Source organism: Desmodus rotundus, chromosome 6 (assembly GCF_022682495.2).
Source record: "Desmodus rotundus isolate HL8 chromosome 6, HLdesRot8A.1, whole genome shotgun sequence".
Classification (NCBI taxonomy): domain Eukaryota; kingdom Metazoa; phylum Chordata; class Mammalia; order Chiroptera; family Phyllostomidae; genus Desmodus; species Desmodus rotundus.
The window spans coordinates 146,798,437-146,920,332 of NC_071392.1; the positions used below are offsets into that span (position 1 = coordinate 146,798,437).

The 121,896-nt window shown below is 49.1% G+C and overlaps 2 protein-coding genes and 1 long non-coding RNA gene across 4 annotated transcripts; 1 reads left to right on the forward strand and 2 right to left on the reverse strand.

Moving 5' to 3' along the window:
* Positions 1-18,165: 18,165 nt before the first annotated feature.
* Positions 18,166-44,630, reverse strand: LOC123478314 (uncharacterized). Of its 2 annotated transcripts, none has more exons than XR_006653484.2 (4): positions 44,413-44,630; positions 36,197-36,292; positions 34,689-34,766; positions 18,166-18,675 (listed from the first exon to the last, which is right to left on the reverse strand). It is a non-coding gene; the product is annotated as an uncharacterized lncRNA (long non-coding RNA). The 2 variants fall into 2 exon arrangements; XR_008427211.1 differs by lacking the exon at positions 18,166-18,675 and adding an exon at positions 32,173-33,141.
* A 12,869-nt stretch (positions 44,631-57,499) lies between these two features.
* Positions 57,500-61,189, forward strand: FABP6 (fatty acid binding protein 6). Its single transcript, XM_024577099.3, has 4 exons — positions 57,500-57,692; positions 59,005-59,180; positions 59,671-59,760; positions 61,064-61,189. Exons 1-4 carry the CDS (start codon positions 57,626-57,628, stop codon positions 61,115-61,117), a joined length of 387 nt encoding a protein of 128 aa, XP_024432867.2. The 5' UTR covers positions 57,500-57,625; the 3' UTR covers positions 61,118-61,189.
* A 6,615-nt stretch (positions 61,190-67,804) lies between these two features.
* Positions 67,805-117,096, reverse strand: CCNJL (cyclin J like). The gene is made up of 6 exons (XM_024577127.4): positions 116,522-117,096; positions 116,028-116,142; positions 90,596-90,809; positions 72,978-73,280; positions 71,241-71,400; positions 67,805-69,847 (listed from the first exon to the last, which is right to left on the reverse strand). The coding sequence occupies exons 2-6, from the start codon at positions 116,088-116,090 to the stop codon at positions 69,424-69,426; spliced, it is 1,164 nt and encodes a 387-aa protein (XP_024432895.2). The 5' UTR covers positions 116,091-116,142; positions 116,522-117,096; the 3' UTR covers positions 67,805-69,423.
* Between the last annotated feature and the right edge of the window lie 4,800 nt (positions 117,097-121,896).

Genomic DNA, 121,896 nt, shown 5'->3' on the forward strand with positions numbered 1-121,896 from the left:
CCAAGAATTTTCAACGTTTTTCATCTCATGGCACACATAATCTAATTACTAAAATTCTGAGACACACCAAAAGACATATTTTGCAGCTCTAACAAAAAAATTGGTATAATTTTTTATTCATTCCCACCAAATGGCTATTGTTCTGTTGGCTGTCTTTTTTTTTTTTTTTAATTTGACAATCTAAGGGAAAAGAGTCAGTACCCCTGACTAAATACTCAGGTGTTGCGTGTTTTAAAAATTCTTGCAGAACACCAATTGAAAATCACTGGATTAAGCTGATCAAAGTCCCAGAGAGCAGTCCTGTGGCATCGCTGGGCTTCCACACTAGCACTGCCTGTTCTCTCAAAAATCACTGGAAAGTAGGTGCACCTGGTTTCTTGCTTAAGCGGTTTTTTTCCTGGCCCCTCGTATGCCACAGATTGAAAAAGTGCCTCTCTTTGGTGTCATAAACCTCCAACTTCTCTATTCTTACTTTAAGTCTCTTGGTTTGCATGTCTGGAAGAAGCTACTGAATCCATTTCTCTCAAATTGCACCTTAGAGTCAGTGTCCTCTCCAGAAGAGGTTGTAGTCACTGAGAATTCCTACAGGAGGGACAGGAGATAAGTTGCCAGTATTGAGGAGAGTAAAAATAAGATTCTAAAGAATTACAGCTAACATGTGAGTGCCTACTATGTACCAGGTACTGCACAGACACTTAGGATACCATCTCATTTAATCTTTACATCTTTACAATATTCCTATGAGGCAGGCACTATTATTATATATCCATTTTATAGATAAAGAAATTGAGGCACAAAGATGGTGCCCAAGGTCACTCAGCTTACAAGTTGCAGAGTCACAATTCCAGCTTTACAATGGAAGGACTGAAAATAGCAAAAAGTAAATATCACCATATGTTCTATTTCAAGCCACAGGACTCGGGAAAAGGCCAGTAGGAAATCCCTGTCAGGGCAGGTTCAGCATCTCCAGAATAACAGAAGGAAATGAATTTACTGAGTATCCACTCCATGCCAAAGATTTTCCCATAAACTCTCATTTAAAATCCTGTGAGTTAAGTCTTTTTTCTCTTTTATGGATACAGAAACTGACCTGAGCCAGGTTAAGGATCTTTTAAAGGTCACACGGATGGCTAGAACCAAATCCTATCTAACCCAGGTCTTTTTAAGTGTATAATTGTTTCATTCACTCATTTATTGAAAAATAATTTACCTCCTGCAGGTCTGATACCTACAGTAAACAGACATGGATCCCACCTTACAGGGTTTTCACCATGGTTACTTTGTATACAGTTCACCATCATCAATTAATTAAACATAATATACAGTTCTATGAGACTCCTTAGACCCACATTGAGTTCCCACATTGTATAATCTCCTACAGGGAGAAAAATGCACTTCAGGTCCTAGGACCTTACTAGCTCTTATACTATAATTCATTGCAAGACACTGCAGTGAATTATTTAAATTAAGGATTTATGGCAAATTGTGGCATACTGAGTCACTCTCCTAAATCATTTCTTCATTCTGCAACTCAAGAGCTTCTCCTAGCTCCCGATATTCACGTCAAGTGTACCCTCTTCTGCTTGTCTTTCAAGGCCCCCTGTATTCTTCTCTATCTTTCGAGGTCTGTTTTCTACTACTTCTCAAGCTTCCTATTACTGGAAAGTTCTGGTCATAAATTTTTTTCATCCATTTATTCAACAAATAAATATTGAAGGCCTACTGTGTGTCGGTTACTGGGCTAGGGAGGGACAAGCCGTGCAGAAAAACACATGAAAGACTTACTGCTTGGCCTTCTGGGGCTTATTTTTCTGGTTAGGAAGTTAGAAAAAAAGTAAGAAAGAAACAAGATGACTACAGATTGTGAGCAATGCCTTAAAAGAAAAAAACAGAATAGGGTGATAGGGAATAGCTGGGGAGGGAAAGAGTGTCTACTTCAGATAAGGTGGTCAGAAAAGACTTAACTGAGGACACACATTTTAGCCAAGATGCAGAGGGTAACAGAGAGCCAGCTACTGACATTGTTTGATGAATATTTGGGTCAAAAGGAATGGCAATTATGAAAGTCCTGAGGCAAAGAGATCTCATTCCAGGAATGGAAAGAAGACCAGTGTGATTGAAGAAAAACAGCAAGATAAGTAGGTGAGATAAGATTGAAAAGGAAGACAGGAACTGAATCATATTTTATGCACTACGGATACAAAAACAAGAGATGCTGCCCCCAGGGAGTTCTAAATCTAGCGAGAACCAGCTTTCATTACGTGCTGTTGTATCCTGGTCACTTCTGTATTCAGCTTCCCCCTGGCCTAGAATCAGCATAGAGGACAACTTTGGTATTTGTGGCTCGATGGTTAGATGAATGGATAGATGGAGGAATGGATGGATGGTTGGATGGTGTCTGAGTCTGTTCTGACTGCTAGTACAAAATACCACATATTTGGTGGCTTATAAACAACGGAAATTTATTTATTTTTTTAAAAGATTTTATTTATTTACTTTTAGAGAGGTAGGAATAGAGGGGAAAAGAGAGGGAAACATCAATGTCTGAGAGACACATGGATCCGCTGCCTCTCACACGCCCTCAACCAGGGACCCGGCCTGCAACCCAGACACGTACCCCACCTGGAAACTGAACTGGCAGACTTTCGGTTCATAGCCCAGCGCTCAGTCCACTGAAACACATCGATCAGGGCAGAAATTTCTTTCTTACTGTTCTGGAGGCTGGAAGTGCAAGATCAGGCATCAGCGTGGTCAGATGAAGGCCCACTTCCAGGCTGCAGACTTCTCTTTGCATACTCACATGGCAGAAGGGGGCAAGGGAGCTAGCTTTCTGGGGTCTCTTTTGGAAAGGCATTAACCTCATTCATGAGGGCCCTGCCCTCATGACCTAATCACCATCCAAAGGCCCCTCCCCCTAATGCTATCAATTTAGGGGGTAGGATTTCAACATATACATTTTGGAGGGACACAAACATCCAGACCATAGCAGATTCCATGGTTGATTGAACAGATCATTGAAGGGATGGATGGGTGGGTGGGTGGATGCATGGATGGCAGGGATAAGGAATCCAGCTGACTACTCAAGCACATCTTCACCGTTGCAAGCGGACTTTGATCTCAAGCTCTGAGGGTGATACTATAGTTTGGTGGCTAAAAACTCAGAGAATGGAAATGAATGATTCTGTATGTGACTCCCCGTTAACCTCTGACATGATCTTAGGCAAGTTGCTTAAACTCAGTTTCCTCATTTATAAAATAGCTTAATAATAACTAACTTCCTATCAGGTTGATGTGTGTGTTTAAATTATGTAACACATATAAAGTACTTAACATAGACCCTAAATCATCATAAGTGTAACTCAATAATTGTTAGTAACCAGATACACAAATTCAGTCTCATCATCCATTGTATCTGGGATTGATACTATAGGGCTCTGACTCCCAAAAACCAAATTTGTGAAAGACTAAGTAGGCCCTGGCTGGGTAGCTCAATTGGTTACACAGCTGTCTACATACACCAAGAGTGCAGGTTCAATCCCCAGTCAGGGCACATAAAAGAATCAACCAATAAATGCAGAACTAAGTGGAACAACAAGTTGATGTTTCTCTTTCTCTCCCTTTCTTGTTCTCTCTCTCTCTCCAATAAATAAAAAAAAAAAATAAGACTAAGTAAAAGCCCAGACGTTGGGCTGTTGCTTTATGGAGAGGGATAAATATCTCTAATTGTAACTTAGTGAGGTTATGAGGGGTTTTTGTTTTGTTTTGATTTTTAGAAAGAGAGAGAGAGAGGGTCTCTCTCTCTTTTTAAAATTTTTTTATTTTTTTAACATTTTTAAAAATTTTTATTGTTATTCAATTACAGTTGTATGCCTTTTCTCCCCATCCCTCCACCCCACCCCAGCTGAACCCACCTCCCTCCCCCACTCCACCCTCCCCCTTGATTTTGTCCATGTGTCCTTTATAGTAGTTCCTGTAATCCCCTCTTCCCACTGCCCAGGGTCTCTCTCTTTCAAGGCTAGAATCAAGATGCCAGCAGGGGCTGCAGTCTCACTGAAAGCTTCACTAGAGAAGGGCCCATTTCCAAGCTCAGTCACATGACTCTTGTCAGGATTTTGTTCCTTGGTGGCTATTGGCCAGAGGCTGCCCTCAGCTCCTTGTCACATGTGCCTCTCCATAGGACAGTTCACTGGTTACAGCTTGTTTCAGCAGAACAAGCACGGGAAAAGAGCCAGAGAGAAACAGTGCAAGAAAGAGAGAAGCCACCGTCTTTTACAGTCTAATCTCAGAATAGGTATCCCCTCACTTGCACTGTGTTGTGTTCAGAAACGAGTCACGAGGTCCAGCCCAAACACAAGGGGAGAACATTACACACGGGCACCGACTGCCAAGAGATGGGGATCATCACACAAGTTAAAGAATTAAAAAATATATAGTTCAGAAATTTTCCCCCACCCTCCACCCCCCACATATTCATCAGCAGACTGCTAAATGCCTTATATCTCATACCACCTGCTCCCTAGTGACAGATCCTCACTTCAGCCTGGCATGTGGAAAAGGCCATCGTATTTCAAAGGTAAATCCCAATATTGAGGACAATCCGTATAAGGAGAGTCGTCATTGATTCAACCCCACAGATTAAACCTGACCTTAGATTCTGAACACCGCTGACTGAACCCACCTCCTCAAACAAATTCTAAGAATGTTTATTTACTTGACATTCCTCTCAGTTGGGTTCTTCCATCATTTACTATTAAATTATTAAATTTTTAGACCCCAAATAAGCACTTTATTTTATAGCTTCCTTAGCATTGTGCTGGGCCAAGTAATAATACCCAATATTGATCAAGTGTTTACTTCATATCAGGTATTACATCAATTAAAGCTTATTATATCCCTATGAGGTACATCCCATAATTATCACCAGTACAGATTTAGGAAGCTGAGGCACAGAGATGTTAAGTAAGTTGCCCAAGATCACACAGCAACCAAGTATATATAGGTCAGAGAGTAAAACCTATTTGCTCATTGATTACAAAGAGCTCCTGTGATTTCACTGGGAAGGCTATCATTTGCTCTGAGAGCTTTCAGTGCTGCCTTCTGAAGAATGGGTGGAAACCTCAGCTAATGAGATACATGTGATCTGAGAGCCCTCCTTAAAAAGCCACACACCCAATATCATTTTGTCAGAGTTGTTTCTGAGTCATCACAGTTGCTCTCTGTTTTGGTTTCCTCATCTGTAACATGGGAATGATAATAATCATCTCTACCTCAAACAGTTGCTATGGAAGTTACCTTACCTTGGGTCATGACTGTGCAAAAGTAACTATTCTTAGCATCCCGCCCCGCGGTCTGGAGGCCTGAGTGGGAGCAGGGCGGTGATCTGGTTCATCCAGTGTGAATTCTGAGCCACAAGCTGAGGTCAGGCACTGGTCTCAGCATTTACTTCATGGCTGTTCACTTCCAAAGAGATATTTCAGTGCTTCCCCCCCCCCCAGTTATGTCTCTGACTGCACAGTTGCTACATATGCAAATACAAAAATGACTTGAATATTCACTTGTAAGTTGCTCTGGTTCTTTTTTTTAAAACCAAATTCCTACTTTCTATATATTTTATTTGTATTTGTTTGCTTTAAAAACAGCAGAGATTTTTGAAAGAAAGGAATGTGGGCACAGCTATATGCAGAAAGAAGCCCCTTGTTTAGTCTTGTTCATCATTGCTCTTGCACGGGGAGCACAGTGCCTGGCATACAGGAGGCCTTCAAAGATGCTTGTAAAGTTCATAAGCAAATGACTCAACAAGTGAACAGTTATTTCCAGGGGTTTGGATCACTGCGGTTTCCTTTTCTTTTTGCCCATCTACATGTCCCAATTTTCCTAATTTTCTCATTTTTGTACAACGAACATGTATTTCTTAGGGGGGGGATGTTTAAATTTTTTTTCCTTAATTTTTAAAAACTGATTTGAGAGCGCATACGCCGGAAACATGGAGTTGTTGTTCCACTTATTTATGCATTCTTTGATTGCTTCTTGTACGTCCCTGACCTGGGATCCAACCCCATCGGATTGTGTCGTAACCAACAGAGCTGTCCCGCCAGGGCTGTTTAAATTCTTCATCACATAAGTATGTAAAAAAGTGAATAAAATGGGGCCTGGGTAGTCTTTTTCTTTTTTTTTAAGATTTTTTTTTTTGAGAGAGGGGGAGGAAAAAGAGAGGGAGAGGTCATCCATTGATTGCCTCTCTTCTGTGCCCCACCAGGACCAACAGCAACCCAGGCCTGTGCCCTGACAAGGAAAGGGGGACTTTTGGCTTGGGGAACAGGCCCCACCACCTGTGCCACATGGGTCAGGGCAGCGTAGTCTGTAATCAGAGGATTTCCAAACACGGGCAGGTGTGCAGAGCCCCAGGACTGCCGGGGTTGCTGGGCGTCTAGTGAGAACAGACAACAGAGCCCCCGTGCTAGGACCCAGAAGCTCTGCCAGCCTGCTGTTTCCGCTCTCCTTTGAGTCACATCTCCTTTGCTGTGGGTGAAGGCAAGCAGCGAGTCCCAGAAGAGGTTTCCAAGGACTCTAAATGATTCATAAGGAGCTCTTCTCCTGCAGCAGGGGCCAGGGTCCCGGTTTTCTCGGTGGCTGGCGAGGCAGGGGAGGTAGCGCCCCTCCCACCCCCGCCCCCGCGCCACCGTCCCTGAACCTCTGCAAGCGACCCCCTTTCTTTGAGTTGGCGCCTCCACCCAAATCCACTCAGCCCACTGGATCCAGGTCTGTGGATGATGACGAAGAAGGGAATAGACAAAGCAATTTAGTTGTCGTCCTCTCTTTGTTCCCTTGACCTTGAGGCACTTCACTCAGCAGAGCTCGCTGGTGGGGGAGCCCGGCAGAGTCCCGGAATGAAAGACAAGAGACCTTGGAGGGCTCTTGGAGCCGCACTCGGCCTCTCCGCTTTGGTCACCATAGTGACTTCTCTCTGAAGCCTCACCCCTGTGGTTTTTGCTCGATGTTCATTCATAATAAAGCCACCTCTGCGTTTTCCGCCCACTGGGGAACAGAGCACCACATGCATTCACAGTCACGTGGCTGACACACTGGGCCTTTAAAACTGTGCCTGGTGTATGCGCACGTGTTTGTGTGTGTGGCGCGGGTGGGGGTGGGAACCCTCTGAGGTGCAGAGGGAAGGGTCAGGGCTAGGAAGGAATTCAGATTTCTCTGGTTCTGTCCCCTCGGTTTACATAGGAGAGGGGTCTTGCCGGATGTTGCTCAGCCCCTCTGAAGGGCATCCCCGACTGGAAGGCTGGAGCATTCCTGGCCCAGTGCTCACCCACCCTACATACAGGGGGGAATGCAGGGCCCACTGATCTTATCCCAGATTTTCTAACGTATTGGCCTTTGGTGCCCAGCACCAAAGTCACATTTCCTGGCACTGTCACTAAAGGTTACCAAAATTTATGGTGATCAGACCCTGACCCCCTAGTGAAAGGCCAGAACCGGAGCTCCTGTAGTGAGACAAAGCACTTCCATTTCTCATACAGATTTGCAAGTAAATTAGTTCATTAATTCTCAAATTAGTCTGCAAAGTGACTATTATTCCCTTTTAAACTGAGAAACTGAAGCTTCAGAGAGTGGCTGAAAGGATCACCTGGGAGTCAAAGGTGAATTTGAGACCTAACTCTGCAATTTTCTAATGATAAAGCATGGCATAATCTCTCATTAGTTCTGGCACTGCCTTCAGATTCAACAACATCTAGTCTGGTCTGTTTCCCTGCTGTGTGACTTTGGACAAGTTACTTAACTTCTCTGAGTCTCCATTTGTAAAAACAGCATAATAATAGAACCTCTTTCATAGGGTCATTGCGAAGATTAAGTAAAGTAATTCATGTAAATCACTGAGCACTGTGCCTGACACTTAATAAATGGTTTCTATTATTCCAAACTTAGGAGGTATTCTCCTGCTAGGACTGCTGATTATCCACAAAAAGAGAAAATCTACATCCCACTTCCAGGCTGATCCCCAGCCCAAGGCCTTCCTTTGTGTCAGCCTGGGAACTGAGTACCTGGCAGGGCGGTGGGGAGTGGGGGTGGGGGGAGACATTCCAAAGAGAGGAAAGTGAATTCCATAGCTTGATTTTGCATTTTTAAAAGACTCAGACAGGGAAAAGGAAGTGTGGTGATCGGTGTGTCTCTCTGCAGCTTTGCTGCTGCACCCTCCGGAGCTAGGTGGCCGCAAGCCTCCTGAGGTTATTGAAAGCAGGAGATGCACCTGGTCCATATCTAGACGTGTGTAAGTGTAAAGTATGCACCAGGTCTTGAAGACTTAGTGGGAGAAAATATTATAAAGTATCTCATTGATCATCTTTATTGATTACATGTTGGAGTACTTTAAATAAAACACGTTATTAGATTAATGTTTACCCATGTGCTTTGATGTCTTACATACGGCTACCAGAAATTTTCAGTTATGTGCGTGACTCGCCTTATATATACAAGACTGAGCCAATAGAGAAAAATCTAATTCCCGCTCAGCTGATCTGTGTGGGGCATCTCCCCATGTTTCTCTTTCAGCTCTCACAAAAATGTTGTTTGGAAGGTACTGTTATCTGCATTTTACTCCTGGAGGAGAAGCTTAGCAATACCAACCCTTCATTTTGCCAGGTAAGGTTGTCAGAAACCCCATTACTGTCAGGTCATCAAAGAAAGACTGTTTTTAATACTAACAAAATTGAACATTTCAACTAAGTAAAACAGTGCATTGCCCCTTACAGCTGTCTCCCCATAAAAGCAGCTGGCATTTCTTTATTTCTTAAAAGATTTTATTTTCTTAGAGAGAGGGGAAGCAAGGGAGAAAGAGAGAGAGATGTGTGAGAGAAACATCGATCAGTTGCCTCTTGCGTGCCCCAAACTGGGGCCTGGCCTGCAACCCAGGCATGTGCCCTGACTGGGAACCGAACCGGCGACCCCTTGCCTTGCAGGATGACATCCAACCCACTGAGCTACACAAGTCAGGGCAAGCTGGCCTTTTATGAGCTTATTACTTTTGTAAAACCCGTGAGGTCGGTACTATTATACCCCCGTTTAACAGATGAGGAGACTGAGGCTCTGAGAGCCACTTGGCTAGTTCAGAGGGGCTATAGGATTTGAACACACATTGGGTGAGGGAAGGAACAAAATGTCCTCTACCCACAGGGTTCTTCTGACTAATAACCAAACAGACATGGGACAGATTAGCAAGAGAAAATAACCAAATGTAATACATACAAATGTATGGCAATGCAACATACATGAGAGAGTCAGAGACCCCACCTGCAGGGACAGTTCAGAGGTAGAAAGGGAAATTGAAGTCTATAAGGCATCCTGAGCTAGGGAAGAGGTAACACACCTTGGAGGCTTCAGAGGGTCATGGCAGAATGGTAAGAAGAGCAGATGTTTAGTAAATAAAGTTTGCCCTCCAATACAGACAGCTAAAAAAGGTTATTTCTGATAATCTCTTATTGTGGGCAAGGCCCATGATTTGAATGCCTCTATCAGGGGTGTCCAACCCATTGCTGGCCGCATGCAGCCCAGGATGGCTATGAGTGCGGCCCAACACAAAACTGTAAATTTACTTAAAAAACCTTTTTTTTTCCTTATCAGTTTTCGTTAGTGTTTGTTATATTGAATGTGTGGTCCAAGACACCTTTTCATTTTCCACTGTGGCCCAGAGAGGCCAAAAGGCAGGACAACTCTGATAGGTAGTTAAAGGGAGGGATAGAAGTTTCTCTTGAGCTGGAAGCAAAAACTGCCTTTAGCTCAAAGTAATCTGTATACCACTGAAGCACATCTTGGGGTGGCTTGTTCTGGATCCCCCATGCTGGTAAACTCTAAAGCTTGTTCTCCATCACATCTGCCTCCCCATAATTGTCCCAGGAAGTAACTGCAGTTTGCATTTGGCTAAAAATTAGATGAGTTTTGAGTTTTTCTGGGGTTTTTTTTTAGAATCTCATTATAGATTCATATCCTTTCCTGCCCTAGTCTGTACTGGACTGTGGGAAAAGGTAATCACAGTTGAAGTGACAGGATTACTTAAAAAGAAATCCAACACATTTGCCTTCATCCTGCAGGAAAATCGAAGAGGAATTTCTATCTAGCCAACCCTTCTCATTTTCCCTTCAGATAGGAAATGTCAGGAAGCTCTGGCTACTAACCCAAGCCCACGAAGAAGGCCCCGGTGCCCCACATCCAGTGAAGGCCAGGCTATAGTTGGGCTTCCTGCTTCCTCCTCCCTCAGGGTTTCATCTGCATCCTTCCAGGAAGCACCTGAGGCCCTGGGGGACCAGGGGCTGCCAGGGGGTTACCACTGCAAGTCAGCCCTTTTACCACCTGACAGGATTCAGAACCCAGCTCTCTGTGCCTGAGTTACAGTTGATTTCTGACTCGTCCACCTCCCGGCTTTGAGCTTTCAGAGCTCAGCCCTTATGGAGGTCTGCCTAACTTCTAAAGCTAAGAGGAAATTGGCTCAGCATTCACCTTCTGCCACTCCAAATTCCAATCCTAATGTTGCAGATTTGCAGGCATTAAGAAGCTGGCATTTTAAAGTCACAGGTACAAGGGGAGGCCGTGATAATCATGTCTTTTAGTCAGACTGGGCTTTGTGAATATGACTGTTACTTGCTAGGTGCTTTGCAAACATGCTATCATTTAGTCCTCAAGCAACCTAGGTCAGTCTCGTTCATCACACATGTAAGAAAACTGAAGCTAAGAGAAGTGAAGTGACTTACCCAATGTCACACAGCCTGTGATGGCTGAGCAAAGACCCAACACTGGGACTGTCAGACTCCAAAGCTTAGAACTTTGAACTAGATTGTTCAAGGTCACAACATAGCTAGTAAGTGAGGGAGCCAAAACTCTAATTAAAACAAAAATGAGAGGTCATGCCTTCCCCAGCAAAAACGATGACACCAAACGAGAAGCAAGGGGCAACGAGATGGGCATCCTTTCAGGCACTCAAGCCTCTGCAATTTGATATTTACCTTTTGGAAGCAATTTGATATCACATACAAGGACCTTAGTTTTTCAATTCTGTTTCTAGGGAAGTAATTTTTAAAAAACTTTATGTATAAAGAAGTTTATTGCTACATAATCAAAGGAGAGAAAAAGGAGCAACCTAAATTTTACCAAAAGAATTTGTAAATGAATTTATAATGTGTTCACACAATGGTATACTCTGCAACTGTAAAAAAGTGTTACTTTTTTGTTAAAGAGTTGTTAAAGATTTGCGTTAACATGGAAAATGTTTATGTCATGCCCTGACTGGATGACTCAGTGGGTTGAGCATCATCTTGCAAACCGAGAGGTCACCAGTTCGATTCCCAGACACAGCACGTGCCTGGGTTGCCGGCCAGGTCCCCAGTTGGGGGTGTGTGAGAGGCAACCAATCAATTTCTTTCTCTGCCTCTCTCCTTCCCTTCCCCTCTCTCTAGAAATAAATAAATAAATAAAATCTTAAAAAAAGAAAGAAAGAAAAATGTTTATAAGTCTAAAAGTATAGAAAGTACTACAATGGTTAAATGCATAAGAAAATCCTGGAATAAATCATCTCAAATATTAATAATGGTTTTGTTTGAATGTTAGAAATAAAATCCACTGTAATTTTTCTTCTATTTTTCTGCATAATAAAAATTTTCCATAAGGATATTTTTTTTCCTTTAATGGATAAATATTGGCCATTCTAAAGAGTATTCATAAGTATGTGCTCTGTCTCTGAAAGCTCTTCCAAGAGAAGGAAAAACCATATGAATAATGTCCCCGTCTTTGGAATAAGAGTAAAGCAGCTCGATGTGACTAATTTGAAGAGAGAATGACAATTTATCCAGACTCTGCACCTCCCCCTCTCCTAGCTACCCCTTCACCTGTTTCATTTTCTTTTCACCACTGATCACTATGTGGAACGATAGGCCTTATTTACTTCTCTACTTATGTACATAATTGTTGGGGGGGGTTCTCCCTGCCCCCATAATCCCCACCCCTGCAGCTAGAACAGTCTCTGGCAATCAGTAGGCCTCCATAAAGATTCGTAAGAGGAATGAATTCATTCTTGTCCTGACATTCCCCTAAGGCCAAAGTGCTGTCATTTCACTGAAAATCAGTAGCTCAAAGAAGAGAAACTGCGAAGGGAAGGATAGGAAGTGAATTTGACAGTATCTCTGATCTAGCCGGCAGCCGGTGTAAGAACTGCTGGCAGCCTGCAATGGATCAGGAGGATTCCCATAATAAGTCATTCCCATTGCCCACCTTACCAAAAGAATATTCCATTGGCAGCCAAAAGTATTAATAAAAAGAACTATCGTATTTGGGGGGTTTACTGCATGCCAAGGATTCATGTATTCATATCATTCATCTTCACAATACCCCTTTGGGTAGATATTCTTATTAAAGCAGCAGAGTCTCAGAAAGGTTAAAAAGCTTGCCCAGGTTTACCCAGATGGTGGGTGGTGGAGCCAAGACTCAAAGTGAGAGCTCTGTGGTTTTCATTCCTTGCTGCACACGAGGAAATGGAGATCACCAGACCCCACCTAAAGGCACCCCCTCGGGACTTCCCAGAATGTGGCCCTGGGACGTCATGAAAAGTCTCCACAGGTGACCTGAACTCCACCCAAAACTGAAGACCTGGGGTTAGTTCGGTCTGAACCCAAAACTCACTTTTTTAACCACTCCCTAGTCTTGGCCCCAGTACTAATTATATTTTGTTACTGCCCCGGAAGGATGTTCGTTTGGGAGAGCCACTAACAGTCTTTAAGAAGGCTTTGGTCCAGTGATTAACCTTTAAGGTGTGACTTTGCCCTTGAAGTAATGGAAGACAGCACACAGGCTCAGAGGATCCTAAGAGAACAGGTCTCCGAACCCAGCCGATCTAGTAGATCTAGTATCCCCCGAGCTCAGGAAGGCCGCCCTTCACTCACCCCAGAGCCCTGCACCCTCCCCCTTGTCTCGTCAGCGTCTCCCGCTCATCCTTCAGATCGCAGTGCCCTACCTAGTCGCAGGAACTGGTACCCCCCCACACGGCTCTTTCTGTAGGATTATTTATTTGTTGTTTCCCCTGGTACCAGACCAAAAAGAGCAAAGACCAGGCCTTGTTTTGCTCATCTCCAAACCTGAGCCCCAGGCCTAGCATGCAGTAGGCAATCAATAAATAATACCTAATCTTTGTAGACCTCCAACTACGTATGGGTCAGGGGCTGTGCTGAGCACTTCATATATTCTCATTCGCTTAATTCTGAGAACCCTCTAGTCCCCATTTCACAGATGAGCAAGCTGAGGCATGGAAAGGTCAAGCGATCACTTAAGCTTAAAAGGCTCAAATATACCAAGCTAGCCAATGGCAAAGCCCAGACTCAAACCCAGGCAGCGGAACTCCAAATTTGAAAGTCTTGATTGACGGTTTAACTAACAGCCTGTGGAACACCCACACCCACAATTCACCTGCTGGAGACTAGAGCTAACGCCTGACGGGATAGGGCTGATTCCGTCCAGACAGTGTGGCCAGAGTACCAGCCCTGAGAGACACCGGGCACCTCGGGAAAGGATGGGTTTGGGAGGCTGCTGGGAAGTTGCATTCTGGCTCGCAGCTCTTTCATCTGCTGTGTGGGTTAGCCGTTCCTACTGGCAACAGTATTGTGAAGACTGGATGACCTAATGCACACAAAACGACTGGCCACGATGCGTCGCACCTGGCAGCGGGTGTTCCACACATTCATTTCCTTTCTCTAGTCAGTCTCCCTCTTTCTGTCGGCAGAGGCTAAAGACGGTTCTAATAAGGCTCTAGCTTTTCCCAAGGAACATTCCCCAGCTGGGATACAAAGGCAGCTGCGGCCTTTGCTCACGGGTGCCTGCTCCCTCTCCGAGCACTTCCCCTGCTCTTTCTAGCTCATCTCTCATCAAAGTCCCTTCCGTTTCTCCAACGTAGCTAGGAGACAGACTTGTTAGGCCTGGCCCTGAATTCCCTGCGGTGGCCAAAGCAGGGCCTTGGACAGGTGGACACAAGGGGAAGCCAAAAAGGGCAGAATCGATAGAAAAAAAATTATCCTGAGAATGAGGGCATAGCTTCTGCCTCTAAAGTTTCCAGCTTGCATGGGTTCAAAATATGAAGATGAATTTTTTTTAATTGCCAAAATCATTGTAGCTCCCACCACCTCCAAAATTGCTCCCGTTATTATCAAATTCGCTATAGTCACCCCCACTGCCACCATATCTACCACCACCGTGACTGCCACCCAAGCCACCGCACCCGGGTTCATCCAGGTTACAGCATAGACTATTATTTGGCAATAAAAAGAAATAGAGCACTGATACCCACTATAGCCTGGACTATGCTAACTGAAAGAAGCCAGCCCCAAAGGACCACATATTGTATGATTCTATTTTTGTGAAATGTCCAGAATAGGCAAATGTATAGAGGAAGAAAGTGGATTAGTGGTTGCCTAGGGCTGGGAGGGAGTGGGGAAAAAACGGTCAGTGACTGCAAATGGGCAGAGATTTCTTTCTGGGATAATGAAAATATTCTAAAATTGATTTTGGTGATGGCCTGTGAATACATTAAAAGGCACTGAGCCATATACTGTAAATGAATGACTGGTATTTGAATGATATCTCAATCAAACTATTATAAAAAGTAATAATAAGGTCTGTGTTACCACACGGCTTCTCGGGGCTCTGTCAGTCATTTAACAAGTATTTATTAAACCCTCCCATGTGCCAGGCACCATTCTGGTCCCTGAGGATACAGTAGTTTACAAGCCAGACCAGGGCCCTGCCCTCACGAGACTAACCTTCTAATGAAGGCAGGCAGGAAAAAACAGATTTTAGAGAAATCATTTCAGATAGTGGTACATGCTGTAAAAAAATTGAATTGGTGCTTGTTTTTTTTTTAAATCCTCACCCAAGGACATGTTTATTGATTTTAGAGAGAGAGGAAGGGGGAGAGAGAGAGAGAGACACATCGATGTGAGAAAAATACCAACCGGTTGCCTCCTGTACTCACCCTGACCAGGGATCAAGCCAGCAACCTAGGTGTGTGCCCTGAGTGGGAATCAAACCTGTGACATTTTGGTGTATGGGATGATACGCCAACCAACTGTGCCACCTGGCCAGGGCTTAAACGGATGTTTTAAGATAGAAAGTGATTGGGTTGAAGGGGGAAGTTAGCTACTTTAAATAGGGTTGCCAAGCAAAGCTTGTGTGAGGAGGTGGCCTTTAGTTGAGTTATTCAGTCATTCATTCATGCATTCATTTATGCAAACGTCCTTTGAGCTTCTGCAGGCACTTCAACAGAACTCATTTCATTGCAAACTCAGCTTCAACCAGCGCTTTTTCTGAGTGACTAATCTGTTGCCTTGCTCAAGTCAGCGCCCATCTGAGTTGTGAAAAGTCTCTATGGCATCTTTCCCTTTCTTTGTCTGTGGGAGGGAGGAGGTAGCAAAAACTGCTTCCCCTTGGGACAGTAAAGTAAAAATCTTTCAGCAGTTACAGAGAAAACCAGGATATAAAACAAACATTTTCTCAAAGTCAGTGCCACAGACTAAACACATTGGTTTTGTTCAAGCCCCTGGGAATTTCCCCGTATCTTACGTAAACCTGGTTGACAAATGAGAAGTGAAGCCCCAGAGGAAGAAGCTGTGAGTTGGCCAGGCCATGGCCCTGGCCCAACAATTTCAGTGGGCCCTGGGGTCCAGACGTGGGTGGTGCAGAACAGTTCTTTGAGTTTCTTTACAAGCTCGTGGCTTTCTGAATGAGACTCTAATCCCGGTCCAGTGGTCGGATAGCACTGAATGGCTCAGAGACCCCTGACTCCTGAGGGTGCACCACCAATATGAGCGCCACTCGCAGTGGGCATTTCTGAGCTTCACTACAGCCAGCAGCCCCTTTCCCGGGATCTGAGGCAGATGCTCAAAAGGCAGACTGACCTCTGGAGACAATGGGAAGAATCTATTGCCTAAAATTCTGGCCCTGGTTCTGCCACCAACCAAATCTGTATTTTACTTAAGTCCCATCACATCTTTGGGCCTTAGTTCCACTGTTTGTGAAGCGAGGGGGTCAGACCAGTTCTGGGGTGACTAAGACTAGACCTACATTCTGCTGCACGTACTCCTGTCACGGCTGATGCCACTACCTGATCACAGAACTCTTGGGAATCAGCCTCAGAATCCTTCTCCACACAGTGTTCTAGTCAGGTACCACCAATGGATCAGAGTTGGCACATAGTGTAGCAGTTAGTAGCCTTGTGCCCGAGCTGGGTCATTTCTAAGGGCCCATCCAGCTCTGATCTTCTGATGCACTTGAGCCTCTAGGTTCGCAATCACAACAGGAGGCCTGCATGGGAGTGGTAGGGAAGGAACGTAGGCATTAGAATCAGCAAGTCCCGGGTTTGAATCGCAGCCATTCCACTTACTCCTTTTGGGTGAGTTAGTTCTCTTTGAAAACAGGATCAGAGTTACTAACACATAAGGGGTTGTACAAATTAAATGAGGCAATGCTTATAGGGTACCTTTTGCTTGCACATGGAACATAAACACACCAAGCAAATGTGCACACCAAGAGACTTGCCTTCTACCCTGCTCACACTACCCTCTCCGTCCCACACGACAGACTAGCCCTGACAAGTGGCTTCTGACTTGTGCTGCCTCCCCTCCTCCACAGACTGTCACTTCTGCCAGTATCTGATTGTTTTCCACCCTTCCGAAGCTCCCTGGGGCCTGCCCTCACGCCAGGGAACTCAAGCAACTGGGCAGCCCTTTGGACAAGGCAGAAGCTTGAGAGAATCATTAGAGATTGGAGAACTGTGGGCTTCTCCCACCCCTTACTCGCTTCCTCGTTTGGCCTCTGCTTAATGACAGCAGCACCAGATGCTGGGTGCAGGTGGGAATGTAATGTCCTAGAAGCAGGGTTGTAGCTGGGCTGTTTTTAAACTCTCAGTATAGGTACTAGGGGCCAGTATGGGGAAAGTTGCTTTATAATTTCTCTAGACCAGAGATGACAAATTCATGGCCCAATTATCACCAACCCCTTCACAGACACCACGACCCTTATCACTGTGCTGCTGGAGACCCGGGTTCTCTGGGAAGTAGGCTCAGAGATTTGCATACAGGAAATGTATTGGGGATACTTTCAGAACCAACAGCTATGGGAAGAAAGGGAGGGAATTAGGATGCGGCAGGGGAGAAACTGAATTACGATACAGGTGCACCAAAGGCCCCTACTGGGAGCTCAGGAGCTGGAATGACTTGTGCGAAGTTGCCTCCTGTCGTGGGCCCCTCCACTGCCCAGTGGGGTAGCACTCTTCCGCCAAGGGCAAGGCTCAGTGAGTTCCCCCTGCAGCACCTAGCAGCTGGGGAAATGCACAACTCAGTCCTGGAGCCATAAGCCTGCAGCACCCAGCAGGATCCACCGTAAGTGTTCATATAGACATTGCTTTCCTCCCCTCAACCAAGACGGGGCTTCAGAATTCTCCCCCAGACTGTGCTCCAGGCAGCCAGCAGCAACCCTTGAGGGCTGGCAGGCTAGAGGAAACATATTTGTCATCTCTAGTCTAAGCTTAATGTCTCATTCTACAGAGTCAGAAACTGAGCTCAGAGAAGGAAAAACACTTGCCCAAAGCCACACAGATGAGTTAAAGTCAGAGGCAGGACTAGAATCCTAACCCCTTGACTCTACAACTGATGCTCTACACCTGTACAGATTTAGATGTAAATGAATCAAAGTTAACTAAAACAAAGAGGTCAGTTCCTCATTTGTCCTCGCCACATTTAAAGTGCTTCATAGCCACATGTGGCTAGGGGTACCATAGATCAATAGCACAAGTTTTTTAGAACAGTTTCGTCTCTGTGGGAAGTTCTACTAGACAGCTGTGGCCTGGACCCACTACCCCATGCTGCCCTTTTATCCTCAACTTCAAAAGTCTGGGCATCGCCTAAACACCTGTGCTTCCCTTAGCAACTCCTCTGTCGATGGGTGGTGATGGTGAGCAGTGATATGGGATATGTAAATGTGGGTGTTAACAGAAATATCTACCAAGTGCAGCCCCTACTGGGCAACTAGGGGCCCAGAAATGGATTCTTCTCCTCAAAAGTCAGTATTTGTAAGGAGAGATGGATACATCATACTTCACTTCTCATTGATCCAACAAACCTTTATTGAGTTCAGTCTAGAGCCAGGCGCTGAGCAGGGTGCTGGGGATATCAAGATGAATCAGGCAGGGTCCTTGCCCTCAGGCTGTTTCCAGTTCAGTGGGAGAAACCCAAGGTACAGCTTGACAGGGAGGACTCAGGAGGGACCTGAAGAATGTGTGTAATTCCACCAGTTGGCTAAATACTCCTGCAACCACAAAGGACAAAGAAGGGAGTAGGCAAAGGGTGACTTTGCCCCCTGGGAGACCTTTGGCAACATCTGCAGACATTTGTGGTTGTCAAAACGAGGGGAAGGGAATGCCACAGGTTTCTAGCGGGTAGAGCCCAAGGATGCTGCTCGACATCCTATAAGGAACACATGGGACAATTCTCACAAGGAGGAACGATACTTCCCAAAATGTCAGTAGAGTGAAGGCGGAGAAACCCTGGACACTGGAGAGGGGCAGGTCCCAGTCTTTAGTCCCATGGGTGGGCACAGGGAAGATGAACAGGAACACGCAGGAAGTTGTAAGCTGGTTCAGAGGACCTTGGGAGGACACGGAAGAATCTTAATGCATTCAGTGTCAGGATTAAATATGAACATTAGAAAGGCCCCCTGATCACTGGGCGAGAAAAGGACTGGAGGGCCCAGAAACTGGGGGAGCCCTGGGAGGCTGTTGACAGGAGATGCAGCCGAGAAGGCGGGGCTGAGAGCTCTGGTGCAGCCGTGGGTCCCAGTGATCAGCTGTAGCAGAAGGCACAGCACTTGTCACAACTGTGATTGGGTGACTGTTGTATAATTAGCTGCTGAGTGCCGTTCTTGTCCCCTGACTATAAACTCTGGAAAGCTAGGGACTACATGTCTTTGGACCCACTTCCTTGTCTTGGGCAAATACTTCTTCTGAGCCTTCTGTTCTGCGTCTATAAAATGCAGATGATACTAATAACCTTCTTCTTTAATTAAATATAAAATTAAATGAAGGATCCAGCAATTCCACTTCTGGGTATTGTTAAAAAAACAAAATGCATCGCAGTAAATTTTAAAGATCTAACCGATTTATTCAATGATTCATGAATTGGGCAGCAACCAGTCTAGCAGACAGAAAGGGGCTCTGAGAAGTGACATGAAAGACTTCTACACACCTAAGGGAGTGGAAACAAGAAAGCAAAGAGCCAGGAGGCAGTGACAGGGTCACTTTGCCTTAGCAGACGGCAGGGGTCTCTCAGGCAGGTGACCTCACTAGTGCTGGTTGCTGATGGGCTGGTGTGAGATTCATTTCCGGGAGAACTGAAACTGTGATTAAGTCCTGGTTTGGTGAGATGGGCCTTAACATAAGTGACTCTATTTTGAGCCTGCTGTCTTGTTTTTTAACAATATATACCCCAAATAATTGAAAGTGGGACCCGGGCAGATATTTGTACCTCCTTGTTTGTAGCAACATTATACGCAAATAGCAAAGAGGTGGAAACAACCCAAAGTCCATCAGTGACAGGAGACAGGCTAGCAAGCCAGGACAAATGGAATAGGGAAACTGAGACAGACAGTTAAACAAGAGTTTGCAGCCGCCTAGTAAATGCTATCTTCTCTGAACCAAGGACACTTAAAAGTAAACCGTTTGCACTTCTCCTCTCCAACCAGAGGGGAAAGAGCTTAAAAATCGCCCTACTCGGGAAGAGAGAGAGCAGAAATCCAATTAGTGGCATTTGCCAACCACACTCAAGGACACATGAAGTTAAAGGAATAAATCTCATTTTGGCACATCCGCATAAAACTGATGAATATTCTATTGAGGTCCTCCCCAAGACCTCCCCTAAGCCCCTCAGCCCCTGCCCTCCCTCTTGGGAGCATGCCCTCGAAGTTCCCTTCCTTCTCCTTGTCTCCCACAGGCACGTATCTCCCACACGCTGAGGGACCCCCGGAGGCCTGCAACCAGCCAACACTGGGCAGCAGCAGCTCTTTCCGGGCTAACCCCCGACCCTGTCCCCAGAGCAGCCCGGCCTAGGCTCCTTCCCTCATCTAGTCGCTCTCCTGTCGCTTCTTCTACCCCAGGCCCTTCCTTGTGTCACTGTCCCCCACTTTAATAAGTGTCCCCTAAAAATCACCTGGACTTGTGCTGTGCAATCTTTCCTGTACAAAGTCGAGAACCCACACACTACTGGCCGGCCCTCAGCAGACCTGCTCAGGGCCAGTCCCCTTTCTGGGAACAGAATGAAGGATCAACAAAATGGGAAGTATACATACAACAGAATACTATTCAACCTTAACAAGGAAGCACATTTTCAGATCTGCTACAATATGGAAAAACCTTGAAAACACCATGCTAAGTGAAATAAGCCAGGCGCAAAACGACAAATACTGTGTGGTTCTACTCCTGTGAGCTTCCTAGAATAGCAAATTCACAGAGATGGAAAGTAGAATGGTGGTTACCAGGGGCTGGATACACAACAATGTAAACGGATCTAATGCCATGGGACTGAATACTTAAAAATGATTAAAATGGTCAATTTTATATTGTGTATATTTTACCACAACAGCAGCAAACAAGATTAAATGAGATCATGGTATAAGGCCTCTTAGCCTAGGGCCAAACGCTCAGTATTATCACTTTTTTCCTGCCAGTATTTCAGGAAAGAAAGGAACCAAGAGCTAGAGGTGCAGAAGCATGCAAACCAGCTACGGCTGCCTGTGGTCTGCGTCAGGGACTGCTTCACAGCTGAGGTGACAATGGCTGAGACTTGGCTGCAGCATCGGAAGAGGGAGCTTGGGGAGGCCAAAACCGCAGTGCCTGTGAGCCTGAAACCACCCGGCTACAAATCTCTGGTAGCTGACTCCCCACGCTTAGCCTGCTTAAACCGAGCTGCAGCTGGGTGTGGTCCATGTGGGTGACCCCTTCTTTGTGATTGTCTGAGGTCCCGTCCTTTGTCCTCACAATTTCTGGGCCTGAGACATTTGCATTTGGTATGTTGACTGCGGACCTGTTCCAGCAGCTGTGAAACCACTGATAGGCTTTCTCTGAAACCCCAGGGGGACAGGCAGAGAATAAGTAAGCTCGGCTCTCACAGCGTTTGTCTAGAGAGAAAATAGCCGGAGCACCTGTTCTTAGAGGCATCAGTTGCCACGAGATCGCCTTTGTACTTCCTTTGTATGGATATGATTTTAGAGGAAAGACCTTTAGGAGTCATCTTAGTCTAACCCACTGCAACGAAATGCCAGGGGAGGAAGCAGACTTGGCATGCAAAGGCTGTGGTTCGAATCTCAGCCAGCCACTTCAAAGCTTTGCAACTCAGGCAAGTTATATAACTTCTGGAAGCCTCATTCCCCCTCAGTAAAATAAGGATAATAATACCTTCCTCTTGGAGACCTTCTGAGAACGAAGGCCACGATGGAGTTGAAACTGGCTGACAGGCCCTGGCCAGGCAGCTCAGTTGGTTAGAGCACAGTCCTGATACACCAAGGTTGCGGGTTCAATCCCCAGTCAGGGCACATACAAGAAGCAACCAATGAATGCATAGAGAACTGGAACAACAAATCCACGTTCCTCTCTCTCTTCTCCTCCCTCTTTCCCTCCCTCTCTCTCCCTTTCTCTCTAAAATCAATAAATAGAAAAAAGAAGCCAGCTCACAGCCGGCCATCCGAGAGCACTTTCTACACTAGCCCATCTCTTCACACTCCACCCCTCCCCTGGTGCTGTGTTTATCCTTACCAGGGATATTTATGTGTGTACTTGTGGGTTTCATTCACCCCCTTTCCTCCACTAGAGAGTAACTCTGACCCGCTCTGGCCCAGCAGCTAGGGCTGCACATCACTGGCAGTTAGTAAATGTTTGTCGAATAAATGGCACTCTGGCATCACTCTGGGCTTAGATCAAGCTTGTTTGTTCAAATGCCACACAACAAATGGCCACTTTAGGGAAATTATTTCAGTAACTGTTGAGAAGCCGTCAGCCTAGGAGAGATATATTTAGCTGTGTGGACAAGAGGTGCCTCATCTCTGCAGGGCTTAGGAGAGTAAATGAAATGAAAGCTTTTTGGACCAGTACCTCCTTTGGTGGAACCCAGTGTCAGGCAGCCCAGGATAAGTACTGGGGAGCTGAGGGCAGAGGTAGGAAGAAGATGGGTGTGTGGCGGGTAAGACAGAGAGACAGAGTGGGTGGGGGGAATAAAACTACTCAGAACTGGATTGGCTTTTCTAGGGTTTTGAGTTCTTAGAAATTATTGTGTTGAACCAGGGCAGCTTAGTGGGCTCCGGGTCCAAAACTAGCTTCATCCCTACTGCCTGTGTGATCTGGAGTCAGGTTTGTTTCTTCTCTGAGCCTCAATTTCCTCATCTGTAAAATGGGATGATAATAATACAAGTACCTTATGAAGTTATTCCATGGTTAAATGAGAACAATCACATAAAGGTCAGCATAGTGCACTGTTGAAATACATTTCTAGGCTCAAGACGGAGCCACGCACGCAAGGGGGGCCAAGTCAGCAAACCGAAACTTAGATAACTTTCTATCTGGAAATGCTCTGCCTACCCAGAAATGCAGTATATCCAGTCAGCCAGTTCCCAAACACCAACCTACCTCTGGGCTCTGTACTTATCTCCTCATTCTCTATTCATTCTCTGTCTCTCTCTTCCTTCTTTATTCTTTTTTCTATGATAGCTTCCTTCCTTCCACCCCATTAAAAAATTTTTTTTATTGATTTGAGAGAAAGACCGCATGCACGAGAGACAGAGAGAGAGAGAGATATCAATTGTTTGTTCCACTTAATGAGGCATTCATTGGTTGATTCTTTTTTTTTTAAACCTCACCCAAGGATATGTTTATTGATTTTAGAGAGAGAGGAAGGGAGGGAGAGATGGGAGGAGAGAGGGAGAGAGAGAGAAATATTGATCAGCTGCCTCTCGACCAGGGATTGAACTTGCAACCTAGGTATGTGCCCCGACTGGGAACCAAACCCACAACCTTCTGGTGTACAGAGGGCAGACAAGGCTGTGACCCATGGAGCCACGTGGCCAGGGCTTATTGGTTGATTTTTGTATGCGCCCTCACTGGGGATTGAACCCACAGCCTTGCTGTATTGGGACAATGCTCTAACCAACTGAGCTACTCCGCCAGGGCTCCTTCTGCCCCATTTTACAGTTCTCTGGATGCTTGAAAATGAAGACTGCTCGCTTCATGAAGTATTAAATAGAGATTGTTTATATCACCTAAATTGCCTTCTTTAAGCATTTTTAACAGTGCTCAGTACAGGGGAGTGGCTGAATAATTCTTAGCTACACTTTCATCCAAATGAAATATTGAGATCCAGCGTAGAGACGGCCAGCTGGTGTCAGAGCGTAGGCTAGAACTCATCGCTCTTGGTCATGCTCTTGGCTCCACTATCCGTTGTGGCTGCTATTTCTTGTCTCCAAGGGCCTTAGGGCCTAAGAGGGGAACCTGAATGTGTAAAAAATAAACCTCAGGAACATACAAGGGTGACCAACGAGGCTTATGAGCAGTATGGTAGATGGCTACTTTGTGACTTTAGGGTCTTCAGGAAAAAACCCTTAACCCAGAATGATGGTGATGAGCATAGCTTACGTGTGCAAGACACTGGTTGAATGACTTAAATGAATTACGTCATTTAATCTTCAAAGCAGCCCTAGGAAGTAGGTAGGAACTGTCCCGACTCCCATTTTATAGAGATGGAAACTAAGGCTATGAGTTTAGTTTAAGGCCATGTTAAGAAAGTTCTAAGCAAAAAAAAAAAAGAAAGGAAAAGAAAAAGAAAGAAAGTTCTAAGCAGAGCCATTCTACGCAGCTTCCCCTCCTTGTCCCACCACAGAATGAGATTCCCGTATTAAAGCATCCTGCCTCTGAATCACAGCCTCATCCCCTGCAGACATTCAAGACTGTATACTAAGCCTTGCCAGCTATGCACATGTCAAAATGTGTGAATCTGTTCTCAGGAGCCTCTCAGAGTTGAAAGGACTATGAGCAATAATGATAGCCAATACTATTGTTGTAAGTTCACTTAATCTTTAAAAAGAAGACCACAAAGTAGGTGCCATTGTTATTTTTGTCTTATATCTGCAGAAACCAAGCAGAGAGAGGTTGCGCAGGTGGTCGCTAGAAGGGCACGGCTGATAAATGGGGCAAGGCCTCGAACCCAGGCCACAGGCAGTCTTGTGCTCCTCACTCTGTGCTGTCCTGCCTCATGGCTGCCTACCCATCCGCTTGCTTAATATTGATATCTCTCTATAGGCTCAGGCGCTCCTTTTTGAATCTGAAAGAAGTCATAAATACTCTCAGACACATAACTGTAATTTTAGGGAGTTCCAAAAGCCTCTGATATTTACCAGAGAACCTCTAAAAGGTGATCTTAACCCAGACTCTCTGCCTCTTATCTTCCTACAACGTCTCCAGCAGTGGCCTTCAGCCTTGCTTGACCATCTTTAGAAGTGGGAGCTTCCTGTCTTCCCAGGCAGCTCATTCTTCAAACAGCAAGACTCAGTAGAAACTTCTTCCCTCCAGGGAGACATCTGCCTCTTGGAGGTCACTGCACAGAGCCTGGAGCCTCAGAAAACAAGTTGGCTCTCAACTCCCAGACAGATCTTCAGATGACAGCCCTGGGTCCACCCCACCCCATCCCATCCCATGCAATCCCATCCCTCCCTCCTTCCTTCCTGGAAGGCTTCTGAAAGGCAGGGTTCCAACCTCTCATCCTGCTGCTCCCTCCTCAGCAAGGGCTTTTTTTTTTTCTTTTTAAGTTTATTAATTTTAGAGAGAGAGAGGGAGAGGAAGCGAGTGAGAGAGGAAGAGAAAGAGAGAGAGAGAGAGAGAGAGACGTGGGTTTGTTGTTCCACTTATTTATGCTGCTTCAGAAAGGATGTCCTGGTCCTGCCGAGGGCAGGTGTTGCTGGAGAGAGCCCAAAGCACCCTCCCCAATCACGAAGCACAGGTGCAGATACCAGAGACTGGACTGTACCTTTCTGGGTCCAGATTGTCCTTCTGTAAAATTAGGGGGGTTGATTAGATTGGGGTTGCAAACCCATATGCTCACTGGGGCCAAGCAAGCTAATGAGAGAAATATCAAAGACTACTCATTTCTTCTGCAAAGAAAGGTTGTCTTCTCATTTCCTTACAACCTGCCACCCTCTCAGTCTCTCATTTCCAATTTCTGAAGGCGCCACAGAAGCAAGCTATCCAAAGTAATAAAAACAAAAATGCCGAGGGTGAAGGATAATGGCACTTGGCCTCAATGGAGGAGACCAAAGGGGCCTGTGGCCCACTCCCTGACCACAGGAGCAGCTAGCTGTAGGATGCCTGCTCTCACTCGGCATCGCAACTGATGCCATGTGGACATGCAGGCCGTGTTAACAGATCTTACGAGCTTTTTAAAGAAGTTGAACACATGAGTTTTAATGTGAAATCTCCCAATTTTTAAAATGTTGGCTCAAATTTTTCTTAAACCGTGGGAGGGCCAAATACAACATGTTCTGAACCGTGAGCCGCCAGTCTGCAGTCTCTGGAGTTGGGTGCTTTGAAAGCTCCCTTTCCACTGGAACACTCTATGGAGGGAGAAGTGAAGAGGGAAGGAGGACAGGAAGGAAGGATAGCAGGAACTACAGGGAAACCTCTCTGAGTCCTGGCTTAGTCTCTGCTGAGCTTCTGAGCCTCTGCTGGTTCTGCAGGGGGTGGTGGGAGACAGGGAGGAAGGCCTGGCCTTTCCGTGCTATTAAGTTTTGTTTAGGTTAACGACCTTTCCTCTAGCTTCCAGCTTGCACTTGGGAGAAACATAATGGCCCCAGGCCTCAGGAGTGTCTTAACAGGTCTGAACAGCATGCTCTGATTTGTGGTTGGAGAGGAGGGGCTCGCCTTGCTCCCAGGGATGGTGGAAGGAGGGACGTTCCGCAATCTAGGCAGGAGGAGGGCTCTGAGCCCCAGGCTCAGGCTAGGCTGCCCCTGCATTCTGGCTTGCTTCTAGCTCCCCAAGAGCCCCGGATGTGTTTCCAACTGGGCCTCTGTGTCAAAGAGGGAGTGTATAGCCCATGGCTGATGTGGCTGACCGCCAGCCTGGCAGATGGCCAGAGCCCAGAGCTCACTGGGAAGGAGCATAAACAAGGCCCCTGGTGGGCAGCTGTGACCCAGGATGTTCCAGCAGAAGAGAAGTGAGGAGAGAGAGGGAACACCAGGGGGACCTTCCACACAGCCCTCAAGCTGCCCAGGATTCAGGCATCAGTCAGGGACAGGATGGGGCTCCCCAGGGCAACAGGCGAGCAGCTGTCACAGAAAGGGCTGCATGAGCCCACTTTTAAGGAGTCTTTCCGTTCCAACCTCCTGAGCCTGTGATCCCACAGCTCTGTGATCCAGCTTTCCTCACACTGGAGACATTTCTCTGTAGAGAGGACATCTGTGATTTTCCTTGCTTGGAATCCACACTGTTCCTCCTGTTAGCAGCACCCTAGTTATCCCTCCTCCACTCTCAGTCCATGCAGTTTGGGTGGGGTTGAGGTTGACCTGGCTTTTCTACGCTCCTGACTCCAGGGTGGGCACATGTGCCAGGCCTGGCCTGGCTGATCAGCCCGTTTCTTCCCCTGCTGGGTCCAGTGAGACCCAACCCAAGGAATCTTGGAACTCTGGGGAAAAGAAAAATTGTCAGCTATCGCCTTCGTGCACATCTGGAGGGGCTGGAGACCATCTGGCCATGACATGGGAGGAGCCTGCTTAAGAATGAAGCCATTGCAGAAGAAGACAGCGCAGACAGGGAGAGAGAGAAGCAGAAAGAGAGGGAGGGAGAGGGGACAGACTGACCCATCCATTGTTGCACATGAGACAGACAGAGGGGCCTGACAAAGTGGCTTGAGCCCCTGGGCCCAGCTTTACCTGATGAAGTATTAAATCTCTGGACTTTTTGGTGAAGGGGTCCAGAATATGCCACATTGGCATAAAAATTATTTTGAACAGAAGGCACTTGAATTCCTAATATCTCTTGTCTGCCTAAAAGCACAGACCCCCCCCAAGGAACTCCACTGTCATAAACAGGGAGCAACTGGGGAAGACTGACAGGCATCGCCATGCCTGACCGGACCCTTTCAAAAGCCATGGCATGTCCCACCTCTTCTCTACGGGCCCAATTATCTTTCATAAAAGTCATTTGTTTTCCTGTAAGTGCCCTTCTCCCTCCTCCCCTCCCCCTTTTAATATGGTATATAAACCCCCCAGTTCTAACCACCTCATTGAGTCACATTTTTCTGTAAAATCTTGTATGTAAGTAATTAAATGTCTTCTTTTACTTGTTAATCTGTCTGTTGTTAGTTTAATCCACAGGCGCCCAATTAACAGAACCCGACAGAACAGAGGAAAAGCTTTTCCTCCCCAACATCAGTTTTATAAGGGAAAAATCGCCCCCTGACATCAGCTTCCGTGACTCCGATATTCCACACAAGTCTCTGACTTACTGTGTAATTTACCCAGGAACTAAATTCCACTTTACTTTTTACAGGGCATAGAAGAGCCTCTGAAATCACAGGGATCTGCCCATGCAGCCTCGAGATCCTGGCTGTATTCCTGCCCTGCCTGCATCCCCAGCAGCCCCCTGGGCAGCCCTGGGCAGTGCTCAGCCTGCAAGAGGGAATGCCGCAGGCATTTGTTCATTTGTTGATTCCACACACAGTTTTGCAGCCCCAGCTCTGTTCCAAAAGGGAGTTCTTAGGGTCTGGTGAGGAGAAGAGACCAGTAAAAAGAATGGGATTCGTGATCTGCTAGCAGTAAGCACAGAAAGGGGGCCTCTGGAGCAGGGGAGGGCAGAGGGATGTCCCCGAAGCTTCCTGAAGGACCGTGACCCCTGAGCTGGATTCCATGGGCTTGAGAAGCCAGTCGGGTAGAGAGCAGAGGAAATGCCTTCCAGGCAGGCAAAAGGAACAGCATGAGACAGAAACTCCAGGCTATAGGAGAGGCTGTGGCCTATCAGAGGAGCTGGCTGGGGAGAGGTACAGGGACTCCTGTCAGGGAACAGGGTGGCTGGACCACTGTTTGACAGGCTGGCTTTGAGGAGGACAACTTCCTGTGTGTACAAAAACCCAGATAGCAAGCAACACAGCTCAGCCCTGAACCCGGGAAAAGCCTGACTCATGTTCCCAGAGGAGAAAACAAGCTGGAGGATCCCCAGCTGGAGTCCAGAGTCAGGGGGTAAGACAGAGCCCTTGAGCACAATATATTGGTGAGCTTCTCACCCACAGAGAAACCTTGGACCTTCCAACTGGAAATGACTGCAGGGCAGTGAAGCCGGGGCCCAGCGCAAAGTCTTCCATCTTTTCTCCCACTCCTGAGTCCTCCCAGAGTCCCCCTTCTCTGTCTGTGTCCCTCAGCTCTGCAGGGCTTGTGAGGACAGGCACAGCCACGGGTAAAAGTAGGTACTTTTGGAGTCAGACAATCCTGGGTCCTAACCCTGGCTGGGCTATTAAGTGTCACCTTCTTATTCAACCTCTCCATCTGTCTCCTCCTCTGCAAAATGAAGCCAATAGTAGTACAGATTAAATAGAGTCATGTATATATGGCGAGAGTCATTTCATTCCTATACCTTTTCTTTCTATGTTGTCTTTATAGCATTCCTGTCTTTGGGATCCGCACCATTCTACATGCTCTGTTGAGACCTTCAGTCACAGAGCCTGAGCCTCTTCCTGGCCACAGGGAAGGGACACTGGCTATGCCCAGACACTCACAATGTCCCCTTCTTGGCAACAGTGATTGGTCTCTAGGATGAGCTCGAGATCCTGCAGGCCAAGCAGGATCTTTCCTCCCTGCCGTTACTGAACTGGAAAAATGTGAGTTTGGAGAAAGCCTGTCTAGCTATGGATTAAGTCATTTCTTACAAGGAAATAGAACTAAGATGCTGATGCTGATGATGATGCTGATGGTACTGATGATGGTGTATCATCATGCATCTCTTGAAGCCAAATCCACTCTTAGACTTCCCAGTTCCATGAGCCAATTCATTAGCATTTTTCTAAGCCAATTAGTTGGATTATTATTAATTTTTTTTACAGGAAGCTACAAGTCACTTGGCTTGTAAAGTCCTGAGCACAGTATCTGCCACCATAGGAAAGCTCATGAATAATCACTGCAATGAAGAGGGAGAAAGTGATCTTATGTTCCTTCCCTGCCACCTTTTTCCCTCCCAGAAAACACTCTCACCCCTTTCCTTCTAAACTGGGGACCAGTCTACTGACTGCCTTAGCTTCCATTTGCAAGGATGGGTTGGGTGGGAGGCAGGCCAAACCACTCAGTGCCCACCACCCAGCGTGGAAGCTGCAGCAGCCCCACGGAGGTCCCCAGCCTGCCCCCTGACTGTGACTTGACTGGCTGCAGGGTAGAGTGGGCATCAACGGGGGTCCCACTGACTGAGTCTGAATCTCGTTGCTAAAGCTGAGTGACTTCGGTCACCTTGTCTCTCTGGGCTCCTGTTTCCTCGTCTGTAAAACCAGGATAATAACAATCCCTGTTTCTCATAGAAGTTGCAAAAACTAAATAGAGAAAAAATAAACCTAACATTAATACTGTGATTAATATGTTCCAGGCATTGTTCTAAGCATTTACAAACTATTAGTCCAATTAATCTTCCTAATAAGCCAAGAGGGTAGGTGCTATTAGTCCCACTTTACAGATGAAGGAACTGAGGCTCAGAGAGGTTAGTAACTGGCTCCAGGTCTCACAACAGTAAGTGGTAGTGCTGGGATTTGCATCCAGGCAGTCTGACCTGAGTCCACATTCTCACCCACATCAGTATGGTCCAGGCAGGAGCACAAAACCTACACCAGAGAGTTCAAGAGAAGGCATTTAATATGGGCATCTAGCTAGAGAGGGGCTAGCAGAGATGAAAACCAGGGAAGGGAGTGGGGGGCAAACCAGAGATTAACAACTAGAAAATCACTATTTCCCCAGGACTGAAGGGACAAAGGGAGGGGTCAGTGATGCTGCAGCCCAAGAGCCGTAGCTACCTCGTGGGAGCTAGGACCCTGCAGGAACAGTCATTCTCTGGAGTCACTGCCACAGACAACAGAAGTGTTGGTGCACGTGTGTGCGTGTGTATGTGTGTGTGTGAGCGTGTTGGGGAGTGCAGGTGGGGGCTACATCCTGTCTTCTCCCCAGCCTGTTCCCTAATCTGCCAGTACCTCCCATTTGGCCAAACTTAATAGGAAGCCAGTGGGCAGGGGCATCTGGAAAATGTAGTTCAGCCCCCTAGATGCTGAGCACAACATGGGATGGGCAGGGAACGGATCAAAGGGCAAAAATGTAAATGACCTGCACACCCGCTGTGCTATACAGCCTCCTCAGAAAATGCAGGGGACACGGGGGCAACTGTGCTATAAATGGAAATGGAAGACACACGCTGCAGGGGCCAGAATTTAGGTCCCTGACTCCTGGTTCAGTGTTGTGTCCAGCACAGGAGTAGAGCCCAGCAGTTACAGGCAGCCCCTGATACCTGAAAAGCAGGGAAGGGCAACTGGGGCTCTTGATGATGCCTTCTGCTCTTGGCCTCTGCCCACCTGGAAGCTTCTACAGACAGCTCTGCACAGCTTGGTGCAGATCCGCCACAAGAAGCAAGCGCTGTTTTTCTCTTTAAAGCGAGTGGGAGCAGCCTGAAGCTTCCCAGCAACTGCTTTGGGGTCTGAGAGAAACAGATGCAACTGCTGCTACAAATTAGGAGGCAAGTAATGCCTCCCAGCTTCCCACCTCCTCCTTGTGCAAAGGTTATCATCTCTGTCCCTGCAGAGCCCCCTCAATCTCCTCTCCCCCCCCCCCCCCGCCAGCCTCTCTATGACCTTGGTGAGTAACTGGAAAGCAGATGCCACCTGCTGCTCTGGAAGCAGGCAAGACCCCAGAGGTGAGAGCATGAGCAAGGGCTAGATCCAGGCCAAACGCAAGAGAAGATGTGGAGTCTGAGCTTGTTTTGCCATGGTGTAGTAGAGGTGGTCTTGGGAACCCTTCCCTTTCGGCCTGAATTCTGCCTCTAGGAATTTATCACACACATAATCTTACACAAGGGCACAAAGACTTCTGGATGAGGCTCTGCACTGTAGTATGCATTGCAATTAGCAGGAGACTGGGAGAAACAAACAAGTGGGCAATAGGAGGTGGTTTGACTAGGCAAATTATGATGTATTTAAACAAAGGAATGCTCTGTGCTCTTACAAGGAACGATACCCATCTGTATGTGCTGAAACAGGCTGATCTTCGAGATAAATTAAGTGAAAAATGCAAGGGACAGAACATTGTGTCCAGTATGCTCACATTGTTGGGTGGAAGGAGTGTTTTATGTATAGTTACACAAGCATCTCTTGCGATCCAGATCTATTTGGTTTCTTAGTTCTGATAGCGAGGGTTCAGAAAGCAAGAGAGGCAACATAATTGGAATCTTTGACTCCTGCATTTCATTTCAGAGAGCAAAGAACAAGAGTTCAGTAGCAAATGGTTCGTCCAAGAGGCCATCAGAATCCATTCTGTTCTGATGTGGAAGAGTGGGGGGAGAATTGTGAGGACAGGGATACCTGTGTACATAAAATTGCACCCCTGGGACCAAACACAGGAAATTGGTGAGTAGTGGTTGCTGCCAGGAGGATAATTCAGCCGTAGGGGAATGGGGTGGAAGGGAGACTTATTTTTCAGTTTTAAAACATGGCCCTACATTCTTTGAGAGGTGGGATCTCTGTCCCCTCCTGTTTGATCTGAGCAGGTCTGCATCTGCTTAGATCAATAAAGAATGGTGCAAGTGATACTATGTGACCTATACGGCCAAGTCATAAACGGTCATGGAGGCCCTGGCTGGGTTGGAGAGTCATCCTAATATGCCAAGGTTACAGGTTCGATCCCCGATAGGGCACATACAAGAATCAACCAATTAATGCATCACAAAGTGGAATAACAAACCAATGTTTTTCTCTCTCAAATCAATAAATAAAAATTTTTAAAAAGTCATACAGCTACATCTTGTTTCTTGGGTTGCTTGCTCTGAGATACTTGCTCTCAGAGCCGGTGGCTGGGAGAAGCCCAAGCCACAGCAAGTAGCCCCGTGTAGGCACCGTTGTCCTCGGTCCCGTCTGAGCCCCAGCTGACAGCTAATGCCAGCCTTATGAGTGAGCCATCCTGGAACTCCAGCCCCAGCCGCGCAGGCAAATGACTGTACCTTCAGCTGTCATCCGACCACAACACCACCAGGGGCCCCAGGTGAGAACCACCTGTATAAACAGTCAGCACACAAATCAGCAAGAGGTAATAAGACATTGTAAGCCATTGAGTTTGGGAAAGGGGTGTGTGTGTGTGTGTGTGAGAATATTAAGTGGAAAATATATACTATCACATGTATTATCTATCCGAACTTCAGAGTATCTTCTTTAATGGCGCTAAATGTTAAATGTGCAGAATCTACTTTATTCCTCACAAGGTATGTGGCCATTAAGTCCATTTCACATGTGACAAAACTGAAGCTCCGGTTACTCACTCAACATCACACAGCTCTTAAGAGGCAGCTCTGGGGTATGAAACCAGGGTGCCGCTCTGTCCCAGGGTGTCACTGTTGGGCCCTACTCTCATTCCTTGCCCATTTTGGGCCTCAGTTTCCCCCGTGAGGGCTTTGGAATGAATGAGGGCAGAAAATCCAAAGCCTGGAGGGTTGCCCTGGTCATTGTGGCTCAGTTGGTTGGAGCGTCCTCCCATAACTGAAAGGCTGTGGGTTCGGTTCCCCGTCAGGGCACGGACCTAGGTTTCAGGTCTGATCCCCAGTCCGGGTGCTTACGGTCCCCCGTCTGAGGGCATACAGAAGGCAACCAATCAATGATTCTCTCTCACAACGATGTTTCTCTCTCTTCCTTCCTTTCTTTAAAAGCAGTGAAAAAAATGTCCTTGGGTAAGGACTAAAAAAATAACAACAAGGCGGCCCCCAGGGGCCTGGGCTGTGACACAGAGGGCTGAAGCGGGTGCAGTGGGCCATCTGGGGCAGCCTCAACGACGCTCTGGAAAAGCCAGCTCAGACTGCCCAGTCCCTGCATTTTTTAAGAGAAGCAGAAATCATATTTTTATCTGCAAACTATTCCTGTTCTAATGCTGGCAATTGATTCTTTTCTTTTTTTCCTATACTTCATCTTAGCCAAAAGGCCAAGAAGTGATATTCCCTCCCCTCTCCCCCCCCCCCCCCCGCCCCGCCCCGACTGAAAAGCAAAACAAAAGCGGCCAATTTGCCTCTCTGGACTAGAAGATCTCTACGGAGGCTTTGGCACAGACATCTTGACTTCCAGCAGAACCTCTCTGGGGAGACAGCTCACATTCCAATCCCAAGAGGCTCAGATCTGAGAAAGGAGAGGGAGTGTGAAGGCGGAGATACCCCAGCCTTTCCTGCTCCCCGCCCTGCCCGCAGTGGTGGGGAGGCAGGGGTGCTGGGAAGCCAGGCCACGGGGAACTGAGCACTGCTGGAGGGCGGCTGAGCTTGTGATGAATCAGCTGCCAGAAGCTGCGGGCCTTCCCAGAGCTGTCAGGCTGCTCCCTGGGGCGGCCAGAGCAACCAGGGCACCAGGGGAGACTGGGTTTCTGTTGCAGTGGAAAATACCCCCGCCCATGCCAGCCATCGTCTCCCCTGCTCCTCCTGACCCCATTGCTTCTCCAGTGAGAACCCTGCCCCTGCCTCCTCCTCCGATGGACCCTCGTTGGTGGAGGGGCATCGATCCAGACCACAGCTGTCTTTCTGGGCCTTCCCTCCACCCCCAGGGTCTTCGACTCCCCCCTGAGCCTGGGTCCATTCCATCTTCAGCTGACTTGTCTTCCTCTGAGACACCGCCTGGCAGAGTGTAGTGGTGTGACTGATGAGCTAAGAAGCTCTGGCTGGCAAGCAGGTGGGCAGACAGCCAGAGACACGCTCTCACAAGATAGCAGAGCCCCCCTGGGGGAGAGCCACAGCTGCCAGGAGGGTCCCTGGGGTCCCCCCACTGCCCACCAGGGCTGATGTGGTGGCGTTCTGGGCAGAGCAAATAACCACGTGGGCCGTTGGTATAGTACCTGGCACACAATAGTCCCTCAGTCAGTGAGAATGCTCCTTTCTTTTTGCACTTCGCAACAGACACACAAGGAGATGAAGGCGAACTTTCTAAAGCTGGGAATGTCTGTCATTCAGCCAAGCCCCTCAGTCCAGGTGTTTATAATCTGCCCATTCACTCACTCATTCATTCATTCACACAAAATGAGGGCTTGCTGTGGGGGCCGGCACTTTGTTGTAATTGCTAGTGTGGTGTCGGGATGGCAGGCTGGTTGAAATGCAGGCTTCCGTGGCTTCCCAGCTGGGTGACCTTGTGCAGGGCACGTCACCCCTCTAAGCTGCAGCTTCTCTCTCAGGGTTGCCACTGTGAGATTCAGCCAGACGATACATGTAACTACTATTTAGATAATACAGGTTGCAAATGAGGAAACTGAGGCCCGGGGAAGGGCATGGATTTGTGCAAGCTCACACAGCAAGCCAGTGGCAGAGATGAGACGAGAGCCCAGCTGTCCTGACTGCTGGTTCAGCACCTCTCCCACCCTGTCCCCACTTCTGTCAATGTACCTCCTTGCCGCTCCAGCCTTTTGCCTTTGAAGATGTCAGTAGCCAGCAGATGGGGGCCGACAGGAAATCCCTGGGTGCCTGGCATGTAAAAGAGATTGATACGTTTTTTTCATTCAGCAACAAATAACTGAGGGCCTGGGATGTGCCAGGTTCCAGGGCTACAGCTACGAGTGAGGCAGACGAGGGCCCTGCTCCCAGGCAGCTCACCTTCCAGAGAGGGAAAGCTGGCCATAAACAAATAACTGAACGAACAAACCAGGAAATACCAGGTAGCGTTAACAGGGCATAGCATGGGGAGTAATGGCAATTAACGATGGGAAAGGTGGGTGGGCATGCAAGTTCCCTCCAAGGACAAGGACGGGACCCTGGAGTGAGTTTGGACAAGGAGGACACAGGCGAAACCTGGGGAAACAGCATTCTAGGCAGAGGGATCATCCTAATGCAGGAATAAGCTTTGGAATACGTAAGAATCAGGAAAAAAATAAAAAAAAAGAAGAAGAAGAGGGAGACAGAGAGAGAGAGAGATCAGTGTAGCTAGAAGAGCAAAGGGAGAGTGTCTGAGATGAACTTGGATACCTAGACAAGGCCAAATCAGCAAGGACTTGCAGGCCCAGATAAAGGTTTTATTTTAAGCACAGTGGGAAGTGACTGTACTTTTGTTTTTCTTTTGTTTTTCAATCTGCACAGTTAAAAAAAAAAGAATTAGTTACCAACATCGGAAGAAGGGGAGCAGCATTGTGAGGGAGCAGAAGAGGAAGCAGCTGAGTGGCGCCCAGGGTGGCTCGAGCCAGGGAGGTGGCCGTGGCAGGTGTGGGATGGTTTGAGAAGTGCAGGGGACAGGTCTTTTTCTGGACACTTGGGAGGAGGGAGACCGAAATCAAGGTGTCCAATGGGTTTTTCATGTGAGTTGCTGGATGTACGCCACTGCTATTTACTGAGATGAGGCAGACTGGAGAGGCAGCGTTCAGCAACTTTTACGGAGGATACGTATTTTGTTTGATGCAGTGAGTCAAGAATAAAGGGCACGACACGTGTAAGAGATGGTCTCTGTCCTTAGGAACTCATGGTCTAGTTGGGGAATCAGAAGAATGAACAGACAGTGACAGTCCAGTGTGACAGGTGCCAAAGTAGGGAAAGAAAGGAGGAGCACCTCCCCAAACATGGGGGAGGGGACCCTGGCTTCCTGCGGAGGGGCCACTAGGCTGATCTGCTCCAGTTGCTTTCTCCAGCCCCTCACCCTGTGCTTCAGCCACACTGGCCTGAAACACAGGCCATTCTTCTAACAAGCCCTTTCCTTTCCTGCCGCTGAGCTATGCACATGCTGTTGTTGCCTCTTCCAGGACAGCCCCATCCCACCTTCTATCTCAGTCCTGTTTCTGTCCTTCCCACGTTCATCTCAAATTATCATCATCATCATTATTACTATTGGTGACATTGTTTACTTGACTGTCTCCTCCATTAGCATCTGTAAACTCCCAGGGGACAGAGACAGAGCATGTCTTACTCACTCCTGGGTCCCACACTCTCGGCACAGCTTGGCACGTGGTCAGCGCTCTGCAGATGTGGACTGAATGAAAGTGTAAACACATGAATGAAGTCAAGGCCTGAAAAATAAATTGAGGCAGACCAGGTCAGAGCAGAGGTGGTAAGACGACTCCTGGCTTAGGGAACGGCTTGTGCAAAGGCCGGGGGGCGAGAGGACAGGGTATAGTCAGAACACCATAAGGCCTGAACGATCTGTAGCTCTCTGTGTTTTCTCTGTGCCCTCGGCCTGGCACACAGGAGGTCCTCAGTCAGCATGGGAGTGTCTTGCTCTCCTCCACGTTGTGGCTAGAAAAATACTAGTGGGATGGCCCAGAGCCTGGGGACTCCTGGGGTAGGAACCGAGCCTCATTCACACACATGCCCTCCACCGGCCCATGGTACCTGGCGTAGCCTGGCACGTCAGGGGCTTAGTAGTTTGGGGACATTGAAGGGTTGAAAGGACATTCACCTTACAGTTGCAAAAGGGACAGGAGTTGATCATTCCAGAATGTTAGCCCCAGGGGGGCCTTTGACAGAGCAACCAGCCTCACGTGACAAATGAGGAAACTGAGACTCGGAGAGGCGTGGATTTGTGCAAGCTCACCCAGCAAGCCAGAGGCAGAGATGAGACGAGAGCCCAGAACTGCTGGTTCAGGGCGTCTCCCACCCTGTCCCCACTTCTGCCAATGCACCTCCTTGCCTCTCCAGCCTTCTGCCTTTGAAGATATCAGTAACCAGCAGATGGGAGCGGACAGGAAATCCCCAGGTGCCTTTTACCGGGTGAAGGCATTGAGTTACAGGGGGGGCAGATTGGCAACCCATTAGGGAGCTAAGACTGAGTTCCTGTCAGTTCCATTAGTGTCTCTGATTAACCCATTAGCACCCACTGGAAGCAGGAAGCACAGGGACCCTGAAAGGGATGAGTCCTCAAAACAGTCAGCTTGGATGAGGCCTGAGGGAGCAGAGCTGGGGAGGCAGAAAAGGAGTCTCTCCTCTTGCCTTGGAAAGTGGGCTTTCTTAGAGAAGGGGGCAGGTAGGTCAGGGATGACAACGACCAGGCAGGACTCAGAATCAGGGTGACTCAGAGCTCAGTGGGGCTGCTTGAGCTGACCCTTTGTACAGATGGGCAAGTGGCCAGCAGAGAAAAGGAATCTGTCTCTGAGTCACGCACAGAGAACCCTGGGTTCCTGCCCATCACACCACTTCACAGGACTCAAGCGTGTTACGGGAACTACGGCCCAAAACACAGCCAGCCGTCATCAGGGCATTGCTAACTGCTTTACGCACATCATCTTATTTTATCCTCAAGGCAGCCCTGGGAGGGAGGTACGAGAACCCCAATTTACCTGGCAAAACTGAGGTCCAGCACGGTTGAGTACTTTGCCCAAAATCACACAGAGAATACACAGAAGAGCCAAGATTTGGACCCAGGCAACCTGTTCACCAAATCCTCATCTTTGTCATTCTGCCATCCTGCTGAGCAGCAAAAATGGGCAGAACCACACTGTTTGACAAACACACCCTACAGAGTCCTTCACAGAGGCCACACTTCTTATTTTAACCATTTGAAGACGACAGAATCATGCTATTCAGAGGTGGACAACCCAAGGTCCAGCAAGGCCAAGACACCCATCTCATGTCACGTGTACAAATGTCGTCAGAAATAAGATACAAGCCCTTGTTTATCGCCCTCCAAAGACAAGGCCCTCACTGCATCCTCTCTGAGACGACCTCCATGCTACGACAACCACGTAACGTGGCTACCTCCACGCTGGCATCCAAACTGATCCTTCTTCTTGCCTATCGATGCATTCACTCCTTCCACAAATACAATACTGAGTGCCTGCTGGGTCTGCCAGGCCCTTGCTTATGAGACCGTAAAATCCCAGCACCCTGCAGCTTATGTTCTCCTTGCAGGGCAGGACAGAAAGACAGGCCATTCCAACAGGGGAGGGGTGAGCACTGGGTGTCGTGGCATGACCTAGTTCTAGGGGACAGAGAAGGACAAGCGGAGCCTTAGAGGCCGATGAAGCCGTTGTCCAGGCAAAGAGGACCAGCCCTTGCAGAGGCCCAGAGGTAGGAGAATTCCAATTCCAGTGTGCAGGACGAACGAGCTGTCCTCTACCCTCAGGTTCTTTTGGCTGGTCTAGTAATCAAATAGACACGAGACAGATTAGCAAGAGAAAATAATTATATTTGGTACATACATGTGAATAGAAACCCCTCATACATGAGGGGGTCAGAGATCCCGCCTGCAGGAGAGGTTCAGAGACGGAAAGAGGACGTGGGTGTGTAAGGCATCCTGAGGTAAGGGGTTGGTAAGCTGCCTTGGGGTCTTCAAAGGGCCTTTGCAAAATGAGAGGAAGAGCAGATATTTAGGAAATAGAAGTTTGCCCTGCCATGTAGGTGGGTCAAACATGTTATCCCTGATTTCTTATTATAGTCAAGACCCCTAATTCAAGTTCTTCTAGGTAGTTAAAGGGAGGGGCAGAAGTTTCCCTTGAGCTTGAAGCTAAAATTGCCCTTAGCTCCAAACAATCCACACAGCACAGAAGCACATCTTGAGGCGAATAGCTCTGAACCCCAACACTAGCAACAGATGGAGATAAGCAGAGGCAGAACTGGAGATTCAAGAAGTGGTTGGGGGCCTGGCTGGGTAGCTCAGCTGGTTAGATCATCATCCTGATAGGCCAAGGTTGCCGGTTAGATCCCTGGCCAGGGCACATGCAAGAATCAACCAATGAAATCATCAATAAATGGAACAACAAGTTGATGTTTCTCTTTCTCTCCCTTCCTCTCTCTCTCTCTAAAAGTCAATTAAAAAAAAAAAGAAGAAGAAGTGTATGGAGTATGGAGTTCGCCCCTGATACAAGACAAAGGGGAGCCACAGCAGGAAAGATTTGCATCTAGAAAGCTCAAGGTCTACAGGAAGGAGGTGGTGGTGGGCGTGGTCAATGGCTGGAGGCTGGCTTGGTGATTGATTACATCTGGGAGTGAGGGGCAGGAATGACAGGCAAAGGGCGAGGTGGGGGTGGGGGGGATGAGCAGCCAGGGAAGAGAAGTCGGGGGAAGAGGGGCAAGGTCCCTTGAGCTGCTGAGTGTAAGGGGTTCTGTCCAGAGTGTGCCTGGACTGACTGGCCTGGATCTCAGGCCTTACTGGCCTTAGGGTTCTGCAGAGAACAGACTGCAGAGCTTTTCACCCTGTGCCTCCGTTTCCTCCTCTGGAAAATGGGAAATAACATCACTGCATAGAGTTCTTGTAAAGATTGAATGGATACACAATATATCATTAATGCAGAAAGCACTTAACATAATACCAAGCACATGGGGGGATGGTTAATAAAGGTGAGTTGAATAACTGTATGAATGGATGGTTCTTTGGCTGCAACTGATGGAAGTTATTTGAAAAAAGAGTTGATTTAAAAACCAAAGGACATTTTTTGCTCCCTCTTCAACATTCAGGGCTGGGTTGGAGCGTAAGGTACAAGTATCATTAATGCCCATGTTACCTGGAAAGGATTGAGTGGAAGAGGAAATGGTGCCATTTTTTCCTTACCCCCACACTGGACACACTCTCACACACACACACACGCACACACATGCACACACATTCTGCTGGGGACGCACACCAGCTACAACACGAAGAATAATGCCATTCATATGGTAGTCCCTCTGTTGCCTGACTCATCCCTCAACCATGCTGACTTTCGTATTTTGTCAGAGAAACGGTTGCACAGGCCCCAAACCTCGGAACCCTCCAGGACTCCTCCTTTCCTTTAACCCATGTCCAATAAGCTGGCAAGTTGTTTTGATTCATCCTTGAAAATACATCCCGAATCTACCCATCTGGGTGGAGGTGGGGAGGAGAGCCATAGAATTCTTTGTTAGGGGCTACTGTGAATTCTTAAAAAGGTGGAAGAGATCCCGCCACATTCCTGCTTTGAACCTCGTAAGACTTCTAGTTGACTTGGAATAAAATCCAAGACCTTCCCTTGCTCGCAGGGTTCTGTGTCATCCAGCTCATTCCTCTCCCCTGTCCCCCCACTCGTGCCGTCGCCCTGCAGCCCAGCCCCTGTGGCTTTCTGTCCCTCCGTCTCCCCAGGGGGCCGTGTCTCCTGCCCTCACCTGACTTTCTGCACTTCCTGCAGGTCTTCACGAGAGATGGCCCAAGCGACACATCCCCAGCAGGCTTCCCTGGCCGCCCCTACCTCCCCGCTCCCTCTTATCACAAGCCCTGTCCCATTCTCTTTCCGGCTGTCATCCTACCTGATACTCTGCCCACACTGTGTCTCCCACAGAGGAGGGTCAACTCCATTCCAGCTGCAACCTTGTTTGCCTGCTCTCTCCTAAACCCCCTGTGCTCAGCCACATCTAACACACAGTATGTGCTCAACAAATATCTGATGAGCTAACGACTCATTGTGTCTGCATCTCTGTCCTCTCTGTGGGAGATCAGGAACTAGCAACAAAACCATCCAGCAGACATGGAGCCCCACCATGTACTTGGCCCTGTGCCAGCCAGCAGGGCAGCCACAGAGACAAGCCCAGTCTTGGGCTGCACCACTCACTGGCCCCACAGGCAGAAACGTGTTCGCACACTGGAAGGCCAGACAAGGTAGATGCACCCAGGTTCTGCCTGGGCTCAAAAGTAGCTGGAGAAAATGCCACTGGCTCCTGGACCCTGTACGAAATCTCGGTCCTCTCTATGTCCCAGGGCTGGGCCTCTCACCCAGGACTCCACCTGCCTGGACCACTGTTCTCCACTGCACCCCAGCCCTCCTTGACTGTGATTCACTCTTCAGACCCCAGTTTCCACATCACTGCCTCCAGGAGGCCTTCCCTGATCCCTCATGTCCCACCTGGATGGTATCTTTACTTTTACTGTTGATTTTAGAGACAGAGGAAGGGGGAGAGTGAGAGAGAAACATCAATGTGAGAAAGAAACATCAATCGGTTGCCTCCCGTATATGCCCGGACCAGGGACTGAACCCACAACCTAGTTATGTGTCCTCAGCAGGAATTGAACCCTTGACCTTTTGGTGTACAGGACGACACCCCAACCAACTGAGCCATATCAGCTGAAGCTCGATAGTGTCTCTGTAGTCAATTCCAGTCCCAGCACTCATCACTTGGCACTGTCGGCCTGTTCCCTGTCTGTGCCTCCACACCTCACCCCACTCCATAGGGCTGTGTGTTCCAGGGAAGCAAAGACCTTGACCAGCACTTGGCGTAAAGTAGGAGCTCGAGAAATATTTGTTTTCCAAGTGAACAAACACACAGGCAGAGGCTTTCCTGGGAAGGCAGAATTTCATCTTTCTGAGGCCAAGACAAGATTCCCTCTATATAGCCACAGCCCATTCTTTCATTTTCTTAAATAGGTCTACGATGGTACACATTTCAGGAGGTACCAAAGTGTATACACTGATTCATCTCTCTCCTTCTCCTCCTGGTACCACTCCCCCGGGCCGCACTCTCTCTGTTGCACATGCCCCAAGGGAGGCCTGCACCCTGAGTTTCCAGGGCTCTGGAGCCTCGGAGACTGCTCCCCCTGGAAGGGAGAGCGTCAGCTCTGGCATTAGCATCCTCGCTCTGTTGCTGGGTTGAGGCAGAGGTAATGCTGGGGTGAAGGCAGAGGGTATGTGGGCCAGGATGATTCACTCCAGACTGGAAGATTCCCAGGCTCCAGGGCAGCTGGGGAACCCCCTGCAGAGAGGAAAGACAATGCCTCTGTCCCACATTCCCTGGTCTCTGCCTGCAGGTCCTCCTGGCCAAACTCTGGAGATGCCACATGGATTGAGGAAGCGTGGGGGCAGGGGCAGCTCAGGCTCTGGGTTTGGAGGGGAAAGGATCTTGCTCCAGGGTGACATGGAGAAGAGACATCCCCAGTGTGGCTCATTCTGCCAGTTCTGGCTCCAAACCTTCCCCTAGAGTGTCGTAAAGACAGTGAAAATATCAACTACACAGTCTTTCCCTGCCCAAACGTATGAATCCAGGTAACCAGGTTAAGGTGAAGGGCAGGGGGATCCAAAAGGGAACCCCGACAGGACACTGAGAAAGAGGTGTATCTGGTTCCCTAATTCCCAGAGACTCTTTTGGGGAGCTGGGGTATGAGATTCAAATCTTGTTTGCTTACTTTTTCTTTCTTTCTTCTTTCTTTCTATGTTTTGTTGCTTGTCTTTTTTTATTATTATTATTGATTTCAGAGAGAGAGGAAGGGAGAGAGAGAGAGAGAAACATCAATCTGTTGTTCTGCTCACCCATGCATGCATTGGTTGACTCTTGCATGTGCCCTGACCAGGGATTGAACCTGCAACCTTGGCACATTGGGATGATGCTCCAACTAACTGAGCTACCCTGCTAGGGGTCAAAAGGGGTCAAGTCTTATTTTCAATTCAGGGTTGACAGCTCCATTTTTGAGTCATTACTGATTTGCAAAGAGTGGGGAGGAGTAACATATCTCTAGTCAAATCCAATTTCCTATTTCCCATATTTTCGGACAGGGAAGGAACTCATAGCCACTCCCATACTCCCTTCCCTGCTCTTCACTCATTAATCAAGGTAAATTGTCTGCTAAGCAATGAGAGCTCCTGCTCCAGATGAAGACTGTGTCACCCTGCCCTGAAGGTACTCTGCCGCAGCCCTGTTAGCAGCCCGAGGCGGCTCACGGGAACGGTGTGCCCTGCAGTTTTGCAGGGCACAACCTGGGTAGCCATCCTCAGAGGCCCTGCCAGGATAGAGAGACACCCTTGGGGGCTCCAGAGGGACGTGGGGGTGGGGGTGGGAGTGCGGGTGTCTTGGGTACTTCTCTGCCCTGCTTCAACCTTAGAAAGTCCTACCTCATCTATTACACAGTGGACTTCCCCTCAAGACTACATCTGAAACAACATGTCCCATTGCTCACCACAAGGTCACACCCTGTGAAATCCCTCCAGTGGAAAGGAGGTGGGGAAGGCGCAGGCACTGAGTCTGAATCCCAGCTCCACCTCTCACTGCCGCTGTGACCTGGGGCCAATGAGAAGACAGAAGGAGATGATACAGGCACAGGGCAGCCCCCTCACGACTGCCTGGTAATTGGCAGTGATATCAGCGGGACCACAAGGAAGAGGACTGTCTTTTCCAGCTCTGAGGGCAGAGCCTGGGCAGGGTCTCAACCACAGCACTCTTGACATTTGGGCCAGACCGTTCTTTGCTGTGGGGCTGCCCTGTGCCCTCTGGGGTGTTTAGCAGCCTCCCTGGCCTCCATCCACTACATGTCAGTCATATTCTCTCCCAACTTAGGACAATCAAAAAGGTCTTCAGATATCACCACATGCCCCAAAGAGACTAAAATCACACCCGGTTGAGAACCACAGGTCTGGGGGTGGGGGGATATCTTGGCTCCTGCAGGAGCAGGAGGGTGGACTGTGAAGGCGGCAAAGGCTGCCTCCCTGCCACAGAAAACTCCAGGTCAGTGCCTCTATAGGGAAGGGAGAGCAGGAAAATGAGAGAGAATGGGAGAGGGAGAGAGGGAGGAGGGAGGGGAGGAAGGGGGGTGGGGGAGAGAGAGATTGCAGATGGATGGGAAGAGAAGAGATGGAAACAAGGCTGAAAGAAGCTCGGGCTCCCAGGTCCCTCGTCTATGAACACACTCTAGATCCATCCCGGGACCTCTAGCAGGGGGGGTCTAGGGTCTTTTGCTGCTCATCTAAGGGATCAGTGGGCCCCACCCCAGGCTGAAAGGAGAGTGGAGGGGGAGGGAAAGGCACCCAGCCTGGTCTTGCTCTCCCTGTCCCCTCCCACCTTGTGCACCCCAGTCCTGTCCACCATGCCTGTAAGGTGCACCAGAACATGATTCCTTCTCCCCACCCTGGTTCGGCCACCATCCCTTTGTGTCTGGACTCCTGGAGGCCTCCTGCTTCCAGCCTCGCTCTTCCTATCCTTTATTCTCTCCAGAGCAGAGACATGACATACTGAAAATGCAAATCGGATCATGCCATCTTCACGCTCAAAGCCCTCCAAAGGCTTCCCTGGCCCTCGGAATTAAATCCAAGCCCTGGGCACGGACCTCAAGCGTATGTGGTCGCCGGCCCCCGACTTTTACCTGACGTTCCTCTGTAATCTATGCAGATGTTCCTTTACCAGACAGGACTTCTCTGCCCACCTAGTCTGATACCGCGTCCTGTTGTGTAACCCTGACAGCAGTTTTGACCACACGAATTACCTTGTTTCTTTGTCGTCTGTCTCTCCTTGCCAGAAGTCTCAGTCCCTAGAAGTCAGGGACCTTGTCTATCATTAATTTCCACATCCCCAGCGCCCTTGTGTCTGGCACATAGTAGGATGTCCCAGGTCACAGCGAGGAGGTCCATTTTGGGATTTCTTACACCTTTCCTGTACCTCTAATGATGGACAGATCATGGTTTCAGGAGCCTGTTTCCTCCTTTCAACAGTCTCTGTGTGACTCTGTGAGTGCCTCGTTGTTATTATTAAGCTGGCTTCCCTCCCAGGAAGGATACTCGGGGGAGTAGAGGCAGGCCCTAGAGAGGATAGTGGCGGGGAAGGGGACAGCAGAATGCGTCACCAGAGGGCGCTCCAGGTCATGCATCCTGACTAGAAATCACAGGCGGGCTGGGCTGGGCGTGGCTGGCTGTCCTACCTGCTGGGGTACAGCTCTGTCTCTCTGTCTGCCTCTCCCTCCCCGTCCTGCCAGGCTTCTCCCTGCTCTTCACCTAAGCCCCCCTCTCTCACCTCCATCGGCAAACCTGCTTTTGGCCCCGCCCTGTGGTGAGCCCCAGTGTCAGTCAACGGCAGGGAGATCGAGGCCCCAATGATGGGGTCTCTGCCCAGCCTGAAAACCCCAAAACTGCCTGGGGGAAGAGGAAGAACTGCTGAGGATTCAGGCCTCTCCCTAAGAAGTGGAGCTTGCTGTGGTCTTCTCCATGGAGGGGGCTTACTTCCTCACCCACCCTCCTTACCTGCAGACGGGCCCCTCACTCAGTGACTGAGCCCCTCACTACACACGCACAAGCCCTGTGACTTTATGAGATGGAAAGGGCTTAGGCCGAGTCTCCCTGCCTTGCCTTACTGAGGGGTAAACTGAGGCACTGAAGCACGGTGCTAAGCCTGAGTCCAAACCCTGGCTCTGTCATTTAAGAGGTGGCCGACTTGGGGTAGGTTCCGTAAGCCTTCTGAGCTCAGGCTACAGAAGTACCACCCTCTTAGGGTTGTGGGAGGTAACACATGCAAGGACTTGGCCCCGGGCCTGGCATGAGCCACTCGTCTTTCTGAAAGTGACCTGCCCAAAGTCACTCGTCAAGCTGAGGGGGCAGACCTGGGCCCAGAATCCCCACCTGCTAACTCTCAGGACCCCGCTCCTCCCGCAGTGGTGGGCCCAGGCTGCCTGGAGCGGAATGACACCTCTGGCTGAGTCTTTGTCTGGGGGAGAGGTCTGTGTTACCAGGTGATGTCATAGGGCTGTCCCCAGGTGCCTTGCCTGTGTTTTCCTGACTTGGGCTTCTCCACCCTTCCTCCTGCTTGGCCACAACTGACCTTTCTTCAAACCCAGCCCGGGGTCGGGAGGGGCAAGTAGTCTCATACATGCTGGGGGAGTACGGACCCTCATGGAGGGCGATCTGCCAGCATCCAGGACAGGTTCTGACCCAGCCCTTCTGCTTCAGAGGACTTAATCCTGCAGATGCGAAATAAAAGAATGCACAATATTTTCCACTTCAGCTTTGTTTCTTACAGCAAAAGTCTGGAAGAGCCTAAACACTCCTTTAGCAGGTGAGTGGTCAAATACATCAGGGTAGGCTCGTGGAATGAGATACTAGGCAGTTGCAAGAAAGAGTGAAGACCTTTTTGGTAACAATACAGAACATTCTTCTAGCTATTTTAAGCAGAAAATTAAAATGTGATAAAGTGAACATATATACACACATGAATGTATGCATATCTGTGCATGTACACACCATGTAGCTTTAAAGGACACATCAGACACTGACCATTTCGTTGTCTGGGGCGGGGGATCAGGCTAGGGGGGCCTAGGCTGTGAGGGGAGATTTTCTTTCTAGCCCCTTCTGTTACCCTTGAATATTGAAACTTATGAATATACTACCTGTTTTAAAAATTAATTTTATGCCCTAGCTCAGTGGACTGAGCACCGGCCTGCAAACCAAAGGGTGGCGAGTTTGATTCCCAGTCAGTGCACACACCTGGGTTGCGGGACAGGTGCCCAGTATAGGGTATGTGAGAGGCAACCACACATTGATGTTTCTCTCCCTTTCTTTCTCCCTCCCTTCTTCTCTCTAAAAAAAATAAATAAAATATTTTTAAAAATTAATTAAAAATTATCTTTAATGAAAAGGAAATAGTGGCCAAAAAATAAAATAATATAATAAATATAATATAATGTAATATAAAATATAAATCGTATGACGTAACATATTTGGGTTTGAGAGAACCCAGCTGGGATTCCTTCTCCCTTCTCCATTCTCCTCTTCTTTCCTCCCCCTCCCCCTCCTCCTCTTCCTCCCCCTCCTCTTCTTCCTCCTCCCTTTCTTCTGAGAGCTGCCTTTCCTGTATCAGCCCACATCCATTCATTCCCTTACTCACTGACTCATGTTTCATATACGTGTTCACCACCTGTGCTCTGGGACAGAAGCAGAGATGTAGGCAGAGACTCTACTTTCTGTTGTCTGGTGGGGGTGGGGTGGTGAGGAGGGGGACAGATACTGTGAACATTGCACTACCCAACAATGTAATTACAATTATGAAAGTGCCCTGAAGAAGTTACACAGCAACTCAGAAAAGGGTGGGGCTAGGGTGGGGCTGGTGGAGGGAGGGGCTCTGGGCTCTGGGGGCGGGGAATGGAATAAGAAAAGTGTGCAGAGTCTCCTCCTCCACTGCCAGCAGTGTGGTCAGAAATCACAGGCAGCTGGGGTAACAATAAGGGCTGAGTCTTCTGCCTGGCTTGGGACCCAAGGTTTCCCAGTCAAGAACAAGGCCCCAATAGCGATGAGATTGTTACCTTGGCCAGGGTTGGCCCTCCTAATGGATCTACCCAAGAAGGCCAGGGCAAGGGCGGGTCAACTCCGTCAACTTTCCCCGACCACGAGTGCACACATGTACAAGACCCTCCTACACATGCAGATACAGGGACAGGATGCAGATACATACTTTCCACACACATGCAATTTCTGTGTGCACTACCACAGACAAATGTACCTGGGCAAGGTATGCTTTTTTATTTTTGTACAAGAGGCACAGAGATACCTATACTGGTCACATCACTATCAACAATGAATTCACCCATTCCTGCCCACGTCTGAGCAGCCACAACACCCCCGCCCACCCTCACCCCGCTGCAGCTCCTTGAGGAGGGGCCACCTGGCTGTGAGCAGGGTGAGGAGCCCCTGGCGGAGGGGGAACAGCCCCTCCCTGGTACTGACAGCACATTCTGCAGAGATAGGAAAGAGGACCTTGCAGACCCAGGGGGCCCAGGAGGCAACAGGGCAACTCCAGGCTGTGATAAGTTTGTTTCCACTCTCAAAGGGGAAAGAAACCCTTCCCCTCCTTCCATATTGAAACAAAACCCACTTTGCACCCCAAAGAAGCCCTTTTTGTTTTCTTTATAGGCAAACGATGGATTTAGACATTACAGGAAAGTGAATTTTCACCATTTTTGCCACTGGGCATCTAGGTAGAGAGAAAAGCCTGTGTACAGGTGAGGAGGTGCAGAATAGCATAGTGAGTGTGAGGGGTCCAATGATAATGAGTTTGCCGCAGGGCGAGCACGTGAGACAGATAGGTGAGGCTGGGGAAGGGGCAAGGTCACGGTGGGCCCGGGGCTTACCTCTAGATACCCATCGCCCTGGCCACGCATCCTGACCCTCGGTGCCCTGTGACTTTGCACTTAGGTCTTTATCTTCCTTCCACTAGTCTTCCCAGGACACATTCTTAAACCAAATTGATAAATAAGAGATAAGGAGATAAGGGAGATAAGATAGCAATAAGGAAATTTCCTTTCTGGCTTGTGTATGAGATTATTTGGGCTTTATTTGCTAAATGACCCTTTTGTACCTTCGAATGACCCTGAGGAGTTATCAAGGACATTCTTGTTCAATTGGCTTTTATTTATCCTTTGATGATGTAAATGTACCTTTCAGCAATTTCATGTTTCTAAGTTTAATAAAACGCATTTTCCAAAATAGCACACATGGTATGACCCCACTTTGAACAACATGTTTATTTATATATGCAATATATATGCATATGTATATGTGTGTATATTTATATGTGCATATAACAAGGTCTGGATGGATGTGTATGCACCAACTGTTAAACATGTCAATTATAGATCATTTTTATATACTTTAGACTTTTCTGTCTTTTTCTGAATTTTATGCAAAAAGCACACGTTACTTTTATCACCAGGACAAAATAATTGCAAACTAAAAAATAGTTTAATCTACAGGGCCCAGTGGAAGAAAGGCCTGCTTGAGTGGGGTTGGTAGGGTAATAATATGGGTGTAATAATTTATAGTTTTACTCTGAACATTTCACCTAAAGTGTCATATGGCGTGCTTGAGTGTGATATTGTTGTTACAGAATTACCTGCTTATGATTTTGTAGTAAAAAAGGGGCATCATTTATGCTGGATCCTGTATATTTCAGCCAAAAGTACGAAGTTGGTTGTAAGATGGTGGTAATTAGGAGAACATTTCATGGAGGTGTAGGAAAAGGAGACATGAAATCAACTCGTGCATGATAAAGTCTTCCAGGTGTCTTCAGGGGACCTGCCCTGACCTTACCAAGGGAGCCTCGTGGCCCATCCTCTGAACCCAGGCCAGTCAGACCGGTCAAGAGGACCACAGAAATGGCTCCAACCTCAGGGACGGTCTGATCTAGGTGGAAGTATGGGTCGTGTGAGTATTAAAAGCATACCAGGCTTAAAGGACAGGTGAGTGGGAGAGAGCTCACCAGGAGGTTGGGAGATAAGGGTTGCTCCCAGTTCCAGCACCCAGCTGACCTTGAGCAAGTCACTTCACCTCTGTGAACCTCAATCTCCTTATCAAGAGACACATGGACGGATGTTCTGATGATCAGATGAGATAACCTATCAGTGATGGTTTCCTGAACTCTGAGGTGTGGCAGAGGTCCCCTTTCAACCTGCCACAGTGTCTGCAAGGCAAAGAATACCTTCCTGTGCTGGAAATTCAGACCCAAGCAGTAGGCAAGTGTAGACCATTGGCAAGCAGGGCCATCTTTGGAGGGGCCTTTAAAATCCCGCCACGTGGGCTGCAGCCTGTACAGCTCTGACATCACAGGACATAAAGTCAGGGAGGGCACTCGCGCCTCAGTTCAAAGACCCGCAAAGCTGGTTTTCCTCCACACACCCCAAGGAATAAAAAAAAGAACAGCCAATTCTTTCTCTGAATGTCTGACGCTTTCCATAATTTAACTGCCTGCTCTGGATAATTACTTTGCCTCTGCTTACGAGCTTAGAGCAATAGTGGTTCCCAATAACTAGAGACTTAATAAGGCTAAATTATAATGAGTGTCCTGCAGAATTACACACCGCATTAACGCCAAATGAGTTCATTAGAAATTCATTAGGAGTGATGCCTGTGGCTGCCGCGGGAATTAATCACAGGTAGCCAGCGGCAGGAGAAGGGGGGATGAATAATCGCACGAGTGACTGGAGGGAGACCTTCTGGCATCTGACTTTGGCCCAAAGCAGTATTTTTCAGGGGTCGGGGCTGCTCTGGTCCTAAGTTTGGTGGTGCGGTTGCTTAAATGTTGTTGGAGATACCTCCCACGCTTCCTCCTGGTCATGGCCCCAGCCAGGATTAGAGGGGTAGACCCGGGGGATGGGCGACCTTCTTTTCCAGAGCTGGGGAGCTGGAATCATATAGAAAGGCTTACAGTTCTTGTCTGCCTGGCATAAATTCTCCCTCCTCAGTAAACACTTTCACGTTCCTTCCATGACTCTTAAAGAGCTACTCCTGCCTCTACTGCAGAGGGGTCTTCCTGGGACTGTTAGTCAAGACCCTCCGCCTGCCCCAGGAACTGATACACGTCCCTCGCTAGGCCGATTGGCCTTTCTATCCTGGTACTTTTTAATTAACGAACATTGATTAAATACGTGGTAGGTGCCAGGCCCCTAAGTGCCATTTTTTTTAACATTAGATAACATGTTTATTCTAACATAATTAAAAAATGTATACAAATATGATATTCAATGGATATTTACAGCTTACCTTGTTCAACACAGTATCTGATACTTCAGTCTCTTTGTAACATTCTCTTTTTGTTGTTTTAATTAAAATTATTTTCAATGACAGTTTACACTCAATATTATTTTGTGTTCCTTTCAGGCGTACAGCGGAGTGGTCAGACAATCATATGCTTTACAAAGTACTTTCCCTGATATATCTAGTACCCACTTGGCACCATATATAGCCATTACAATATTATTGACTATATTTCCTATGCTTTACTTGATACCTAAGTACCTTCTCGTACAAGTCCCCTAATCCTCCATGTCCATAGGAGGAGGGTGTGATTGTTAGCTCCATTCCGCCAGCAAGGGACCCCGAGTACAGAGGTTAAGTGACCTTTCCAGTAATTGGCCTAGCTGGGAATCTGAGTCTTGAGCGGAGGGCTGCAAGGATGGAGGAGTGTTGAAGGTCACCATCCTCCACTGGCTTATGACTCATGAACAGCCACAGGAACTTCAGCCCCATACCACTCGTCTCAAATAATACTATCCACGTTAGTAATGGTTTCGAGTAATACTTTTGTTTGTTTTCTCCATGTTGTGGTGTTTTCCACTCGTGTGTACAGTTTTTCCTACCTAAACTAACTATCCAACCTAGGGAACTGGTTAAATGTTAATAGTTGCAATATGTCTATTCAGGGGATTACTCTATGGCCACTAAAGAGGTGGCTGGGGGCTGGGATGGGCACTTGGTGGTGGGAGTGATGTAGGGGAGCTAATAAGACTAGTTGCTATGGGGAATGGAGCTGGCTACCACTCAGTGATGAGGGGAAGGACTACAGGCAGAGTTGTTTAAAACCTGGCTAAGGGAGGACCATGAATTTGTAGTGGTCAGGCCCCACCCCCACACCCGGCTTTGTGCCTTCTCTTGTGGTTGTAGTCAGCAGTCCTGGAGTTGGAGAAAAGAATAAAAAAATTTTTTTGTCCAACAATGGAACCAGGGAAGCCAAGATGGCCAAAGAATATTGAAGGTCCCGGCAGAGGAAGTGATGTTATCCATGGGCTGGATAGGAAAGGAACGGAAGCTAAGAGGAGGGGATGAGCTGGGAGAAAGAGTAGGGGATGAGCTGGGAGGCTGGACCTTCATCCAGTAGAGGCTGGGGACTGTCTTCCACTGTGTACCTCCATTCCCTAACACATAGCCCGGTGCTCAGTAAACACATACTGAATGAAGGAATGAATGAATGTATGGCTTGTAACTTTGGTATCAGAGGCAGGGACTGGCATTCTGTTCTTCATTACAGTGGTACACGGGTACCACTTCAGGGCAGGGAAAACTGAATTCAAATCCAAACTTCGTTAATGACAAGTTTGTGACCTTGGACACTTAACGCATTCTTGCATATTCTGTGCTAAGCTCTGAAAAAAGTGCTTTATAAGAGTTAACTCATTTAATATTCATAACAACCCTTTAAGGTAGCCACAATTACTTTCCCCTTTGTGCAGATAAGAAAACTGAGACACAGGAAGAAAAATAACCTGACCAAGGTCACACAACCAGCAAGTAGCAGAGCCGGGATTCAAATCCAGGGAGCCTGGCCTCATAGTCCCTATGTCTTCTAATTTTTAATTATTTCTAATCATTGATAAGCAAAGTGCTAACTGGACTTTCCAAGAGAATACTGAATTGCTGAGCCTCTGATAGAGTGAGAAGAATCACATGGAACCACCCTCGGAGGTTCCACTTAGCCTTGACCTTCTAGGATCAACCCCAATCAGTATTTCAGATTCTTGACTGAGGAAAGACAGAGGAAGGGGGTCTGACTGAGGAATCTATAACACCAATCTATCAGGGACCCCATGCAAGGCCCTGGAAGCTGCCCAGGTTAGCAGGCTGGTAGGAGGCCCAGGGCCTCTCCCCCAGTCAGGGACTCAGACACCTGCATGTCCCACCCCCTTCACCAGTTACTCTCAGAATAATGGTGGCTGAGTCCAGGCAGAAGCCAGAGCCAAGATGGGAAGTGGGTGGTCCAGAAGGACTCGTCTTGGGGCCCTTCTTTATCTCCATTGGGGTAAAGTTGCTCTGTTGGTTCAATTGCCCCATAAAACCTCACTGTGCGTTCATTACTCCTCATGAAAGGCTCTCAGTGCGTGCCTGTGTTAATAGGTAAACTCCAGCTGAAGAGGGAGCGAGGCTGGGTGTGGATGGGAGGAGTGCTGGGGGTCAGATGCACACATAGACTCCAACGAAGGGACTGGAGCTGACTCAGGTGTTCTGGTGCCAATGTTGTCCTCTCCACACCCCCACCACTCCCATCTGCCGTTGACTCTGACCTTGGATGAGTAGCTACTAAGGAGAAAACAGTCCTGGTCATGCAAAACAAAGTCAATGAAAGGGTGTTAAATGGGGGCCTGGAGAGCCCATCTGGTCCACCTGGCCAGCTCTGGCTAAATCCCCTGGCCTGGAGCTTCTCAAGGTGACTGTGCATCACAACCACTGGGGAACTGGTCAAGTGCAGATTCCAGGGCCCCACCCAGACCCACCTAATCAGAGTTTCTGGATCAGGGCCCAGGGATTTCCATTTTTCACAACGCCCCCCCTCCTGCACCCTCCACGCTGTATGATGAAGACCACACTTTGGAGAACACAGCCTCATGGTTTATTATTCCAGACCGATCCGAACAAATAAAGCAAAATCAACAGTACCCCAGTGCCTGCCGGGCACACCCCCATAATGCAGTATGAAATGCAGCCTCTCTTAGAGGGGATTACAATGTAATCGGGAGATAAAAGACACACTTCGTGAGGAGTTAAATTAATCCTACCATAAATAGTAATTCAAAACAATAGGTAGATAGGTTGGACAGATTGCCAATGAGTAAGAATAACAGTAACATTCAGAGAGCATCTATGAAATACTAGATCTGAAGCTAAGCACCTTATGTATATACTCTCATTTAATCCGCACTTAATCTCATGAGAACTCTGGACGACAGTTATTTTTATCCCCACTTAATAGTGAATAAATTAAGGCTTTGGCTTATTTGTCCATTCCTGTCAGATCAGCCTTCCCTGACCCCTAGGTGGGGTGGTCAGGGTGATGTCTCTTCCCGCATCGCTATGGCCTTTACCTCATTTATCACACCGTGTTCTCTTTGCCTGCTTACCAGGCTGGGCCTCCCACAAGCCTTGAGGACAGATACTCGGCATCTGTGTCCTGCTCAGTAGGTGCTCAGCTAACACTTGTTGAATAAATGAAGGTTGTGTGTCTGAAGTCTCAGAGCTCACACACGAAGACTCACACGTAAGACTCTTAAAGCCCAGGTGTGCGCCTGAGCCATGACAAGGAGAATGTACACACTAGGGGGATTCCTGTTAGGAACAATCTATAGGTTAGAGTAATCAAGGAAGGCTCCCTGGAGGAGGTACATTTGTAAAGACAATTAAAATTTAGAAAGACAGGTGAAAAGTGAGCAGTCCTTCCAGAGAGGCCAAAGCACAAAGGTAGGATTCTTCCCAGTGTACACTTCCTCCCAGACTAGAGAACCCCATGGATTTCAGGAGATTGCACCCCGCCCCCTAAACCTCTCCAGTTTATTTACCCATTGCCACCTTATGTCTAACTTATAGCCAGCTACCTCTGTTAAATTATTTTCATCCAAGTTTACGGGAAAATGGTAAATGCTCTATTGTTTCCCCTGCCTAGACCAGGGTAACACAATGTATTCTGTTAGTGGATTTCTCCATTTGGAAAGTCCCTTTTAATAATAAATGGAATAGTTTTCAGTTTCCACAAAGAAATAAGGTCCATAATGTTCAAAATATACTGCTAATTGGGGGTGGGGAGTCAAGACAAAATAGTATCTTTGGGTTTCAATTTTGTTAAAAAGAACAGAAAAGCCCTGGCTAGTGTGGCTCAGCGGATTGAGTGCTGGCCTGCGAACCAAAGAGTTGCCAGTTTGATTCCCAGTCAGGGCACATGCCTGGGTTGTGGGCCAGGTCCCCAGTTGGGGGCATGCAAGAGGCAGCCACACGTAGAGGTTTCTCTCCCTCTCTTTCTCCCTCCCTTACTCTCTCTCTCTAAATAAATAAATAAATAAAAATCTTTTTAAAAAAGAACAGAAAAAAAAAGGATGAGCACAAATATGTTTGTGTGCCTGTGGGAAATGTCTGAAAGGTTAGATATTCAGGTTAACAGCCGCTGGTTCTGGAAGACGAGAGGGAGTGGGATGTGGGGCTTTCACCTTTCCTTTACGCTATTTTGAGCTTTTGTCTTTTTTAGACCTGGAGTATGTATCAATTTTACAAGTGGAAAACAAGAGCCTGTAGTGGGATTACAGGTATCCTTGAGTTTGTGTTTTGCTTTCTCCCAAATGTCCTGCTATGAGCATCTATTACTTTTATAACAAAAAAATGTAAACCCTTTCCTCCGCAAAGTTTGTTTAAAAACAAAGATATCAATTCTCAGGATGGCACCACCTGCGATGTTGCTGGGCAGAATGTTTGGGGAAAGCACTAAAGATGTTTAAAACACTGTGTCCTGAGAAATTCAGCGCCCAGGCCAGCTGGGTATAAACTAATTTAGCCCCAACATGGCAAAACACGTTAGAGCTCTGTGGACGTGCCAGGTTGCATAACTTCATAATCCCAACCTGGGGCTTTAGCTCGATGAAATGCTTAAAAAAAAAAAAAAAAAACAACCGTGCATATGAAAATGCTCACTGTGGCCTGGCATTTGTGGGGTAAGCTGGGGCCCCCTACAAGTCCAACAGCAAGCATTGTGTAGCCGTTGCTAACACTCAACATGGCAGCTTTTCGGAAACGTGGGGCAGTGTCTGCAAAGGAGGGCTGGGCAGAGAGAAATAGAGTGAGTGTTGTACTTGCACGGAGATTAGAGCTATTATGTATCTTTTCTAATGAGTCAGTGAGAAAGAAAGCAAGGACGAGAGAGAAAGAGGGATGAAGAGAATAGAAGAAATAGAAAGTTACAGTGTTAGGGTAATGGGGTTAAGGAGAACTTTTGGAAATTGCTTAAATGATGTTGGGAGTTTCGGTAGTAAATATGATTATGCAGAGCTCTGTAACTTTGGGCAAGTTCCTTAACTTCTCCGAACCTCGGTTTCCTCCTTGGCAAAATGGGGTCAATAATTGTACCTACTTCATAGAGTTGTTTGGAGATTAAATGAAATAATCCATGTAAAACACTTAGTGTCGTGCCCAACGCATACTAGACAATAAATGTTAGCAATTATTGCCATTGTTATTGCATTGTTATTGTCAATGAGGGAAATACTCATATACTCTGGGAGGGAACATAAACTGTTAATACCTTTCAGAAAGGCAGTACAGTAATAGATATAAATATTTTATAAAAACCCTTTGTTCCAGGAACTTCATGTCTAGGAATTCATCCTCAGCAAATAGTCTTAGTAAATAATCTGTCATGTACACCAAGAGGTGTGAATGAATATGTTTATCTCAGAGTTATTTATAATAGGAACAGATTGGACACAACCTAAACATCCAGAAATAGCTATATAAGTTATAAAACACATATACAATAAACTACTCTGGAGCTGTTAAGAAGGATGATATACTTTTATGTAATGATATAGGCACAAGCTACTTTGTTACATAAAAAGAAGTTATAGGACAATATAACCTCATTTACATAAGAAAGTATATGTATGCATTTAAAAGTCTGGAAGGATAGACACCAAACTGTTATCCAAGGCTGACTCTGCCAGGACTGCCAGTTGTCCTGAGTTATGAAATTTTAACATGTATAATTTAGCATCAGAAAATCCATGATGATGAGGACAATGTGTGTGTGTGTGTGTGTGTGTTGGAGGGTGGGTTAATGTGTGTGTTTATGGGGTTTTTTTTCTTTTTCAATAAGACTCCTGGCTGGGGTAAGAAATCCCAAGATTGGAGACTGAAGACTGGTAAAATGTGGCAAAGCTGGTTTCATCAGTTTAGAAGCCCCAGAGTCCCAGCGCTGGGGGTTAGCAACTGTGGTGAGCTGTGCTTTGGTTAGAAATGAGGAGGATTCATGGAGAGCTGACTCTGGAGAAAGAGAGAGACTTGCAGAATTTTCTTCATTAATAATAGGAAGGGTGAGAGCCTTTGCAGAGCGCTTCATGCTTTGCACCGTCAATCTGCTGGGTCCAGAGGACAGCCCCATGCTGCAGGCAGGGCAGGAGTTATCCCTGAGGAAATGGAGCTGCCAGATGACAGAACAGGAACCAGAGGTCAGGGGTCTAAATTCCTAGCCCTCCCAGCGGTGAGGCTCGAACAAAGTTCATCAAGCTCCTAGTCCATGCCGGTCACATAGTGGGTCTTCACACACCCTGGCACCTCCTCCTCCAGGTTGGCTCCCAGGGTCTATGGGCTGCTGCTTTACGCTGTTTGCATTCTCTGCATCCTTCTTGTATCTATTCTTCAAGTGCTCTTTGCTGCAGCCAAACTCACTGTTTCCTTTCATCCTGGCCCTTTCCTCCTTCATCACACTATTCCCTTCTCCTAGTATGGTGTTTCCCTATGATTTTAGCCTTCTCCGACCTGACGACTTGTCCTAACAGCCAAATCCCATTGTTCCTTCAAGACCCGTATCATACGCCTTCTACACAAAGATGCACCAGCCACCTGGACATGGTTGCTGCTTCTTCATGCCCCAGGCCACACATCTGCATTTCTCTCGGGACACAGCACACACTCTGCTTGCACGGGAGTTTCTGCAGTTGTGTGTTTTGTCTCTGGACTAGCCTGGAAGCTCTCTTGGAAAGGATGTTTCTCATTCAGTTTCCTCTGTGCCCCACGAACAGGTGCTCCATGCACTTTGGTTGACGACTGCGGGAGTGAATGAGAGGTGGTGAGCATGGAGGAAGGGGAGATATGGATGAATGGAGGGAGGGATGGGCAAAGCGGATGACACTTCAAGGCCTGTGCAGTGCTGGCCCTGGCCCTGCTGGGAAAGGCAATGGGATTGCAGCCAGCACTCCCCTGGGTGAATAACCTCGGGGCTCTGCTCCTCCAGGCCCTTCCCACATCATAAAACATCAAGCACTTCCTTTTCTGGGGCAGGAGGAGAAGTGGGGTGACTTAGGGGGCTGAGCCTCAGCACCTGGGAGGGTTTATAAGCTGGGGCAGCAGACCCTTCAGCACCACGAACCTTCTTCCTCATCCCCATGCTCCTTGCCCTCCAGGTCTCTCGGCAGCATGGCCTTCAACGGCAAGTACGAGATTGAGAGTGAGAAGAATTATGACGAGTTCATGAAGCGCCTTGGTGAGTGGGGTCCTAAGTATACCTTCCCTGGGCTGGTCTGTGAAAACCAGCACTGGTCTGGGACTTCATTTCCTCATCTGTTGAGTACTCCTCTGTGTCAGGCTGTTGGGCTACTAAGAACCATAAAGACTCTGACTTTAAAACACTTAGGGAATATAAGTATATCCAATTTACTGAGTGAAAACTCGAGGCCCAGAGAAGTTGCTACTAGTCCAAGGTCACATAGCTAGACATTGGTGAAATAGAGACTTGATTGGTTTATTTGTTCAAACATTTATTGAACACCTACTATATGTAAAAGGCCAACCCACTGTCACTGAGGGGGCACCTCTGCTCTTGCTCAAGGTCACACTGTAAGTCCCTGGAAGGGGATATTAGAACCCAGGACCTTATGATGAGATGATGAGTGGTGTCACCACATCCTGCCTTGTAAGAGGTGACCGAGGAGTTAGCATAGAGACTAGGTGTGACAAGCTATGTACTCATTCAGTCACTCAACAAACAAAGGTCTCTTACTGTGTTAGGCTCTGTGGGTGGAGAGATCTAAGGCCCCATACCTTCCACTGCTAGGTTTGCAACACTGGTTGTGGGGAACGAACGAGACAGTGGACTTGACAATCCTGCAGAAACCCTGGTGCCCCATCCACGTCGTAGGCAGTGCAATTGTCAGGAGTCCAAGGACAGCCCCAGGGGCCAGTGCCCTCATCCTGGTGGCAGAGAGGCCCCAAGAGCCATGCTCATGTGCTCTGGGGCCTGGGGGAGGCAAAAGCCCTTCTGAGTCAGTTGTTAGGAGAGGCCCTAAAGGAGTGGTGACTTGGCCTCCCCTGTAGAATTAGGAGTGAGCCAGTCTCAGCTCTAGACCTGGTTGGTGCTGCCCAGAACTTCCACGGAGCTACTGGGAGCCCCCTTTCCTGCTGTGGGTCTTCCATTTCCTAATCCGTGAAATAAGGGCCATAGAAGACAGTCTTGATGGTCCCCTTCATTCCAGAACTTCGCAAGCTTGGCAAGTTTCTAGTACGTTATGTTACTATCAGAAGAACAGCTATTATCAACTGTTGTCAACTACACGGCAGGCGCTTTACAAGACACACTTTATTCCTTCCAACAGCCCTGTGAAATGGGCCTTATTACCCCATTTTGTGGATGGAAGCACTGAGAGGAGAGGTATTTGCCCAAGCTGCATGCCTCATGGTAGAACCTCAATGTGTGCTTTTAACCGTCTGGGTAGCCTGCCCCAGAGGAGGTGAGCTCTTTCCCAAAGCCATGGTGTAAGCAGCTCTTACATGGCCCTTCTGCGTGTCCCCTGGGCCAGGTCTCCCCAGCGATGCAATTGAAAAGGGCCGTAACTTCAAGATCATCACGGAGGTCCAGCAGGATGGGCAGAACTTCACCTGGTCCCAGCACTACCCCGGGGGCCACTCCATGACCAACAAGTTCACCATCGGCAAGGAGTGCGACATGGAAACCATGGGGGGCAAGAAGTTCAAGGTGAGCAGCTGCTGGACATGCTATTTATTTAACATTCCCTCATGGATAGATACGCACCAGTGGATAACCTAGGTCAGATATGTAGGTTGTTCACAATGACAAACAACGCTGCAATCAGCACCCTTAGACGACATCATCATCCCAACAATGACGGTCACAACTAACCCTGCAATTAACAAGGAGGCTCTCCACATGCCTGGTACCACTGTAAGCACTTGACGTGTCATACTCAATCACTTAATCCTCTCAGTAACTATGAAGCAGGTAGAGTTACTACCCCTATTTTAGTGGCGCACAGGGGAGGCACAGCAAGGCTGAGCAAGTCGTGCAGGTGACCTGTGTCTTTGCTTCATGTAATCATATACCTACAAGGCAAATGAACCCCTGGAGAGGACGGCTGGGGCTGCGGGCAGGCCCTGTGCCCCTGAGGGGCTGGCCAGCATCGGGGGACCTCTGTCGACTCAGACTCAGGGTTCTCCTTCTCTTCCAGGCCACGGTGCAGATGGAGGGTGGGAAGCTGGTGGTGGATTTCCCCAACTATCACCAGACTTCGGAGATCGTGGGTGGCAAGCTGGTGGAGGTGAGTGTCCTGGTGGACCCTGGCAGGACTGACGTGTTCTTCTGCCCCCAGCCATGGCCCCCGAGGGGCAGGCCTCTGGGCAGCTGGCTTTACAAGAACTTCCTGTGTGTCAGGCCCTGTGCTCTCGTCAAAATTCACAATAACCCTGTGAGGAGGGATTTTTGTCTCCATTTTACAGATAAGGAGACTGAGGCATGGGGGGCCAAGTGGTCATCTGGAGGGCACACAGCTTTTACGACAGAGATGGGATTTGTGACTCTGGCGCCCACACTCAGCGACCCCTGAGGCCCAAGTCCGGAAGCTCATGGGTCCCTTCCCAGAGTGTCAGTGAGGGGGAAGTTCAGGTGACCCCTGCAGGGGCAGCCAACACTCTGCTCCATGATGAGACTTCAGGCCCTTCCTGCTAGATCTTCTGATTTTTCAAGAGGCTGGAAATTTGCACTTTCTTGGTGAAATCTCCAGATTGTTAATGTTGGCAACTAATTAAATGTTTTTAAAAATCCTGTCAGGGCCAACACACACACACACACACACACCTGTGGACTGACCCCTTGCACCCTTGGTGCTCTGTAAACAAGGTTGGGGGTGCTCTCCTGGGGGCGCTCTTCATCTCTCTTCCATTTCTACCACCCCACCCCCAAACCCGGAGCTCCAGATGTTCCCCCAGGGGAAAGACATGGAGGTGAAGTTAAAAGGAAGAGTTTGCAGCTTTCCTCTGCCGGACATGAGGACTGACTGACGACATGTGCACATGCTGTGACAGCATGTCTCGATGGCCGTGAGCCCAAGGCCCTGAACACAGGGCCCTTCACTGAACGGTGTCCTCTTGTTGGCCTCTACCATAAAACCTTATGCTCCTGAGGGCAGGGGCCACCTCTGCCCACCACAGGGCACAGCTGCCCCACAACTACCAAATGGGGCAGAGGTTGAGTGTGGCCTTTTGACCTCAGATGGGTGACTTGACTTCTCTGAACTTCAGTTTTCTCATCTGTAGAAGGGGGGCAACCTCAGGGTTGATGGGAGGATTCAGTGTGATAACGCAAGGGAAGGGCCTGGCCTGGTGAACTGAAATGAACAGACAGGGGGAAGTTACCATGTAAAGAGTCATCTGCTTAGCACGTTCGCTACACTGAGTCTGCGCAGCGCTTCGTGTAGGAAATTGGGACACTGAGGCCCGGAGAAGTGGTGCAGCTGATTCATTTCTACTCAGGGCTGGGACTGGAGGCCGGTCTTCTGCCAGCTGTGCCCATGGTCCCCGCGGGGTCCCAGCACTGACCCCCTCTGTTCTGCCTGCTCCTTTCAGATCTCCACCATCGGAGGGGTGACCTATGAGCGCGTATATAAGAGGCTGGCCTGAGCAACCAGGAGGGGATCTGAGGGGGCTACAAAGCCACCAATAAAGCTGGTCCAAGAATGGGCCTTCTGCTCACTCTGGAACCTCTTTGACTTTGTTTTCTGGTGCCGTGGGGGCAGGTTCTGGCGGGGGGAGGGTGGGAAACCCTTGAGGATGGCTACACAGGCCAAACCCCGGTCCCAAGACCCCTGTCGGGTCCGTGTCATGGCAGAGGGAGCCTTGAATGTGGATTGAATACCCTGAGCCCCTGCAAAAAGGCAGAGGCCGTGGCTCAGGGAGCACTGTGGGCACACTTCTGTGGACCCCACTCTGCCACCCACCACTGTGTGGGCGGACATAATCCTTTAATGAGACCAATGTCACCTGGGAGGGGTGACACAGTGACTCTGAGATGGGCCACAGGACAAGCATAGCAGAATTGACGTGTGGGGGTGGTGAGCAGGAAAGGCCCCCTGCAGCTTGGCTCCAAGGCTGCGCAGACACTGGGTGGACACCCAGGGCTTAGCTGGGTAGGTGGCGCAGCATGTCCCTGGCTCTGCTGCTCATTTCCTGTGGCGTCGTTCCTTCGGGCCTCAGTTTACCTACTGGTACCAAGGGGCGCAAGGGGCACCAGTGAGGGGCTGAGGAAAAATGACAGTCTGTAAGGGGACAAAGGGGCAACGAGAGTGCCAGGAAGGGACGGGGGTGTCATGGTTTGGACTAGTAGCTTGGGCAGGGGGGCCAGGGAGAAACTGAGAGGGGCTGCAGTGGGCCGGGAAAGGGGATCAGAGGGTCACCGGATCCCCTGGTGGGTGCCTGGAGCCCTGAGTCAGGAAGGCTTCTGAGGCAGCACTTGGATTTAGCAGCCACCCCTGCCTGGTTACCGCGCCTGCCCAGGGCTTGGGAGTGGGAACGTGGGGCTGGCCTCTGGCCAGATAATCCCTAACCCAGGGCACTGAGCGGGCCTTTCTTCCTCTCCCGTCTCCTGGGAGAGTGGCCCCATCTGGGCACCACCCTGACTTCTTTCTCACCCCACGTTTTTCTGTATGACGATGCACTTACCTTCACTACAAGGAAGACTTTATCTCCCTTCTAAACATGAGAAGCCAATGTTATGTGCCATAAATAAAACTATCCACAAAGTTGCAACTGGACGATGTGGGCTTCAAGCTCGATTCTGTTGCCTGCCCGACGCCCTGGGCCTGATGCCTCCCTTTGCGAAAAGGCTGAGCAACGGAAAGTGACAGTAGCATCAAATGGGAAACTTCCTCCTTGACTAACGGCAATCACTGCCAGACCCCTGAGAAAGAGAAAGAACACAGTCCTCCCCTGGATCCGCAGGGAATAGGTTCTGAGACTGCCCCCAGGGGACTCCTGAAACTGCAGACAGTGCCGAATCCTAGATACACTGCTTTTTCCTGTACACACATACATACGATAACGTTTAATTTACAAACAAAGCACAGTAAGAGATTATTAATAAAACAGAATAATTATAACAATATACTGAAGTAAGCGTTATGTGAACACGGTCTCTTTCTCTCTCTCAAACTATCTCCTGGTGGACGGTACTCACCCTTTTTGCGATGATGTGAGGTGACCTAACACTGACAAGACGAGATCAGGTGAATGACGGGGGTGGTGACAAATACACCTCCTGGCAATACGTAAGCAGCACTGGACGGCTTCTCGGTGGTGCATCCAAATTGCCAGCGTCACTACTTTTGCGCTTCCAGGTCATAATAATGTAAAATAAAGATCACTTAACACAAGCGCGGCGACACCGAGACAATCTGATAACCAAGACGGCGACCGATGGCTGCGCAACCTCTGTAGCGCCCGGACGCCGGCTGCGTCCTGCGCGGGAGCCAGCGGGACTCGCGAGATTTCATCACGCAACTCAGAACACCCTGCAATTTAAAACATGAATGGTTTATTTCTGAAATTTTGCATTGACTATTTTCGGACTGTGGTTGACCATGGGGTAACCAAAACTGCAGAAAGTGGAACTGTGGATGAGGAACTATTGGAGTAACTGTAAGAGTTGAATTATCTAAGTTGCCGTGAATATTTAAGTCCCACGCATACAGGGCATAAGAAATAAGGGTCTGTGCACACAGCAGGTGCTTAGTAAGTACTACTTGACCTAAGATCCTTGCAGCCTGTGTAATCTACAGCCTCTCGCTCTCGGAGAGCCAGCCTCGGCTGGACAGAGGGCCTGGCTTGACCAGCAGCAGCGGTTCACTCCTTGCCTCCTCCCACAGTCTGCCCTGAAACTTGTTTATCTTTCCAAGAACAGCCTGAGCCTCTACTCCCTCCACCAACTGCGGCACTCCATGAATTCTATCATTTTGCCAAGACTTATTGCTAATTAAGTGAACTAGGTAAGCATTAAATTAAACTAGCAGTGATGCTGCTTCCCCTCCAGACTGAATAATTATTCATAATGAGCTTGGATAATAAGTCTCTAAATAACAGCGAGTTAACCATAATTGAGCTAAAAATTGAGAGAGACAGAGACAGAGAGAATAAGAATGACAGAGACATTGTTTTTACTTTTGAAACTGATTCAAGAACAAATTCAGCCCTGGCTGGTGTGGCTCAATGCATTGCGTGCTGGCCTGCGAACTGAAAGGTCGCCAGTCCGGTTCCGGGTCAGGGCACATGCCTGCCTGGGTTGCAGGCCAGGTCCTCAGTTGGGGGTGTGCAAGAGGCAACAGAGCAATGTATCTCTCACACACTGATGTTTCTCTCTCTTTCTCCCGTCCTTCCTCTCTAAAATAAATAAAATCTTTAAAAACAAATAAATTGTTAAAAAGAACAAATTCAAATTATTGGCAGGGAAGACATTCTTAAGTTGGCATTGGTACAGACCCAGAGACTCATGGAATAGCAGGGCCTCAGAGCTCACCTCGTTTAGTAAAGTCTGTATTTTACAGATATGGCAACCGAGGCTCGGAGAGGGAAAGACATTCATCTATAGTCACACAGTAGAGGTGAGTCTCTGAGAGTAACGTATAGCGGGCTTCCCTGGCTGACGGAGGCTAGTTTCTTGTCCAGCTCATGGGGGTGAATGGAATCAGGTGACCTAGAGTCAAGTGTCTGTTTTGCTCACATCTTGGCAGAGAGGCCTCCTCAGCCAGTAGAAGGGACAGTGGGCAAGAGCGTCGACTCTGGAGTCACATTGCTAGGGTTTGAATCCTGGTTCGACCCCCCAGAAACTAAGTCACCTTCGGGTAAGTTCATCCATTACTTTGAGCCTCAGTTTCCTCACCTGTAAGTGGGGATAGTCACTGTACTTACCTAATAGAGTTGTCACGGTACAAACACACTCAATAGTAGCCACTGCCACACGATCACCATCACCTCCATTATCACCACCATCGTTGATTCTCAAGCCAGTGTGATGAAAGGCTGGGGAGTGACTCTTTTATGAACTTTTGAGGCACAAGGGCAAGCCGCCGGGTTGCTCAGAGTCCTATCTCATCCGTGTGTAAAATGGACTAAGCAGACGTCCCCTTGGGTCACAGAGGAGTTGCAAGCATAAAGGGTAAAAGTCGGTGTTGGTGGCTTCAAAAGTTAGAGGAGCTGCATCGTCCTGCTGTGACCTTCAAGATGCTATAGTCACTCCCCACTCAGTGCAGGTGCCCTTTACCCAGGCTCTTCATGACCTTCACCCTGACCCTTGAGAGGCAGCTCTTTCACTCTGCCAGGGCCAGCACATCCCTCCTGACCAGCTCGTCCAGCAAAATGGGAGCTCTGCAAACCACCACCAGGTGGCACTCCACCACCCGCCTGCTGCCCAACCAAGATGAGACCCACCGTGTGCTTGGGAGGGCAGGGTAAGGGGTTCAGGCAGTAAAATCCTGAGTGATTGGACCTTGGTACCAGTGTGTATGTGTCATTTAGGGTGACAAGGCATTGGTGGCCACGTGGCCCTCACGTCAGGCTTTGCAAGTGTGAAACCCTCTCCCACCACTTGCCCCTGGTGAGATGAGCTTCCCTGAACCTCATCTGGAAAATGGTGATGACTCTAGCTCATGGAAAATGGTGTTGTGAGGGCAAAATAAGAGCAGGGGGAATAAGGGAGCACAAGGAACGTGTCAAATACACTGCCTGGAACACAGTACGTGCTCAGTGAACAGCTATTACGGACCCTTCTTGGCTGGCTCTGTGAGAATGGGCACACACAGGGTCAGAGCTTTCAGAGCAAGGAGCTACCCAAGCCTGGGAGCGCAGGGGCATCGCCTGGGGGTCCTGTTAAAAGGACAGCCCGAGCCGTAGACCAGACCTGCTGAATCGAGCTCTTTAAGTGCAAAGACCAGGGAGCTGTCATTGTGAAGGGCTCCCCAGCCAGGCATGAAAGAGACAGTTCCACTCCCAATCCTTCCGTTTTGCAGATGGAAAAACAGACCTAGAAGGGGAAATGACCTGCCCGGGTCCACACAGCTACGGAGTAGTAGGCCTGACTCCCTGTCATCCTGCCTGTAGTGTCTCTGACAAGGGCCGGGCCCTGAGCACTGGTCAGAGCTGGCCCAGCAGAAGACATTTGACCAATTGAGTTCTTCCTCCTTTAAAGCTACAGCTGGGTTGGAGGGAGGTGAAGCTCAGAGGCTCACTTGAGCCCCCAAAGGGAGGAGTCATTTATTTCCAATATTCCTCCTAGAATGCAGTGTTGAATAAGGATGCCATATATTCCATGCCTTCTACCGTAAACCCAAAGTGAAGGCTGATCACCACCCTGACTTACCGACAAGGAGACACAGGTTCAGGGCGGAGAGCTGGCATTTCTCAAGGTCACCTAGCTAAGGGCAGACACACTCAAGACCTTCCACTTCTCAGGCCCAACGCTCTTGTCTACGTAGCACTAGAAGTTGCAAGCTTCCAGCCCAAGGGCCACTCTGACCTACAATGTATTCATTGGTCTCCTGTTGTGTTAACATGTTTTTAAAATTTTTTAATTAAATGAAAAATTAATAGATTTCCTAGAAAAGTGTAGCTTTCCAGTTTTTATGGAAATCTGAAGGTTTGGCAACAAAGGGCTTACATCCCTGAATGGTGTTACTGGCCAGAGCTGAGCAGAAGCCATCTCCTCAGACGGACATTGGCTCCCAGTCCCCACTGCCAGCTGGATTCACTGTCGTGACCTGCCTGCCGCTGGTGGGTCCTTGGACTCAAGATGCCTGTCAAATGCTATGGCCTTTCTGCTGAAATTCAAGTCACAAGGTCTTTCCTGCAGAACAGAGAATGCGGTAATGAGGGCCGGTAAGATTCTTTTCCAGAAACTTGGTGCCAGGGATGGCCCAGAGGTGGGGTCCCTCTCAGGGGATGCTCCAGGAGATCCCCCAGGCCTTTTCCAGATCTCTTACCTTCACGGGTGGGGCTCAGGGAACCCCTCCTCGTTCAGAGCCTACCAGGGGGCAGACAGATGGAGCCATAGAGCATGTTAGCCCATGGCAGATAGGCAAGAAGCTATGTTTCTGTATTTCTGTCTGCTGGTGAGCGCACTCTGTGTGAGAGAATGCCTGCCGCTCTGTAAGCCAGAAGCACAGATGCCAGGCAACTCTTTTCTTTTATGAACTCATATCCATTATTCTGTCCAGTCTTCCTGCTGGGTGAGTGGGACAGCTAGGAGCCTTTCACTCATTCAAAACCCTGGAGGCACCACCGGCCGGCAGGGCAGCTCCAAACTGCTGGGGATTGAAGAATTACAGGGATTGAATTACAGCTCCTTCCTTCCCCACTGCTTCCTTAGGTGAGTAACCTCCGCATGCCCTGCTTCCCGACCTGTAAAACACAGCTGAGAAAGTTCCAGCCTTGTAGGGTTACAAGGGTGATGATGGGAAATGCCAGCAGAGTCCTTAGCATGGTGCTGTACACACAGTGAATGCTCAGTAACGCCAGCTGCTATGATTGGCACTACCGCCACCCGGCAATGATGTTTGAGATATTCTGCTGGGGGTAGATAGCTGAGAACACAACATCAAATCAAGGAAACCAATTAATAAGCGCATTTCTGAAGCTGATGCTTTTAGCCGCTGTGAGGAAAAAAGGGCAATGTGATCAGGGGGTGTTACAAGAGCACACTTTGGGAGGTAACGTGTGAGTTGATGATGATGTCTCTCAGGCTCAGCACTATTGTCATTTTGGGCCAGATAATTCTTCACTGTGGGCGCTGTTCTGTGCATTCTAAGAGGCTGAGCAACGTCCCTCGCCTCTACATGCTAAATGCCGGCCCCGCCCCTCCCTCAACTGTGACAACCAAAAATGTCTCCAGATACTGACACGTGTGTCCTGGGGAGCAAAAGTGAGCCCTCCTGAGAATCACTGAAACAAAAGAGAATTCAGATGTGAGAACAGGTGGTGGAGAGGTGGACTTTGAACCTGGAGGACATGAGGAGGCCTTGACTCTGACCCTAATCCAGGCAGTTGCAAAGATGAGCCAATTCCTGGAAATAAATCTCTCTCGCTAAGTATTTAATAGATTGTTTCTCTGCAGAACCTGACTGAGTCAGTGGAAGAACTGGGATGTCCAGCCTTAGTCACCCCAGCTACCCGTGTCCCCGGGGAGACCCAGCCCCACAGGAGCCAGTTCTTCTGTTACCCACTCCCTCTAAACTCTCAGCAGGAATGAGACCCTTGGCCGATGTGGAAGGGAGTGGGGTGCAGCTGGCTGAGAAAAGAAGACTAGGAAGAGAACTCGGAGACCTAGAGCTGGCGATGTGTTTATTTCGGGACACCTTTTTACCGGGGGCCCCTCACAAGCCCCCAGCCACAGAATAAACAGACACAATAACTTGAAATCCAAACCAGTCATACATAAATAGGAGGTTGGCAAAGGAAAAAGAGGAAAACAAACGACCGTGCAGTTTCCTATGTGAGTGTGACCAAGTGGCAGCGCCGTACCCACACCCATTTCTTCTCCTTCTGCTCCCACGCGGGGGCTCTCTTCTGCTCGGAACGTCACCTTCAGGCCCGACTCAGCAGCCTGCCGCCACGTGCTGGCAGCCACCTGCCAGTCTCTTGGACAGGCGGGTGAGTCAACAAAACCAACATGGGTTCTTCTTAAAAAATAAACGTACGGAAAAATGCTTTCGTGGTTCTTCGCACCTCCCAGCTCTGTTGGGCGAACGACGTGTCCCCGATCCAACCAAACACACACACTGAGCGCAGGCCGCGGGTCGGGATGAGAACGTATTGCACACGGCCACCCGAGTGGTCCTGAGAGCCCCTCGCTGCACAAAACCCAAATACTGGCTTTTGATCCAACGATCACTTGCCTGTCGCTGGTGGTGGCGTATACACTACAGACCCCCCTCCCCAAATCCAACTGGCCTTAGGCACACATTCCACATGATTACCCTGCGCTATCAGCCAAACTCAACCCCAAGCCTGGGTTTAAACTCAAGCACTAGAAGCAGGCAGAGGGAAGTGGGGATGTTGGCGTTAAACCTCTGTCTACCCTTCAACAACCTTTTACCTCGGGTTCTACAGGGGAACACAGCATCCAAAATGTGGAATCTTCTGGAACCCAGAGACTGAAAAGTGGTTCTCTCCAACCACACACTTTTGAAAAGGGAGCTGTCACCCACCCGTCAGTCACAAGCCGAGATAAAAACCTACAGCCCATGCGTGGGACAGGCAGTGTGGCAACCAACATCGTTTTTCGCCAAAAGAATTTTCAAGTATCACAAAATCCCTGATACAGTATGTAAACAAGACTTCTTACTGAACAGAGAGCTAGGTCACTTCAGGAAGCAGCAACACGTGAAAAGTCTAAAAGGGGCAGGGGGGCTCGACAGTAAAGGCAACACAGCTGCTCACTGGGCCTCAGAAGGCAGATGCGCAGGCCCCACCCACACCTGGCCCCCTGCACGGACACCTGCCCAATCCATCGGGGTCCTGAGAACACGTCAGGTGCCCCTTCTTCTTCTTCAGTGGTGTAGCTGCCATCGGCAAAGAGTAAAGGAGTCTTTGATGCTGCACACCAGACTGGTGTCTGCATCCAGCTCCCAGTCTCCTGGCCTCTCACCAGGTGTTTCTTGGTTCTCCGGGCCCTTGCTCCAGGGGACGGCCACCGAGCCAGCCCCCTGGACCGCAGGCACGTGTGGAAGACGTTTTCCGGGGGAATGCTCTTGGGCGAGGTATCTCATTGACTGTTCTGCTCTGGGTCTCTCTGATTGGAAAAGAGCACAGACCCTCTCCAATCCAGGGCTACGAGGCTCTGCAGGGACAGCCTCCTAGTTGCCTTGTTCCACTGAGCTCCCCTCGTCAGCATCCTCTTCCTCTGCCCTGGGCCCCAAGTCCTCCCTGGGTGGCCCAACAGGGCCCTATCTGTCAAAACAGCCCGTAGGGAACGCGTGACTCCCACTGAAGTAGCTGCTTCTGTAGGTGGTGGTGAGGCAGTGCCGGGGCTCGGCTGCAATGGCCATCTGCATGCCGAGGGATGCAGGGAGGGGCACAGGGCACACGTCCAAGGGCTGGAGAGAGGGGTATGGGGTGTGGACGGATGAGCCTGTGCCTCCTGAGAGCAGGCTTCCTGAACAGTGGGCCTGCAGTGAGTCCCGATAGGCCAGACACAGGTCCTGCACAGGGGTCTGGAACTGCCCCAGGGCCACTGGCGTCGGCTGGCTGAGGGTGGGGTAAGCAGGTGGCTGGAACAGCATTTGTGTGGGGGATGGGGATGTGCCGGGCACCATCGCCAAGGCCTGGCTCTTGACTGTGACGGCATCCTTGAGGACATTGTCATAAGCTCTGAAAGGAAAGGACCCAGGTGAGACTCAGAGGCGAAAGGCAGACACCTGAGAGCACCTCCACCTGCCCCGCTAAGTGGGGTCTGTGCGCTGTCACCGCCGGACCTTGCCCAGCCTGTGCTCACTGCCTCCGGCCTGGCCTCAGTTACTGTCCTACACACCTCAGGCCTCGGATCTCCACTTGGGTCCACGTCCTGTAAAGACCTCTGCTGACACCTCAAGACTAGCTTCGCTGTCCTGCAGTCACTCTGTCCACCTCCCTCACAGTCAACACCCTAGGTGATAACCTCCGGGTTACTGCCCGGCCCTGCGCCCCGCTGAGCGTGAGCTCCAACGAGGAAGACCCCATCTGCTCCTGAGCGCCGCTGCATCCGCAAACCCAACACAGCGCCTGCCCAGAGGGCAGAGCTCCTGGCGCTCTGATAAGCCCTGCCTCCACCTTCAAGGCACTTCCAGCAGCTCCTGGCCCAGCTGGGTCACTCCTGAGCTAGCGGATCCCAAGCAAGTTGCCCACAGGGCCTCAGTTTCTCCATCTGTGAAGGGGAATGTAAGATAGGGGCCCGAGGAGCTGCAGCAGGCCTGGGAAGGGGGCTGTCCCAACGCGGCAGCCATGAAGAGGCAGGGCTGATGGCTGAGAGCCCTGGGATCCCTGTCAGCAGTCCGACCAGGCTGCATTCTCTGGCTTTGAGTAGTTTCTCAAAGGCACAGGTTTGAAGACAAGGCCCAGAGAGTGGGACTGAGACTTCAGGAAAGTGACACAAGGGCAGCTTCATCTGGAGGCCAAGAGGTGGCTCCTTGGGGACCTGGGCCCGTGTTCAATGGGGCCAAGCATCTAGGAGATGCTGCCACCTGTCAGGTGGAAGAGGGACTAGGTGCAGCCAGACAGGATCTGTCTGTCCTATCTGTCCTGCTCCCCGAGGTCACCACTGAGCTCTTTCACCTCTGACACCAGTTTCACGGTGTTGGGTCTACGAAGCCTTGAAGCATCTTCTCTGACACACTGAACGTTTCCTCCCCGAGATTCCCAAGGAGGCTGTGGCCTCTTAAGTTAAGCCACTCTGGGCTTAGCTGGCTAAGAGGTCAGCTTTGTGGCCACACCTGAGAAAACAGCTTATAATGACAGCCCCTCAGTGTGATCCTCCGTGGACTGATCGATACACTGGGACTCACATCAAAGAGCCCGACCATGCAGAAGACTGTGCACACGACCCCTCTCTCCCTCACTCCTCGACCCTAAAACTGTAAACCCAAGGCTGCCCAAAACAGGAAGGACCAACGCCCCACACCCCAATGCTATCAGGAGTCCCCATGACCCACGAGATGTGAGACTCTAGCCAGGGGTCCACCATAAGCCTCAGACTGCAGGAAATTGCCTGAATTGGGCCTGAACTTACACCAGCAGGATCTCGATGCATGTGCTGAGATGTTCCAGGGAGTAGTTTGAAATCCTCTGCAGGTCTCTGGTCCAGTAGGGAGAAAGCTGAAGGCAAATTCTAGAGGCCCCAACGCAGGCCGCTGCGACCACAGAAGGCTGGAATTTGTAGAAAATATGATCTGAAAGAGAATCGGAGGGAGTCGGCATCCTAACCCTTTGCCTCCTGGTGCCCTGCCTGCCTGGCGCCCCCTACAACCGGCAGACAAACGATTAGATTCAAAGCTGTTTACTGCTGCGCTGCGCCGCCCCCACCGGGCCACACACACGATGAGAGAGTGCACACGGCAGCGTGGAGTTCTTGAATCTTAAACACCTTGGCTCTCAGTCTGGGGGGTCTCTGATGCCAGTCAGCCCAGGGCAGTGACTTTCACAATATGGTCCACAGCTTCTGCGGGCCGCAAGGGGCTTGCTGATGGGTTGCAATGGGACCACAGAACACCTGTCCTTTCTTTGGTTGTTAGGTGTGAGTGACACGCTATTTCAGAGGTTACTTATTAATAGTAACAAAGCCTGGCCCACAGTAGGCACTCAATAAAAACCTGTTGAATCAATGAACGTGTAAATGAAGGATTATAGCATTTTGATAGTCGTAACTAGAATGGACACTTGACTTACATTCACTGAGGAATCCGCCCCCCACCACCTCTGCTTTACTTAAGTATGACCGACAAATACAAACTGTCCAAGTAAATAAGGGGCACAACGTGAGGCTTTGAAATATGTATACACTGTGAAGTTATCTGAGAAACCTTAATGTTCCACACTAAGCTACCTTTCAACTTGGCAAAGCCGGCGCTACTGATGAGCAATTTTCCTGAAGGACGCCTGGTTATCAGCACACTGCCATGCTGCCTTAAATTGTTTATGGTTTCCAATGACTTCGACTCTTGCCTGTTAAAGTATGAAATCAGTCAGGGTGGTATTATGGTGACAGGCACAGCCCCAGGGTCGGACTCTGCAGGTTCAAATTTTAGCAATGACCCAGGGTACGTCACTCCACCTCTTGAGCATCCATTAAGGAAAGTGACTTGTAAAATGGGGACAGCAGAAATGACTTTTAGGTGGAGTCACTAGAAGGTTCAAATGACGTAATGGATGCAAAGCACTAACATAAAAGAGCCAGGTACACAGTACGCACCCAATTAATACTTGATAGCACAATTGTTGACACAGTTAACACATGACCATTTCAGTCTGTGGTGGGTTACTGGGTGGCTGGTCGACTCAGCTGTATCTCTGACCCAGTACTTTACCTACCACCTAGATTTTAAGATACTGCGAAGAGTGAGATTCACATACAAGTCCCCAAATAGGGTAACTTCATTGCTAAAGCAGATGTAAACATAACCACCTCCCCCACCCCCCTGTATGTATGATGACAACTCTTCCAGACTGACCGAGCTACACCTCTGTCTTATTTAGACCTGCAGTGCTGCAGGTCACCATAAAAAATTACCAGGTGACCACTAAGTTTGAAGGATACCGTGGCCTGTAATAAGCTGCTGGTTCTCTTTTAGATGATTGGTAACATAGTAGGTGACTCCTTGTTTATCCCTTGCAGAGTGGGAGTGACTTGGGTACATGGGCTCCAGTCCATAAGGACTCCTGGGATGGACATGCATGCCCCCTGGTGCCACACGATCCTGGCCTCTGGTTGGCTGGGGAAGGGGTGACAGGTCCTGACATTGGGCCCCACCTTGCAGGGTGACCTCCAGGAAGTAGTGGGCGTACTCCTTGAGGCACTCTTTGGTCTTGCGGGGGCAGGTGGTGGGCCAGCTGTGGCAGTGCTGGTCCTTCTGGCTGACAGAGGCCAAGAGGTAGTAGTCCAGGAAGTGGGCGGGGGTGGGCAGGCAGAGGTTCCAGCTAAAGGCCTCCAGGAGCAGCAGCTCTGTGCTCAGGAGCTCCTTCTTGGTGAGGGTGAAGTTCTGGCTGCTCAGGATCCTCGTACTGTTTATCTGCTCCAGCTTGGGTACGTGGTCTTCCCTATCCTCGAATTTACCTGTGGGAGAAACGGAGGTTGCTGGCAGTCAGCACTGGCCTGCCCCTGGGCATTTAGTAAAGGGCCACCTGAACGTGCCTGGATGGTGCTGGTAGGGAGGACAGGAGGCCAGAAGGCCCCACTGCCAAGGGAGGATGAACACATACGCTGGTTCTATCAAACCTGAGCTCGAGCCCCCAAGCCCTCACTTCCAGCTGTGTGATCATGCACAGGTATCTCGCCCTCTCTGTGCCTCCGTTCTCTCAGCTGTAAAATGGAACCTGGACCTCATAAGGCTTTTGCCAGATGAGACAAAACACATACCCAATGCTCAGACCAGCATGTGGAACACAGAAGGTACTCAAGAGTCGTCAGCGCCTGCAGTGCGGGTTTGGGGGATGCGAGGGATGGCTCATGACTAATTCAACCCCAGGACTGCTCAGACGGTCAGGTCGTAGTCAGAATGACCCTGCAAATCTGACCCTGTCCCCCCAGATGTGGAAAAGCCCTTCAATAGCTCCCCGATACCACAGTACTGAGTTTAAACTCCATCGGTGGGTTTTCAATCTGGGTCCTCTTGGAAACAGAGTGCTTGGGAGGTGAGCCTCAGAAAGGCTGGGAGGTGGGAGAAGACAGGAAAGGGGAGAAAGCCCAGAAGCGTACTTTATCAGGCATGTCATCACCGTGGACAACTAATGGAGCCTGCCCCTATGAGAAACAAGATCGAACATGAGCCTCCGTCAAGGGAACCAAGGCTGTGACAGACCAAACCCTCCAACATTGTCCTCAGCACAGAGAAGCAGCCAGTGGTGGTGGGGAGGTCAAGGGCACTGACGGTGCAGGTGCTGGGGCTACGGGTGGGAAGTGGCAGCCTCCACTGTGGGAGGCTCTGCAGCTGTACACCCCTCACCATGGGGAAACCACGCACACCTGGCTGGGGCCTCCGTCACCACAGTTTGGAAGTCATTGCACTCTCCTGGCCTCCTCTGCACGGGCCCTCTGTCTGGGGCGCCCTTCCCCATCCATCCCCTCTTCACTGGGCTATCCTCACCTTCTTCTCTACCTTCAGAGTCACCTGGAAGCCTTCCCTGACCACAGTCCCCATGCACTGCCCAACCCCACCTCAGCCAGCCAGCCCCGAGTCCTGGCCTCGCTCTGGTCACCTGTGGCGTCCCCAGTCCAACCTCACTGGGTGCAGAGCAGCTGCAGCGCGAGTGCCAGCAGAGGCAACTGTGCCGAGAGCACATGTCTGTGCCAGCGCAGGGAACGGCCAACAAAGCATCCGCACACCTGTGTGCAACCGCCAGTGCTTCCGGCCCAGTTCTCACCAGGCTCTCAGGCTTCGCAGGAGAGAGGAGGAGGGAACCACCACAGACTGCCCTCCAGCAGAGCCAGCAGAGTCCGCAGGAAGGCTCAGAGGCATCACTGAGAAACGAAATGCCCGCTCTGGGAAGCCTGTGGTCCATCTTCTCAGCGAGCTTGACCACACCTACTAAGTGGATGGAGGTGGCAGGACGTGAACCTCTGGTCTTGGACAGGGAGGGGCTGAGTGAGTGGGAATGGACGACACAGTGAAGAGCGGAGACAACGGCCAACCTGTTCCTGAGCAGTGCATGCCCCCAACCCCATCTCCTTTCGGAGCCCCATCCATCAGGCACCACCTCCAAAACACACAACTTCCCTCGTCGTCACACTCAGGGGCGACGCAGGCAGGGAAAGGCAAGGTCAATGCTGCCCAGGGAGAATAGCCTCTTGTACAGCTGAAGTCCTGGGCTGGGGCCTGGCTGACCAGGCTTGGCCTCATACCCCCCCAGCGGCCTCCACCCCCAAGTGTAGGACCCAGCCACATGGAACTCTGACCTCTCCAGCTGGGAGTGTCGGTCCCCTCACCCACCTACCATGTGTCCTCCAGAGCTCAGCTCAGGGGCCACTGGATGCCGTCAAGGCGCTTCTCACACTGAGCATGCTCATTTAATACTGAGTGTCGATATTCCTGGCTAGCAGGTCAGTCATCAACAGGTCTAAATCCCATGAGGACAGGAACCATGCCCCACCCAATCGCTGCTGTGCCCCCATGTCCCAGCACAGTCCCTGGCACACAGCAGGTGCCCACTGAATGCTCATTGAGAGAAGGAATCATTCTCTCTAGACAGTGAAAATTCAGGCCATTCGAATTGTCCTCTGATGACCTCGGATTATCCGTGTGCCCCAACTTTTTTCTCTTGATCGTGTATTCGTTGTGCAATTTAAAAAGAAAGAAAAGCTCTATTTTTTTTTTTTGCAAAGGTTTCCCTGAACCTTGGGCTGATCCGGGCCAACACTGTTCACAGGCACTCGATAGGTATTCGCTCTTCCCGGGCGCAGATGGTGGCTCGGTGAAGGTCACAGTCCCTGCAGAAACGCGCATTGTGCTGCGGGGGGCGGGGAGGGTAGTGAGATCCTTTCAGGGCATTGCTGGCAGCCAGCAACCCACTCCTAGACAGGCAGATGTGCTCAGTCAGATTAGTTTCCTCCCTGCCCCTGGTGCTTTTCAAAGCTTTCAGCGCTCTCCTTTCCCCCCAACCACCAGGCCCAAGAGGATTACCCTGACGTGGAAGCAGCCATGGTAACGGAGTCTGACTTCACCTGCGGCTTCCCAGGGACCCACTAAGCTACCGGACAGAGCCAGGCAGAGGGGGTGATTCCTCAATGTGTTGGCTCTGAACCTAACAGCACTGAACTCTACAGGCCTCTCATTCCCCACCTAGGAAGACGATGCCCCAGGGGGAGAGGAAACAGCCACACAGAATGGAAAGGGCTCGTGGGCCCAGCACGTTAGGGCTGCGTGGAGTTCTGCACTGGGCCGGGCACTGGGCTTTGTGCTGGACACACACTGGGTCCTCCCAGGCAGGTTCTGTTCAGATTCCCAAAGACTCAGAGAAAAGGCTCTGAGAACTCAGCTCCACCCTTAGGAGCAACCCACAGCCTCCGCTCTCAACTGCTGGCCAGCCACTCCCAGCTTAGCAGCTATTCCCCAGCACAAAACATTTCACAGCCAGAAAAGATTTTATGAGTTTCCTGGTGTTGCACATGCCTTGCAGACATCTCCTACCCTCCTCCCATGACCGTGGGTGGGGCTAGTCCTTTGTCCCCAGTGCTGCCACCACCAAGCGCAGCCACTCAGCTGCCTGCTTCTTATCGACAAGACAAACGGCACAGACCACAGATGCCTGGGAATCTTCAGGCAGGCCCCCCAGGAGGCGCCAGGAGCAGAAGTCCAAGTCTTTCCAAGTCAGACAAGAGCCATAGACTCTCTTCAACTTGTTTGATGTATTTGGAAATTTTTCAAACCCACAGAAAAGATGAATGAATTGAGATGACCCTTCACCCAGATTCACTGATTGCTTCACCCACGTCTGGGGGGGTGTGTGCACAAGTGTGTATGTAAAGGTTGGTTCTGCTCAGTCATTTCTAGTGAAATTGCAGACGGGATGTGCCCCCCACACACGTCGGCATCTATCCCGGAGGCCACTTTCCTACATAACCACACTGCTCCTAGCAATCCTAAGAACGTCAGCATTAATGCAAGAACAAATTCTAATATTCAGTCCACACTTGACTTTCTGCAAGGGTCCCAAAAATGTCTTTTATAACCTTTCTTTTTTAAGATACAGGATCCAACAAGGCTCACATATGGTATCTGTTATGTTTCTTCAGCCCGATTCTTTCTTTGTTTTTCACGACACTGACTCTTTGGATGAATCTAGGGCAGCTGCCTTGTTCAAAAAGAAAGAGAGAGAGAGAGAGACTGGAAGGCTGGCCTCCTATTCCGGACTACCTGATGGCTTCCTCATAATCAAACAGTCTGGGCAGGAAAACTGCAGAGACGTGGTTTTCTGCTTCTTACTGAGCCACATCAGGAACTGTGTAACGTCAGTGTGTCCCGGCAATAGCCATGCTGCGCTTGATGGACGGGTGAAGGTAGTACCACCAGATCTCTCCCCTGTAAAGGGACCGTTTTCCTGGGAAATTAATAATCAGTCTGTGCGGTGTCACCTTGGGACTCTGAATACCCTGTTTCTCAAAAACCTTCAATAGTTTGACGTTCGCAGATGATCCACACTCTCCTGAATAAATTCCTACAGTGATTCCGTCATTCCATCCATAGTTTCCTTTTTGGGTGTTCACTTTGCCCCCAATTTGAACAGCAGGTGCCCTACCCACATACCTTAAAGATTAAAAACAATCCTAGCCCCACTGGAGCACTCACCCTGGGTCTGGGAGGCCAGGCACACCTGCAGGAGCACTTAGTGTTGGTGGCAGGTAGCGAGGGTGAAACCTGCAAACGACACCTTTTCAGACCCTCTGCTCACCTGGCGGGCGGACTGCAGTGTGCCCCGCCCCCAGGGAGCCTGGGTGATTCTTGGCAGGTCACACAGTGAGTGGACCGAAACTTGTTTTTTTCCCCTTGCATTTCAGGACCTAAAAAATTAAATGTATCAATTTTGTTCACTGCTATCAGACAGTTTTAAAAACAATTTCCATTTTCTGTCCATATTCAATAAATAACAAAATTAAACTCTTATTTTTTCATATCTGGGCTCAGAGCTCTAGGATAGTCCTAAAAAAATAAAGAAATAATGTAACCAGAAATTAAAAAATGTTAAGACAGTTCAAAGTAACAAAACTCTGACTGACAGTGCTAATGAGCGCCTTCCTTCTGCTTACATTTTAAAGGTTTCCCTCAACGAGTGTGTCTCAATAGATTTTTGTTATTGTTGTTAACAGCACCCCATTTACCTGAAACACACCCAAGGACTTCATTATAGTCAAGAGAAGAGCCTAAAAGGTTTGGACCTAAACTCTTAACCACGCGCTGGACCATGGTGGTAAGACACCGTCCATCCAGCAGGCCCAGGCGGGGAATGCCTAGACTGGCTTTTAACCACTTTGTGTAGTTCAGTGGCACTAAGCGCACTCACACTGTTGTGTAACTAATCTCCAGAACTCTCTTCATCTGGCCAAACTGAAACTGTAGACCCATGGCTCCCTCCCCCCACCCCCGACCCCCAGCAACCACCGTTCTATTTTCTGTCTCTCTGAATTGACTGCTCTGAGCACTGGCTTTGCTTCTCCCACCTACCCTCCTTGCAATCAAGCCTTATTCAGACCAAACAGGATTTCCTGACTTGTCTGAATTAGGGCCAAGAAAAACGATACTCTTAATTGCTTAAATGAGACAAACAAAAACAGGCTTTATGTTGGAAAATTTTAAATGTAACAAAAAAATAGAGAGTATTATAATGAACACCCATGGCTACATTACCATCCAGCTCTAACAATCATCCACATTTACATGGCCTTTATTTTATTGTATTATTTTTTTATTGATTGATTTCAGAAAAGAGAGGGGAAGCGGGGGGTGGGGAGGGAGAGAGAGAGAGAGAGAAAGAGTCAACAATATATCGTTCCACTTATTCCTGCATTCATTGGTTGATTCTTGCATGTGCCCTGACCAGGGATCAAACCTGCAACCTTGGCGTATTAGGACGATGCTCTAATCAACTGAGCTACCCAGCCAGGGTAGAACTAGCTTTTAAAGCAACATACATCTATTTTTCTTTCCTAAAAAAAAGTGTGATGCCTTTAAAAACAGGCAAGGCTACTGGCCAGGCTCTGCTGGACACCCAGAGTGGATGCTACAGTGGCTCCAGTCTCCTCCCTCTAGACTGTGACCTTCAACTCCACCCTCCTACTGTGGTTCCAAGGTTCCCAGAGAAGGAGGTAAAGGAGAGGGTGGGGTCCAAAGCCTTTCCCAGATGGGCCTGCCCCACTGGGGTGGGACTTCCCAAGGCCACACAGCTAATTAGCAAGAGGCAGAGAACTCGAACATCAGGATGTGAGCTACAGAGGGCTGGGCAGCTGCATGCAGCAGGGCTCCCCCAGGCGCCCTCCCCCCAGCCCTGCAGGCTCCTGAAACCCCGGGCCACCCCCCAGGGAGGGCAAACCTTTGAGGCCTGCTTGTTGTGTCCTACACAAGCTACTCTGTTCATTCTGGAAACAACCCCAGAAGACAGGAGGCAGGGAGTGTTTTCCACATTAATCAGAAGCTCAGAAAGGTGGAGCTAGCTGGTGAGGGACAAAGTAAAATGCGGTCTGGCTGTGTGCTCCATGAGCATGGGACCCCGTCTGTGCCGAAGAGCGTTACAGATCTCTGTGACCTAGCACAGCATCTGGCATAATAATGGTAACAGACAGATACACGGCTCCACAAGTCCAGAGCTCCCTAAAGTGCAAGGAAGAAATCTCCAATACAGTCACGAGGGTCCCTGAAATCCCAGCCTCTCCAGACATAATGAGTGTTTCTACCTGGGAGGATGAGGGGGTGTGGCCAGTTGCAGCCCCTCCCCCACCTAACGGCCCCATTCTCCACAAATACTCTGGTCTTCCATCTTCCCGTCTGCTCCCGCGGTGTAGTCATTCAGTCCCAGAGCCTGTCCGCTAAGGAGCTGTGTGATCAACAGGGCTTAGTTTTTTCTTCCAATGACAGAAGTGAAGTTGAAGCGTGAGTCTCTACTGGTATGCTTTCTATAGTGAAGGACCAGCCCAATTCTGCCCCAACCAGCTTTTCATTCAAAAAACACACAAACAGCCCTGGCTGGTGTGGCTCAGTGGATTGAGTGCCAGCCTGCAAACCAAAGGGTCACTAGTTTAATTCCCAGTCAGGGCACATGCCTGGGTTGCAGGCCAGGTCCCCTGTGGGGGGCCCACAAGAAGCAATCACACATTGATGTTTCTCTCCCTCTCTTTCTCCCTCCCTTCCCCGCTCTCTAAAAATAAATAAATAAAATCTTTAAAAAACAAACAAACAACTTTTTGGCTTCTTAGAGTTATCAGAGGCTACAAGGGTGCTTCCTGCTCATCCCCCAAAGGTGCACGGCTCATGTCCAGCAGACAAGGGCCCTTCCAAGGAACCAGGAGACAGATTTTGAGCCATCTGACAGAGAAGGCAGGAAAGGACTCCGAGGCCAGCACCCCCAAAAGGCCGTTTCACTTCCCAATGCGGCACAGGAGGGCAGAGCGCACTGAGGACGGTCCTCCTGGGTTCCGGGAGGCTCGGCCACTCACCGGCTGTGTGGTCTGGGGCAAGTCTGGGGCCTATGCAATGTGAACGACAGAAGGAGGCAGAACCGTGGAGAGGATGGCAGAGGACTCAGTATGCTGAGAAGGGTGCTCAGTGCTCCACGAACACTGGAACTTGCTCTGCTTTGTAAACCTCTGTGAGATTCAGGACCAACTGAGCAATCACGGTCATGGGCTCAAGGACAGATCCTTTTCGGGACAGGATTTCACGTAGGGGCGAGGGCAAGCCGGAGCCAGAGCGAGCAAACCCTCTAGCTCTAAGACAGTGTTTTTATGGCCATTTTCAGGGAAGAGAGGGGGCTGTGAGACCACAGGGGCAGGGAGCCTGGAGAGACCCTGCCACTCTGCCCTTGAACACCTGCTGCAGGCTTGGCCAAGATCTCGGCCACTCCGGGGACCCGGAGGTTACAGAACGTCCTGGAGAAACAAGCCTCCAATCTCAGCCATGCCTGGGCTTCAGGGGCCCACTAGGTCGGTCTGGTGCCTTCCCAGGCTGGGCTCACTGCTCGCCTCAGGAAACAGAGAACAAGCCCCCTTCCTGGGCCTTCCTCCTTCCTCTTTAAAGCAAGGCTGCATCTCTGGTCTCTGGGATGAAATAACCCTCGACAGATACTGAAAGAATGAATGAATGCACATTTCTGACAGGCTGAGTCAATTCCTGAGCACAAGTTTGGAAACAGAGGCTAGAGATCAGACTGGGCCATTTTTCCTTTCGAGAGGAAACTGAAAATGCCTCCCAGGTCAGAGGTGGCACTCAGCCAGCTGGGTCACACACACTGGCTTCCCTTCTGCTTGTGAGGACTTCACTGCCTCAGGATGCAGCAACTGGTGCGGTGACTTCAGGTGGTGGCCTCAGCAAATCTCTGGCTCCTTCTCTGTGTTCCGCTTCACAAGGGACCGAAATAATCTCACTGACTGTCTAAAAGCAGGGGCCATGGGGCAGGCGCCACTTGTCATATAAATAGCTGACATCTGGAGCCAGGGTCGAGCAAGGGCTTCGTGCAGAGAAGCGGAGCTGTCTCCTGCAACAAAAGTCACTGCCGAGCCCTGGCTGGTGTAGCTCAGTGGATTGAGCTCCAGCCTGCAAACCGGGGGGTTGCCAGTTCGATTCCCAGTCAGGGCACATGCCTGGGTTGCGGGCCAGGTCCCCAGAGGGGGGCACGTGAGAGGCAGCCACACGTTGATGTTTTTCTCCCTCTCTTTCTCCCTCCCTTCCCCTCTCCCTAAAAATAAATAAATAAAAACTTAAAAATATATATTCCATTAAAAAAAGTCACTGCCAAGCAGAATGTTCACACCCAGTTCGGCAGGGGCTGCTCTGGACCGGGCCTCGTGAGGCCAGGTTTCAGGAAGGGCAGTGCCAAAGGCATGGGCATCATGGGCCCTGGGTCCTTTGTTCCAACCTCTGCTCGGAGCAGCAAGAAGGGCGAGGAGAGGCAATCATGGCCACTTCTGTCCAGGTTAGAAGGGGAGCTGCTTCCAGACACTAGACCCGCACCTGAGAGCTGAAGTTCTCCTCACCCAGGTCAACTAACATGGCTCAGCAGGCAGAGCTGGGGTCTCCCAGAAACCTCTCCATTGCTGGCCAAGGCTTCCTGCTGCAGCTACAACAGGAAGTGAAGTCTACAGGACAAAGGCCACTGATGTTCTTAGTAGCTGAGAACAAAGACTCAGGGAGAGCTACCTGGGTCCCCATCCTAGCTGTGTACCGTGGGGCCAGTTACTTAACTTACTGGGCCTCAGTTTCCTCTCCTGTCAACTGGGAAAAATACTGTTGCCTACTATTGGGTTGGCCAAAAGTCCATTTAGTTTTTTCTATAAAATAAAAGACACATTTTTCATTTTCACCAAATACTTTATTGATTTGGATATTTTGACTACGCTGGCTATCTCTCACTATTGGCTTCTAGTTGCTAGAAGCCAGGGATGCTGCTAAACATCTTCCAATGCATAAGACAGCCCCACAGCAAAGAATTACTTGGCCAAATGTCACTAGTACCAAAAAATTTCACAAACCACTTTTGACATGTTTGATCAGTCACAGCACCTTTTCCATACACTGCACAAATTTTTTTTTGCATTTCAGTTGTGTTTTTACTTTTCTTGAAATAATAAAGCATAATATGCCAAAAATGTTGTGTATTTTCTTGCAATTTCAGTATTAAAATGGCTGCACAAAAATTCACCAGTTTCGATAAGTTTTTTAAAAATGCACGCTGATATGACAGCTGTCACAATACAACCTACCAAAAGTGTTTTGAATGACGGTAAGGACAACTAGGCACTATTACAGCCATTGTAGAGAAAAAACTAACCTGACTTTGAGGCCAACCCGATACACAGAATTGTTCTGAGGAAATGAGTAAACCCATGCAAAGAACTCAGACCACTGATTAAATATTAGCCATTCCATGATCACTGAGGCCAGAATCTGTCCTCCACCCTCAAATTCTGAGTGTATCTAAAAAAAAATTGTACGGAGTTTGCAACTTTTATTCTTTATATTTTTTTCTACATTCTAATTTTCTGTAAGAAACAAACATTACTCTCCTGCTGAGGAAACACAGTTTAAACTTCTCAGAAGACTAGACACCATGGATGGGATCCTCGAAGCAAATACTGGCAGAATAAATGCCAAAGAAGGTTCCAGAACATGGGTCTGCCCTAGTCCAAGACTAGCCCGCCATAAATCTGCTTTACAAGTGCCCACAGGTCAGGAGATATCAGACTTTCCTAGAAGAGTTCCAGAAACCCAACGTGTCAGTGACAAAGAAGAGACTTCCTGTCTAGACACCGAAACACTTATAATTAAAACGAAGACTCAGGAGGCAGGGAGAGGCATGCTCCCTGAAGGCAGTCTCTGAGAAATTCAGGCAAACACAACCACCATAAAAACAATCTCTGCTCTCACCACCCGGGGTGTAGCAGGCTGGTGTATTTCCTTCGGGTCTGAAAGTGGGTTTAAAACTGGCCAAAGCTGCCTTGCTGGTACCAGGGCCAACTAGGCAGTGGGAGCTCAGAGAAGGGCAGGCTGTTGGGATCCTGGCAGTGAACTCTCCACCGCGTGGAGCCTCCTGGGCCAGGCAAGGACGAGCTACAATCCCAGGGACAAGTGACCCAATGAATAAGGACTCTAGTGCCCGCTTCCACATCAGCAATAGCAGGAGATGGGTATACTGCAATCCTGGCCGTGAACAGAGGAGGTGGTACTACCAGACACAAGTATTCACTACAGGTAGGGTTCAAGGTGATAGCAAATAAAAAGAAGTAAAAACAAACACCTGGCTCCAGCAGCCACACTGCATATAGCACAGACAGGGTGCCTGACGTCAACGTCCCGGTCACTTTCCCGCTCACCGTGTGGCCAGGCTGTTCTCCTAACAGGAAGGACACTTGGGTTTTTCTCAGAAGGGCAATTAGCTTATTCCTGGCATGCACCCAGAGCCCGCTGGCAAAGCCTGGATTGAAGCCTGCTTCTTTAGGACGGGGACTTGGTCTTGTGTTGTGCTCCTGTCTCCAGGCTCAGCACACAGTAGGTACGTGTATGCGAAATGAATCATCTTCAACAACAGGGACTGTACACATTCCTTCCGCTCACCACCATCTCCCCGGGGCTGAACACAGCATCAGGCACATAGCAGAGGTCAAAAGGATGTTTTGGAATGACTTACCTATGTGGGGTCAAGAGCTCCCGAGCACTGCATGTTCAATTAACTCATCTCTCCACCAAAAAAACCCCACCCTCAGAGTCCCTGGACAAACAGGTCTGGGCAGCAGTTGCTGAGACAAACTGTACCATTTCTGAGCTTCCCGCCCAGCCAGCTGTCTGACAGGGCTGGAAATCCTTCCCATGAAGCAGCATGAACCTGCCAGTCTGCAGAGCCGGCAACAGGGATTGGAACATCACCCTGCCCTCGCTCACTGTGCTGTGACCTGCAGCCCTGAGCCTGGATTTGCGCAGCGTGGCCCTAATGGGACAGGCCCTCTTTTCCAGTCTGCCCTGTGCTGGGTGGCCTCCAGGGTGCTGCCACCAATGAGAAGGTGCCCCACCTGTTGCAGCAGCTTTCCGAGGACACAATCAACGACGGTCACTTTGCGGCACATATCCAACGTGAGCCCGATCCTGACTTCAGAAATGTGAAACCATGGCTGGGAGGAAATGCCGTATTCCTCCCAGGTACTGCTGTGTGAGACGCAAAGAGCTGTTAAATTATTGCTTGTGAGGCGGCAGCTATGTTTCCTTATAGATTTGGGTTCACTCCTGTAAATAAACCTCACACTCTGCCCAAAATACACCCCTGAAAAAGGCCACCTGGAAAAAGTGCCCCTCTTTGCCAGTGCTGCTTACACTTAGTGCCCGGAGGCATCTCAAGCATCCCCAGCATGGAGAACTGGTGGGCTTCACCTCCCCGGGGAAGGAAGGTAGCGCCATCCTTCATACGTTCCACCAGGAGGGAGTAAGACTGCTTTCAGGTTTCCAAAATCTCCAGTGCGTGGCCCCAGCCTGCCCCCATGCTCTGCTATCGGGGAAGCTGCTTCTCAGAAGCAACAGTTGCCAAATGATCAAACCAGGGAGGAAGGGAAAGGAGGGATGCAAGGGTGAGTACTGGGGCATGCAGGTGGTTTACTGGGAGAAAGACAGGCCTCTCCTAGAATCTCCAAGGCCCAGCGCACAAGCACCAGCTTTCACTAGTACCTGTGCTACGAGAGGTGGCCAATGATTTCTGGCTTTAGGAGCCTTCAAAGCCATTGGTCTGGGAACTCATTCCTCACCTGGACATCCTGGGCAAGACCTGGTGGAAAGGCAGAGTGCAAATGCACTTCCTGCGGAGCGCACGGAAAAAAGCCACCAGTGGACACTGGCGAGGGGCATCGCTCCTGTTCTGACAGTTTGTTGTCTAGGTGGAAGGCAGGGTTCCAAAGATTCCCACAAATTAAGTTCCATTTAAGGGAAAAAGGGATCTCATCAGTGTCGCTTTTACTGAAACCTCTGCAAGGCAATTTAGCAATTGCTATCAAAACCTGAAATGCAACAACTCCACCTCTGGGAATGTATCTCCCAGATACTTACTTCAGTGTGCGAAGATACAGGGAAAAGGACAGTTGTCACATTGTGTATAGTAGTGAGAAAAAAGCCGTCAGTCTAACTAACCATTGACAGAGAGGCCAATGTTTACATTAAGGAACACTGCTGTCAAAAAAAGGAGGAAGGTAACTCCACACAGCCTGATGGGAAAGATCTTCCCTGATGTACTACGAAGCAAGCACCTTAGGTATGAACCCAGCTGTGTATACATAGTCGAGTCTGGTTATTCACAATAATTCCGGTAAAGCCGCTACAACACTGAGCTAGTGAACACTGAACCACACTCCTGGGGGAGACGCAGGACAGGTTCCTGTGGGCCTCTGATCACAAGTGATTGGTGCATAACCTTGTTTTGTGTACTTCTGTGCAATATTTTGTTGATTCATTTTCATGGAACTCATAGCCAAGAGCACTGTAACTCCTGCCCGAAAGAAGCTTGTCTAACATACGTATTTTCCCCAAAAAGGCACACCACAGCCGTCTTACACTTGGGACCACTGGACAGCTTTTAAACAGCAAAATCACCCCATGAGCAGAAAAATGTGACAACGTGGCACTGAACACCAAGAAAAGGACTTGTTTTAAGTAAGAGGGCTGAGAGGAGAAAGCAGGGTGCTGTCCAGCTCCGTCTCAGCTGGGCACACACACGCAGAACTCACATTCTTTCGGGGCTCTGCACGTGTCCGTAGAAGTTCTGTGAGTACCGATTTGGGGGTTAAAAATAAATTTCAGCGAGCAGGCTGAATTCACAGGTACGGAATCCTTGAATCATGAAGATGGACTGTGTGTCTGTACATGCTCAGGACATTTCTAGAAAATGCACTGGATCAACATGGAAGAAGACACAAGAACCTGCTGCTCCCAGAAGTTTCCTGGGGAGACTGGGGTGGGCAATAGACAGAGAGAAAAAAAAAGAATGGGAAAGGGAGGAAGGAGGAGAATCGGGCACTCCTGTTTACGGGGCAGTTCCTATGATTCATCCCCCTATCCCCGCCTTCTAAATGAAAATAGATTTTCCGAACTATGAAAGCATACAAGTAAACCTAGGTATGGAGGAATACACAGCAAACCGTGGGAATGGGACTATGGTTTTGGGAGGGAATTAGTTTTTTACACTAGGTAGCTCTTTATCTTTTGGAATTTTTACAACAAAAATGTATCTCATACTTCTTTAAAAAAAATGTTTTTAACCCTCACCCTAGGATCTGTTTATTGATTTTAGAGAGAGAAGGAAACATCAATTTGTTGTTCCACTTATTTCTGCACTCATTGGTTGACTGTTGTATGTGCCCTGGCCAGGGATTGAACCCACAACCTTAGGGTATCCATCCAGATGATGCTCTAACTGGGCTATGCTGCCATAGACAATAGGTCTTCTTTTTAAAGCTGTGCTACCCTAGCACAAAGGCCACTGGTCCTGTCTCTTGCCCTCTGGCTTTCTCCTACCCTCTCTCCGTTAACCCTGTGCCCTGGGCTAAGGATGCAACAAACCCAAGTCATCTCTGAACAGCAACAACCAGGTAAAAGCAAAATTCCAAGTTTATTCTACAAATGCAACGCAGAATTACCATTTGACCAGCGCTTCCGATTAGGTTTACACCTCTGAGAAGTGAAAACAGGTGTTCAAAAAAATCTGGTTCCTCAATGTCCTTAGCCCAAGGGTGAAAATGACTCAAATGTCTATCAACAGACAAAGGAATAAACAGAGGAGGTACACCCACAAAACGGAATAGCAGCGCTCAGTCATCACGAGGAGTGAAGTCCTGGTACCTGCTACAGTACGGACAACCTTGAAAACGCCACGTGAGAGAAGCCAGACGCAAAAGGCCGCACGCAGTATAATCCTTTTGTGGGAAATACCCAGAACAGGCAAATCTGTGTGGACAGAAAACGGGTTAGTGTGTGCCAGGGGCTGGGCGTGGGGAGGAACGGGAAGTGACTGCTTCATGAGTATGAGGGTTCCTCTTGGGGTGATGAACACGCTCTGTAGCCACACAGAGGTGGCGGCGGCCAACAGTGCGCTTGTACTAAAAAAGCCACAGAACTGTGTACACTTTACAACGGTTAAAATGGTGAATTTTATGTTGTGGTATGAATTTTACCTTAATTAAAAGGAATAAAAATAAACTCTGAGCTGTGTGACCTTGGGCAAGTTATCCAACCTCTCTGAACCTGCAGAATGAGCAGAAGGCAGCGCGGCCACAGAGGCTGCCTGCGGAGATTCCATGTGACGTGCGTGTGAAGGGACAGGCGCAGGGCTGGGTAGGGGGAAAAGGACCGGGAAGCAGCACGGCTGCTGTCGCCAGAATGACGGATATTGATGTCACACCGTCCCAGTCAACTCGCCTAAAAGCCAACTCCCCTGAAAGTTGTGGGGTTTCTATATTTTCCAATTACTCTTTTAATGAAACACTAACAAAAGGACAGTTGGGATTGGGGTGCTACATGAAAGGTGAAAAGAGAGGGGGTCTCCTTAATTTACGGCATATTTATAGCTAGGCTATTTTTAGTCTGTCTTGTGTGAACTAGGAAACCCAAACGATGAACTCGGTCACAGGGAGACAACGGGGTGGCTTTGCCACTGGTCCACCACAGAAAGACTTATAAGTTGTTTCTTTTCCCACCTCCTTCCACAGGCCTGTAGACACGGGTCCTGGACTGACTCGTTTTATGGGGGCAGAAGGGCCTGTATACAGGCAGAAAGGCTCCATCTGTGCAAAGGCCCTTATCTGGAAGCAGCTCTCAAAGCCTAAGCACTGACAGGTGGGCAAGAAGAACCACGGCTCTTCTTATCTGTCTGGGAATTATCTGGTATAGAATTAGCAGAACTTCAAAGTCCTGAGGCAAGGTGACCCCCTTGTAGCAGACAGTCCGCCTGGGGAGAGGGGAGGGACGAATGAATAGGATTTCAGGCTGTCATGGAAACTTTTCTTTCCTTGGGCCTCCGAGCATATGGCAGGTGTCCTGAAAACTCCCGTCCCGCCGCCCAAAGCTGGCTGCTCCCTCAGACATGTGGGTGGGGGCGTCTGCCTCTCTGTCTGCAGAGCCCCCTCCCTCAGCCTCGGCTCCAGCAGCACAAAGGAGTCTCCAGTGTCCGTCTCACATCCCAGCTCCCCAGACAGACACTGGGGGAGAAATCTAAGTCCCCTGCCCCCAGTGGGCCTCGATGCAGCCCGCAGATCACAGACAGCAGCGGGGCAAAGGCCACAGAGCAGGCTCCTCCTGGGCTGCCTGAAACGCGATGCCCGTTCTGCCCTGGTTGACAAGGATGGCTTGCAAGCCCCGCATCTCTTCCCAAGACCACAGAGAGCTGCACGTTGCTTTGGGACTGTGAAGTAGCAACCGGGGTGGACGCAGCCAGGCTGGCTTCTCTGTGTCACATGGGAAATGCAGCTGGCTCAAGGTAGAGAAAATCACAAACCAGGAGGCTGTGAAGCCAAAGCAGCCAAAGGGATTATAAATAACAGCAGGTGGAAGGTGCCAGGGTGGAAAACAACACAGAATTTTGAAAAGTCTAAAGCTCCTGGAACTGGGTGATGGTGCCCGTGGCAGCCTGGGGCAGTGTGCCAGGAGCAGACAAAGCCACAGAGGGAGCAGGGACCATCCCTCGCGGCATCGGCAGGACTCAAGGGTGGGAGAGCATGCCCACGTAATACAACAGGGCAGTCACGTACTGTGGTGGAGACTGTAAAATCTGATTGAATTTTAAGAAGAAAATACTAGATGTCAAGGGAATGTCGCGATGGCTGGGCCACCCCAGGGCATATCTGCTCCTCTGCATTAAGGGCAACCTGGGGAAGTGTGGACGTCCAGGTCCAAAGAAACTCTCGCTCCATTCATTTCATTTATCCTGTAAATATTATTACTGTGAGGTCTTACTGTGCGCCAGCCTCCTTCTCCTCCATGAAACTCAACTGTTTAGTGGGGAAGCGGGTGTTAATTACAAGTACACAATGTCACCCTGGTCAGGGTGGTTCAGTTGGTGAGAGTGTCCTCCCGTAAACCAAAAGGTCGCGGGTTCGATTCCCAGTCAGGGCACATACTTAGGTTGCAGGTTCAGTCCCTGGTCAGGGTATATACAAGAGGCAGCCATTGATGTTCCTCTCTCACATTGATGTGTCTCTCCCTCTCTTTCCCCCCTCCTCTCCTCTCTCTAAAAATCAATGAGCATGTCCTCGGGTGAAGATAATAAATGAATGAATGAATGAATGAATGTATGTATATATGTATGTACATGGTGCCATGAGACCTTACCTGCCCAGGACAGGGAGGAAAGGCTTTCTCAGGGGTGCCAGTGTGAGTGACATTAACCAGAGGAGGGAATGGGAAGCTCCTCGGCAGAGGGAACAGCATGTGCAAAGTTCTGTGGGGGAAGGGGGTGTGGGGGAGGATGCGGCGCTTGACTGGAACCCGGGGAGTGAAGAGGAGAAAGGCTTGAGGTCAGGGAGGCAGGACCCTAACAGCGGGCTTTTATCCCAAGGATGCTGATCGACCAGGGGACGGTTTTCATGGGCACGGTGGCATGGCAGGCTTGTCTTTCCAGCAGATGACCCAAGCAGCAGCACGGGCCTACAGAAATCCCTATCAAGGCAGACAGATGGTCAAAGCTCTACTGTGGTTTTGAAGATGCAAATCCCCAGACGGTTGCACCCAGGTCTGCCGACTACGTAGTAGGTCCAGCTTGGGCCCCAACCAAGCAGTCCCATTTCTGAACACCTCTGAGAACAGTGGTTGCTAAGGTTCCCCTCCCCCATGCCAGGAAGCAGGTGACACAGGGTTGACAGCAAAGGTTCTGACACCGCGCTTTTGGGCTCAAATCTTGCCTGCCATATATGAGCTGGGTGACCCAAGGCAAGTTTCTTAATCTCTCTGTGCTTTGGTAAAACGGGATACTAAAAGTGTCTGTCTCCAGGGTCACTGTGTGGACTCCTTATGATTAAGAGGCTAAAATCCTTCTCACTTAGCCTGGTACATTACAGATGCTACAGTAAATGTTGATGGTTATTATTAATAATATTAGTTCCCACTCAGCTAAGGACGAACACAGAAGATGTGCCCAACCACGGAGATGCACCAAGATTTGGGAGCACCCAGGCTCACTGAAGAGGAGGAAGCGAGTTCCACGTACTTGCGAGCAGGAGGCAGGAGACCGCCGCGGTGTACAGCTGCTTGGAGCTGGTGATGTTATAGCGGTCCAGGAAGTGGTCTAGCAGGTAGACGGCCAGGTGCCGGGCCGCGGGGCAGAGCTGGCAGTGGCTGCTCAGCAGGGTCAAGATGTCCACAAAGAACCGGCGGCTCTTCAGGAGCGGTGAGTGGGCTCGGAAGGTAGGCAGCTTCAGTTCCTGGAAACAGGCAGGGCAGAAGGGGCGGCGCAGGTCAGGGCTGCCTCTCGAGAGACTCAGATGCCCCAGAAAAGCAAGAGGTGGGAGCCCTCCTGCTGGCTGGTTAGGGGGCACCGATTCCCTCCATGCCCTATTTGCTTTTCTTGAAGTCCCAGGATGACAGTCCCTGTGTCCCAGAAACTCCTGGACCCTGTCCCATCTACCCTCACCCAGCACAGGCTCAAAAAGTGTCAGGGACCTTCACAATGACAGGGGCAGGTGAAGGAGACAATCGGCTCCATTCCCAGAGAGAGGCTGGCTACTGGAGACCCACATCCAAATTTGGGTTCTGTGACTCAACTGAACTGTGCCCCGGTCACCTGCCTTCACCTGTTGCCTCCTCAGCAGCGGAGGATGAAATGAAAAATGAATATAAGCACCTAGCACACAGTAACCTCCCGGGGCCCACGGCTTAACGCCCTCTGCAGCTGGGACTGTGAGAGACAACTTACAAAAAATTCAACGTAAACAAGTTGTTAGTACAAAGAACTCCCAAACACTCACATTTCCCCCCCAGGAGGGGACTTTTACTTTGTAATCTATACACTGCCATGTTATTGGGATTTATTTGTCTAACACAAGACACACCAACAAGATATCAAACCAACCAACATTTTTATGACAGAGAAAATTCTCTTATATAGCTATCATATTTACAATTTAACCAAAATAGACCAGGCACAGTTTATTTAGGAAATGTCTTAGCAACATTTTGTCAAATAGGGAAAGCAAGGAGATGCAAAAATGAATAAAAGTAGGAAAGGAGAAGCTGGCAGTTTTATTGGGCATGAGCAACAGCTCTGGGACAAGGAGATATCTGTTCATTCATTCATTCACTTATTCATTCATTCAAGAGACAGTACTTCATTCATTTCACTAAGTAAGTTTCAAGTACCTTCTGTACATCAGGCCGTTACGCTAGGCACTGGGAATACAATGTGGAATAAGACGGAGGTAGAACTAAATATGAGATTAAAACTATAAACCCTTAGAAGAAAACAGAAGCAACAGAAGACAAAATCAGCTAAGCTGGACTTCAAAATTAAAGTCTTTCATGCTTCAAAGACACCATCGAGAAGGTGAAAAGACAACCCATGGAATGGGAGAAAATGTTTGGAAGTCATATACCAGTAAGAGACAGCAGTCAGAATATATAAAGAACTCTTACAATTCAAAAATAAAAAGATAAACAATCTAACGTAAAAGTGGGCAAAGGACTGAGTAGGTATTTCCCCAAATACACAAAAATGGCCAATAAGCATATGAAAAGATGCTCAATACCACTAAGCATTAGGAAAATGCAAATCAAAACCACAGTGAGGTGCCACCTCATACCCCGTTAGGATGGCTGTGAGACAAACAAAAACAGAAACTCTCAGTGAGGGTGTGAACACACTGGGGCCCTCATTCTGCTGGAGGGAAAGCAACGTGGCACAGCCGCTGTGGGAAACCATTTGTCAGTCCCTCGAAATGTGAAACGAAGACTCACCCCAGATCCAGAAATTCCAGTCCCTGGTGAACACCCAGGAGAGATGAAAACAAATGGCCACACAAAACCATGGCTACGAACGCTCACAGCAGCATTTCCAGAGCAACACGGAAATGGAAACAACCCAAATGCCCATCCAATGAGGAATGGATACACAAAATGCGGCATATCCACACAAGGGAAGGTGATTAGGCCATAAACATGAACGACGCACTGATATATGTTACAACACGGATGAACCTTGAAAACATGATGCTAAGTGGGAAAAAAACAGCCAGTCATAAAAGGTCACATACTGCACGATTCCATGTATATGAAATGTCCAGAGGAGGCAAATCACAGACAGAAAGGAGATTAGTGGTCGCTGAGGGCTAGGGGCGGAGGCTAATGGAGAGGGGGGATTAACTGCTGAAGGATATGGATGGAGTTTTTCTTCCGGGATTATGAAAATTTCTGAAATTAGATAGTGTTGATTTTGCACAACTCTGCATACACGAAAAGTCACTGAACTGGACACTTTAAACGGGTGGATTTTATGGTACGTGAATTATATCTCAATAAAGCTGTTACAAAGAGTGAAATGGACACATCACCCTCTCTCAAGGAGTTCACGGCCTAGTGGGAGAGATGGTGATCACATAACAAGACAAGCCCAGAATTCCAAACTGATCACCACGGGGAAGGAAAGCTATGGCCACCCCCGACTTCTGGTCTTCCTGGAGGAAGCTGAAAGGGAGACCTTCCCGTGAAAGGGAAGCCAGACCGAGGTTTCATGCTGGGATCTCTTCTTTTTTGGCTGGTTCCCCCGGAGAGCCTGTAGCCAGGACACAGCTCTCAGGAGCCCCAGAGCTTTGCTACTTTTGCCACAGAAATTGCTCCAAGCCTGAACGAATTAGTTCCTCTCCTACGTTTGTTTACACAGGAGAACCTGCGTTTGAAACAGTCCTATAACAACACCCCAGCCGGCTTTTCTTCCCCTGTAACAGAGCTGAGACTGGAAGTCTTTCAGCGTACACTTTCCCCTCAACCTTTGATTTATTCTGTAATGTGCAGAATGACTTCTTGACATATGATTTCCGAACATTTTCTCCCATTCTGTGGATTGAATTCTTTGTGTATTTTCATCCTCATCTTCATTATTTGATGAACTTATTCGGCAACCATGGGACTTCCAACTCTTGGAGGGCGGGGTCTCATCCTTGTTTTCTCACCACCCTCGAGTGATTAAAAGACAATCAGTCACCAGAATACTAATGGATAAAGAAATGGAAGGAGGGAGGGGGGAGAGGCAGCGGGGAGAAGGACTGGTGGGCTGCGGTGAGAACAGAGTGCCGTGGGCCCACAGGGCGGGGGGGTGGCAATCTGGGGAGAGGAGCATGTCCATGGGGACTTCAAGGAAAAGAGATCATTGCAGCCAAGTTTTGGAAGGATGTCCGGGACTTGACCTGTTGAAGCTGCAGGATGGAAGGAACGCTCAGCAGGAAAAACTGCACCTGCCAAGCCACACAGGTGTCCCACCTGGGAATCTAGAGTGCTTGGAACAAGCAGACAGAGGGGTAGGCCTGGACAAAGCAGGCTGGGAGGGTGGGCAAGGTCCCAGCTTGTATGCCCTGCTAAGATATCTGGTCTGTCCTGAGGGCAATAGGGAGCCACTGCAGGGTTTAGAGCAGGGGCAGAGTGGCCAGACATGATGATCTCTTGGCCAGCCCCGGCCTGGGTTATGGCCAGACAGCTGGTAGCAGCAGCCAATGGGAGGCTGCAGCTCCCCACAACAGTGGTCCACCTCCCCACCCTCCAGCGGCTCCCACAAGCTTGCAGGCTACTTGTGAATTTCCTCTAAGCCCTAGGGCTTTCAGGCCCTGCACAGGAAGCAACCACACAGATCCCTGGGTTTTCTGTAGGAGCAGCTACTGGAAATCAGCCAAGTGAACTTTGGATCGGGCAGCACGGCCCTCATCAAGGCAGTTCAAAGCTCCAAAACACAAGTCAGATAGGCTACATCCTGACTTCCCTTGAGAACCTGCTCAACTCGGCCAAGCTTAACTCCTTCTGGACTTTCCTTTGCGCCAACTGGGAGCAAGGAGCTCAAAGCAACACCCTGTAGATCTTCCCTCTGTACGCGTCCCTGGGGAAAGAGTCCACGGGTTTGAGCAGGTTCTAACGGGAAGCGACTGGTGCATAAAAGAAAAAGTTATGGAACTCTGGAATGGGCACCAATGCATGTCAAGAAGGAGTTAGCAGGTAGGGCTTCCTGGAAAAGGCTCGTCTCAAGGGGAAGCAGGATTCTGAGAGCCACACAGCTGCTGCTGATGCTGTTCATCCCCGTTTCGGCTCGTCCCTTGGGTACCGGTTTAAATGTCCTTCCTAAGAGAGGCTTTCTCAACCCCTCACCATTCCAACTCAGGACCCCTTGTTCTCGCTTTTAGCATGCTGACCCCCATGGTCAGACACTTACTTACGTGTGTGTCTCTCCCTGCTAAACTCTAGTTCTGGAAAGCAGGGGCCATGCCCACGTGGCCTACATCACTTGCCCAGTGCCCAGGATGTGCCTGGCACAGGGGCAGGTGCTCAAAAAATACTGGCATGAGGGGAAAACGATAGCCATAGGAAGGCTTAAAGGAAACTTAAATGCCTATAACTAAGTGGGGAAAAAAAGCCAAAAAAAAAAAAAAAGGCCAAAAAGCAGTAACAAGAGCTTACACACTATACGTCCCAATTATAGGACATTTTAGGGAAGGCAGAACTATGGAGCCAGTAAAAAGATCAGTGGTTGGCAGGGGTTGGGGGAACAGGAGGAACAGGCAGACCACGGGGGATTTTTAGGGAGTGAAACCTCTGTGAATGATACTGTCACAGTGCACACATGTCATTACACATTTGTCCAGACCCACAGCACGTACATCACCAAGAGCAAACCTTATTGTAAACAATGGATTCTGAGGGACAATTATGTGTCAGTGTAGCTTCACCAACTGTAACAAAGGTGTCACTCTGGTGGGGGATGTTGATAATGGGGGAGGCTTTGCAGGTGTGGGGGCAGGGGGTTTATGGGAAAATCTCTGTACTTTCTGCTCAATACTGCTGTGAACCTAAAACTGCTTAAAAACATACTAAGTCTACTAAAAAAATGAATACAAGACATCCCTCCCCGTACCAGATACACTCCTCCCCCCGGCACGTGGGAGAGCAGCGCGGCAGTTTGTCGAATCGGGCAGTTCTGGGGTGGAATCTCAAGCCCACCATTTACTAACCGTGGGCACGTGACTGCTGAACCCCAGTGCCCTCATCTGAACAATGCGGGTCATGCTGCCATATTAGTGGCCTCTCCCTCAAGCTGAGCCATCACGCCTCAGATGAGCTGAGCTTTTAGCCTCTGTCCTGGTCTCAGAGGAACCTGCTTGCTCCGGCAGAACGAACCTTCCCGCCTGAGTGAGGGTTTAAGGCCGGGCCTGGGGAACCTCTGCAGCAAAGGAGCCCCGCCCATCCCCTCCACAGAGCTTCGAGCCCAATGGAATTAGGAGCTGGAGCCTCAGCTTCTTCCCCCCAGCACTCGGAGAAGGGCGATTCTTTGGCAAACGGACAACAGTGGGGGACGCTGGCATGCCGGCCCTGTTCAGTTTGGGAATCCAGCTGATTACTTCCCTAACCCAATTAGGGGGAAAGGCATTCATCACAAGGACTTTGCCCTAAGTATCCGCATTCCCCCCAAAGCACTCTTGACCTGAGTCAGCTTGAAGGCCACAGCAGCCGGGCGCACAAAGCTGCCCCCTCTGTGGAGCAGCCTGGATTCCGGAAACAAAAGAGTGGCCTGCAAAGCTCTCTCGTGGTTAGGCAGGCACTTGGCAGGCATGCTGGCAGCAGCCAGCGGGTGGAAAGGGGGCCAGGAACCCGGCCAGGAAGGTCCCGTGACCTTCCTCTCAGCAGGGCTGGGGACAGCTTCAGGGTGGCCAGCAGAGAGGCTGCGGGGAGGGCACAGATGAAGAGGGGTGGAGGGGTGGGCAGAAGCTTCCTGGACTCTCCCTCCCAGGCGGCTGGCTTTTTATCACCTGAGTCACACAGGTATCTCTAGACACGAGCAGATGACCAGGTGTTGCACAGGGACAGGGGGACCCTGATGGAGTTCCCGGGAGAAAAAAAAAATTCATCTTATAAAAACCTGCTTTTGTTATCTCAGTAGTTTTTAATTTTATTTTTAAAAATAGTAGCAATGGGCTAGAAAAAACTATGAGATACACGCTGGAATGTTAGCTGGTTATCTCAGAGGGCTGGGAACTCACGTGGTTTTTAAGTTTCATGCTTTTCAACACTGGATTTTAAAAAAACATTCACTGTATACCACTTTATTGTTTCAATTACTGTGTTTCCAGTTTGAAAGAAAAAATGGAGAGAGTGGGACTAGATACTCCCTGTATTAAGGCCCCATTCAAAATGTATCTCTGAGATTCCCTTCAACCCCACATTATCACTTTGACAGAATTAACCCTTTAATAACAACACCCCATGCCAGCACTGAGCTAAGTATCCCACGTCATCCTCCCAGGGTGCAAAGCCCTACCGAGGTCCCACCCAGAAGTAGTCTTTTTCTTGTTACGAATTATAAAGTACGTGTTCGCTGGCAAATTTTCGAAAGTAGTAACGAGTAACAAGTATTACTTATACTCCCTCACAGAGAGGGAAGTACTGTTAGGTTTTATGTGGATTCCTCCGGTGTTTCTCTGCGCAAATGTTTGTAAGACAGGATCATAGTCTACCAGGGTGGGCCACGTCCTCTCCAGACACACCGGGAACGGTGTCGTCCGTGCTGCCAGTGTTTCTCCGTCAGCTTGTGCCGTGAACCCGTTTTGGACATCTGGGCCCTTTCTCTGCCTTCCGGCCTCCATTCAGGCCACTCATCAGCACCCCACAAGGTCCCACAGCCAGAGTTACTGTTGATGGAAGTGTTTGCTTATTTATTAAACTGGTGTGTTGGGGGAAAATGAGCCCCCCGCCCCGCTCCCCCAGAATGTGACCTCTGTGAGAAAGGGGGCCACTTCTCGACTCTCCCAGTTCTGGCTGTACCCCAGCACTGGGCTCACAGTTGGGCTACTGAGTATTTGTTGGATGGAGTGTTTTGCGAGATGAATGTGGGCGTGGCCCCAGTCAGCACCAAGTGGGGGATGCTCCCTCTGCCTGTGGCCTGTCTGCCCTCTCTCCCCAGGTGTCCCCCACCTAGCCCTGCATCCTTCCCTGGGGTAACCAACAGGGTGGGGGAAACTGTGCCCCTGAAGGAGAAACCCTGGCACTCCCGAGACCAAAGGAGCCATTCTGGTGGGGCAAGGAAGGTGGTGGGAGCCACGACAGGCTAGAGTCCTTCAGAAACCAACCCCTCTTCTTGCTGCCCAAGATCTCTTCTGGGGAGTCCCGGGGCAGAGAGAGAGGATCTGAGAGGAGCAGCACTCTGAGAAAGGCCACGGACCAGTGAATCACATGCACTGAAACCCCAAACTGAGCTACAGACAGAGGGGGCGGGGCTGCCTGGACAGGCTTCTGGAGGTCAATGTCCCCCCCACACCCTGCTGACCTTGGCAGAGGTGGCAAACACTCCGCACCTGTGTTGGGCTCAGATGTGCATGGAAGGCTGGGCCAGGCCAGCCCAAGAGCAGTTAAAAAGACCCCAAGCGCATAGCTAGCACTGCTGGGCAGGGACCCCCACCTGTCACTGTTGAAGGACAGAGGGGGGGAAATTCAGCGTGTGCTTGTCACACATAGGCTCTGCCGGCTTTTTGAGGCTAACCTCAGAGGAGTTTGAAGGTCACGTGCACTGTAAAAGTTCAGCCAGTCACCCCTGGTTTCTCAGACCAGCGGAGGAAGGGAAGTCTTCATTTTAACTGTTGGTGTCCTGCACTGTTGTTTTCTTATTGCCTCATGATTAACCCACTCTTCCTTCAGATCTCAGCCGAAAAGTCACTTCTGAAAAGTCTCCCGGTCTTGCCCCTGTCAGATACTCCCCAGGCATCCAGGACTTCCATCCACCCACCCATCCACTTTACTGCTCTTCACCCCTGGACCCTAACCATCGCAAGGGCAGAGACAGGGTTCATCTGGTTCAGCTCTGTGACCCCAATACCTGGCACAAAAGAGATGCTCAGTAATTACCAGAACCTCCAAATTTGGGGAATGGCAAAGACTTCACAAGGTAAGAAAAAATGATTTGTTCCTAATTTTAGGTAGAACAAAATTATTAATCATAAGGAGCAATTCTGCATACTCATGAAGACCAGAGGGGAGGTGCAAGGAGCTTGGGATGTTGAATTCCAGGGGAAAGCGAAAGCTCTGGCCGTGCCTTGGGGTGCCATGTGCCTCAGTCTACACAATAGCAATAGAGGGCTACCCAGGAGGAAGCAGGCCAGTGTCTACAGAGGACTGGGTGCTTCAAGAACTATCAGTTGCCCTGGCTGGTGTGGCTCGGTGGATTGAGCGTAGGCTACAAATCAAAAGGCTGCCCGTTCGATTCCCATTCAGGACACATGTCTGGGTTGTGGGCCAGGCCCCCAGTAGGGGGAATGTGAGAAGCAACCACACACTGATGTTTCTCTCCTTCTCTTTCTCTTTCCCTTCCCCTCTCTCTAGAAATAAATTTTAAAAAAATCTTTTTTAAAAAACAAGAATGATCAATTATGTATCCTATACTCAGTCATTTAAAAGGCAATGTGTACTCCATGATACCCCCGTCCCAAGACACGCTCCCTAAAGAAAAGGGTTCCGTGGGCCACTGGTTTGGCAAACACTGCATACTACGCTGCTCCTTCCTAAATGAAATCATGTATTAGTCCATTAAGAAGCCCTGAAACATTTGTTCAGGAACCACTTACATTGTTTTGGGAAGCTCTGGGTTAAATTTATGTATCCACAGACAATGACCAGCACCCACCCTCTTTTGAGAGGACAGAGTAACGACACCCCGCAGAGCCTGTTCTGGGAAATGCTGCTTTAGGGTGCTGGTGGCTATGCACTGGTGTGCTGGGGAAAACTAAGTCCCAGTGCGTCTGCGTGGCGAAACCCTAGCAAAAATCCCTGGCTCGACGCCTAATAGTTTGATCGTTCTAAAACAGAGATTTACTGAAAAGCTCGCTGAGATTAAAAACCACAGCTCCCACCTGCATAACTGCCCTGGTAAGAATGTTGGGATGTCCACAAGAACCTTTTGGTTAGCGGGCTGGCGCTCAATCCACTGAGCCACACCAGCCAGGGGAACTGATAATTCTTGAAGCGCCCAGTCCTCTCAAAACATTGATCTGCTTCCTCCTGAGTAACCCTCTATTGCTACTGGGTAGAATGAGGCACATGGCACCCCAAGGCAAGGGCAGAGCTTTCTCTTTCCCCTCGAATTCAGCTCCCTGAGCTTCCTGTACCTCTCCTCTGGTCTTCATGAGTACCTGGAATTGCTCATTAGGATGAAAAGGTTTATACAACCTTCTATTTTATACATATGTATTACATATGTATAATTTGGAAGTACGTAAGTGTGTGTATGTATATGTACATATATACATACATGCAAAAAAACTTGCCAGGCGCTGTGCTCTGTGCATTTTGTCTTCTCACCCCCCACCAGGCCCACAAGGGGGGATTATCAGCACCCCGGTCTCCCCGACAGGGACGGCTCAGAGAGGCTAAGCAACCTGCTCAAGGGCACCCAGTTACTAGATGATGGATGTGAATCTGGGTTCGACTCCGTGCTCTTAACACTGTATTTTGGGGCCCCCACATGGCAGTTTAGGTTTGGGCTTTCCTTCCCAAACAACGTTATGTTGAACCCATTATAAAATATCTGATCACTACAGACACTTTAGAAAACACAGACGAGTACAAAGAACATAAAAATCACCAGCCATCCCACCAGCAGGAGTTAACTTCAAGTATGAACATGTGTCAGACTACACCCTTCCAGTCTTGATTCTCTGCATACACACACACCCTCACTCCTCCCTCTCACGGGACTACCACCCCTGACAGTTGTGACTTGATCAGGATCTCCACCCTGGCACCCACCCTCCAGAGATGGGCCCAGGCAGTGGCAGCATTAGTACCCAAGGCAAAGAAGTACAACGGCCAAGGTCATGCTGCAGGTGGTGGCAAATCCTGGACTTGGACATCGGAGGAGCTGGCCGTGCCTGGCCTGTGACACTGCTTGGAGTGTGACAACTGCTTTCTAAACAGCCCAGGGGACAATGCAGAGCTGAGCTCTTCCATAGTGGCCACTTGAAGAAAATCACTCCTGTCTCCTGTGTTCGTCCACCAGGGCCAGTGCTACGCTCATCCTCACTGCTGCCCACTGCCACCACCTCTGGAGGGAGCCTGGGCCTCCAGGCACTGGGCCAGCTGCTTGGGAAACAGCTCCAGGGGTTGAGTCTGCCTGAGAACATAGAGTAGCAAGATGTGAAGAAACCGCACTGGCAACCGGGTAACTGGTAACAGAGGTGACCAACAGGAAGCAAAGACTTGCAAATTGAAAGGGAAAAAGAAAGGGGAGGAGTAAGTTAGTTCTTCAGAGGCTACAGGAGCACACATCACTGCCCTGGGAGGCCCTGCGATGCTGGAGGATCACCTAGCTTCCCCTCTGCGTCCCATTGCTTCATAAACCCAAGGAGGCATTTTCGGTAAAGAACCAACACGTCTGCGGAACCCTATTTCAACACTCTCCAGAGGGTGGTCCGCGGCACAGGAAGCTGAAATGCCAGTGACACCCCTCCTGCTGCCGTCCAGCCTGGAGCTTCCTTTTGGTAGAGAGAATGGCCACCCCCAGCCACCAACCACAACTCTCACCAGCCCCCTGAACTCGGCAAATAGGAGAGGGGCTCCAGACACACCTCCTCCTTCCCAGGTTCCAGAGCCACTGACAGGCATCCAACTGTGGCCAAAGCCATGACTGCCTCCTTCTCGGTGGTCCCCCTCCCACCCACACCACTGTGCCCTCCCAACGCCTCCAGGGACAACACTCGCAACCTTTTTATAACCCCACCCACCCAAGTCCTTCACTTCACCAACTTCCTAATGAGACCGCCTCCCGCACACCTTCTTGGGTGGGTGTGCCCCTCATTTTCCCTCTGTCATTGAGGGCAGGGGTTACCTTTTCCCTAGAACAGGCCCAATCCTTGGGACTTTCCTCCTGGGTCCTCCTGAGGCCTCAACAGCTCTTTATTCCACACTTCTGACTCCCACCCCCAATTTCCAGATTCCTTCTGGATTCTCCTTGATGCGAACATGCAGCCCCAAACAGGTCAGTAAAGTAACCTCCACCCCTACCCACTCATCACTTCGGCTGGGACTCCGTTCCCCTGCTGATCCGTGGTCCCGGGTTCCCTGCAACTACGGTTGGCTGACCATAGGCACTGGAATTTCTTGGGGATTTAATGAAAAATGGAAGCTTCCCCCTGTACTGAATTAGACAACCGCCCCCACCAAAAACAAACAAACAAACAAACAAATCCTCGTGTCTATCCAGAACCTCAGAATGTCACCTCATTTGGAAATAGAAACTTCACATACACAATCAAGTTTAAATGACGACCTAATGGGTTAGGATGGGCCCTCATGCAATCACTGGTGTCCCTATAAAAGGAAAAAACAGAGACACAGATATACAGAGGAAGGACAAGGCAAAGACAGACACAGGGACAAGGCCACATGGAAACGGAAGCAGAGAATGGAGTGATGCAGCTACAAGCTGAGGAACGTCAAGGGTTGCCAGCAACCACCAGATGCTACAAGAGGCAAGGAAGGACCCTCCCCCGAGCCTGTGAAGGGAGCATGGCCCTGACTTTGAACTTCTAGCCTCCAGAACTGTGACAGAATCGACTCTGGATGTTCTAGGCAACCCAATTTGAGGCAGTCCGAGGAATCGACGACACTGTTTCCTGACTTACTGAATCAGACTTTCCGGGCAGGGAGCTGGGCCCCCGTCTGTGCTTTACAAGCCTGAGGCTTGCCTGTGAGTTCCATGAAGGCAGAGAGCTGTTTTGTCATCGCTTACAGTTATGCATCGTTTAACAATGAGACATGTTCTGGAAAGGCGTCATTAGGCTATTTTGTCATTGTGTGAACACCGCAGAGTGCACCTACACGAACCTGGATGGCAGAGCCTACTACACACCTAGACTACAGGTACAGCCTGTTGCTCCTAGGCTACCAGTCTCTACAGCATGTTACTGCACCGGCTACTGTAGGCTACTGCAACACAATGGTAAGTATTTGCGGACCTAAAGATACCTAAGCAGAGAAAACGCACAGAAAAAAGATGGCATAAAATCTAAAACAGACGGAGTCTGCAGGAGTGGAGGTTGCTCTGGGTGAGGCGGTGAGTGGGTGGTGAGAGAGCGTGAAGGCCAAGGGCGTTGCTGGACACCACTGCAGACTTTGTAAACCCTGTCCCACAGACCCTCCCCGGTGTCTTCCTGTGACAGGGTCAGAAGTAGAACAGAGAGCTGTCCACACTGCTCCGTGAATAGTGATACAGGCTGGCTTGATTAGAAATTCATTGGAACTCGAGGAGAAGCTGGTTGGACAAGGCACAGATGACAACAGTTCCTTGTCAGGAGGAGCGAAAGGTGGCCTGGGAATCAGTGGGGATAAGAAACCAAGATGGAGAGCTAAGGGAGCAGAGGGAACTGTCACGGCAATGCAGTGTTTGGCTGCTGCACGCTGGCGCCCAGGTCAGGTTAAGGCACTCGGTGGTATTCATAGCAGAGAGGGTGTTTAACATGCAGGGGGTAGAACTGAGAACTCAATTATTTTGTCTTCGAAAATCTGTTGTTGGTTCCACTGACCCCGTCTGGCACAAAGGGTTCTCTCTGGCATTGAACTGATAGAAGAAATAAAACTCATCTATGCTTCACATCATTACAACTAATAACATTCCCAAAGTGCAGGGACAGGCTGGCTCCACACTCCCACAGAAAGCTTTGACCAGAGAGGCAGCGGCATTGAATACTTGTTAGGGAGGCTCCTGTGGACCTGTGTCCTTGTAGGGGACCTCAGGTCCTCCACAAAGAATTTACAGCTATGTGCTCTGAAGACCATCGAGCTAGATCTGGGAGGGCTGCAGCATCCCCCGAATACGTAGCGCTGGGGGGACAGCTCCTCCATGTGAAAAAGGTCAGTGGCTGGCGGACTGGGACGGTGTCAGCGCACTCAAAACCGGGGTGCTGTGAGTGGCAGAGAGTCTGCTGCCAAGCCCCAACATACTGCTCCCCTAAGAGAAGGAAAATATCCTCCTCAACAACATATCCTTCCATTGCTTACAGGAAATTCAGCTCCTGTATAGTTTTATGGGTTCACCGTTGTACATAAGGTCCGTCGTTGACCACACTGTCACTACGCAGCACAGGACACTACATCCCCGGTGGCTGGCAGTGGTTGGCAGGTGGGCGGCTGCTAAAAAGCAGACACTGAATGCGAGAGTGAATGTGACATTTAACTTTTTGTTAAGGCGACTTTAATAGTCAAATGAGATAATGTACATCAAGCATTAACGGTGTCTGGCATATTGTAGGTGCCCAATAAACATCAACTCCCTTAATGGACCGGGAGGTGGGAATCTTTAAAGGTTACACAGAAACCAGCAACTGCCAGAAGCAGCTTTGTAAGAACAACGTGCAGTGTGACAAAGGCCCATCGTGCTCAGCAACGGAAAATTACTTTATTCCGACCAGTAAGAAATTTTTCACCCCTTTTGTTAGCTGGGCCTTTTGACCCTAGTTCCTAAAACTCTCAAGTGTCCCTACTTCCTGCCCTGGTTCAGATGTCATCTCTTGGAATCACTGGCAACACCCAGTCTCCAAGACCAAGGCCATCTTCCAGTGATCCAGCACTCCCTCCTCACACCCCTCCCAGTGCTCTGAGGACAAGAGCAGACACCTGGGGAGATCCATATCCCCAGAGCCAATGCTCCTGGCTCATCTTCCTCTCCTGGCTACTCACCAGAGTACCACCTGAAGGTCACTGATGGGTGACCTTCAGAAGCTGCCCTAGGCCTTGAGAGATGAACTTCCTCCACACCTCTCTCTGCCTAGCACACTTCTGGCTTATCCTTTGAACCTCCTCTCTGAAGCTTTTCATACTTCCCCAAGCAACTGGATGTCACTGTTGGTATGGTGGTTAAGAGGTGAGTTCGAATCCTGACCTTGCCCTCGGTTAGCTGTATGGCTTCATGTGCATTACTTACTTATTTGATTTTTAAGAAGTGTTTATTTGTGCCGAATGGAAACATATAGGGGGAACAAGATCTCAAATGCCCCAGAGATGAACAATTTTTCAACTTCTTTTATGCGTCTGAAATTGAGGAGGACACTTAAAGAAGATTACATGGAGGTGGGAGAAAGCGAGGTGGGGACTGGGTTACAGGACAGCTAAGATTATGTGCTCTTTGAGGTGTGCTAACCTAGATACACGGAAACAATGGGGTGTGACTACCCCCCATGGCCTGCCCAGTCAATTATGATCAGGTCACCCTGTGAGGCTAGTAAATTATTTAATTCTCCCAACTTGAGCGTGTCCCACGTGTAACATGGGGACAGTTACAGTGCCCACGAGAGCAGACTGTCTGAGGACTTCGTTGATGGAAGGAAATGTTAGTCAAGCAGGCACCCATTAATGTGGACAATCGTTTCTAACACTAAGGCCCCCGGGTCCTGGCTGGCAGAGCCTCCCACGCACTGGGGGCTCGGTAAATAACTGCTGGATAAAGAGGCTTCCTGCCCACTAAGCCGCAGAGAAGGTCCAAGGAAATAAGCCAGAACTCTGCCTTCCCCAGACTCATGGCCAGCAAAGGCTACTCACACTCGCTAGGCTTCCTCCTTCCTGACCAGAATGCTGAATCCCTTCCTCCCCCTAGAAAGGCTTCCTGACACCTGGGATGATGTCAGTAGGGGTTTGTCCAAAATTCCCCCAGAAATCACTTCATGGCCCATCTTAAAGAGCGGCCATGCAAAAGGAACCCTGAAGTATTAAGGGATCGGGGAGTATGTCTGCAACTTGGTTCCAGGGGAAATACACACAAAGATGGAGAAAGAGAATTGTGTTCGAATGTCCACAATTGTGAAGTGAGCTGGCAACTCTTCTACTTCAAAACAGAACGTGAACACAAAAAGAGACCAGCAAGAGACTGCAACTCAGTCAACAGCTGAACATCACACCCCCGCCCCCGCCCCCACGGGCCTTCTCACCTCCTGAGTAGCTAGCTGCTCAGTGTCAGCCTCTCTGAAGTGGAAGTTCATGTTACACCATCACTGATTTGAAGGCCAGTTGCAACTCCTCTGCTTGTCGAAAGCCAGACTCCGAACAGCACATTGCCAAGTCTTAAGGCTCCAGCTCTCCCACCCAATAGGGGGACCCTGGCCAAGTCCTTGAGCCCCTGGAGGCCATTTCTCCAGCAGAAAGATGGTGTTATTGGCAGCTAAGCCACCTACCCGCACGCAAGACTATTTCAACAGTGAAGTCCTGGAAGGGGATGTGTGGGCTGTAAGGCGCAGACCTCAGATAAGGTGTCCGAGATGTGTACATACTGACAGGTGGGGGGGTCATCTGTAGCAGCTGCTTAGACCTGGGGAGACACAGCGCCTGCCTGCCCCTCACGGGCCTGGGAAGCTGGATCCCAATAAAATAATCGCATTTATAAGCATATAATTACAAGCTGTGCTGACTGCAAAGGAGTAACCCAGGGTGGTCTGAGAACATGTAACAAGAGGCCCAGCCCCGACCTTGTCGGGGGCTCAGGGAAGGCACCTGAGGAAGTGACGTTTGGGCTGACAGTGAGAAAACAAGCAGATTCAAATCCCACAAGAGTACAGAAGTGTAATAAACCACTGGTTAGTAGTGAACTCACATTAAACAATGCCGTGAGGAAATTAATAGGCCAAATCAAGGCTATGGGGATCTTCATCAGGACAAATGACCTGGTTTTTCCAAAAATCAATGGCATGAAAAAGAACATTTTTTTAAGGGGATGGGAGGGAGGGAGACCATCAGAATGTAAAAGACTTAAGAACAAGTTTTAGAAAATGGAACTCATGGACCTTATCTGGACCATGCCTTGAACAAACTGACCACAAAGCCATTTCTGAGACAGCTGGGGAAAACTGAGTATGAACCAGGCAATAGGAGGTATTAATGAACTGCTGTTAGTTTTGCTAGGTGTAATAATGGCACAGTTGTTACATTACAAGAGCCTTTATCTGTTGGTCGATGTCCATTGGTGAACTGTTTTGCTCTCCGGGGACAAAAGCAGCAGGGACCGAAGCAGGCTGGAGGGTACACAGGGATCCATTCTACTACTCTCCATTTTTGTGTATCTTTTAAATTTTCTAAAATAAAAAGTTAAGGAAAAACCGTGGCTCACACCAGAGTCAGAAGCGCTCTGAACTGCTTGGATTTTTTGCAATGACCAGAAAAATTATTTGTCATTCAGCCCAAAGCTGTCCACCATATTTCAGTGAATGGATGCACCACAATGGAACCAATTTCCTTCCGATGGCATTTTGGTTCTTCCCAACTTTTCCTTCCACTCACTGAGTCTCTCCAATTCCTGATGTTCCCACACTGATGAGCCTGCCTTCTCCCGTGTCCCCCAACCCACCCACCCAAATCACTGCATGACCGTTTCCAGACTAAGTCACTAGTGGTACCAGTGTGGATGTCCACGTCACAGAGAAGGCTTAGGCTCTGGCACCATCTGCTCCAGGGACCTGCGAGGGACCCAAGTAACTGCCACGTGGGTGTAGAGGGCCGCGCACACTGCATGATGGGGCTGAGAGGGAGTTTTCTGGCCAGGGGGGAAGGTCACCTCAACAGCCCTCACCTGGCCCGATACGGGTCTCAGGCTGGTTCCTGCTGCAGATGGGACTCCCCAAGTCCTGGGAAGTGTTCAGAGTTCCCTACCACTTCCCTCCGGCCTCCTGTGCTTGTCTCACTCTGGGTTCTGCTCCTTCTGAAGTCAAGACACTCCATTCTGACCTACCCAAAGGGCACTGACTTTTTTTTTTTTAAAGGATAATATCCAGGGCTAGCAACATTGCTGTGAAGCATGCATTCTCCCACAGCCCTGGCAGAAGTGCAAACTGGTACGACCTTTTGAGACTTCATTAACTGGTGACACGCAAAGTTCTGAAAACCATGCCCTGTGGCTGGCAGTTTCCATTTAGGAAGGTGAGCCACACAGTGCTGTGTAAGACCCAGTGGTATGCTGCCAAACGACCACAGAGAGGGGAATGAAGGAACACGCTGTATTATAATCACACTATGGAATACTACGTAGCAATAAAAAGGAATAAACTCAGCATATACAACCACATGGATGAATCTCAAACACATTACATTAAGTAAAAAAGAAAGCAGACAGAAAAGAGTACACACGTGTAACTCCGTTTATGTGAAACTCTAGAAGGGACAAACCTAGTCCACAGAGACAAGCAGCAGATCGTGATGGCCTGGGGCCGGGGGCAGGGTGGGGGGAGTGGCGGACGGACAGAGAAGGGGCTCCGGGGAATCCCACAGGTTGGGGCAATATTCTCTATCTTGGTTATGATAGCAGTTACAGGAGTGTACACATTGGTCAAAACTCACTATACACTCTGAACTTAGGCACACTGAAGATCTGTACATTGTAACATATTAAATTATACTTCAGCTTGTAATAATAAGCAGTTCCATCTAAATATCCAACTAGGAGACGCGTTAATCCGATCACAGCGTATCCACCCACTTAAATGTGACGCATGATACTGTAGGAAAATACTTAATGACACAGATAGCTACTCAGTACATACAGTAAAGGAAAAAATTAAGTTACAAAATGTAATATACTACGATGGCACTTTTGTAAAATAATATATATATATATTTGGATAGGAAACGAGGAAAAAGAAATATTGCAGTCATTCATTAAATACAAATGTATTGAGTATCTACTGTATACCTTTAGTGTTACAATGAGCAGAAAAGATTTTTTTTTTAATCCCTCCGGTCATGGAGCTGCTATTTGGTGGTTTCATAGAACATATTTAAATTATTAAAATGTAAACATTAAAAAAGTCAAACGGTAAAAGGAAAGAGTGTAAATTATATCACCGCCTGTGGCAGAACATACACTTGTGCTTATTTATATACAGAATAACTGAAGGGTTCACAGAAAATTGGGACCAGGGGACCTTTCAGGGAGGGAAACCAGGGCAATGGGACTGGGTCGGGGGGCAAGGAAGACTAGTCACACTCCATCCTTTACAGAACTTGGTTATTTTTCTCTCACCATGTTCTTGAACTATGTGTTCTAAATAAACACGATCCATAGTTTCTAATTTTGTGCTACTGTCTAATCACCAGGAATTGGGTAGAGAAGAAAGATACAAGGATGTGTGCGTGGTATACTGTTAAATAAACAAAGTGTTCTGAGCAAGATACTTTCAGGTTTTACTAAAAAAAAAAAAAAAAAAGTCCAAATAAAAACGTATTGTGATCACACACATACAACAGAAGCTGCACCAAAATGCCAACTTCCAAGTGGTGGGCCTGGGGGGAGGGGTGGGGGGGGAGGGGAGGATTTAACTTTCCTCTCTGTGCTTATATTCACTGTTGCGGTTTCCTAAACAAATAAGCAAGAAAACACACTTCGTGTATGTGTAATAACTTAAAATGGGAAACAGAGGAAAGTGCAGAATCACAGTGTCACCCCCTTCTGCCAGGTGCTCAGACACACTAAAGAATGGTTGGCTGGGGTTCCCTTACGCAAGGGGCTGTGTGGTTTAGGAAGACAAAGAACAAGTCAAGGGCAAGGGCACAGGGCCAGCTCGAAGACTGTAATGTCATGCCCTCACTCAGAGAGCACAGGCTTCCCGCGCCAACCAGAGGGCCCACCAAGCGCCTTCCCCACTTCACAACCCACAGGCCCCAGAAGCTGACGAGTGCTCCCACACTCACTTTCTCCTGGGACACCTGGGGGACAGGCGGGGCAGGCATCACTGTCCAGGCTTACAGATGAAAGGAAGGCTCCGATATACTTTGCTGCTCCTATAGAGAAGACGCGCTGAGACAAAGTCTCGGCTGAGTGTGGCAGACACGCTGAGCGTTTTGGTACCTAAGACATGAAGGACTCAAGAGAGGATGCCAAGTTCTGACACCAAGTTTTGTCCTCAGCTTCCTACAGAACACAGGTAAGGCCCTGGAGTTGGGGAGTCTTCAAGCTGGACATCACCTTGAATGGCATCTCTTCCAGCCCCTGACCCCACTTCTCACCGACCTTACGTCCTCTGTTTATGTCCACCTCATAGAGGGCAGTCCAGATCATGCTGCAGGCTGGGCAGCAAGAAACTCCTCCTTATACTAACAGCCTCACCCTCACCTCCAGGAAGGGACCCCGAGGGCCGCTTGCTTAGGGTCACAAACATAAGGCAGCCTTGTCAGTAGGTAAGGGCTTGTGAAAGCCAGCACTTGGGTACATTCCTGGAACTAAGCAGGGCAGGTCCGTGCCACTGCCAGTGTCTGGAATACTTTCTTATGGGTAGAGCTGTCTCATGGTTTGGGAAGAACTGACCCCGGTGGGGGGAGGGGAACGGGGTGGTGGGGTGCAGAAATCGAAAGAGGGGAAGAGAAGAGAAAAATCAGTGAAGGGTGACCTAGCTAAATCACTGGGCATGGACCTGGGTCGCCACTTTCTGTAAGGAGACAGATATTCAGCCTTTGCAATGAGGAAATTCAGGGAATTTCAGGGGAGGAGTGAGAAGAAAAATGTCAATGTTGGAAGTAAAAGGATGCACAAGCTTTAGAGGTCACTAGAAAATGACATGGTTTTAACTCAGGGGCAAGGGATGGAGCTGGGATGAGATTCCAGTTGTCGAGCATTCAGGCAGGAGAAAGGGGCTCAGAGGTGTCCCTCTTACTCTGGCAAGTTAGAATAGCAACCCCCCCCCCCCCCCGCCCCCGTCACCACAGGGACAGGCAACAGCAAAGGCCCAATCACTGCAAGGTGAGATGCAGCACACACAGGTGAGACACCAGGACCCACATGGACCAGGGGAGCCCTGCAATCAAGACCTTCCCAATGTCCACACCAAGGCCAGAGCCTGCAGCTGGCAGCTTCTCGGCATGTTTTCGGAAGAACCCGGCTCTAGCTGAGCCGTTGTATGAAACACAAACTACAATCCAGACCCTACAGTGCAACCAGTGGCAGAGCCTCGGATCTCTCCTGCCTCTGTGCTTCTACTCTTCGCTAAAATGGATGTGCCTTTAAATAAATTTTCATTCAAACTCACATCCTCTGAGTCTTGAAATTTCCTGCTGATAAAACGGAGTCAGTTCCAGCACTGGGGCAGGCATTCCCATGCCTGAAACACAGTAAATGCTCAATAACCAGTAGCCACTCATATCATCATCACTAAATGTCATTTTGGAAAATCTTTGTATAAATCAATCATGAATCAGTAAAAAATGTCCCGTATCCGTCCGCGGGTTCAAGAAGCATAGCCTCATACGCCCAAGTCCTCTAAGTGTGCAATGAAGCACGCTCAGGAGTAAGAAAACCGCATTCAGCCCTGTAGATCTCAGGTCTGGGGCAGGGTGAGAAGACCCTCGAGGTCTCCTGTAACTCCAATCCCAGGAAAAGGCAAACCCCCGAAGGAGGAGGAGGAGCCTGTGGCCCTAGAAGATACACCTACCAGGTCATGCCAAGTAGGGCCTGTTACACGGCTTTGGGAAGGTGGGATTCCCCCCCCCACCAAGTGTTCCCAAATCCCCATATTCAGAAAGTCCTCCATATACCCAAGAAGCCTTAAACCACAACACAAGGGTCCTTGAACCTTTCCTTTGCTTACTAACATAACCACTTCCTACTCATCAGAGTGAAAATTACGTGTCAGATGGATATAAATCAAAAGGGGATCAGACCAAGTTCTATCTATTCTGTTGTTCGTTAGGAGATAACAATTTGGGGAGAAGGATGGCACCTCTTGGCAGAAGTGTGGGGGCGCTGACCTAGGTTCAGCCAGTAGTTCTTGTTCTAAGACCCTTACGCTGCACTTTGGTCCATGCCAATATGTCTGCTCTCATGGGGAATTCCATGTCTAACCCCTCCCCCATTCCTCTCCTCCCTGCCACCCCTGAACTATCTGAGAGGAGAAGATGCAAGTCTATAGGAAGCTGGGAAGCAGCCTCCACCTGGTCCTGCGCCTGGCACCACAGCCATTCGCACAGACCGCACAGCCAGGCCAGGGGCATCTCCTAGCACATGCCAAAGCCCCAACTAGGATCCCTGGGAAGCGCTCCTGCAAATCCATTCAACATGCCCCAGGAGAGTCCCCCTGACTCTGTCCTTCCCTCCTGTGCTCTCCCAATGCTGTGCCTGGGTAGCTGAGGCGGTGGACACCCCTCAGGCCCCTCTAGACCAGACACTGGTCTGGGAATGCTGAGACACCAGACACTCTTCATGCTTGTAAGGAACCCACAGTTGAGCGAGGAGGACAAATTGCTACACAGGGTGACTAGGACCGTGAGAGAAATAAGCCTGAGGTTGGGGCTAGGAACCATGGTGGAGGGAGAGAGAGGCTTGCAGGACAATGGTGGTGACCCTCCCCCTGTTGTTGGATTCAAGACCCTATTAATATTGAACTCTGGTGGCTGCATCTTTCAGGGAGAAAAAAAAGGTGGCTCTTGGTTTTTAATCTGAATATTCATGAGCCCATATAACTTCCTACCAAAAAATCATCACCTACAGCCTCACTGCCAAGACCAGCCTAGCGATGATCTGCTCCTCCCCTCATGTTAAGTGCAGAAGTTCAAGGGCACAGGTGTGACAGGTAAGAAAACTGACTCCCCTGTACTGGCTCGCACCCCCTGGCCCCAGCAGAAAGGTCAGAAGGGGGGTAGTCAAAGGAAGGGGTTCTAGGGGTGCTCCAGCGGAAGCCACAGGGCCAGGATGATCAAAAGGGAAGTTTAAGGCTGAGCACGGGAAAGAGGTGGCCGGAGAGGGAGGTCAGAGGAAGGTTTCTTCAGAGGCATATGGTGGGAGGAGGGTTTCATCCTCTCCTTCACCAGTCAGGAGCTGGTTCAAAGATCTTGCTGATGGGTCTAGGTCCTGGGTCCCAGCTCTGGGCACCTGTGCAACTTTTGGCAAACTGCTGCCTTTTCCAGCCTCAACCCCACTGTGAGCCAATGGTCCAATGGAATCACGACGCCTTTCTCCTAAGAATGGCCTGTTAGGACTGTGGACCCCCCCGGAGGGTGGTCACAAACCCCAAGGCTCACCCTGACCACGCACGGCATGGAAGGGCTGTGGGCCTCAGATGTGGCCGTCATGAGTGGGAAGGCACGACGCCTGCCCTGTCCCTGCCACGTGGCTCTCACACAGTTGTTAGGTTCTTTCACCCACTCCTGACAGCCTGTAAAACATTTTCTCCAGCTCGCCAACGAGGAAACTGCCGCACAGACCGGGGAGGCCCCGTGCTAGGCGCTGAGGCCTGGCACCGAACGAGGCCCACACACGCCTATTCCTGTGGAGCCTGTGTTCTGGAGGAAAAAGACAGTAAAACAGAAATAATTTCAGATGCTGGTAAATGCTGTAAAGAAAGCTAAACAGCATGAATTGATAGACTGACACAGAGGAACAGCAGCAGAGAAAAGCAGACTCCAAATATAGGAACAGCCAGTGCAAAGGCCCTGAGACATGAAGGAGCTCGACTTGGTCAAGGAAGAGAAAGGGGGTCAGTGTGAGAGGGGGTAGGAGACAAGGTAGGGGAGCAGCCCAGGGCCCAGCCGCGTCAGGTATTACAAGTGGTGTTAAGGACGGGAATTTTATTGCAAGCACACTGCGGTGCCGTTGGAAGGTCCTTAAAGCAGGGAGGTGACACAATCTAAGTTCTGGCTATTGTGGAAGAATGAATGATGGCGGCCAGGTGTAAAGAGGTTTGGAGAAGTTCAGCGAGCCGCTCAGAGTTTGACCGCCATTAGTAGTGTGCATCCAACCCCAAGGCTCATTTCCACGGCGTCACATTTCACACACTGTAGTACAATGTTCCACAGGAACGGCACCTCCAAAGAAGTGCGGCTCCCACGATCTCTGTGGTCCCAGCCTCGGGTCCTGCATCAGTCAAGTGAGGGTAGCTGCTCGTGGTTGTGTGGCAACAATTCAGCAGCAAATAAGGTAACATGCTCTGTACTCAACTGGCAACATTCAACAAACAGTGAGTGTCTACTGTGGGCCAGACACTTGTACAATTGTGAGAAATGCCTCATTAGAGTAGATATTTAATGCAGAAAATTACTCTGGGAAAAATAAAGGGCCAGTCCTCATTTCTTGAGAAAGGCGTGGCTACTGTGGATACAAGGTTGCTCTTAGTCTTCACTTTTCTCTCCATTAAGCCAAATTTCCAAATAAATAAATGACTGTGAAATTTTTTTTTAAAAAGCCAAATTTTCCCGAGAAGCATCTTCTTTGAGTAGGGAGTAGAAATAAAGGAGGAAAAAAGTCAATATACTGGGGAGGTAAGACATTATAACCAAAGGAACCCAGGATTTACCCTATCAGACCAGCTTCAAGTCACAGGTGACCTTGACCATCACCCCCCGAGTGAGTTTCCTATTTCTAACCTGTAAAAACCTGAACAAACCTGTCCTTCCTCAACAGAGTGAACTAATCTGGCACTATGGCATGGGCGAGGCACAATTATTGGGACCTGCCTGCCCTGATCCTTTGAGTGGGTAAGAGAGAGATTAAAACACACATTACGAAAGACAGGATTCTCAGGTAACTGAGCTGGTTGAGTTTAAACGGTTCTTAGAAATCTTTCCTGCTGGAAAGGGGCAAATGAGGTCAAAGTCATTCCTCTCAAGCCACCAGCAGAACTGCCAACCACCTGAGCCCAAGACAAGCAAGGCAGCCCAATTCCCGTGAATTTCCATGACAACGCTCACTAACTCCTTTTAGTCACCACCTCCAGAAGAGAATCAAGCCTGCCTGGTCTACTATCCCACGTTTTTGTTTTTGCTTTGTTTTTAAGATTTTACTTAAGATTTAAGATTTATTGAGAGGGGAGAAGGGAGGGAGAAAGAGAGGGAGAGAAACATCCATGTGTGAGAGAAACATCAATCAGTTGCCTCTTGCACGCCCCCACCTGGGGACCTGGCCCGCAACCCAGGCATGTGCCCTGACTGGGAATCAAACCGGAGACCTTTCAGTTCGCAGGCCAGTGCTCAATCCACTGAGCAAGGCCAGCCAGGGCTGCTTTTTAATTAAACCACCAAGACTGGATTTCTTCTCCAGATACCCAGAATATGCTGCAGCTTGACCATACTGCTCCAGGGAGAAGACCAAGGGAAGCAGAGGAAAGTGACAGCCCAGGCAAGCAACGCAGGCCAGAGATGGACCAGTCGGTACAGAAAAAATGAAAAAATAAGTTGGCTGAAAGACAGCTACTCCCAGGTGAGGAAGAAATCCTGAATAGCTGGTGACTTTTGAAGCAGAATTCCATGGACACAGGGTGTCCATGTCTGTGTGGGGACCCAGGAAACCCACTGAGACCTCTCCCTTCCTGTATGGGGTTGAACAGTGTCCCCCAAATTCAGGTCTACCTGGAACCTCAGAATGTGGCCTTATTTGCTAATAGTCTTTTCAGAAGTACAGTAAATAGTCAAATTAAGATCATGTCATGCTGGATTAAAGTAGACCCTATTCCAACGACTGGCATACTTATAGGAGAGAAAAAAGAGACACAGATAGACAGACAGAATCCCATGTGGCCACAGAGTCAGACACTGCAGTGGAACATCTAGGGGGCCAAGGAATGCTGGGGACTAGAATGTCCTGGCCCTTGGACTTCTAGCCTGTATTGTTTTCAGTTCTCTCATCTGTGGTACTTTGTCCCGGCAGCCCTAAGAAACCAATTCACTCTATTTCACACCTGTTCCCCACACCACCTGACTGTCCCAGTCTCGTCCTACGGGCGAGAGGCAAGACACACAGGCCATGCCTCCAGCCCACCTGCACTTTTCCACCTTGTCAATGCCCAGGAGCACTCCTGCCTTTGAGGTGAAGGGAGTACAGGGATCACATTTCAGCTGCCCCCCACTTCTGCCACCGGAGGCAGACTGGCAGGGGTGTGTTTGTTTTTCTCCCCACATCCTCCTAGATTTATAGCCTCTCATTGAGATTAGTATTTCTTATATTGTATTCAGTCCCATACTAGAGATATTGGGGGGGGGTATAACTATGGTACCTTACACTACCCTTTACCTAGTAGTTTTTATATGGAATCACTACTTTTAACTTTCTTTTAAAAGGAACTGCTACATCGTGACAGTAAATGGAAAAATCAGCATTCTTTATCCCATGCAAAACTTGTTAGATACATATGTTCTGAAATTGTACATTATTTTTAAGCCTATTCGTTCACTTTTTAAAATAATCTCGGGTGGCAATACTATGGAAAATACCACCTTAAAGAGTACAGTGACTGTCTCGGTTTAGCTGGCCAGGTGCTCCGGGCGCCTAATCAGAAAAACCAACTTAAACTCTCCAATCTCATTTCTCCTCCGGGAGAAGGCTCAGGGCTGGAGCAAAGAAAGGCACCGGGAGTCCCCAGGTCCCCCGCGGGGCGACTCAAGCAAACAGAGTGAGAGCGAAAGGGACTTTAAAAACCCAGTCCAGAGAGCGACAGGGGAGGGGAGGAACTGACCTTCTCGCGCAGGGTGCAGTGGACGTCCGAGGCAACGCGCCCTTCCCACCACGGCTCATCCATCACCGCGTCTGCAGCGCCGCGATCCGAGGCTACCGGGCTCTCAGGGCGCACCCTGCGTGGACACGGGCTACCTCAGCGGCCGCAGCGCGCTCCCCGCTCCGACCCCCAGCATCTCTATCCTCGCTCGTCCCGGGAGGGGAGACCCTCCTGCCCACCTCAGCAGAGCTGACGGTCGCCTCCCGTCCCAGGAAGGTGGCGGTGCCCCTTCCCCTCTGTTCGTGGGACCTGGGGGAAGACCTGGAGCTGTGCAACAACTTGCAGAATTTTTATCTTCCCTTTTGCAAAAGTTGCAGAGAAAGTTGCCGACTCCGTTAGTTCTCCCGGGGCTGGGGCTCCGGCAAAGGCCACCAGCTCGCCGTCCCAACTCCTCCCCCGCCGCCCAGCCTTTGTCCTGCTCCCACATCCTGCCCTCGAGCCGGGGCGAAACTCACTCATTCCTCTCCGGGCGTGGGGGGGCTGCGGGCACCTAGCCTCTCCCAGGGCCCAGGCGGCGGGCCACCGGCTGCACGCTCGCTGGCGAGCCCTTGCGCCCCGCGCTCCACTCTCTCGACGGCAGCCTCCGCAGCCGGGCTCGCCCCCGCGCCGCCGCGCCCCAGAATGCGCTCGGGTGCCGCCGCGGCTCGCTGCCTCCCGGCCGCCGGGGGCCTCCCCCTCTCGCTAGGGGAATTGGGGGCCGGGCCTCGCGCATGCGCTGCCAGCCCCCGCACCCCGCGGGGCGGGGGGCTGGGAATTGGAGTCTTTCTTTCGCTAGCGCTGGCTCTGCTTCCTGCCTGCCCTCCTCCCCCGCCTGGATGGAAAGCTTCCTTTCACCTTGGCGGAGACTCCTGGTGGCCTCCTGGGCACCCCGCGGGCCTACACGGGGAGCGGGGGAGCTCAGGGACCGCGCCGCCACCTGCGCGCACCACGAGTGAAACGCGCGGGCAGGATGCCCCCCAAAGTTCTGTCTTCTGCGTGCGCTGCCCTAGCCAACCTTAACGTCGGTTCCACCTGTTCTTTTCTTTCATTTTTTTTCTTTCTTTTCTTTTTCCTTCCTCCCGTCTTCCCTTTCTCCCTTCCTTGCTTTCTTTCTCTTTCCTTCCCTACCTTCTCTCTTTCTTTTTGGAACCTGTCTTGCGATGGGGAGGTAGATTTCCAAACGGACAGTTCCCACGAAAGCTGCAGAAAGACCGCTTTTGATTATCCACAAGTCTCTAGTTCCAAAAGAGGCTCAGTAAATCAATTGGTATTTATTGTGTTACTGCAAAGTACAGATCTTCCCGTACATTGAAGGAAAAACAGGCTTTTTGGAGGGTCCGGTGGGTGGAAGGCATTGTCTTTTTAATTTAGTTGATTTCGAAAAGGGCTCCTTTGAATCCCTATATCTGATAGCACAGCACTGGCCGTCCTCTTGGCTGATTGCTTTTGTGAGACTTGCGGAGATGCAGACTTTCAGACCAACAGACCTGTTGCAAATCCACCTACCGACCGGGTGATTTTTGCCTAGTTCCTCCCGCTCTCGAAGCCTGGGAACCCTCATGTGCAAAATGGGAGTAAAAATTGCACCAACCTGTTGGAGTTACAATCATTAAATAAAACAATTCGTATCAAGGGATAATGGGCCAGGCTGAATGTAAAACGAACACAATAAATAGCTGTTACTACAGAGCCTTTAGTTTCTGACTGGTTTCCTGCAAGCAAATACTCACCTGGAAAAAATTTTAAAGTCAGCTTTGATAAGCTTCAATTGGAGCTTAAAGAGCCATTTGAATGTAAAGAAAGAAAAATTATGAACTCTTGTAAAAGTTTCAAATACCTAGGAATAAACCTCCTCCGAAGTGACTCTTAATGGTTGAAACAAGAAAGCCTTGAAGAAATAGAAGGTGAAAATATCAACTTCACCCACAGTAACTCTTTTAATACAGTTCTAATGGCTGTAGGTGGATGGGGAAGGGATGACATACCTTTCTAATATTCAAATAGAAGAATATCTATGAAAAAAAGCTAAGATATTTGAAAATGGGGGGATAGACCTATGTTACCAAGTCCTAAAACATACTGCAAAGCTATCACTGAAACAGTGTGGTGTTGATACAAAATAGCTGAATAAGCATCAGTGGAATAACGGAAAACTTAGAAACATAGGCAGCATACTTTCACATTAAACATAGGATAAATGGGACATTTCACTTTGTTGGGGAAAAGGATAAATTCCTGAATAAGTTAGGCTGGGGAAATTAATTTGGGGGAGAGACGTACAACTAAGAATTTATTTAAGCCATCACTAAAATCAATGTAAGAAGCTGTCAAACGGTGAAACTTCAAGAAGTTAGTACCGATTTTAATGTCCTTTATTCCAGGGAAAACAATCCATGGGTTGGGGGATTACCGCACCTCTCAAAAAACAGAGTGCTCTACCGGCGGGATTTGGGGCAAGAGCCAGTTTTACGGAGACCACACAGAAGCAGGGCATGGTCGCCTAGGAGGGTGGGACTTCCTTACAAGGCTATTTTCTCCGGTAACGTAAGCTGGTCAAAGCTGAGTTGGAAGACTGGTGTCTGTTCGATTTCTTTGACAGGTGTTTCCAGGAAGTTCAGGCTGACTTAGGCTTAGATTTGTGACATGGTTGGGGCCCCTGGGGCTACCTCCATTTTGTGGGTCCCAGTACCGTAGTCCCCCCTTATCCACGGTTCCACTTCCCACAGTTTCCGTTTCCCACACACCAAAATATTCTATGGAAAAATTCCAGAAATAAACAATTCATAAGTTTTAAATTGCTCACTGCTCTGAGCAATGGGGTGGAATTTCATGCATCCCACCCTGTCCTGCCCAGCACACGAATCATCCCCTTGTCCAGGGTAGCCACCCTGGGTATGCCTGGGATACTAAGATGCTTTGAGAGAGAGACCACATTCCATCACTGCTATTCCAGTATATTAGAATTATTCTGTTGTTAGTTATTGTTCATCTTTTCCTGTGCCTAATTTATAAGTTGAACTTTATCATAGGTATGTGCGGATAAGAAAAAAAGTAGTCTGTATAGGGTTCGGCACTATCCGTGGTTTCTGGCATCTGCTGGGGGTCCTGGAGTGTATCTCCGGTGGGTAAGGGCTCACTACTGTTTATGAATTAATTTATCAAACCCAAAGAACTAAACAATGAAAATATCACAAGACAATTAAAGGAAAATATGGGTGAATTATTTCAGAGGAGAAGGCCCAGATATTACGGCATAGAAAGAAACCACGGGCAGGATATGTATATAATATGCAAGGCTTATCAAATATCATCCAATGGGCAAACGACAAATTGAAGAAGATGTATTGAACAAATGTGACCAAAGTTGATCTCACTACAGAAATCGTATAAAATCAATGCTTAAAACACCAACACCCCAAATGCAGAACTGGATGAATTTTGTTTAGAAAGACTGGGGGACATGTCTGTGAAGGATTTCTAAAATCATAATAGGCGGGGGTGACAAATAGCCAGTGTTGTTGGGAGTATAAATGAATAGCATCTTTCTGAAAGACGATATAACTCAAAAAGTTTAAAAATGTGCCCTTTGCTCCAACTATTCCACGCCTGGGAGTTTAAAAAAAATAAGAAGATGAGTACAAGGATGTATTTACAGGGGTTTTATCACAGTATTTTTTATTATAATAAACTATTAGAACAGGAATTAGTTAAATAATGATTTAGCTCTTTAAGAAACATTTTTTAAGAGGATGAATAAAGAGTCAGGAAAACGTTCACAATGTATCAAGTGAAAAGGTTCCAGTATGCGCGCAAGAGAAACTGAAGGACGTCCATGCAATCACTCACTGTGTAAGCAGAGTAGTAGGGTTATGGGAAATTTCATTTCACTTTTTATTCTAGCATATCAGTATTTTTTAATTTTTCTTCAAGAAACGTGTATTGCTTTCCTAATCCAAAAAAAAGGATGACTGTGATTTTAAAATAATCACATGAAGTATCAGCCAGTGTGGCCTTCCACGGAATCATGTACTGTGCAGTGTGGTTTTGTTCTTGTTTTTCATAGCTGTCTTCTTTCTTTCTCAGTAATCGTTCTACGCTGGGCACACTGAAAGGAAGGCCTTTATTATTCTCTAATTTGGAGTCCTCTCTTCCTAAACTTCAGTTCTCAGTTATCAGCAGTTCTGGTAGGTGAGATAGGGAGGCGGAAACTTGGGGCTTTTTCCCCAGGGACTATTTTAAAAGGATTCTAAACATCATTTGTCCTCTGCAGGCCTCTGTGTATCATTTTCAGGAGCCTCTGATTCTCCCAGTATCCCCGAAGAATAAAAATACATTGCCCCAAAGGGGTGGGGGGAGGACAAAGGGTAAAGGGGGGCAGAAGGAAACTGTAGTTCCAGTAGTAAATGCACAATAGGGTATACAGATATTGTATGAGAAAGTGGTATACCTGAAATGTATATAATATTATTAACCAATGTTGACCCAGTAACTTTAATTAAAAAATAGCCCCCGCAAACCTCAAACCATTGCACTGATGTTTTGGGTGGTGAGCCACTGTCCGCAGGCAGAAATGGGGGTGGTGCCCTTAGCAGAAGAGGCTTCCTCAGGTGGACTGCAGGGGACAGTGCTACTGGAGTTAACTTCTCCCACCCACACCATCCCCAGCTAGGCCCAGAAGTCCGTCGTCCTTCCTGCCTGCCTGCCTGCCTTCCTTCCTTCCTTCCTTCCTTCTTTCCTTCCTTCCTTCTTTCCTTCCTTCCTTCCTTCCTTCCATCCTTCCTGCCTTCCTTCCTTCCCTCCCTCCCTCCCTTCCTTCTAAACTTTTATCAAGTGCTTACTCTGAGCCAGTAATCACCCAATCTTTTGAAGCTCATACCTTGGGAACCAAAAAATATTTAGAGCAAGACCATCCTCCCCAACTACAACTTCCCTAGGTAGAAAGTGACCTCTCCAATCTTCCTCAGGGGACAAATCCATCTACTATTACCAACTGCTCACTGTAACTTTCCCTATTCTTTTCTATTTGCATTCGATACAAGCTCTCACAAGACAGATACACACCCGACCTCACCCTGGGTCCCAGGCCTCCTTCTTCTCACCAAGGATAAACAGCACCTTGCGCTCCTTTCCAGAAGTGACCTATGCATTTACCAACACAGACAATCTCGCTTTTTCTCCTTTTACGCGAATGATAGCGTACAGGGTGTATCCTTCCGCACGTTGGTGTTTCCCTTGGTGGTTTCGCCGCAGGGCCCACAGAGCTGCACATTTATCTACAGTTTCATAGTATAGCTCCACAATGGTGGGTATAACCAGTCTTCTTTGGCTGGACATTTAGTTGTTTCCAGCCTTTTGCTGCCATAGCCACACTGCCGTAAATACCCCGGGGGACAGGGAGGTCAGTGATAACAAATTCTTCAAGCACTCAGTGTTTCAGGGGAAGTTGAGGTGTGGCCTTTGAGTAGTCTTCTCTTGGTATCTTAATGGTTTGCATTGCTCCATTAGGACCGAAAGCATGAAGGCTGGCTCTGTTTATAGAGACAGAAGGAAGACATCTGGGCCATAAACTTTGAGAAATAAGCCTTGTTTACCACTCTGGTCTTTAACCAAAAATCAAGCCAATCCCTTTAAACTGTTTCTAGATAGTCAAGAGAACATTAGCCCAATCCTTTACGATCCTTGACCAGAAATTCTTGAGATAGAACTCCATTGATTAGGTCTGAGTACCAGGCAGGAAGAATAAAAAGGCAGCACTTTACAAATAGAACTCAAAACCTAGGACATTTATAAAGGCCCATATTGCTTGTGTGTGTGTATTAAAAAATGAAAGGTATAAAGTAAAAGTGGTACA

Coding starts and splice junctions, on each gene's coding strand:
- CCNJL (XM_024577127.4), bottom strand. CDS start 116,090: ATGGATGAGCCGTGGTGGGAAGGGCGCGTTGCCTCGGACGTCCACTGC. Junction 90,810..116,027: donor ACTGCACCCTGCGCGAGAAG/GTCAGTTCCTCC, acceptor GCCTGTTTCCAG/GAACTGAAGCTGCCTACCTT. Junction 69,848..71,240: donor TGCATCGAGATCCTGCTGGT/GTAAGTTCAGGC, acceptor CTTTCCTTTCAG/AGCTTATGACAATGTCCTCA.
- FABP6 (XM_024577099.3), top strand. CDS start 57,626: ATGGCCTTCAACGGCAAGTACGAGATTGAGAGTGAGAAGAATTATGAC. Junction 57,693..59,004: donor CGAGTTCATGAAGCGCCTTG/GTGAGTGGGGTC, acceptor CCCCTGGGCCAG/GTCTCCCCAGCGATGCAATT. Junction 59,181..59,670: donor TGGGGGGCAAGAAGTTCAAG/GTGAGCAGCTGC, acceptor CTTCTCTTCCAG/GCCACGGTGCAGATGGAGGG.